This window comes from Felis catus, chromosome B2, assembly GCF_018350175.1.
Source record: "Felis catus isolate Fca126 chromosome B2, F.catus_Fca126_mat1.0, whole genome shotgun sequence".
NCBI classification, from domain to species: Eukaryota; Metazoa; Chordata; class Mammalia; order Carnivora; family Felidae; genus Felis; species Felis catus.
In genome coordinates, this window is record NC_058372.1 from 34,947,407 (window position 1) to 35,071,727 (window position 124,321).

General features: G+C 41.6%; 2 protein-coding genes, 1 long non-coding RNA gene and 1 pseudogene across 5 annotated transcripts; 2 read left to right on the plus strand and 2 right to left on the minus strand.

Moving 5' to 3' along the window:
- The first annotated feature begins 11,739 nt into the window (after window positions 1–11,739).
- On the plus strand, window positions 11,740–49,675 carry KCTD20 (potassium channel tetramerization domain containing 20). Of its 2 annotated transcripts, XM_023253923.2 has the most exons (8): window positions 11,740–11,878; window positions 34,375–34,580; window positions 37,198–37,471; window positions 40,273–40,375; window positions 40,734–40,854; window positions 42,356–42,553; window positions 44,349–44,459; window positions 45,758–49,675. In XM_023253923.2, the coding sequence occupies exons 2-8, from the start codon at window positions 34,421–34,423 to the stop codon at window positions 46,048–46,050; spliced, it is 1,260 nt and encodes a 419-aa protein (XP_023109691.2). In that variant the 5' UTR covers window positions 11,740–11,878; window positions 34,375–34,420; the 3' UTR covers window positions 46,051–49,675. The 2 variants fall into 2 exon arrangements, with proteins under 2 accessions (XP_023109691.2, XP_006931713.2); XM_006931651.3 differs by lacking the exon at window positions 11,740–11,878 and having other exon boundaries at window positions 34,443–34,580; window positions 37,224–37,471.
- A 3,483-nt stretch (window positions 49,676–53,158) lies between these two features.
- Window positions 53,159–94,891, minus strand: STK38 (serine/threonine kinase 38). Of its 2 annotated transcripts, none has more exons than XM_023253924.2 (14): window positions 94,602–94,891; window positions 89,548–89,680; window positions 79,508–79,559; window positions 78,473–78,595; window positions 76,574–76,657; window positions 72,437–72,560; window positions 70,065–70,219; window positions 65,488–65,590; window positions 64,616–64,677; window positions 58,747–58,864; window positions 57,093–57,216; window positions 56,809–56,904; window positions 55,649–55,743; window positions 53,159–55,167 (listed from the first exon to the last, which is right to left on the minus strand). In XM_023253924.2, exons 2-14 carry the CDS (start codon window positions 89,676–89,678, stop codon window positions 55,037–55,039), a joined length of 1,398 nt encoding a protein of 465 aa, XP_023109692.2. In that variant the 5' UTR covers window positions 89,679–89,680; window positions 94,602–94,891; the 3' UTR covers window positions 53,159–55,036. The 2 variants fall into 2 exon arrangements, with proteins under 2 accessions (XP_023109692.2, XP_044913393.1); XM_045057458.1 differs by having other exon boundaries at window positions 89,548–89,683.
- On the plus strand, window positions 85,618–85,827 carry LOC123385348 (annotated as a pseudogene).
- A 2,007-nt stretch (window positions 94,892–96,898) lies between the features above and the next one.
- On the minus strand, window positions 96,899–102,920 carry LOC123385349. The gene is made up of 2 exons (XR_006597711.1): window positions 102,257–102,920; window positions 96,899–97,080 (listed from the first exon to the last, which is right to left on the minus strand). It is a non-coding gene; the product is annotated as an uncharacterized LOC123385349 (long non-coding RNA).
- Window positions 102,921–124,321: the final 21,401 nt, after the last annotated feature.

Consider the following 124,321-nt stretch of genomic DNA (forward strand, 5'->3'; position numbering starts at 1 on the left):
CTAAATGAGCATAGATTACTTTTCATTCTCAGAAAAAGAAAAGTTGCTTAAAGAAATGAAATCATTAACTCTCTTCCAGTAGAGTGATACATAATTGGTTTCTCCCAGGACATGAATTTATCAGAGTGCACACAGTAGGCAATAAACGTTTGTTGATGAAAAAAGGAACACTCCTAACTCTTCTCTCCTGGCCTCCACTGCGAATCTTCTTTGTTCTTAGTCTTTCTCTCCTTTCGAAGACCAGATTCCTCCTTTCCTCCACTTCCAGTTTCTCTTTCCCTCTCTGACTCCTCCTCCTTTGCTAACTCTTTGTCATTCTTCTTTCTTTTCCTTCTCTCCACCTCTAACTTTTTCTTCCCATGTTTCTCTCCCTTTTTTCTCTTTTTCCTTTTTTCTTTTAATGTAGTATTGTCTCCCCCTTCTTTCTTCTCCTTCCATCAGAATTCTACCTCTCAGCCATAATAATAATTACTTATAATGTTTATTGAAAGTTTATTATTTACAGAAATTTATCCTGTTTTCAGTGTTTGGATAATTTTTTTTTTAAATGTTTATTTTACACACACACACACACACACACACACACACACACACACACACACAGTGTGAGTGGGGGAGGGGCAGGGAGAGAGGGAGACACAGAATCCAAAGCAGGCTCCAGGCTCTGAGCTGGCAGCAGAGACCCAGTGAGATCATGACCTGAGCTGAAGTCGGAGGCTTAACCAACTGAGCCTCCCAGGCGCCCCTAGTGTTTGGATAATTTTAAAATGTAAAAATATTTCTATATTTGTGCTTACTTTTTAAGAATTATTTTAATGACACATTAAGATTAATTATTTTAATGACACATTAAATTAAATTGCTTTTTAATTATGTGTGACTCTTTCTTGACTTTTCAGTGGTCGGTGATTCTAGGCAAAAGTTTCACTACATCAATTTATACCTCTCCAGAGAAAAGGACCATCCTCCAGTGACCTTCGAGTCTTGGAAATTCTGCTTATTTGGACAGACAATATTTACACACATACCAAGGTCATTTTTAAGAAGCTTTTGGAGCCCAGGCCAAATTCCACTTTCTGAGATGCCTGGATGGTTCAGTCAGTCGGGCATCTGACTCTTAATTTTGGCTCAGGTCATGATCTCGTGATTCATGAGACAGAGCCCCGTGTTGGGCTCTCCCCTGATAGCACAGAGCCTGCTTGGGATTCTCTTTTTCTCTCTCTGCTTCTCCCGTTCTCTCTCTCTTCCTCTCAAAATAAACGTTTAAAAATTACTGAATTTCATATTAAAAAATAAAAACTCCATTTCCTGACACACCTTCCTATACATATTTCCACCCAGGTAGAATCAGGTTACAATGAGCATTACAGGTCAACTTGAAAGAGGAAATAAATCACAACCATGGGCTGGTCACTCATCCTCTTTGGACCTTAGATTCCTTCTAAACAATCGAAAACCCTGACATTAATGATTTCTAACGCCCTTTCCTTAGAACGAAAGGCATTTTGTGACTGAATCCCAAACAATGAAATTTCTAAAAGGGAAACATGAAACCAAAGGGATAGATTTTCTCAGTAAGCTAGAATTTCTTTTCTTCCTTTCTTTTTTTTTTTTTTTAAGTAGCTCCACGCCCAGTGTGGAGCTCAACAAGGGGCTTGAACTCATGATCCTGAGATTAAGACCAGAGCAGAAATCAAGAGCCGGACGCCCAACCAACTAAGCCACCCAGGTGCCCCAGTAATCCTAGAATTTCAAAGCTAAAATGGCTCCATGGAGTTCACCTAATGCAACCTGAAATAACTTCATCTCTTTGAGCCTTGATTTCTATATCTTTATTATGGGACTATGTCCTGCCAGGCTGCTAGGAGAATTAGAGTTAATATCTGCTTACTGTTAAAAAAACAAGACAGCAGACCCAAAATGGAATTGCTTATGCTATGCTCCACATCACCAAATGGAAACTTAATTACAGGTTTGGCTCTCTCAGAAATGGAATCTTAAACCAGTCAACCAGGAATCACTGATCAGCACCCATTAGGTAATTTGTCTAATAGACCCCTGTAATCCCCTAAAGGAAGGTAACTTTGCAATAACCAACCTGCTTTTTTGCCTAGCAATAACTTCTTTGTTCCCACTCACTTCTGCCTATAAGTCTTTCCTTTTTACAACTCCTCAGAGCTCCTCTCTATCTACTGGATTGGATGATGCCTGGTTCAAATCAGTTTTTGCTCAAATAAGCTCTTAATGTTTTTAGTTTTATTTATATTTATTGAAGAATAATTGACATACAATATTGCTTTTCCAGTGTACAACACAGTGATTCAATATTTATAGATTTATGAAATGGTTACCACAGTAACTCTAGTTACCATCTGTCACCATACAAAGTTGTTATAATATTATTGACTATATTCCCTACCTTGTACATTACATCCCGGTGTCTTCTTTATTTTGTAACTGGAAGATTGTACCTCTTAATCCCTTTCACCTATTTCATGCATCCCCTCCTCCCCTGTGGCAAAAACCTTCAGTCTGTTCTCTGTATCTACGAGTATGTCTCTGTTTTGTTTTGTTTGTCTGTTTCTTAGTTTCCACATATGAGTGAAATCATACAGTATTTCGCTTTCTCTGTCTGACTTGCTTCACTTAGCATAATACTCTCCAGGTCCATCCACGTTGTTGCAAATGGCAAGATTTCACTCTTTTTTATGACTATAAACTCTTAAAATTTTTAATATCTTTTATCAGTTTAATATCTTTTAATATCAGTTTATCTCTTAACACTACCATATGGAAGGTAGTCAATAAATGGCAGCTATCATTTGATCTAAAACTTCTAACTTTTGGATAAAAAGAAAAAAAAATCAGACATAGAGGTGATGATTGACCTACAAGTGACCAGGCTGATACCAGATGCCTGATCTCGTTAATCCCTGTTCAGCCTTTTCTCATTTTACTCCTCCTCAAAGTCAATTTCTTTATTTTTTTCTTATGTTTATTTATTATTGAGAGAGAGTGAGAGACAGAGCATAAGCAGAGGAGGGGCAGACAGAGAGGGAGACACAGAATCCAAAGCAGGCTCCAGGCTCTGAGCTGTCAGTACAGAGCCCAAGGCGGGGCTCAAACTCACAAACTGTAAGATCATGACCTGAGCTGAAGTCTGACGCTTAACCAACTAAGCTACCCAGGCACCTCTCTCAAAGTCAATTTTTAAGCACAGGTATCCCCCACTACCCGAAAGTAGAGCGTTCTTATGAAATAAAGATAAGAAGAAGAAATCTCCAGTAATTATACGGAAAAAATGTTGAGCATTCCCAGACCCAAGAAAATAACCTCTCTTAAGCCTCTCTGACACCTTAAGGATACATCTTGCTAATAAATACATGACATAAATGGAGATAAAGCCAGATGCTCTTAGACACAGTTCAAAGCTATGGCAGCTTGATGCTGAGATGCTGAGTGTGGTTCCGGGGGAAGAAACTTGTGCTGAGTGTATACACTGCCTCTATAACAGTTTGCTGCAAAACAAATGCTGAACGCGATTTCTGTTTTTTGCCTTTTTAAAAGTAAAAACAAAATTCCTCTTTGGAGTTCTTTCAATTGGTGAAAACAGGTACTAATACAGGTTTTTTGTAAAAGCAGAGTAGTATCACTCAACCTTTCAAAAACCAAGGGATACTTGTATCTGATCTCGATCCCCAAGCCTGAACATCTAATTTTCAGCATCTTAGGGCCTACCTGCATTTACAATAAAGAACAAGAGGGAATAACCCAAATTGCTATTTAAAGTGCTTCAGAGACTCAGAGCAAGAAGAGAGACATTCTGAAATTGCTCTTTTCAACCTTGTTTTTATGTTCCTGTCATGTTATTAAAATTCAGAGTGGTTGATGGGAATGCAAGCTGGTGCAGCCACTCTGGAAGTATGGAGGTTCCTCAAAAAACTATTTTAGTATATGTGTTGCCGAAACGATCACAATTCCTCAAAAAACTAAAAACAGAACTACCCTACGACCCAGCAATTGCACTACTAGGCATTTATCCAAGGGATACGGGTGTGCTGTTTCGAAGGGACACATGCACCCCAATGTTTATAGCAGCACTATCAACAATAGCCCAAGTATGGAAAGAGACCAAATGTCCATCAATGGATGAATGGATAAAGAAGATGTGGTGTACGGGCGCCTGGGTGGCGCAGTCGGTTAAGCGTCCGACTTCAGCCAGGTCACGATCTCGCGGTCCGTGAGTTCAAGCCCCGCGTCAGGCTCTGGGCTGATGGCTCAGAGCCTGGAGCCTGTTTCCGATTCTGTGTCTCCCTCTCTCTCTGACCCTCCCCCGCTCATGCTCTGTCTCTCTCTGTCCCCAAAATAAATAAAAAACGTTGAAAAAAAAATTAAAAAAAAAAAGATGTGGTGTATACACACACACACACACACACACACACACACACACACACACACAATGGAGTATTACTCGGCAATCAAAAAGAATGAAATCTTGCCATTTGCAACTACATGGATGGAACTGGAGAGTATTATGCTAAGTGAAATTAGTCAGTCAGAGAAAGACACAAATCATATGACTTCACTCATATGAAGACTTCAAGAGAAAAACAGATTAACATAAGGGAAGGGAAACAAAAATATAAAAACAGGGAGGGGGACAAATAGAAGAGACTCATAAATATGGAGAACAAACTGAGGGTTGCTGGAGGGGTGGTGGGAGGGGGGATGGGCTAAATGGGTCAGGGGCACTAAGGAATCTACTCCTGAAATCATTGTTTCACTATATGCTAACTAATTTGGATGTAAATTTAAAAAAATAAAAAATTAAATTAAAAAAAATTCAGAGTGCTTGTGGCACCTGCCTGGCTCAGTCCGTACATACAGCAAGCAACCCTTGATCTCAGGGTTGTGAGTTCAAGCCCCACTTTGGGCATAGAGCTAACATTAAAACAAAACAACACAACACAAAACAAAAGAACAAAGAGTGGCTAAAGAAGGACTGAGTAGTTTCCCATAATTTCTTCAGCCAGGTGTGTATGTGTATGCGTGTATTTGGCAACCCTTTAAAAATAAGAATTTATGAGGACACTTACTTACTGTACCATTAAAAAACTGCACTAAAGACACATCAGGTAGAGAACCAAATGCCCTCTTAAGAAAAGAAGAAAAGAGGGGCGCCTGGGTGGCTCAGTCGGTTAAGCGTCCGACTTTGGCTCGGGTCACGATCTCGCGGTTCGTGAGTTCAAGCCCCGCGTCGGGCTCTGTGCTGATGGCTCAGAGCCTGGAGCCTGTTTCGGATTCTGTGTCTCCCTCTCTCTCTGACCCTCCCCCGTTCATGCTCTGTCTCTCTCTGTCTCAAAAATAAATAAAGGTTAAAAAAAAAAATTAAAAAGAAGAAAAGAGGCACTTGGGTGGTTCAGTCAGTTAAGCAACCAACTCCTGATTTTGGCTCAGGTCATGATCTCACAGTTCATGGGATCGAACCCTGCATGGGGCTGCATGCTGGCAGCAAGGAGCCTGCTTGGGATTCTCTTTCTTCCTCTCTCTCTGTCTCTCGTCCTCACGCATGCACACGTGTGCATGCCCTCTCTCTCAAATTAAACTTTTTAAAAACTACAAAAATAAAAGTAAAATAAAATAGCAACTCGATTGTTACCAATGGTTATGGATAAAAGGAGAAAATACTGAAACTATTTTGTCACTATAACATAGTTTTATTTTATTTTATTTTTGTTATTTTTATTTTTAATTTAAAAAATTTTTATTTATAGCTAGGTAACATATAGTGCAATATTGGTTTCAGGAGTAGGATTCAGTGATTCATCACTTACATACAACACCCAGTGCTCATCACCAACATGGCTTTATTTTCATTCAAACTGCACAATGTTGAGGAAAGCAGTATATTTTGATATATAAACAACTTACGGTTGACATTAAGGAGGACAACTTTATCTCATTGGGTGTTCCTTTTAAAGGTAATATTTATTTGGGGCGCCTGGGTGGCTCAGCCAGTTAAGCGTCTGACTTCGGCTCAGGTCACGATGCCCCGGGTCTGTGAGCTTGAGCCCCACATCGGACTCTGTGCCGACAGCTCAGAGCCTGGAGCCTGCTATGGATTCTGTGTCTCCCTCTCTCTCTGTCCCTCCCCTGTTCACACTCTGTCTGGCTCGCTCTCTCTCTCTCTCTCTCTCTCTCTCAAAAATAAATAAACATTAAAAAAAAGTATTTTAAAAAAAGATAATATTAGTTTGGATGGAACATGTGCATATGACATTAATAGTCAACTATACTTCAATAAGAAATTGTTTTAAATAAAAAAATAACAAATACTAAGAGTACCTCAAATTTCTCTAGTGCTTTCGATTATATACTCTTGCATATATTTTGATTATGTTTTCTTCCTCATAACAACCTCAAGGAAAACATGTTATCATGTTACAAATTAGGAAACGCAAGCTTGTGTGTGACTTCCTCAGCCAGTAAGTGTTGGAAGAGCCTTAACCTGAGGTCATCTGGCTCTTTTTCCAATGTCTTTTTCACCACATCACACTGCCTTAGGAATCGGATACCACTTCATGTGTTTGTACTTCCTTTTTCATGGAGTTTGTACTGTCACAAGCACGGTGATGTACTTCCAAGTGGGCATTACTACTCCGAATAAGCAAGAACACTCTGTTTGGGCTCCTGGTTAACAAGCAGAAGAAACCTTCCTGAATTTCCCTACTTCCCATCATTCATCTTACTGTTCATCTGTTTTTCATGATAAAGTTTCCTAAAGAGTGAAGGTAAGGGGCCAGGACACATACTTCAGTAAACAGATTCTGCCCTATCTCAGTTACTGAAATTTTGAGGGAAAGAGCAAGTATGGTTTGAGCAAGGTAAAAGAATCTCTTGGTTTTCTGTGGTGGGTCAGTGGGTAACTGGAGTCTCTTTTGCAAGCCTAAAGTTTACTGGTTCAAACCCTAGTTTGAAGAATATATATTTAAGGGCCTATTTGTTTTCTTTTTCAGATGCAGTTCATTTAAAACTCTTACAAAGTTGGGGCGTCTGGGTGGCTCAGTCGGTTGAGCGTCCGACTTCAGCTCAGGTCACGATCTTGCGGTCCGTGAGTTCGAGCCCCGCGTCAGGCTCTGGGCTGATGGCTCAGAGCCTGGAGCCTGCTTCCGATTCTGTCTCCCTCTCTCTCTGCCCCTCCCCCGTTCATGCTCTGTCTCTCTGTCTCAAAAATAAATAAATGTTTAAAAAAAATTTAAAAAAAAAAACCAAACTCTTACAAAGTTAAAAAAAAAAAAATTCCCAGCATTCTCAGTATTGGGTTCAAGTGAGACTTCTGTGTTCATAAACAGAGACAATGTGTGCTATCAGAGCTGGTGCATGGGATTTGGAAGGTCAGAGTCTATAAACTGTAACACAAGTAATGAGAGATAAACATATTATCAGTTTACACCCAGCGTCTGCCGTAGCCCCAGGCTAACGTATTTCTACATTTTCTGACTCTCCTATTCTGGCTCCCCGTAGGACTTCTATTTACAGAGGTTTATTTGATTCTTGAGTCTCAAGCTAAGCATTCTATGCCCTTTTAAAAAGTTCAAGAATTCTGAGATGAATTGTCCTCACATGTGAGAGAGCGAGGGAGGGAGCTCTTGCCCCTATCAAAATCTCCATGGGAAATGTTATAGATTACTCTCCTGACTATTATAGGAATCTAACCATTAAGTTTCAGGGAACTGTTCCTTATCTTTCATCATTCCATTTACCTTTTCTCTAACACTCAAAATATACTCTACTACCTACTTATCCCTTACCTTCTAAAAAAAGACAATAACTCAAAACTGTATTACAACATAGACTGTCTTCCCAAGGATTTGGGCTTTTTTTTTTTTAAGCATTTTTCTTCTTTTAATAATTTACCCTTAATAGTGTTCCAGGAAACCAAATGGATACATTGGAAAATAGCTAGGTATGGAGAAAATACATTTCAGCTCTTGGGTAGGACTGGCCTGGCTCTCCAACCCTTTTTTCCTTTTAATCTTTTTATCATAAAATAAAACACAGAGGGGCGCCTGGGTGGCTCAGTCCATTAAATGTCCAATTCTGGATCTCAGCTCAGGTCATGATCTCATGTTTCGTGAGATCAAGCCCCACACTGGTCTCTGCGATGAGCGTGGAGCCTACCTGGGATTTTCTCACGATCTCTATGCCCCTCCCCCCTCAAAATAAATACATTAAAATAGAATAAAATAGAATAAAATAAAATAAGATAAAATAAAATAAAATAAAGTAAAATAAAATAAAATAAAACACAGAAACAGAAGACACTATAAAGGAAATATTTACCTTAAGAAATTATTCTAAGGCAAACACCATCCCCAGGTGAAGAAACTTTGCTACCTACCCTTAGAAGCTCCTTCCAAGGGTTCCTTCTCAATCATTTGCTACCACCAGCACCTTGTAAGTAACCATTATCCTAAGTTTTATAGCATCACTTTCATTTCCTTTTTTCTTTAATGATTTTTCCACCCAAATGTTCACTCCTAGACAGTATAGTCTCTCCCTTAACACACAAAACACAGTTAAAAATTTTTTTTGATGTATCTTTTAAGGCATTTTTTTTTTAACTTTATAATCTTGAAGAACGGAGGCTCTTTGACTTGTAGTTTCCCATAGTGAGGACTTTGCAGATTGCGTGATCATGATACAGTTCAACATATTCCTGGGTTTCCCACAAACTGGCAGCTGGATCTCAAGTCTATATCAGATTCAGGTTTGATCTCTTTAGCAGCATTTTAAGTGGTGGTGTGGTCTTTCCTCAGGAGGTACCTAATGTCTAATTCTCTTTTTACGATCCTAGCTGTTAAGGCCTAATGCCTGTATTAATTCACAGGGAGTTACGAAACTGGGATATTCTATCATTTCTCTTTTACTTAATAGTGAATTACTCTTACCTAGATTCACTTTCCCTTATCTCTTACTTGGTTACCCAAATAACCAAATTTAACTTTTTAAAGTTGAAAGCCTTTTATCATCGGCTACATAATTCTCCTGAGATCCTACCTTTGAGTTGTGGCTACATGTTTTGTTGAATTTGTAGATGAGACATTGTGAGACTAAAAGGCTTACCGAAGTTGTATGTAAGGCAGATATATACTAATAAAGATCCAGTAGCAAATTCCAGCCACTAAAAACTTAAAATTCATGATTCTTTGGTTGATTATGTTTTCAAGGTCCACTCTTCGTTTCCTTTGTGACTTTCATGAAGAGATTGTTAACAAAGGTGAACTGATAGAAGTGAAGGAAAAAGGATTCTTGTGAATACATTTTGGGTTAACTGCAGGGTTCCGGCCCCTCTCCAGAAAGTCAGAAATTAAATAGCTATTTACATCTACATTTGAGCACAATTTTGGACTTACAAATGAAAGTGATTAGTCTTTTAAAAAGTCTCCTTTTTTTTTGTACATCCGCAGTGATCTAGAAATCATACAACCTAAATCATTTAGTTTTTAAAAATGCAAATATAATTACTTTGAGAGTGCAAAAATCTTGGGATTTTTGCATTGTTTTTACATTTACTACATATGATGTACTATGTAAAAAGGATAATTAGTTTCTTATACAATAACTGATAATAGTTATTGCTTTGAAAATATTTTCATTCTGAGATACAATCAACCTTAAACGGTTCGGTGTTAACAGCTGAAGGCATTTAAGGTGCTTCCTAGAGGCACTGAGGAGTTCAACTGGAGGCAATTATTAGACAGAACTACCATATGCTCAGTGGATGCTGAGCAAGAATTTGGGGGGCAAATGATCTAGATTCTCAGCCCACCAGCACCACTTCATAGTTTAATGACCTTAGATTCTTGTTTATGTCTTGTTTTCCTCATTTGTAATCTGAGTAGTAAAATCCATCTCCCAGAGTTGTTGAGAATTTTAAGCAATGTAAAATAGTGGAAAAGGTGCTTTGTAAAATTTACTGGTAGTAGATATCATATTTAAGGAGACTCATCACAGTTGATCAGATAAACTGTATCGCCTTCTGAATTAGCCATTACGGAAATGGAAAATTCCAGGTCTGCCAATGTGACATTAGAAAGGGTTTTCAGCTTCAGATATGAATGCTTCTGAGAGATTCATGTTTGGAGATACATTAACTTATAAATAAATGATAAAAATCAGCCTAAACCAGTGCTTTCTGTGAATATACGTTTCTCATTTTTCATCTCCTTGGGTGTCTACCCCAAAAAAGTGCTAGATCTGATATTCTATTCATTATATGAAATTATAGGCAAAAAGAGAACAATTTAGTCTTAACTATAAATTAAAAGATACAGTCATTAGCCTGTAATGACTTGTCTGACTTTTGTGCCAGAGTTTTGTATATTACAAGTCTGCAGAAAAAGTTTTCCAGAAAGGAAGCATAACATTGTACTTTATAGAAATGGAAATAAAGACATTAATTTGAACAATCCTCTATGTTACTTTGGTTGTAAAGTTTGGATCCTAAGATTGTCTAAGACCTCTAAGATCCAATTATAATGAAAAATGTATAGCTTCGGTTTTCGAAATTAAAGTTATTGACCCTGACAATGCAATTTTGCTATACAACTATCCAGCAACCATTTGCAACCTATTGGAATGAGAATCAAAACAGTTTCCTCATATTCCTTCCACTTCAATTCTAATCCTAATCTTTAGCCCCAAATTAGTTTCCAGAGACTTTTGTAACAAAAAAAGTTGAGTCAGAATTTAAGAAATCATGCTATTAACGTATATGGTTTTCAACAATTTTAAAATAAATCAGTTTGCATAATCAATATAACTTTATAACTTTTAAAAACACAAAAGCCACTAGAAATGAGGACAATAGGGGCACCTTGGTGACTCGGTTGAGCATCGGACTCTTGGTTTCTGGAGGGGTCGTGATCCCAAGGTGGTGGGGCTCTACACTGAACATGGAGCCTGCTTGGGATTCTCTCTCCTCCTCTGGCCCTCTCCCCTGCTCTCTCTCCCTCTAAAAAAAAATAAAAAATAAAAAATAAAAATAAAAATAAATAAAAATAAATAAATAAAGCCAAGACAATAAGGATTGATGCTATTTCTTTATGTTTTCAGCACCCGTTTTATAGAACACGGACCATACATTGCTTTTCGGGTGTTGAAATATTTTACTAGCACAACCAGTTTTCCAATAATCTGCTTCTGTTGATTTAATGTTTATTTATTTTTGAGAGAGACAAGAGTGTAAACGGGGGAGGGCAGAGAGAGAGAGGGAGCCACAGAATCTGAAGCAGGCTCCAGGCTCCCCCCTCCCCCCACCCTTCCTTTGGCCAGAACGTATATCCAGGATAGTTTTTAAGCAAAACGTGTTTAAGGACCTCCGTTACTCTTGCTACGTACCCCCTTCCCCCAAACGCTTGGAGAGATCGGGGCTCCACAATTCTCTTTAAGTATTGCTGTCCTGGGGCTTTGCGAAGATAATTTAACAACCCAGGTAACTAGTAACTTTCCGTTTTATACCTTTAATAATTGAGAGGGGGCATCCGCAGCTCAGAAATCGAATCCACCCCAGCTGCGCTGGAGTGAGAGCGTCCTCCCACGGACGGGGGGGGCGTGTCGGGAAGAAAGAGGACACCTCTCCGCGGCCGCCCCGGCTGCGGGCCGGGAGCCCGGCCTTCCCGGCGTGCCCCGCGCGCCGTGGGGACTCTTAATGTGAAGCGCCGGGTGACTCAGCCGCGTGGCCGCGCCGGCCAGGGCGGGGGGCGCGCGCCGCTGCGGCACGGCCGGTCCCCGCGGCGGCTCCTCGCGGCGCGGTGTGCGCGCGCCTCCCGGGCGGGTTCGGGCCCCGAGCGCGAGAGCGCGGCGGGAGCGTCAGGTAAGTGGCGGCGCGGGCACCCGGTAGGGCGAGTGTGGCGGCGGGCAGGGCCCGGACTCTGCCTTTGTGGCGGGGGGAGGGGGGCATCTCCTCGGGCGGACGCCCGCCGAGTCGGACCCCAATTGAAAGGCCGCGGGGGACTGAAATCCCCGCGACGAAAAATGTCCGCAAGTGGGTTTCGGGCGCCGGTTTTCGTGCCGAGGATAAAGTCTTACAGTCCGCGGAAGGGGGTGGCACCTTCTCAGGAAATCGCGAGCGCAGCCGTGGGGACAGCTGAAGTGTAACTTGACTGTTTTCTGCAGGCCTGCGGTGCTTTCGTCCCGCCGGCAGAGAAATGACGATAAAGCCCCGAGTGTTTACTGATAACGCGTCTGCAGACGCGTTTTTGTTGGTTGGTGGGTTGGTTTCTGGCAGTGAGTCGAACTCTTTACAAATTAGGTAGTTAGTTGGTCGCGCTTCTTGTCAAACTCTGCCTGAAGCGGAGAGTGCGTTTTGCTCGCACTCCACCCCTGCTTCGGAGTCTTCTCTGCCGCTGGCTTTTCGTTAGTAGCTCTGAGTGCAGAAGCGCCGGGCAGAGCATCTGGGTGATCTTTTCTTTCAAGTGAAACCATGCTCTTTATAGCAGTGACCAGGTTTACAAGCCTCGTTCTGCACTACCAACAGACCTCTTCGATTTTGGACTGTGCGATTCTTAATTGAAAAATTCCTGCGTTGAACCGGTTTGTTTTTAAACACGAAGCCAGTGAACAAACAAAATGGGATAAACAAGGCCGTGGAGGAACTGGTTAACCAGTTCGTGAAAGTGCATTTTCCAGGTCCTTACATTGTGCCCCCGTTAGCTGTTGAGCAACTAGCTGCAGCTGCGTTAGTTAACCTGCGAAACGGAGGGGTTTTTTTTTAATGGTCCCCCAAAACAAAGTGGTGTAGTGGAACGTAAAGAATCCGGAGTCCAAAGAACCTCACCCCAATTCTGGGGCAATAGTTCACTAGTGTAAGTTTGCTCATAAAAATGCCAGTACCACTCCCAGAATTTGGGTTCTAGAGATCTGTGATGGGTCCCTGAAACTGCACTTTAAGCAGGCACCCCCTTCCTTGGTCTGTTATACCAGCTTTAAGAACCACCACCTTGGGGCTGCGCTGAGAATTTTTAGAACTGCCCAACTCCCTTACCCCTTTGTTGATTTACTCTCCCTTCCCCTCCCACCAGTCCTAAGCCAAGAAGCCGGCTTCTCCAGAGGGAAACTTAAGAAAAGGTAGTGCTTTCTTGGACTCTGACACCAGGGTAGGAAATGACTTCCATACATATTCTGATGCTGCCTTGGTGGGTTAGAGATAGCCAGCGCCTATTAATCTGTGCTTTCTCCTTCTGGGGGCGGCTTCGAGTATCATCAGAATTTAAGCAACACCATTAGGCCACATCTTCTCATCCCAGTCTGACCATTAGAACCAGGGCAGCCAGTGCCATGTAATTCCTGTGGCCTTGAGTCCTCAGAGTTCATGGTACCTAGCAGTACTGGTAGCATTTATGAGGGCTTTCAGGTCAGCTGACCTCTAATTCAGTCATCAGATACCCAGGTAATGCCTGTTTTGTGCAAAGCCCTGGAGGAGGCCACTTGAGCAACAACATTGCAAAGATGGCACACCGTTGCATTGCTCCCTGGAGACGAAAATGCGGACTGAGTAACCTGTGCTGCTGAAAGCTTCTTCTGTTTCTTAGATCCTCCTGAGATAGATACGAAGGGGTGAGGTTAGAGTTAGGTGGTTTGACATTTTTCTGGTTTGGTGTCTTTTTTTTGGTCTCCTTTCATTAATCTCTTTCTGTTGGCTTACAGAATGTCAGTGTCTTTCCTTCTGTAGCCCTGGGCTTCCTGATTACCGTGCCTTCCCTCTGCCCCTGAATCTGACCATGCCTGTCCCTACTTGGCTAACTGGAGTAAAAAGTTTAGGGAAGTTGTTGGAATGCTGGATGACCTCTTGCGGGAAGACCCAGAATCATGGAAATCAGAGGCTTTGAGATCTAAGGAAACCTGTTAGAAACTTACATAGTGGAGTCCTCTCATCTTTCAGGTAAAGAATCTGAGCGATGAGGTGGCAGAGGAAAGGACTCCCGGCTCCTAGCTGAGTGTTCTTCCACTAAATCATCTCAAGACAAATGCTTCAAAAATGGAAAAGGTTGAGAGAAATTCAGTTATAAGTAGATGAAGAAAACGGAAAGACTTCCACATGACTACAAAAGTAGTGTTTTCTGGAAAAATGGAGATTGAGAATGTGATCTAAACATACAAATCATGAAGAGTGGGAGTACTAAAATAAGGACTCTGAAGCTGGAAATAAGTAGTAAAAGTTCAAATAAAAGCAAAAAGTTACCTTGTACTCCCCAAAGACATTACAAACTTAGTATTTTTTTTTTTCAACGTTTATTTATTTTTGGGACAGAGAGAGACAGAGCATGAACGGGGGAGGGGCAGAGGGAGAGGGAGACACAGCATCAGAAACAGGCTCCAGGCTCTGAGCCATCAGCCCAGAGCCTGACGCGGGGCTCGAACTCACGGACCGCGAGATCATGACCTGGCTGAAGTCGGATGCTTAACCGACTGCGCCACCCAGGCGCCCCAAAACTTAGTATTTTTTTTAAAAATTCAGTTAAGCTTAAGATATTGCTGAATTTTTATTAAATAGTAGATGTTTGAGCAATGTTCAGAATGTTTTGAAGTTGTCACATAACTATACTGTTGTCCTTATTAAAGTTACTAAGTATTCTGTGGGAGACAGAATATAAAACTGATATAATCTGGTTAAATATATTTTCATGAGGGAAGTGAGGTTATTGGGGTAGTATATGCATTTCTGGAAGGTAGAAGGAAAGAGGTATGTATGCAAAAAGAGAACCTTTTGATATTTTTGCTTGCAGTCCCCAAGTTAAATATTGTTGGATTGTCCTTGTATATTCATGAAAGAATTAGAAGAGTCAGTGCTTAATAATTAGACATTATTATGTGCCAGACACTGTACTAAATGCTTTTACATCCGTTCTTGTATTATCTCCATTTTATAGTCAAGGAATCTAAGATACAAACAGCTTAAGTTTGCCCAGAGCCTGTTCAGACTTAAATCTGCCTGCCTCCAAAGGCATTAAGATTTATGCTCACTTCATTGGGTAGTTGTTAAGAATGTGGTAATTGAAGCCAGGCTTTCCTGGGTTCAAATCCTGGCGCCTTTATTTACTAACTTGTATAAAATACTCCTCAGTTTCTATGTCCCTGAAATAGAGATTGTCATAGGTACCTACCTCAGAGGGTTATTAGGGATGAATTAATTTATGTAAAGAGCTTAGAACTGTGCCTGACACATAGTAAATTCTCAGGAAATGAATGTTGGCTTTGGTTTTGTTTTGTTTTTTTTCAAAGTTTTTTATTTATTTTTGGGACAGAGAGAGACAGAACATGAATGGGGGAGGGGCAGAGAGAGAGGGAGACACAGAATCGGAAACAGGCTCCAGGCTCCGAGCCATCAGCCCAGAGCCTGACGCGGGGCTCGAACTCACGGACTGCGAGATCGTGACCTGGCTGAAGTCGGACGCTTAACCGACTGCGCCACCCAGGCACCCCTGGTTTTGTTTTTTTTTTTAATTTTATTTCAAGGTATTCTTTAGATTCAGATTGTGCTTTCTACTCAGGCTTTATGATAAGTATAGATGTAAACTTTATCTCTGTTCTTACTAAAACCGGGGGAACCTTGCTAAAATTTTAGAAAATACTGGGTACAAATAGTGCAAAGATCTGTGACTGGGACCAGAGGGTTTGGTTTCTATTTGTTTCATAGAGAAGGTTGTAAGGATCAGATGAGGTAACAAATACAAATAAAATTTAAATTGTATATGCTATGCAAATGAGAAATACTGTTATTAAAATTAGAGAGCAAAGTTGGAGTATATTATTGAGATTATTAAAACTTCCTTAAAACAGGTAGTTTAACTTCCTTAAAACAGGTAGTGATCTATAGCTCTATATGAAGATCACAGTCTGTACCATAAAATCACCTAACATTCCTTCCATGTGTTTGTTCTAAATCTCTTTTTTGGTGGTAGAGCATGAAATAGAATTTTTGCAGTTGTTTCTGTATATAAGTTTGCTAGGACTACCTAAAAAGTACCACAGACTAACTTAACCAACAGAAATTTTTTTCCTACAATTCTGGAGGCTGGAAGTCTGAGATCAAGATGTCTGCAGGATTGGTTTCTTCTGAGGCCTCCCTCCCTCCTTGGCTTATAAATGGTTGCTTCTTACTGTGTCTCCTGTGGGCTTCCCTCTGTGTGTGTCTCTTCATGTCCTCTTCTTAAAAGTCATACTGAACTAATGACTTCACCCTAATGACTTCATTACCTCTTTAAAATCTTACTTTCCAAACACTCACATTCTGAGGATTTAGGAGTTGGGACTTCAACAACAGAATTTTGAGGGGAACACATTTTTTAGCTCATAACAGTCTGTTTAGAGAATTATATGCCAGGTAATCACAGTGCTCCATTGCCCTCATTGTTGAGCACCCAGTGCCCCGGGGCTGAAGCAACATCCTTTATCCTGTGCCTGCCTACCTAGCCTACCTCCCACCCGTTACTTAGAACCATGCTTGCAGTTGAGTACCCTAAGAAACACATGCCTCTGCATGAAATCATTGCATTTGGATTTAAAGCAAACTATTGTCATCCTGTCAAATAATCTGCTTAAGAAACTATTCCACATATTTTAACCTAATAAATTCCTTATTTTGTTTCGTAAGCATATTTGTTCTTTCATCTAAATTGAAAAATTTCAAAATCTCTTATGTAGTAATATTTTCTTTCTCTTAAACTGTCTTAAGCTTTAAAAAAAAAAAAGTTCTGGGGCGCCTGGGTGGCTCAGTCGGTTAAGCGTCCGACTTCAACTCAGGTCATGATCTCGTGGTCCGTGAGTTCGAGCCCTGCATTGGGCTCTGGGCTGATGGCTCAGAGCCTGGAGCCTGCTTCCGATTCTGTGTCTCCCTCTCTCTCTGCCCCTCCCCCATTCATGCTCTGTCTCAAAAATAAACAAATGTTAAAAAAAACGTTTTCTTGAAGAGTTCCCTGTTTTTACAGAGAATGTTTTCCTTTTTTCCCATTTTAAAAGTAATAACACTTATCTTAGAGACTCAGGAGTATTCAATAAAATACAATTTAAAAACACATATGATGAGCCTACAATTAAGGGAGAATAATTAATATGTTCAGTCTTTTTTCCATGAATATATTTATTCTAACCTGCCTTTTTTAAACCTAATAAATCATACTGTTTACTGCTGTTTTAGTTATTAATTTAAAACATTTCTTATTAGTCTTTAATGTGGTAAATTATATTTTTATATTAATTTTAGAATGTTAAGCCAACCTTATAATGTATTATCCCTTTTTATGTATCTGGATTTGATTTTTTTTAATAATGTTTAGGATTTTTGTGCTTATGTTTATAAGAGAAAATAACCTCAGAAAATGAATTGGAAAATATTCTTCCTTTTTCTATTCTCAGGAAGAGTTTGTAGAAGATTAATGTAGTTTCTTCCTTAAAGATGTGGAAGAATTTGCTAGTCAGGCCATTTGGTCCTAGAGTTTTCTTTATGGAAAGGTTCTAGTTATGGATTATGGTTCTCTGTGTGTATACGTGACAATAATATATGTCATCTATATATAAATACATATATATGTTAAGATAGTTATCATGGAGTTGGCCTATAGGATTGTGGCCGTCAGGAAGGGCAGGTTGGAATTGTGAACTGTTGAGGCTGCAATCCACAGTTGAATTTCTTCTTTCTCAGAGAACCTTAGTTCTGCTCTTACAGCCTTTCAATTGACTGGATCAGGCCCACTCAGATTATCTAGGATAATCTTCCTTAATTGAAGTGATTATAGACTTTAATCACATCTGCCACATACTTTCACAGTAATACCTAGATTAGTGTCTCATTGACCTAGGACTGTAGGCTAAGCAAGTTTACTGACCATCACAGCTTCTCTCCGGTCTAGTCTTGGCTCCCTTACTAGTTGTTTGATGCCTTCAAGCAGTTGTTTTTTCTGCTTTACCCATTTTTCTGAAGGGTGTATTATTCCAGGGGATAGGACTAAAACTAAGCATGGAAGACATGGTGGGTGTGGGGAGGAAAGCAGACTTTGGCTCAACCCAAGAAGAAGAAAAATGTTTCCCCAAGGATTGCTTTCCAGCTTTTGAGTGAGCAAACCAAGAGACTTTTTATTTTTGGATATTTTTAGTTAGGTTACACTGAACTGGTAGAAGTGTTTTTTAGTCCTAGGTGATTGGGATCCAGATTTTTTGAGATTCATGATTGGTAAAATTATGGGGGAAGAGATTGGAAGCCCATTTAAAAAGAAATCTGGCCATCATTTTCTGTCACCATTCTTTCATAAAAGAAAAAGCATTTAATATCAAAAAAGAATTACAGGTGTAACTTAGGTACAAAGGATAGTCCTTCTCAAGAAAACATAACACTAACATATACTGTAATCCTTCACATTTCGATATTTTTGAAATCCTGATGTATATTAAAATCACATATGTATCTAATATGCTAGTGTTTCTTTTTCCTAAAAAGCTATTAGCAGATTGATGATGTCTCGGTCAGTGTCAAGTGTCTTTGAACTGGAGTAATTTGTGTGTGTGTGTGTGTGTGTGTGTGTGTGCGCGCGTGTGCGCGCCACACTGTTATAATTTCTGCTAAGTATTCAGTGAAAACTTTGACACTAATTGGTACTGGGCCTTGAACCATCTTCTCACACAATGATTTTGGATTGTCTCCAGAGTTTTCAACATGATCTATAGCTACAGTACTGATCCATGGGTCTGTCCCCAAGACCTTCATATACACACTTTCTTGCCATACACGCACTTAGCTTTTTCCTGTAAAATGGCCTACTCTGTTGACTAATACATCTTTAAATTTTGTAATTGCACTGGCTTGTACTGTTCTTTTCAAGACCTTATTGCTAATAGCATATTGCTTTGATATTTCCTGGAAGTTTGTATAAGTAATCTTTAACAGCTTGTGTATCTCTTCCTTTATAGGATTTTAGGTTTTTAGCAAGCAGAAGAGTGTCCTGGACATTAGGGAACTCACCCCAGAGATTCTATAATATGTTGACTGGCTTTTTCTTAGGAGTCATAGACTTTGCCTGATCTGTTATGTGCCATGGATTGCTCTTAGCATAAAGGTGTCACTAGCATGACCATAACTCGTTGAATCCAATCAAAAGATGGAAACACCATGTGTAGAAATGACAGAATTTCATTTATCCAGTTTTTAGGTAATATAGAAGTCCTCTCCTAGCAACTATTTAAACAGAAAAGGTGCTAGATATGCCCATTATTGGCACAGAAAGGTTGTATGCCCAAGCCGTAGATCTTGGGCTTGGAATTATATTTCTAAACCTATACAGTTTACGTAGAAATCATGAAGTAAATCAGCCCTATAAGGAGAGGTAACATAACATGATGGTAACAGTAGACTGTGAAGCCAGAAGCCTGGGTTTGAAGCCTGGCTCCACTGTTTATTAGCTGTGTGACTGTGAGAACTTTCCTTAGCCTCTTTCTTCCTCAGTTTCCTCACCTATAAAATGAGGGTAATAATGGCACCTACTTCATAAAGTTCTGTGACTATTAAATAACATTTATAAAGGACTTAGAACCATATGTGATACGAGATATGTGTGAATAAAGTTTATGGCCATCTGTACTTAAGATGTAGGGCTTGTAGTAATTTGACATATTGAACAACCTCAGCTGATTAATTTGTGATCCTAATGTAAAATGTGTTCTTGAGTCATTAGGTTTTAGATTCAATTATTAATTTAAGGATGTAAGAAAACTTTGCTGTTTGAAAAGAGTGTTGAAATATTTAAGAACTTCTTGAGATACACTAGAATTCATCAGTTTCAGTTTTTAGATTTACCAGTTTTTTCATTACTTGAAGATTTGCTTGGTAAGCAAAGTGCTAGAACAAAAAAAGAAAATACGTTAAGATTGTAGATATAGTTTGAAATCTTTGATGGAAACACAAAACTTAGGATAGTGGTTATAGGGGATTCAACTGTATTGTCATATTTTGTATTCTAAACTGGGTGGTAAGTATAGATTTTTTATTATATCGTTTAAATCTTTTTGTTTCCAGTATAGTAGTTTTTTTAACTTGATAAATTTGTAACAGAAAGTAAGGGCAGTCTTAGTTACAAGTTGAACACAAGGCCTTAAGTCTTAATTTAAATCCAAGTAACTATAATACAGCCTCTTTGTGCATAAAACCTGTTCTTGGACGTAAGGTATATTGACAAAAAGGTACTGAGGACAGTAAATTGGGGGTGTCAAGTAGAAAAGACAGGAAAATCTGTCCGAGCAATTATGATCTTGTGACTACTGTCGTGCTTTTATCTGCCTGCCTGTTAGCCTGGCCTCAGCAGTTCATAGGGGAGAAGGAAAGAAAAGGGAAGGAATCAGCTCCAGCCTTTCCACGGGATTGGCGTGTCCTCTTCTCTCCTGCATCTCTTCTCTCATTGTGGCCTTCTTCCAAGATAGAAGAAGCGAGGAACAGAAGTGGTTCTGCCAATAGACGTCTTTGAATTTTATGTCTTCTCCAACTTGTGCGGTTTTTGCCTTAAATTCTATTTTGTAAGCTATTAATACAGCTTCACCAGCTCTCTTTTGGGTATGTCTCTCTTTCCATCCTTTGCCCATTTTTCTGTTGGGTTAGTTTCATGCATTTTTATAACCCCTCATTGAATATTGTGATAACTCTGTGTAGTATGTTGCAAATACAATTTTTCAAATCAATTTTTTATAGGATCTCTTGCCATACAAAAGTTTTTAGTTTTTTGTTTTGGGGAGGGGGTTTGTAATCACGTGTCTTTCTCTTCGTTTTTAGCTTTTGAGTTTTTGGTCCTGATTATAAAGGCCTCTCTACCCCAAGATTGTAAGTCTCCTAGAATATTCTTCAAAAAGAATATTGTTGTGCTTCAGTCTCTCGTCCATGAAATGAAAGATTATACTAAATCATTTGTTCCCAAACATAGCTAGTCTACAGGATCACCTGAGGAGCTTGTTAAAAATTCATTCTCAGATCCTACCCTAGACTTACTGAATCACAATCTCTGGGGAATGGGGCCCAAGAATATGTTTTTAACAGTTTCTTCTATGTAACTCTGATTATCAGTTAGACCTGAGAACCACTGGACAATATAATCACTTAGGTCTCTTATTCCAAAAATGCCACTTTTCTGTATTGTATAACTCTCGTGTTTTGATTTTTCTCAACTAGATTGTAAGCTCTTTGTATGAAGGGAGGACTATGTCTGAAGTACTACCCTTCTTGACAATAACCTATTGAGATCCTGTTATTTCACACTTAGACAATTCCAATAGCCTCTTCTTTTAACTATTCCAGTCCATCTGTGGCTGTATTTATCTTGAAGCATTTATCTTCAAACATATTGAACATGAGCCTTCCATAAGTAAAAACTTTGGCTACAAGACAAAATTCTATTTTACTTTATAATTCAAGGCCCCCATAAGTTGGCTCCATCTTGTTTTTCAACATCCCCAGGGCCAGTATGTATAGTCATCTAAGTTGTGCATTGTATAGCTTCTTAGATGATGGTATACATGGGGTTCCCTGGAGTTGTATGATATGATGGTGAACCTGATTTCCCCACCCTTTCACATTAACCCTTCACTCTAGCCTGATTAGTCTCCCACCCACCCCATTTTATGTAGTAACAAAGCCTTGTTCACTTTTACTTTCCTGCCTGTTCTGTGCCATCTGCACTATCTGGCCTGCCCTTTCCTCTTTTCTCTACCAAAGTTCTACGTATTACCATGTGCAGAGTGGAGTGTTACATAGTAATAAAAAGAATGAGGATGGTTTCTAATCACTCCTTTGGAGTGAATTCCAGGATATGTTGTTAAGTAAAAATAGCAAAGGACAGGATTGGATATGTTGTTCCATCTTTTGTATAAGAAAAAGACACATTTTATCCTAATTTCTTCAAAGAGAAACATGAAGGATAAACAGAAATTAATAAAACTGGTTATCTGTAGGGAATAGATGGGGAAAGATTGGAGGGAAAAGGGAAGGGAAAAACACTTCTCTCAGCATTCCTTTCTTGTAACACTGTAACTTAAACCATGTAAATGTTTTACATAGTAAGTGTAGAGAGAAATAAACCTAACCTATAGGACATACAGAGAAAAAATAACTTGAACATATCATACTGATAATACATCAGGCAAGAATCATCAGTAGATCGCCAAAAGGACAAAAAGAACTGCCCCCCCCCAGTAGACTTAAAACTTAGTATGTTTATTGTGAGTAATGATATTGATACTATAATTTTGAAACTAGTTTATGAACCAAGATTTTCATTGTAAGGGAAAAGATGCTAATATAAAAAAAAACTATAGTGTTGAATTTGAGTTGAAAGTATCAGTGTAAATTCTTGCTTGTTTAAAAAAAACAAAAAAGTCCCCAGCTTTATCTACTGAAATGGCCTAGAAGCAGTGACAACCCAGTAGCTGTGAGGACAGTTAGTGCTCAGATCCTGATTTATAAATGCCATTGCCCACTAAAAGGAACAAAGGCTCCTGGCAAAGTGGCTGATTCCAGGTCTGGGGCAGAGATGGTGAAAGGTGCGCTTGGAGAAATCTTATGCCAGAAGTAGCCTCAAAAGCAAATAGAATTGTGTTAAAATGACAGACAATGGCTTGAAGAGAACCCCACTAGCCATATTTGGGACAGTTTAAACCAAAAATTGGGGACAATTTTTAAAAAATCATGATAATGGATTATTATAATATACTAGATTAAAACAAATCTTTGAGTTCATAATGATACTTAAAAGGGAGAAATAAAGGAAAAGTGTAGAAATAGTTGTACTTCATGGAAGGCTGCTATACAGTAGATGTAGGAGGAACAACACAGTTAGCCCTCATTTTGTAGTCCCAAATATAATAACTGACTCAGGCAAGAATCATCAGTAGATTGCCAAAACCACTGGGTGAAAGGTTATTGGGAGATAGAGTATTACATCTCTCTTTACAGCGGGGAGAGGTCTATAGTCACCATTTAACCAAGTGGCCAAGCTTTTCCCCTATAGTAGGGTATGGTGGCATTATGTCTCTAATGTGATGGCATTTGGAAGGATACAGCTGCCATCTATGTAGTATTCTTGTTTAGACACATAGGAGAAAATTTTTTACTTGTGTGGGAACAGTGAGATCCAGGATGTTGGAGCTGACCTAGTCTCTTTTAAAATGTAAGTTTCATTTTAAAAAAAGATGGGAGGGAGGGACTATACGAGATTAAAAAATTTGGAACAACTGGGGGCACATGGGTGGCTCAGTTGGTTAAGCTTCTGAGCAGCTCAGGTCATGATCTCACAGTCCATGGGTTTGAGCCCTGTGTTGGGCTCTGTGCTGACAGCTCAGAGCCTGGGGCCTGCTTGGGATTCTCCCTCCCCCTCCCCCTCCCCCCCTCCCCCCTCCCCCCCTCCCCCTCCCCCTCCCCCCTCCCTCCCCCTCTCTCCCTCTCCCCCCCCCACTCGTACTCTGTCTCTCTCTCTCTCTCTCTCAAAAATAAAACATTTTAAAAAAATGCAAGAAACAAGCCTTAATTATGGATCCCCAGAAAAGTCTATAAAAGAAAATCTGAAACCAAATTAGTAAATTTGATTATGGATTATGTGTTGAGATTATGGAATTGTCCATTTTCTTAGATGTGAAAATGGTACTGTTGTGTTTTGTAGGGGAATGTTGTAATTCTTAGACCGTGCATACTGAAGTATTAGGGATGAAGTGTGATATTTGTAATTCTCAGGTGATTTGGAAAATCTGTGGAGGGGGAAGGAATGCAAAGTGCACCCCAATGAGGCAGGATGATCATTGGTAAATCTGAGGGTATACACCTGTGTACTGATTGTAATGATTTTTCTATTTTCCTGAAGATTTGAAGTGTCCAAAAACTGGGGAGAAAATCTCTTCAGAGCCCTGTGTAGATTTTGTCTGATGAAGACTTCCTTTTCCCAAGCACACTAGCTAGAGGTGATTTTTCTCATATGAATTTTTATGACTTTTATGTTTCTTGTATGATTCCCAAACCTAAATGCATATGAGAGCTGCCTGAGTTGACTTTTTAGAAAAAATTACAAACTGCTGGACCCCACAATGAGCCTATGTTAATATACTCTGGGAAGATAGGCCTGACAATCAAACCAAGGGTTAGAACCGCTTATTCTGTATGTATTAGTTAAATTTATTTATCTTTTTCACATATTCCCACCTAACCAGCATGGGAGCTTAGGATCAGCCCTGAAGGTGTCCCACAGTCCTTTGCCCCTTTTTGCTGGCACAGTGTTATGTGTGTTCCACACAGTAGATGTTTGGTAAATACATGCTGACTATGTATGTTCGCTCATTTGTTGACAGTCTGAAGAGGTTACCAGAAACTTCTCTAAATTCTGAGAGATTAAAATAACCTAGCTGATAAAAGGGCTTAGTCAATTCAAAAGATTCATTTGAAAGCTGTCTAGGTTTTAGTTATAAAATTACAGATTTGGTTTACAAAAATAACATGCCTGTTATCGGTAAATATTTGAAATTAAGAGTTACCAGTGGAATCATAAATGAATTTCGTTACCTCTGCAAACAGACATATTCAGAATCCAGTACTTAACAAAAAAATACAGATACACAGATAAATAAAGGGGTTGTTAGTATTGGAATTGAGATGAGGGATAATGTGGTAGCTAGGTAATAATGCAGGAAAGGAGAAACAAGCAGAGATTAAAACTTTTATGAGTATGATTTTTATAAGCTTGAAGCTAGGTTTGAATATATGAATAATAGTAACAGCTAACAATTTTTCAGTGTTTACCATATGCCACAGATCGTACTTGATCTGAAGTATTTGTGATCCCTAAAATAGCTCTTCCAAATAGATGGTATTATTAATTTACAGATGAGAAAATGGAATCTCAGTGAAGTTAGTCATGTGCCCAGATTCACGTAGCTAATAAGTGGTGGAATCACGAACCAAACTATTTAGTCTAGCTTCAAAGCACTTGCTGGCAAATACAGGAGAAGCAGGATAGGGTATGGTTAAATATAGCTTCCCTTAATTTGAGACTTTGTGAAGAAATGGTATGGTAAATGGGAAAACATTTTATAGCATCAGTTCTTTGAAAAGAAATCTAAACAAGGGGCGCCTGGGTGGCTCAGTCAGTTGAGCGTCCGACTTCGGCTCAGGTCATGATCTTGCATTCTGTGAGTTCGAGCCCCATGTCAGGCTCTGTGCTGACAGCTCAGAGCCTGGAGCCTGCTTCAGATTCTGTGTCTCCCTCCCTCTTTGCCCCTCCCCTGCTCATGCTCGCTCTCTCTCTGTCAAAAATAAACATTAAAAAAAAAAAAAAAAAAAGGGGCGCCTGGGTGGCGCAGTCGGTTAAGCGTCCGACTTCGGCCAGGTCACGATCTCGCGGTCCGTGAGTTCGAGCCCCGCGTCGGGCTCTGGGCTGATGGCTCAGAGCCTGGAGCCTGTTTCTGATTCTGTGTCTCCCTCTCTCTCTGCCCCTCCCCCGTTCATGCTCTGTCTCTCTCTGTCCCAAAAATAAATAAACGTTGAAAAAAAAATTTTTTTTTTAATTAAAAAGAAATCTAAACAAGATAAAGCAATTAGGGGAGAAGGGTTGGTGTTTACTAGGGGTTAAATAGTTGCATAGGCTCATAGGGAGAGTATATAAGAAGGGCATGTACTGACCAGTATTCAAGAAGTACAGTATCATAAGTTCTTTTTCTGCACAGAAGCAGTCTTCTGGTGTAGCTGCAATATTAACCTAGACTGCATAATCTATCTTTAATCCATATAATGGATTTGTATGTGTTAAAATAGCTGCAGTAAACTTACGTTTTACTTTTGAATTAAAAACTTGATTAAACATTGTCTCAACAATAAACAGCAAAATTAGTATTAATAGTTTCAGTTATCCATACATTTTTAATATTTCATTGGAATGAGTTATGGCAGTTATCTTTTTAGGTAAAGCAAATTTTTACTTCCTATAAAAAAAGAACAAACAGGGGCACCTGGCTGGCTCAGTTGGTGGAGCATGCAACTCTTGATCTCAGGGCTGTGGGTTCGAGTCCCACGTTGGGTGTAGAGATTGCTTAAAAAATGAAATCTTTAGGGGCACCTGGGTGGTTCAGTTGGCTAAGCATCTGACTCTTGATTTAGGCTCAGGTCATGATTTCATAGTTCATGGGTTCGAGCCCCATTTTGGACTCTGCCCAGACAGTGCAGAACCTGCTTGGGATTCTCTCTCCCTCTCTGTCTGCCCCTCCCCTGCTTGCTCTTTCTCTCTCAAAAATAAATAAATAAACGTTTAAAAAATACTAAAATAAAATCTTTTAAAAAAAGGAACAAAGCTACATTCTGGGTAACAAACTAGTACAGAGAATCTGTGTACAACCTCTATCCATTAAATGTAATGTTCTAGGACTCTTATCACAGTAATTCTAAATTAATAAAATATATTACTCATTGAAGAAAAAACATAAATAGTTAAGACATGATTTTAAAAGTCAGAAGAAAGCATTTCCCTGTTGACAATTTAGAAATACCATTTTAGAACTTCCAGATAAGTGACATAGAAAAATGATGGCAAGATTGTTAAACTGAAATTATACATGACATTGGCACAGAAATAGATGAATCAGTGGAACAGAGTGTAAAAACCAGGTCAAGCATTTATCATATGTCAGTATTTGATGAAGGTGACACCTCAAATCAGTATGGAAAAAATGGACTCTTCAGAATACATTAACGCAGTTAATTGGTTAACCATTTGAATTTCGGTAGATCCCTATCCCATGCTATATACAAAACAGATTCTATATGGGTTAAAGATTATAAAAAAAAGAAACAATAAAACAAAATCAGTTGAGTGAAATTTGGTATAACCATGTAACAGAATAATATGTACCATTGAAAATGATGTAAGAGTGTGATTATTGACCTACAGCCAAAATCATGTTATGCTGAGAAATGCAGCATAGTATTTACAGAATTTCAAATTGTGAAAAATAAAAAAATATTTATGTGTTTATGCTTAGGAAAGTCTGGAAGAAGAATTATGGGTGATTTTTGTCTTTTCGGTATTTTCTGCCAGGAACAATAAACCTGTATTACCTGCGTGCAGGATTATTCTTTGTTTTTTAAAATTCTGCAGGACTAAAAAAGCTAAAGAAAAGACAGTTTGCCGATAGAAGAGGAGGATGTGGTATCTTCCTGAGGAGAAAAATGGAAAGACACAGAAGGTCAAGTGCAAATGAAGTTAGGCAACTGAGGCAAAACATAGGTTGTAGAATTCCAGAAACAGTACACGGTGTGATTTCACTGAATCAAAATGACAAAGGTAACTGAAATCAGTAGAATCATACAATAAAACATATTCAAAAGTGGAGGATGAGCATGATGAGCTTAGAGAGCTAAATAAATGCTAACTAAGCAGTTGTTCAAGGGAGATTTACACCAATCTCCGCGTTTATCACTTGTCTTTTGTATAGTGCTTCATGATTTTTGAGAGCTTTTCCATGCATCCTATTTGAGAAAGGTTTGGCTAGCTTCGTAATGGCAGGTACCATCCTCTGTTTTGATGGATGAAAACAGTGAAGCTTATAGAATGTTTTGGTGACATGGCTAGTTAATAATGAAGCCAAAGTCAGAACCTGCTTCGCTTATCTTGTGGGTGGTCTTGTACGACTATACCTTATTCTCTCACAGGCATCCAGGGAAATGAGAGCAAGTCATGGGAAATATCCAGTGATTCTAGTCGAGCCTGAAAAACTGGATGTGAATAGATCATGGCTATTACCTAATACCTACCCAGCAGGGTTGTCTTTCCCCACCCACTCAAAACTTTGAAGGCTTTCAAAGGTGAAATTTTAGAAGTATCGATGAAAGTTTTAAGTGAGCTATGATAGCTCATTTTAATGTAATTTTATCAGATTAGCAAAGATGAAGAAAACTGAAACGCTGTTAGCAAGGGTTCTAGAGAATGGATGCTCCATGCTGCTGGAAAGAGTTTAAACTGGTGTATTTATAGAGGACAGTCTGGCAGTACCTATCAAAACTTAAAAATTATTTACCCTTTTCCATATCTGTTTTACTTCTAGGAGTTTATTCCAAGAATATAGTGGGGAGATGCCCAGAGTTAACATGTGCAAAGAGTTCACAGCTTTGTTGATTTTTAAAGTATTGTTGTCTTTCTATATTGGCTGAAATTTTTTCAGTGAGTACTTAATGGTTTTTATAAGTAGTGAAGTACTAACAATGCTATTTCATGGAAAAATATAACCATTCTATTACAGGATTCTTACATTACTACCATAACTCCTACACGTTAAGAACAGCAGCTATGACCCTGGATATTACTGACTTTCTCTTTCATTTGTGACAAACAATAGTTCTATAATCAGTAATGGATGAAAGGCAAGATGGTTTGGGGGAAGCAGTGTGATTGGATGGAAAGAATATGGGAATCCAACAACCTAAGTTTAGAATCTACCTTTGCCCCTTAGCTAGAGTTAGGATTTGGGGCAAATTGGCTAACCTCTCTAAAACTTGATTCCCATCCCCACCCCCAGTTTGAGTGAGGATAATTAAAGCATCTGTCCTGGGGTTGTTTCTGTACCAAATAAGATTAGGTTTGTAAAATTTCTTTGTAGACTCCCTGATTTGGGAATAAAACAATAATCAACATTTATTGAATGTTACGTGCCAGGCATTGTACTAAGTGCTGATTTACTCCTTATATCAACCCGGTGTGGTCAACAGTTACTTCCTTTTTGTCAAGTGAGGAAATTGAGACTCAGATTTAGGAACCTGCACAGGGCCACAGTTATAAAAAGTAGAGCATAATGGAAGATCACACTTGGAGAGAAATGTACCAAGAGATCTCTAAGAAGTTATTCATGCCTCACCAGTCTGCCAGAGTTCAAGGAGATGCATACATGTGAAGGGAGGACCCAGTGGAAATAATTTACTAACAGGGGTCTCTTTCTTTGCTCATGTAAACAGCTAAATTCTTATGGGTTGAGAAACAATGTAGGAAACTCTGATATTTAGAATGTTAAGAATAGAGTTTATATGGGCTTGAGACTGGAATGGTCTTATTCAGTATTCTTAGAAATAATCTGGAAAAAGGAAAACCAGAATTCCTTAAATAGAAGACTGAATTTCTTCTGAGATTGGAACATTAGGGTCATACTTGCAAAGGGGGTGAATAGAACATGACAGAAAAGCTTCAATAGAAGTTGTTTAAAGTATATATATACCCAGAGGGGCATCTGGGTGGCTCAGTCGGTTAAGCGTCCGACTCTTGATTTCAGCTCAGGTCATGATCTCGCAGTTTATGAGTTCAGGCCCGCGTCCAGCTCGGCGCTGACAGTGCAGAGCCTTCTTGGGATTCTCTCTCTCTTCCTCTCCTCTGTGCCCTTCTCCGTGCGCGTGCGCGCTCTCTCTCTCTCAAAATAAATACAAACTTTGGGGGAGAAAAACATATACCCAGAGTACATTCCGAAAATGGTAACCTCTTTGCTACCAGTTAATGATATCTTAGAAGGTGATCATGTAGATATTTTAGATTATCCTACCTTTCTTGTCTCCCACTGCCCTCACTGTTACCCTTCTGGCTATCACCCGAGAATATATGTGAAGCAAAATGGAAAATCTGTTCACCTTTAATAGAAAACATTAGCAGGGTTATTACTATGTATAAGTAGAAAAACATAATGTAACTAGGCCAAAGTCAATGATAGGTGATTAAAATAGTTAAAGGAACATAGTGGTTTTTACATAAGAATGGACACAGGGCCTCAGTCGGGTTAAGCCTCCGACTTCCACTTCGGCTCAGGTCATAATCACACGGTTTGTGAGTTCGAGCCCTGTGTCGGGCTCTGTGCTGACAGCTTGGAGCCTGGAGCCTGCTTCGGATTCTGTGTCTCCCCCTCTATCTGCCCCTCCCATGCTCATGCTCTGTCTCTCAATGATAAATAAACATTAAAAAAACTGTTTTTAAAGAACAGATGGAAAAGACTGGGATTTGTTTGAAATGAAGGTTTGGCACAGATGTGATTACTTTCTAAATCTGATTTCTAGAGTACAGATGAAGGGTAGATTGGTTTATGTAGCAAATTCTGTGGCATCCTACCTTATCACCACCCAGATTACTCTGAAGTTATTAAAAAAAAAAAAAAAAGGATACTACCTTTTAAAAGATCATACCCTTGTGGGATGCCTGAGTGGCTCACTCAGTTAAGTGTCTCTTGATTTCAGCTCAGGTCATGATCTCCTGGTTTATGAGATTGAACCCCTGTTGGGCTTTGCACTGAAGGTGCAGAGCCTGCTTGGGATTCTCTCTCTCTCCTTCTCTCTTTGCCCCTGTCCTGCTTTGCACACGTGTGCTTGGATGCTCTCAAATTAAAAAAAAAAAAAAAAAAATCATACCTTTGTACCATTAACAGTCTGAAAACATTATGCTTTTGAGATAGATCCATGTTAGGGTTGTTTGCCCCTGACCACTTTACAACTAGATTTTAAAATCTATTCAAAAAATGTTGAATAGTTCAGTGGCAAGATATTGAACTTAATGGCACAGTGATCCATGTAACTATCTTACATTCTTCAGAAATAATTGGTTAGAGGAAATTGCAAGTAAGAAAAAAATACATAGACATTATCTAGAGGTTATTTTGGATTAATACTCGAGATGATTATGTTCTAAGGAGAAACTGTGGTGTGTCCATTTTAAGGTGTAAGGAATATGTGGAGATAGTTCCACCATCAAAGATTGTATGTAAATTTTTCCAAGATGGGAGATTATGATGCTGTTCCAGGTCACCAAAATGAAGACTTAACAAAGAATGGGCCTTCATGCGAAGTCTATGATATAAATAATAAATATATTTGCGTAGTTCTTTACAGTGTATAAAAATGCTCTCCCATACTGTGTAGAAGTGAAACTTCAGCCAGCTTGTTGGATGTTAAGTTTTCTCTGCTTAATGGCTGTATAGTCTGAATTCTGTTATTAGTATATTTCTGACTCCTAGTTCTTTTCTGAAGCAGTCTCTTCATTTACTGTTAAGTGTGTCAGGGGTTGTCATGATCCTTTAGTTTTCGTAATTGTATGTTGCTGTGACTTTTAGGACTGTGTTTTGACCAAAGATAGTTTTGTAGCAATAGAGACTATATTATTGAAGTGCTTTGCTTATTTATTTTTTCCTTTTTCCTAGATCTGTTTTAAGGACCAAGATTCATTTGGGGGATGGTTACAGAATTGAACCATGATAGGCATTGAAAATATAATTTCAAAGTTGAATGAAACACGAATCCTGGAAGGGGAGTAGTAGTATGTTTAAAGTGGTTGCTCTGGTGTATGTTGAAAACTTGGTGTTAGTTAACTTTTCAGGTTTCAAAGTTTTGTTCTGTCATTCTAGAATTACAGAGGAATTACTTTATAGGAGACTTTGGGTAAATGTTGCATTAAGTAATTTCTTAGTGTATGCCACTAAGCTTTAGTCCTGAGATGATTTCTTGCAAAAAGGAGTTCTGATGCCAAATACATTTGGGAGAAGTCTGTAATCTGGGTCCTTTCTTGGAGTTTCATAGTACACTCTAATCTTGTTTGTTGAAGCATTGTTTGTAATAGTTAAGAAACAGCTTAAATATTCATGGATAGAAGAGTGGAATCAGACTATTTTACAGCAGTTAAGAAGGAATTGGGGCACCTGGGTGGCTTAGTCGGCTAAGCATCCAACTCTTGATTTCAGCTCACGTCATGATCCCAGGGTTGTGGGATCGAGCCCTGCATCAGGCTCCATGGTCGATATTCTCTGTCTCTCTCTCTGTCTCTCTGTCTCTGTCTCTCTCTCTCTCTCTGTGCCTGTGCCTCTGCCCCTCCCCTTCCCCCTCTCCTTCCCCTCTTTCCACTTCTCCATCTCCCCCTTTCTCCCCCTTTCTCCCCCCTCCCCCTTCCTCCCTGCCTGTCCCTCTTTCCCTCTCCCTCACTGGCTCTCTCCCTCTCTCTTTAAAAAAAAAAAAAAGAAGGAATGAACCAGATCTTGATCTTTCAACATGGATGCATCTCAAGAACAGTAATTTAGAAAAACATTACAGAATGAGAATGATGGATGTATAGTATATAGTTTGTGTGTTCTTTTGAAACCATATGCTTTTACCAGCATATCTGTAGAGTATGAATTCATTTTTGTAAAGTCAAAAGGATTCAAACCAGCAAGCTGTGATATGGAGAAGTGATTGGGATTGGGGATGATGATCAAAGCATCCTTTTTTTTTTTTAATTTTTTTTTAACGTTTATTTATTTTTGAGACAGAGAGACAGAGCATGAATGGGGGAGGGGCAGAGAGAGAGACACACACACAGAATCGGAAGCAGGCTCCAGGCTCTGAGCCGTCAGCCCAGAGCCCGACGCGGGGCTCGAACTCACGGACGGCGAGATCGTGACCTGAGCTGAAGTCGGACGCTTAACTGACTGAGCTACCCAGGCGCCCCAAAGCATCCTTTTTAAGAAGGGAAATAGTCATGTATTATTTGCAATAAAAATTAAATGCAAGTAAAATGCCTGTTAAGTGCTCAGAGGGCTACTTTCTTTTACCTCATTGGAGATGCCTAACTTGCTAAGTTTCAATTCCATCCTGCTGTGTATTAATTCAGTTCATTATATACAAGTTAAACTTCATTTTGAGCCCCGATTCCACTAGGAAGAAACTGTTTTCAAACTATTCCATTGTAATGTGACTGTTCTTCACACATTTTAAGGAATAAATGAAGTAATTGATACAGTGTAGTCTGTGCAGATTCTCAAGAGATGGATTTATTCAGGCTTACCATCTTTGGTCCAGGAGGTCTTTAGGAGAGCAACAAAGAGAAGTTTGAACTTGGTTCTTGAGCTGCTAGTGGAAGAGCTGAGAAGCAGTATCTGTACTGCTGAGTGGAAACATTGCCATTCAAAACCTGTTAAGCTTAAAGAAGCAAACCCCCCTTTTGGTCTTTCCATTGTTGGCAATAATGCTCTTCCCGGTTCTGTATCCTTTCCTTATCCTGTTCAGTAGACCTGATTTTGACCTTTCTGAATCAAACTCGAGAGCAGTGGTGGTTTTATTTGAGTTTACCAGTCCCTGGGGATCTGTTTTTTTTGTTTTTTTTTTTTTTAATTTTTTTTTTCCAACGTTTATTTATTTTTGGGACAGAGAGAGACAGAGCATGAACGGGGGAGGGGCAGAGAGAGAGGGAGACACAGAATGGGAAACAGGCTCCAGGCTCCGAGCATCAGCCCAGAGCCTGACGCGGGGCTCGAACTCCCGGACCGTGAGATCGTGACCTGGTTGAAGTCGGACGCTTAACCGACTGCGCCACCCAGGCGCCCCCCTGGGGATCTGTTTTAACCTCTACATGTTACTGCCTTTAGTGACCTAACTTCTTCCTGAACCGGTGTTAGCATGCAGTCCATTTGCATAAAAATTGGTAGTGACGTAAGAGGATTCTTCCACCAGAACACCAAGTGGAAATCAGTACAGTATAAACTAAAAATGCTAATAAGTAGGGTGAACTTCAGAAATGTTTCGAGTAGCTGGGCATCCCCCAAGGATGGAAGGGCTGCAGGGCTTGATTATCTGGAAGAAAGGTGTGAAGCCTCCTGAACTGCCCTCCCCTGCCCCCCCCCCCACTTCTGCCTGATCAGCAAATGCCTTGCACGTGGCCGTAGCTCATTATGTGTTCTTGGTCACGACTGTGCACTGCTTGGGAGAGAGTTAGCCTTATCGCCAGTGACGTCTTCATGTAATTTTGAGGTGGGGGCTAGGGTTGAAGATAAGGTGCAGAAAGAGAGAACTTATAAAGAAGAACTTGAGCATGATAAGTCAAATTTTGCTTGAGTACTCCCATAATACTCCATGAGTATTATGGTTGGTTGTTTTTGTTTCCTAGTGCTTAATTGTTGCAGGAACATCTGTGTCTCAATTGTTTATGAATAGAGGCAGGTTTTCTTTAATTGACCAGTTGGATTCTTCCCCTCTTTTGTGTCTGTGATACAAACATCATCAAATTATTGCACTACCATTTACTTTGTAGTATTGATCAAGATTGTGGCCAAAACTGTGGATTTGATACCTGTTTTTGGATACAGCTTAAAATTACTCCCAAGTAACAAGTTTATCAACATGCTTATATTCTTAGTGATTTGATAAAGACCATTTAAATAAGCTCAATTCCTGTAAGTATAAAATTACAGAAATGTTTAAGATGTCATTTCTTGTCAGAACAAGACTGAGAGCTTTTGGTGAGTTGGCTTTCTTGCCTTAGAAGTCCTTGGAAATCTGTTTTGAGAGCGTTCTAAATCCTGCATATTCCTGTCTTCTAGGATTTTTTTCTGGTCAAGCAGACAGTTCAGGATACAGAATCCAAGGATGAATGTTCACCGTGGCAGTGAGAGCGACAGGTTATTGCGGCAGGAGGCTGGCTGCCTAACGGATGAAAGCCCAGCTGCGGCACAAGAGAAAGAAACAAATAGCCCGGCTTCTTCTGGTCTTCAGAACCTTACTTATCCTCTAGGCCCCAGGAGCGATGGTATGACGCTTAGATCTTGACTTCATTTGGTGGGCTTTCCAACATCTGAGCATCCACTCTACCCAGAAGGCATGCATATTCTTTACCCAAATAAAATATCCAGCCAATTGGCTTAGCTTACATATCACAGCTCTATACAGCTGACCGTCACAAAAAATCTCCACTTAATCAGTCCAGCATATCTAATGTGGCAATGATAGTATAAGAAAAATTGTCTTGGATTCCGAGTCAGAAGACACAAATTCTAGCTCTGCTACTATCATCTGTAACCTTGGATGAGCTGCTTAATCTTTCTGAGCCCTGCTTTCTTAATCTGGAAGACAGGGATATTAATAATCTTCTTACTTCATGAGACCAAAAGACTTTTTAGTTATTGGATGTGCCGGCTCTTGATAAACTGTTAGGTTCTTCTTAATTTTTAATAAAGACAGTGGCAACACTAATAATATCAGTTACGGTTTATTGAGCATTCACTGTGCTAGGAACTTTACATACATTTTTTTTTTAATACAGGGTGGCAAATCTAGACCACTGCCTGTTTTTGCAAATAAAAATTTTAAATAACAGCCATCATATTTATATGATGCCTATTTGTTCACATATGGTCTTTGGCTCCTTTCCTGCTACAGTGACAGAGACCATGACCCACAAAACCCAAAATATTTACCTTCTGGCCTTTACAGAAAGCTTGCTGATATCTGCTGAATCCTTGTACAGATGAGAAGAGTGAGGCTTCAGAAGCTTAGAAAACTTGTTCCGGTTCACACTGCTGGGAGTTAGGGGACTGGGATTTGAACTTGTGTCTTTCTGACCAGGGCCGTGCTCTTCTACATATTTTAGCAGCCAGAGGAGCAGAGTGTGCCTGCCATCCTAGAGTGTACCGTCAGGGAGAATTTGTGCAGTGTGTTTCTTTTCCTACTCACCCGTTTATGCTGGGTGCAACTTGAGGTGTCCTTCAGGAATCAGCCCAAGTTAAATTGCTTCATTGCTGGGAGGGGGTGCAGGGGAGAGGGCAGCGGGCGGGGAGGGAATCAAGCATTCTAAAATCTGAATTTGTGGTGTAGGTACCTACTTTCAGTTTTTAGAACAGCGCTGCGAATGTGAAAGCCTGTCTTGGTGATTAAAGTGTTCTCTTGCTGTAAGCTTGCCTATGGATTTTGTGGAAGCTTGGCTCTTGGTATGCAAACACAGGGCCACATTGAAAATTTGTCAAAAGCTGTAGGACGTGAATCCTCAATAGGTTTTTGGTCTAGATTTTGGTTTCCTTTTCTCTAGAAGCAAATGGAGTGGGGGTGGGGGGAGTGAGTGTTCTCTAGGTCACAATTTATTTGGTTATCTAAGTGCCCAAAGTCAGACTCATTTCCCAGAGGTCATGGGCAGTAATCATGTTCATGAATTATTGTGTACAAACTTAAAGTACATGAGGAATGGGAGATTTGGGGGGAAAAAAAGATTTGAAGAAAATGTAGAAAAGTGTTAATTAAGTTTGTCAAATCTAGGTGTCAGGATATGCATATTGTTAACTCTGTGCTTTGGTATGTTTTAATTTTTCCTTAAAAAACTTTTTTTTAACTTAAAATATATGAGGAGAACTGCCAATTTAAAAGAATCCTATGGTAATCCTTTATAAATACTTTCCCCTGATTGTCTTCTGTGTACATCCAGATTTCAGCTACAGCATTTAGTTTTAAGCCTTTTTTGCATGATACAGTATTAACACACTTTGAAGTGTTCTCACATACTTTATTTCAGTTGATAAAATAATCCTGTGAGGGAGGTGGCGTGAACATTATTTTCGTTCTACAGAAATGAACAAGGTTTGGAAAATTAATTACTTAAAATGACTCTTTGGTGATACTAGGATAGAAAACTGAGGTTCTGGGAATGAATCCTAACCCAAGGCCACTTGCAGTGGAACCTTTCTGCTGAGGGCAAGACTTGCCTTTACAAAAAATGGTGTTGACAATGTTAGGATTCTTCTGTGCATAGTGAAAATGCATTTTTATGTGAATTGCTAGCAAAAGTAATGCATTAGACAATTAGAGACTATCATCCCTTCTGGGAAGTAAAATTTAGAAACATTTAGAAATTTTTGAATGTGGAAAATGAAATAGTTCCTGTACACAGAGGCAGCAGTTGCCTTAAAAAAAAAAAAAGAAAGAAAAGAAAAGAAAAAACAGGAAATATAAGAGTATTATTTAGAACTAGAAGTGGAAACAGAAGTAAAAAGTGATTGCCTCTGTGAAACAAGACAGGGGAGGGCACGGAGTGTGGTAGGGCCTTGCTGGTTGTCCACAGAAATTCTTGAGTGTTTAAATTTTTTAAAGCCGTGCACATAGTTTACTTTAAAATTTTTTAACCATTTTATTATAAAATGGGCATTATTGCCTTCATTCTCTCCTCCCCAACATACAAACCTCGAGAAAAGCTCAGGGTGATCCAATATGAGTTTCTAGTTTATTTTTCTTTGATTTGTTCGAGGCAAGAATTTTTTGCTTGTGAACACCTAAAAATGGGGGGTGGGGGGTAAATTGGTTTTTTAAAGAAGAGCAGTTTTATTTCCCCCCCAAGCCTTTTTGCTGTCATGTTATTTTGGTTTGTTTGTATGATCTTTTAGACCTTTCACTTGACTATGCCTCTCAGCCAGCAAATCTCCAGTTCCCTCACATAATGGCACTTCCCGAAGACATCAAAGGCTCCTGCTTCCAAAATGGGAATAAACGGAACCATGAACCCTTTATGGCTCCAGAACGATTTGGAAACAGCACTGTGGGCTTTGGCAGTAACGTTCATTCCCAGGCGCCAGAGAAGGTGACACTTCTTGTAGATGGCACACGTTTTGTTGTGAATCCACAAATTTTCACTGCTCATCCGGATACCATGTTGGGAAGGTAATTGATGATAATTTCCTTCCAAATCCACTCTGTTCTCTATGAATAGAAATACCTGCTGTTTATCTTGCACTAGAATGAGGAAAAGAAGCACTGATTGCTTATTTTTCTACCTTCATACTTGTATGAGACAGGGAGGGCAAGCTTGTAAAACACCTTATATCTGTTGATGATTTGGGGGATGTACTTAATTTCTTTACAAAGCCAGTATAGTAAAATGAGCCCCCACAACTACCTGAGCAGTCAGAACTGTGGAAAATAATCTGCTGAGTAGCATTCCTTAGTCCTCAATAAACTCACTCTAGAGTAGAAGTCAGAGACCTGACTTCTATTACTCCATAGTTTGTATACCTCACAAAAGTAATAATCTTCTCTGAGTTCCACGTCAAAGATCTAGAGTTAAGGTGAGATCTGAGTTGTTTCTTTTTTCTTTTGCCTTTTAATAAAAGATAGAATTAGACATGGGGTCCACATGACATAAGAACAAAGGCATTTTACTAAAGAGCATTTCACCTGCCATCCATTGCCCATTATGCTGGGCGGGAGGATTATGCTGTCATTTTCTAATGTCTCCATCACTATTCAAGTTTTCCAAAGCCAGATCTTTATATCTGGCTCTTCCGTTGTTTCGTGATTGAGCTCTCTTTTCTTCATGTTCCACCCTCTGTGCTGCTTTTAGACTGTAGTCTTACCATCTCCTGCCTCCAGCATTTTAGGGTTAGAGTTTAGGAAATGGAAAGAGCCTGCCAAGGAGGAGCACTGTCCAGAAAGTATTCTTGGAGCCTGGGCTGGGAGTGAGGAGATTCTCTTTCTGCCAACCACAGACCTTAACATGAGGAAGAGCAGATTGGGATAGGAATAAAAACAATAACTTGTATGTGTACACACAAACACTTGGCTTTTGAGGGTTTTTATCTACTTCAAAGTAGATCTTATTTAAAGATCTAACCTCACTTGGGACTTTGATTTAGAAATCAAAATGGACCATACTCATTTGTTGAGTTTTAGGCTAAATGGAATCCAGCTATTCAAATATATTTATATTTGAACATATACGTAGAGATTCATGATGAACCATTTTTAACCAGAATCAAACTTGTATATTTCTCAGACATCTGAATTAAGACTAAACTAGGACATTGAAACATTTTCCAGATTGGCCCTATAGTTTATCAGACTTGACTTCCTGTCCTCGGTCTTGGTATCACTACACTATGGCACCCCCCCCGCTTCAAAGTCAGCATTAGCCTCAACACAGGCTGCTCTTTGAGGTAGATTGCCTCTAAAAACAGTGATCAAGAGAAGCAAGCAAGCAAGCAAGCATTTTCTGGGTAATAGATTAATAGACTCTTGGGTGATGCCCTTTGAATCTAGGAATGAGTTGTCCCATGACAAGAGAGTCTGATTCTTTATCTGGGTGGTTCATCAGCTGAGTCAGCTGAAGTTATCTGTTCTGAGAGTTACTTGGGTCTGCTCTGTCCTGAGGTTATATACAGTGTGCATAAGCCTGGGCAGTGAGCTTACAGGTGTGGGCCAGTAGTCACAAGGGGGACAAGCTGAGAGATTGCGAATGGATTAACATTAATCCATGTCACTACCAGATAGAGAACTCTGAGCTTAGGTTCTGCTGATGATACTTGGGGGGCGGGGAGGGGGGGTGGATTACATGGCATGTTGACTATTTTGATTCATAGCTGTCTTGGCTAAACTTCAGCCAGAATGTTCCAGAAAAATGTCAGCATTCTTTGAAGACACTTACCAAGATGGATTTCTTCTGTATGGTATAGTGGTTTGAAAAGCATGTTATTTGGAGTCTTTTTCAGACCTTTGAAAAGCAGCCAATTTAGGGTGGCGGATAACAGTTTTGAACGTTGAACATAGGGGTTCCCAGCAGATTCAGGAAGGAAGTGGCAGTGAGGCCCAGTTGGAAACTTAAATCGGGCTGGCTGAAGATCCCGACTGCCTGCCTTGTCCCTCAGTCTGGTTTCCCATTCCATAACTCAGATGTACAGTGGGAGTGGTGGAAGTCATGAGTCCAGTTTTACTGGAGGGAGGAAGGATGGGAAGAGAGTAAGAAAAAGGAAGATCCCCCTGTGCCCTCATGACTTCTGAGTTCATGCGCAGAGCAGACCCCTCTGAACTATGTCAAACCACTGATGAGCCTAGTATCTACCATCCCTGCCTAGTTGACCTGAAGTTCCCATCTTTAGAGCTACTCCTCGGATTGAAGAGGGGCATTTCCCCCAGAATTCCAGCATTAAAAAAATGTATCAGGAAAGGGAGAACGTTAACATCTACACCTAGCGCTCTGGATTCATCTGTCACATTAGATGTCTGAACAGCAAAACTCAGAAATACTGAGGACTGGCATACTAGATAATGCTAATTGAGGGAGGAAAAGAACAGGAAGGGTCAGGAGCGTGAGACCCCCTGTCTTCTTGAGCTGCCAGTTTATAGGTGGGTTCCTCGGTGGTGGGGAGGGCTTGAGAGGCAACCCTCACACACTCCAGAGATTTTCCAACTTGATTTGCTGTCCCAGAAGCACCACAGGTGAACCTGGAGGACTTGCTGCTTCATTTCTCCTTTGCTCAAATGCTGAAAGCAATTGCTGCCACCTTTTCTGTCTGGAGGGAGCTTCTTAATAGGGGTTGGATCCCACCACTGTGTTTTTAATTTATGAGTTCTTAAACTATGGGAACATGGAATGGAGTCTTACTGAATGAGGTGTCAAGGGGTCAGCCCCATCTGTGAAGAATCCAGCTGGACTGCAGAAGGTAACATTGTTGCCTGGTATCTTTCAGAATGTTTGGACCAGGAAGAGAGTACAACTTCACTCGGCCCAATGAGAAGGGAGAGTATGAGATTGCTGAAGGAATCAGTGCAACTGTATTTCGAACCGTGCTGGTGTGTAGGAGCCTTTCTGTTACCTCCTCTTCCCCAGGGGCAGGCGCAGACTCAAGTCAGAAGACTTGAGGTCTCCATCAGATTGTTAACTGACTTTCGGTCTGTAGTTCCGTTACTGCCCTTCCCTCTTTATTTTCTATTGTGGTAACTTTTAAGTACTTCTTGCCTCTCAGGTATCAAGTTGGGATTAAACATGCCAGGAGAGCCAGGAGCCACTTGGCCATCTGATAAGTCATCCAGCTTGGTAGTAGTTCTAGTATCCTATCAGTTTAACAGAACCAGGAATGAATAGGGGGTTGAGGAAGTAAGTTTTCATCTTGTTCTTCACCTTCATTTCTTATTTTTAATCTGTTTACAGGATTATTACAAAACTGGTATCATTAATTGTCCGGATGGCATCTCTATTCCAGACCTTAGAGATACATGTGATTATCTCTGCATAAACTTTGACTTCAACACTATCAGATGTCAAGATCTGAGTGAGTACAGGAGCACTCGCAGCTGCATTTGAGCCACTGAACTTTGAGTTTGCTTGAAATTGACTGGTAACTTTTTGTTACTAGAGTTTCAAGCCTAAATTGAAAATCATCTGGGGAGGTAGGTACTGTGATACTAACCCATTCCCTCTCTCATGCTTCAAAGCACTGTGAGGAAGTAAACAAAAGAGAACATGTGTTCGGTTCTAAATCTAGCTTGTCAAGTGAGTCACCAAGCTAATTGCTTCCCCTCCAAGGACCTGGTGTCTCAGTTCTTTAATAAATAAGGATACTGACTCTTGGACATGAGTGAGCCTTCCCTCATAAAGTCAAACAGCATAAATTGGCTGGGTTCTTCTTAGAATTATTTTTATCATTTTTTTTTAATTTTTAAAATTTCTTTTAATGTTTTTTACTTACTTTTGAGAGAGAGAACATAAGCAGGGGGAGGAAGAGAAAGGGGGGAGACACAGAATCCAAAGCGGGTTCCAGGCTCTGACCTGTCAGCACAGAGCCTGATGAGGGGTTCGAACTCACAGACCGTGAGATCATGACCTGAGCCGAAGTCATATGCTTTAACCCGCTGAGCCATCCAGGTGCCCCTTAATGTTTGTTTATTTTGAGACAGAGAGCAAGTGAGGGAGCGGCAGAGAGAGGGGGAGAGAGAAAGAATCCCAAGCAGGGCTGGACTCAGGGCTTGATCTCATGGACCATGAGATCATGACCTGAGCTGAAATCAAGAGTCAGATGCTTAACCAACTGAGCCACCCAGGTGCCCTTATTTTTATTATTGTTATTGTTTACTAATAGCTTTATAGCTGTGAACTTGCTTAATTCTTACAAGTTAGCCCTGAAAGCCAGGTGATAACCCCATGTAACAAATGAGAAGACTGAGAAATTAGCATGTTCAAAGCTCTAAGCATTAAAGGTGGGATTAGAACTGATTGACTGCAAATGCCATTTTCTTATCATCTCCTAGCCTTCCTGAAGTTATTTTAAAAACTATTCTTTGAGGTTCATGATACATTTCCCTGCATACTCCATGAAGTTCTCTAGACTTGTGGTTTCCCTACTGAGTTTAGCACACACAGCAAGTCCCTTGGTGTCATTAAACTTAGATTATTCCTCTTCTGTGGTACTGTAACTCCATGAAATTGGGGTCTAGAGCATCTTGAGAAGAGGTACTACAGTCATCCCCAGACAGCAGTTGTATCTCTTGTAGAATTAATGTTTATGGTTTGACCTTGTGCAGCTAATAAAACCGCACTTGTTCAGAATGTTCAGGGATTATTAAGCATGAGAAAGTTAAAGAGTAATGGAATGTGAAACATTTAACAAAATCAGCTTAATTAGCACTTCAGAGCAAGAAACAATTTCTGCCTTTAAAATGGGCCACCTCTCCGGAACTTATCAGTGACAACAGCCATTACCTCATAGTCTTTTTCACTCCGGTAATCTCTGCGCTTGGGCAGATAGGACGTTCACCTGCATTTTCTCTCCCCAGGCGCTTTACTGCATGAACTGTCTAATGATGGTGCTCACAAGCAGTTTGACCACTACCTCGAAGAGTTGATCTTGCCCATCATGGTGGGCTGTGCCAAGAAAGGGGAGCGAGAGTGCCACATCGTCGTGCTGACGGATGAGGATTCTGTGGACTGGGATGAAGACCACCCCCCTCCCATGGGGGAGGAATATTCCCAAAGTAGGAGCCCCCTGCACGGTGTAGATGGTTTCAGCGGGAAACATGCTGCCCAGAGTAACAGCTGCATCCTGTAACCAGCATGACTGTCACTTTTAAGCTGGCAGTGAGCACACTCACCTGGTGCAGTCTAGTGATGCACATCTAACTTTTATGCGGCTTATATGACACTGTTATTCCTCCCACTCCTGCCCCCGATGTCTGATACTGTGGCAGTGTGGTGGCGATACCGAGGCCATTAATTGGTGGTGTCATTCTCTCCATTTGTGTCATTTTTAAACCCTTTAAAAAAAATTTTTTTTAACGTTTGTTTTTGAGAGAGAGCATGAGCAGGGGAGGGACAGAGAGAGATAAGGAGACACAGAATCTGAAGCAGGCTCCAGGCTCTGAGCTGTCAGCACAGAGCCCGACACAGGGGCTGAAACTCACCACGAGATCATGACTTGAGCCAAAGTCGGATGCTTAACTGACTGAGCCACCCAGGCACCCAAATCCTTTTGAACTGGTAACAGTTCAGAAAGTACAAAAGGTTATACATTGAAAAGTCTTGATCCCATCCCTGCCTCATCTACCCAGTTTTCCTTCTCAGTTTCTTTTATATCTTCCCAGGTGTATTCAGTGCACGACCAATTACATACATGATTTTTCCTTTTTTTTTTTTTTTTTTTTTTTTTCAAATAATACCCTATTCTACAGACTGTCCAGTACCATGTCTTAACATAAAAACCTTCCGTGATCTTTTTTTTATGGCTGTATGGTTTTCTACTGCATGGCTGTGCCATAATTGATTTAACTAGCTGTGTTGTTGATTTAAGCTAGAAATTATAAAGGATGCTGCAATAAATATCCTTTTAAACATAGTCTTTTCACACACAGATATCTCTATGGAATGATATTCCTAAAGGGGCACCCGGCTGGCTCAGTTAGTAGAGCCTGCAACCCCCTCATCTCAGAGTTGTGAGTTCAAGCCCCATGTTGGGGTATAGGGATTACTTAAAAAAATAAAATCTTTATTAAAAAAAGTTTCCTAGAAATGGAATTTCTGTGCCAAAGCTTTGTTCCTTTAGAATTTTGGTAGATGCTGCCAAAGTTTCCTCCACAAAGGTTAAACCATCTCAAAACAACATATGACAGGTTTGTTTCCCACACCCTCAGCAAAACAGCGTTTTATTAAACTTTCATCTTTGCCACTCTGATAGGTAAAAAATAGCCTCTCATTTGAATGTTTCAATCTGCATTTCTCATTTCATGATCAAGACTCACCATCTTTTTGTTTTTAAGAGCCATTTTAATTTCCTCTTCTATAACTTTATTTGTGCCTTTTGCCCATTACAGAATGGATTGTTAGTCTTTTACTTAGTGATTTGTGAAAGCTCTGTGACCGCTCTTTATATATTAAGGAAATCAGCCCTTTGTAATAAGAGTTGCAGATAGTTTTCCCAGTTGGTTGTCTTTTTAGTTGTGTTAATGGTGATTTGGCTACACAGCAATGTTTTGGGTTTTTTTATGTAGTTGAATATATCAGTTTTTATTTTGTGGCTTCTGGCTTTTATGCCGTACCCAGAAAGGTCTTCCACACCCTGAGACTATAAAAATTTCTCACGTGGTTTCTTTCTTATGTTTGATCTATTACGTAGCATTTAATCTGTGATCCAACTGATTTTTTTTCTTTTTTCTTTTTTTTTTTTTTTGGCATCAGTGTCAGATATATCTTTCATTAGTCTGATTCTCTTAGCTCATCTCCCTCCTCTTTTGGAAGTCTTCACTCCGTGACTAACCCAGTTTTTCTTTTTTCCAGTTCTGTATAGCTCCAAGCTCTATAGATTCTTCAAATATATTGAGAATCGTGATGTCGCTAAAACAGTGTTAAAGGAGCGGGGCCTGAAAAACATTCGCATTGGAATTGAAGGTAATAAACATCCCAGTTAGTATACAGCTTGCTTGGCTTATGGAGCAGGTTGTATCTGTGGGCACAGCTTAGGTCCTTAAAACTCAGCTTCCAGAGGACCTAGAGAATAGGCACATATGAAAACCACATTCCTACCCCTTTGAAGGATTCCTGTTTTTTTTGTTTGCCCTTACATTTCCTTTTCATGTTGTATCTAGTTGTAAATGCTTTAAAACAGCTGCAGGAAGAAGTTCCAACTTAACTGTTTGGGACAAAGAGCAGTGAGGACTAAGGACACTGGTGGGCTCACCAAGTGCGAGGGCCATTCCTCCAGGTCTTGGTGAGGATCTTTTTGGGATCTGGAAGGGTCCTTCTGAAAACTATAGCTTGGAGACTCAAAATTTTAATTTTTTCCACCACATACCTTGGAGGAATGTCTGTATGTGTTGATAGAACTGCTTTAAATGATCTTCAGCAGTGACTCCCAACCGGTGGTCTCATGGAGGGGCTTAGACACTGATTCTTAGAGAATGCTGAAGCTTTTCTGGTCACACCTCCACGAGTGTTTTTTTAATCTCGCTGTCTCAGTCTTGCCCACAGAGCCCATCAGATCTTCACTGTGTCTGACTTAGGTTGGAATTTCAAGTTGGAAGAGATTTTTGAGATCTGTTAAATCTCTTTCCACTGCGTCATTCTTTGGTAACTGGAAACTCCCGGAACAAGGTGATAAGGATTACTCCATTTCCCAGAGAAGCCCATCCACTGTTCTACCATTAGAATATTTTTCTAGTAGATCTAGTAGATCACTTCCTCTGTCTTCTTCTTTCTAGTTCTAGCCTCTGAAGCTACTTTGAGTAAGATTTCTCCCATTTCCGTGTGATAGCCTTTCAGATTTTTTAGGCAACATTCCTGCTTTTTTCTTGAGGCTACACATTACACACCTTCTTAACTGCTTCTCTTACAGCGTGTTCTCTACGCAGTAGAATTAGAGGACTGGAGTTAGCCATGGCCTAGAAAGACTTCTCTGGTATTGCTGCCAGGAACTAACAGCTTCTGAAATTATGCACCCTGCCATTAGAAGGGATAGAATTTTTGTTACTTCCTTTCTAAGGGATAAGACCTATTCACCCAGACAGATGGGAGGTGCGCGTGTAGGTGACTGGGAGTGGCAGAGCATGGTCAGGGGTCATTTCCCCAGTAGTTTTCATGCACAGTCTTTGAATTTGGGAGACAATTGATGTGGTGAGGGAAGGGAAAGTATGGAAGCTGGAGTGAGCAATTTGCTGGAGTCACGGGAATGGCCTTTGGCTTTATTTCAGGTTATCCTACCTGTAAAGAAAAAATTAAGAGAAGACCTGGTGGCCGATCTGAAGTAATCTATAATTATGTGCAGCGCCCCTTTATCCAGATGTCATGGGAAAAGGAAGAAGGGAAGAGTCGCCACGTGGATTTCCAGTGTGTCCGAAGCAAATCCCTCACTAATCTGGTGGCTGCTGGAGAAGATGTCTTAGAGGACCAGGAGATATTAATGCACCACCCACCCCAAGTGGATGAACTTGACCGGCTGAACGCCCCACTTTCTCAGATGGCTTCTAATGACTTTCAAGATTAGGGCCAGCTGTGGACCTACCCCTCTTCGGAGCACTTCTCTGTCCAGAATGTCCACAGCCAGTCCTCCCATGGTTTGTCTCACCCTGAAGAGGAGACGTGCTTCTCCATCCTCTCCCTTTCTCCCACAAATAACCTGTGTCCTTTTCATTACTGAGAAATCTGTGCCTCCGGCAGGGGATGAAAGGCACTCACTGGTAAATAAGCTACCAGCTTGGCAGTGGCCCTGGTAACTTGAAAATTTGGGGTCTGGTGCTGTTTACTCAGTCTTTGCATAACTGCAAAAAGCAGGAAAGGAAGTCAAGACTCCTGTTGCCTCCTATTCATCAAAGCAGTCCTCATCCTTTACACTTTGTTCTTGGCTTTTGTTTTGTTTGTTTTGTACCAGGCGAAATGAATTACTGAGCAGCAAAGGGACCAGACTTTAAAAAGAGACAATCTCTGGCTTCCACAACCAGGTACTAATGGGAGTCTTATTCAGGATTTAATGAAGATGCCATTCCTGGTGGCCTCTGTGCCCAGATTGCATCCGGAAGACCTAGGCTGTCATCAAAATGTCCAAAAGGAAATTTCTTAAAGAGTTTAAATTCAGCTTTGTTTTTCATTAATGCGACGAATAATTCAAAACCATACAGATTCTTTGACAGGAACTCTAGTAATAGCGGAACAGTGTTTATGAAACCTTTTTAGGCTCAAGGTTTTTGAGCCTACACAAATCAGTTATTTGGAATGAAATTCACAACTCAAGTACAAGAACCTCTCCAAGTCAGGCTACTTTGATCATCCTGTCTCGGAATCTGGTGTGAAGCCTTTAGGTCTTCACCCTAGGGCAGCACATTGCTATGGGTGTGGCTGGGAAACCTCAGTCCATACGGTTTAAAGATTTTCAAGAGATGAGCAGAAATTTCTCACAAGTGCTTGGTTTCTCAACAGAAAGACTTCTAAAAGCTCCAGGGAAGGGGACATTTGGGGTGAAGCTGAGTGCGGAAACATCACCTCACAGGCTTTGTCCCAACGCAGGATTTTTCTTTGTATGTTCTTTTCATACTGTGGAATTCTTTTGGATATCAGGATATTTGTTTTTGAAGTAGCCAGTCACACAGCTCACACTGCGTAAAAAAACCGTACTACTATCATCCCCAAAGGAAGGATGAGTTGAAGGGATATTACACCTGGTAATTTTGTTTGATCTGTCGACTCTTGTGTTAATAATGCATTGGTGTAGGACACCCGAGATCACTCCCCCCAAGTACTAAACCATTTTCCCTTATGTCCCCATGGCTATTAGCAGAGCTAAATTTCAAGTCTAGAGCCAGATGTTAAGTGTCTGGGGATAATTTGTCATTTTGTGGTAAAGGTGGTCTTCTTATCACCTACCCAGAACCTTTACTCATCACAAATTTCAAAGAGGTACATAGTTTCCTTAACATCTTTAAGATAATGTGACTAGTTTTCTTAAATTCCATTCCCATAAGATACCATAGGACAAGTTAGTGGATTCCTTTTTTTTTTTTTTTTTTTTTTTACTGTTTATTTTTTTGAGAGAGACAGAGACAGAGACAGAATGCAAGGCGTTGGGGCAGAGAGAGAGGGAGACACAGAATCCGAAGCAGGCTCCAGGCTCTGAGCTGTCAGCACAGAGCCTGACATGGGGCTCGAACTCACAAGCTGTGAGATCATGACCTGAGCCGAAGTCGGATGCTCAACCTACTGAGCCACCTAGGTGCCCCAGTGGATTCCATTTTATGACTGCCCTAGTCCTAGTCCTCCAAAAGTAAAGTCAGATGGATGTCAAAAGCTGCTCTTTCCAGGCTTGAAGAACAAGAATGTTCTTAAGAAGTGTGTTGTCTTGTGCATGTGACCAGCAGCACAGTGGAAATCAATGCTCTGTTCATTACTCGTAAAGAAGTAGAAGTAAGGGGTTAAACTGAGCCATCTCCCACCTACAGAGCTCTTCTGACTCCCACTGGCATCCAGTTTGTAAGGCTGATGGCAAGGGTTAAAGTTTAGGATTAGTGTTTTTTGTAGCCAGAGGTTACTTTTAGGTCTGTGAAACTCATGGACTCATTTGTCAGGTTTGGCTTTAACCTTACCAGCCCTACACTCATACCCACTAACTGACCAGCCCAGATAATTGTTTAATGGTGCTTTATGCTTATCAGTTGACTTCCGTGCCATCACAGAGGAAGTTAGAATTAACTGTGTGGTCTGGTAAGTATAACTTCTGTTGTACATCTTACGTATTAACATTTAAGTATAAACATGCCGCAGCTAATACTCTAAAACTCATTAGTTCTTGCTTAGGTAAAAAGCCAGGTATGAAAGTATGGCATGTACTTAATAACACTTTGTTCTGTGTAAATGATTAGTTTCCTCAGGCTTTCAAGGAGTAGTTCTTTTTTCCTCCCCAGAGTGGGTTCATGTGCATTTGGCCCCAACCCATAGGGTGAGTGAGCTAGAAACCTGTACAGGCAAATCTGCCAGTGTCCCTAGATGATGGTGACAAAGGGAAAAGTGGGGCTCACAGGTCCCTTCTTGTGGAGAGGGAGGTTTCTTCTGCACCCCCACCCTCCCAGTCTGGAGCTCAGCATCACTGTAGTTTGGTGGCGCCCCTTAGCCATAGCTGCTTGTTCCTGGGGCCAGGACATTCCATAATGGCAGGACCATGCAGTCCCCAGGGGGACAGCGGCTGGGTTGCCGTCATTCCCTTCAGAGTCCGTTAATGGCCAGCTGGGTAAGAGGTATTTCTAATAAAGGTGGAACTCAGGTTTGGTGTTTTGTTTTGTTTTTTTCTTTTTCTAAGTGCCTAAATAAGTAAGCCAGGCTGTTTATACAGAACCATCTTCAAAATAAGATGGTTTTGCTCAGACTGTCTTACTCAGAGGTATCTCAGCAAGCCAAGATAAACCTGAATTTGAGGTTTAGAATCTGAGTTTGTTAATGCATCATTATCATGTATCGTTAACTAGGAAACATTTGGCATTGAGCTGGAGAGTGGGCAAAGAGTGTTAACATGTGTCTGGTGAGATTACTTAACGGTTTCTCCAAAGTGGAGGGAAAGTATCAGAAAAAATGACAGCAAAAATGGTAAGGAAGCTAGAAAGTAGCTAGACTGCACAATTTGTAACAGCCAATATTATTTTAAGCTAAATTCCGAGAAACCAACGTGATATCTAATGTATACAAGTCTATGAAAATACTGTGGAATAAGCCCAGGAAGGATGGATGTATTTGCAGAAAACAATCAGAGCACAGGCTTTTTAACTCAAATTGTCAAAGTGTGATATAGTCTTTTTTTTTTCTATCAAGTCAATAGAAAGTTAAGAGTCAAGGGATTTTAGTAATTTATTCAATGCCACTTCTTGCCATTATTTTGAGATTGTTAAAATGGGTATAAGAGTTCAGAAAGGGAACCTGATGCCTTCGCTGGTAGAGACGGAGCCACGTTCGTGCTGTGGGTGGGATCACCTCTGCGGAAGAACAGTACATTTTCTCTTAAAGGCAAGATGCTTATAGGTTTTACCTCTTTACTTTGTATTTACTTTGAAAGTTGCACTTGTTCACCTACCAGTGTTTACGAAATCCTGTATTTGGGATGCTTTTTCTATAATAAAATATTATCATTTGTGTTCATGTTGTTTTTTAGCAGAAAATAAAGTCGGAAGTCAAGATATTAAAGGGACTGAAAGAAGTAGCACCTTGACTGCCCAGAACAGAGCCTCTTCCTTTCCTGTGGGGCTGTAGGGTCACTTTGAGCCTGTGTGTGCCTTTCCCACCCTATTTCTTTGTAACTCCGAGGTTTCCAGAACCCTAATAGTCTGCCTTCTTGAGTCCCTGGTTAACTGGAATTCAAGACCTCCTGAATCCTCAAATCCAACCAAGTAGGACCCCCCACAAAGCCAAATGTAAGTTTGAAAGGCGAGAGAACTCACGGACTTTCCTGTTCTGGTTCTGGTTTAAAGCAAGTGAATGCTTTAAATGGCAGGAATGAAAGGTCCCCTGGAAGCACTGCTGTAGAGCTTCTGGTTTCTCCTTTGGTCTCTGGTTTGGCCTTACTCTAGTCTGGTGTCTACTTAGAATTTCCTCAGCTCACTTAGCCTGGGAGCTTACTGGTGGTAAAACTCAAAGTGGGGCTAAAGCCAGCACCTCCCTAGCAGGTCTGCCTTCATTGGCACAGAGGTTAAGAACATGCTCTGAAGACATGGCCTGTTGGGTATATTCTGTGCCAAGCACTGCAGGACAACAGGGACACGATGATCTGGAGACACTCTTCAAGGGGGTTTTATAATTGTGTGGGGGAAAACCTCTACGAGCAGTCCAGGTCGCTCAGGAAACCCAGAAGGATGGAGTAGCCAGTATTTACCATGAGGAGACTTCACAAGAGGATTCTAGAAGTGACACGTGAACCAAAGCGTGAAGAATGAAAACTGTCGTTTTGGATCCATGAATGTGCAGAGGGGAGGCAGTCCAGGCCAACTCAACCATATGAGCAAAGGTGAATTGATAATAGGGAAGATGGGGTGATGCAGAGATGAAGCCAGAGTAAGGCAGGACTCTCTGCCTCAAAGATGTCTGGTCTCATTTATAAGAACTATTAGGAGCCCTAAAGGGTTTTATGTAGGAGAATGACATAATCAGACTTGAAATTTGAAAGAATTTCTTTGGCAGCAGAGAGGGCAGTGGGCTTGAAAGGGGAAGGACCAGGGACAAAAGTCAGCTAAGAGGCCACTGCAGCACATTCAGTAAGAAATCATGAAGACACTGCTAGGATGGATGGCTGCATCCAGAGTTGTGCATGTTTCCTGATGGGCGCGGTGTAAGAAGTTTCCTGCGGAGGGGCGCCTGGGTGCCTCAGGTGAATGGTTAAGGGTCTGGCTCCTGATTTTGGCCCAGATCCTGATTTCACAGTTTATGAGCTCAAAGCCCCCACGTCAGGCTCTGAGCTGACAGTGCAGAGCCTGCTTGGGATTCCCTCTCCCTCCTCTGGGCGTGTGCGCACACTCTCAAAAATAAACAACACAACGGAGGTAAGAAGAGCTCCTCTGAATGGCTTTCGTTTGAGCCTGCGTGAGGCCTTCCAGACGGTGGTGTCTAGTGTCACCTGACTCCATGGTCTAGAGCTCCGGGGAGGAGTCCAGGAAGTCTTGCCCACTTTGAAGACCTCACCGCAGAAACGGCAGCTGAAGTCACAGGGTCGGGGAGATGACCAAGATCACATGAATAAGAAGGCGAAGGCAAAGGCATTGCTCGGAGGAGCACCAGCATTTAAGTGGTAGCAGAAGAAATACCAAGAAGGAAGTCAGGTCGGAGCAGAGGTTTGTTTTTGTTTTAAGAGTATGTGTGCGGCAGGTTGGTCAAGACGAGGACTGAAGGGAAGTCAATGGATATGGCTGTCAGGACACCAGTGACAGGAGAAATGATTATAAAAATGGAGACTAGCAGGTTTCACGCACAGGATAATTAATACATGTTTCACACGAGGGGCAGAAGTGAGGGGAGGGAGTTGAAGCGGGAGAGGGAAATGGGGAAGCGACAAAGGCCACTGCAGTGTTCGCGAAGGAACACCGGCTCCACACCTCTGCCACACTACAAGCCCACACCTGCCGGCCTCCAAAATCCCAGACCGCTCACTCGCATCCGCCAAGTCACTGCGGCTTAACCTCATCGGGGAGCTTCGCTCAGCTCCCCAGCACCGCCAGGTCGGCCTAACAGGACTGTTACACCACCACTAACGTAGCGGCTTCACGGCTGACGCCGCTTGCTCTCAAGCCACTTGGTGGGAATTCTCAAACTGCTCTGCGGTTCAGAAACCATGGCAGGCTCCCTGGCGCATTCCCAGAGGGCCCAGTACTGTGCTCCGTATATTATGGATGCTTAACTGTTACCTGGGGCAAGATGTTTTTCTTTGCAAATATGCCCGAAAAAGCATCATGGAGGTGGTTAAGTCAGTGGTGGCTCTTATAGCTCATTCCAGGGAAGTGTGTGCTACCTAGGAAGCGAAAATACCATTCACTGAATCCTTTCAGAGTTCCAGAAGAAACACCATTTGGGTTAGACACAGAGGGCCAGGAGTGACACAAGCAGGAGAAAGTGAAACCTAAATATGCTTTCCGAGCAAACAATTCAGAGAAGAGGCATTGGCAGTTGATGGCAGAGGATTCCTACTATGCCAGATAGGGGAGTCTTGAAACCGCAATCTGCTATTCGGAGCCTGAATATTAACCCCGGAGGAACTCCTCCATAGCTAACTTTTCAAAGTAATTCTAAAAGAAACAGCTCCTGGCTGGTCAGTCGTTAAGAGCATCCGACTCCCGATCTCAGGTTTGTGAGTCCAAGCCCCACACTGGGTGTGGAGCCTACTTTTAAAAAATGAAAGAAGAAAAACCGGTACTGAAGAGAATCCTGATGCACTCCTGAATCAAGAGGAGACTGAATGCTGACAGTATTCAGTTTCACTTCAGTATGCCATACAGTTCAAGTCCTGTCTTCTAACTCCCCCTAACGGGAGCAGGAAACGGAACTATCTGTGAACAGGACCAACACTGAGCCAATGGTTCCCAACATGTCTCTTGAAACCCGTAAGCTTTGCAAAGACAATACACATTGTGGCCGCAGTTCTGACGCCGGATGGCCTTTGCTTTCCCACCTCTTTCTGGGGCTCCTTTCCCTAAGCCAGAGGGGGACCCAACAGGACTCCTGCCCCGGTGGACCTGGAGGGCCGAGAAGCCCCATCCCAGGAGGCTGTGAGGTTCCCGGTCGACCCCAGGCGGGGTAAACAGCTGTACAAAGGGCCCACCAACTGACGGCACTTTTGTCAGCCGCTCTGCCCTCGGCCTAGCTGCAGGGGGAGAGCCCACCGTGCAGCCCTGCAGCCGGTGGGAAGAACAGACGCTCAGGGTCAACAGAAGAGCGGCTCTCACACAAACGCCGATTCAGAAGACGCGTTCTCAGCGAACGCGAAAGCAGGTCCCAGACTTCCTGAGACAGAAAAACACTCTGCCTGCATACGGGCAGGCAGTGTTCCAGTGGTCCGCAGACAAAGGGGCTGGAAGAAGCCACCAGCACTCTGCCCCTTAGAGTCACAAGCCACACTTGCTTTAAAACACATCAGGTTCACGGTGTTTTCTCACACAGTTTTATTCAGAAGTTTAAAATGTGGGCATTTTCCCCTAAAACAAACCGTCCCCTGCCACTCCCCACACACCATCACCACTCCTGTTAACTTCTCTTGAGCGTGCTTACCCCACATACTTGCAAAACACCTGGGGATCAAAACGTCAACTATTGGGTAATACAAAGGAACTACCAAGTTACACAAAAGCATCTCATTTACTTCCTTGTCACTAACAGACCATGAATGAAAGATTAAGGGGCAAACATTACCTTCATCCAAAGTTAATACTTCCCTATATTCCTTTTTTTTCTTCCTCTAAGACATTAAAACCCAAAGCAGTTTCATTTACTACTGTAACTCTGATATTACCCCATTTTTCTTTGCTGAATGGCTGAGCTAGGACACACTGTCAAGTTGATCCCAACCTCAAGCCTAGCAGAAAGCAGACTCCCAGTTGTAGCTTGGCCATGATGCTTTGCAACAGGCAAAATTACCACACAGGTGCAAATGATGCTTGAAGAGTTATCAAAAATTTTAAAATAATGCATTAAAATGGAGCCTCCACATTTTTCTGACGCAGCAAAATTCCTCTAAAGGTGGTGGCAGCTGTGAAAGAAAAGGCACTTTGTGCTAAAATTCAGAGGGTCTCTCGTGAGAATGCCACAGCGGAGAGGCCTGGTCAGCCAGAGCTGCAGGCTACCCTTTGGGTGGAGAGGCGCATCCCCCAGGAAGGCATCTGCAAAGGAAAAATTCGTAATCATGATTCCAAGGCAAAATGGTTACTTAAATCGGAGAGGAGAAATACCGAGAGAGAAGACAAAACACGGCTGCATCAAGGACTGAGGAGTGAACTTTACACGGATTCGTAGGCTGGCTCTGCACTTTCTAGGGGGCTGGTTCCTTCACTTCCAAGGAGGTTCCAGAGACCAAGCAGGAGCAGCACCTTAGCCAACAGGGGTTCCAGGCTTCCTGCCTCTGCCCGGACTCTCCCTGCTGTGTTCCCAGGAAGGAACCGAGTTCCTGCTGGCAGCACCTGCGGCTATCGCTGGTCCACGACAACGTCCGTCTTAGGGATTTTCTGATACGGCCATGAAGAGACACTGAAGGTTTTCCACGTGATCTGGGACTCCTTGGCAAGGCCCCGTGGCTTCTGGGCCTTCTGAAAGCAGTGAGAGATGGAGCTAGTATCCCCCATCAACACTCAGAAAAGCAGCTTGATGGGCAGGAGGAGAGAAATCACTGGATTGCAGGTCTTTATGCTAGTACCATAAATAAAGTGCACCGTGAATGGTGGCTATCCAAGCCACTCGCCCGAGGCCGAGGTATGGGGAGAAGCCCCCCACCACCCCCTCAGAGGACGGTGGGGCGTCTCCTTGAGCCAGAGTGCTGGCTGCTGAGGCTTTCGTTATTGCTTTATTTCCTTAGTACTATGGAGCTTTTAGCTGTAAAGGAAAAGAAATACTTGGTGGGCTTGGCAGAAAGCGTGTCTGTCACAAAAATCACAGAAATTGGCTGATATTCAGTAAGTACGTGTTACAATCTCAATAATGTTTGATGATGGCTGTTTTTTCTCCTTCATTCTGATGAACTTAGGAAAACGAGTTTTTTAAAACCTCTATCAAATTGGCTCACGATGCTTCTGAAGAAGCAGCACAGCTGTTTATGGCCGATGCAGTAGAAATGGTCGTCTTTGTTCTACAGGTTTTCGGATGCATTATGGAAGAGACTCCACTTACTATCGAGTTTCAGGAGTTTACCATGACACACCGGTGGGTTCCGGAAACTTCTTGGAAACTCTTTCAAAAGAGCATGTGAGAGGAAAACCGCAATGTTGTACAAAGAACTCCGCTCCATTTAGGGTTCTAGTTCAAGGATACTATTTTGCTGCTTTCATGTAGGAAGGTATAGCCCCCCGAGCCGTCAGGCCCTCAAAGCGCTTGTATGTGTAATTGATGAAGACCCAGTCTTTGTTCTTGTAGTCAGTCTCAGGGTGATTACTTGTAGCCACTGGGAAAGAAATAGATGTGAGAATTGATTCACTGCCTTACCCGAATGGACTACTCAGTACTGAAGACATGACATTCTGAAGAAGATACCACAGTTTCTAGTTGGGAAACATTGTTTTTTTTTTCACTCTGCGAACTGCCTGCGTTTGCTTGCCTATGTTCTTTGAACCTCCTATTTTTCACGGATACTTTAAAAGTTGTATTTTCCCACTTCCGTCATTTCAGGTCATCTAACCTTTAATTTAACAAATAAAAACCAAAGAACAAACCTGTGTGATGTACCCATCCAGTTCAAACATGGGAGTTTGTATTCAGTCTCCATTCGACAAGGTGTCACTGCTGCCCAGCATTAGCACTGGAAAACTACTCGCAAAGAACCGAAAGAACTGATGTTCCTCTACCTGACTTGTAAACACAACCCCAAAATGGGAGCGGAAATGATGTACCTATGAGGCAGCAGGAGGCAGTGTTGGGGATATTACCTGTTGGCTTAAGGATATCAGATTCCGGAAACTCATCGAAGTTTGAGGTATCATCGATGCTTTTGATTTCAATAGATATTGCAGCAGGTCTCTCTCTGCCAAGAACAGACATGTCAAAAATGACTGTGGTCAGTAATCACGCGGATCACTGCTGATTAAGTCTTTCTCCAAAAAAGCCCTCTGGTCGGGGCGCTGATAGCACAGAGCCTGCTTGGGATTCTCTCTCTTGCTCTCTCTCTGCCCCTCCCTGGCCTGTGCTCGCTCACTCGCTCGCTCTCAAAATAAATAAACTTAAAAAGCCCCCGGGTCTGACGTGGGAGGACTATCCGCTGGCAGGCAGCGTTTACTTTCTCTGAAAAGCTCGTGACACCGAGCGACCACGCCACCTGACCGCATCCAAACCAAATGAAAAAATACAAATAACAATTTTTCACAGCTGGGAAGAAAGACAAAAATAGTGAGAAAAATGAAAATCTAAACAATGCACTCCCCTCAAGGCCTGCCCCGTCTGTAAAAAGGGCAAGTAAACCTCTGGGTGCTCCCTCACGAAAGGCTCTGCGCTTCCTTCTACCAGAGGTTGTCAACAGAGAGAGTGGCTGAGGCGGAGGTAAAACTTACAGGAATGTAAGTCAGAACACAATCACGAGAGATGACGTCTTCGCCTTCTGTCTGGCAACCAACCAACCTGAGTAAGAAGGTCGGACGGCAGCAGGCGGTGCAGGCTGTTGCTGCCACTGGCTGCGCTCCGCAACCGCCACCGTGGCCACGTCCACCTCCCTCCCCACCCCCATCCTTCTTCCTCTTTCTTCCCTACCTCCCTATGCGTGGGGACAGCCCTGCTGGTGGCCCCCTGGTATAGAGAAGCTGGTGTGTTCTAGGTAAAAGCAAGGGCAACGTGCTTCTTAGGTGCTCCCTTCACCACGGAACCCGAAGTTCACTTCACTCTGGAAATAACTGCTGGCTTCCCCATACCCCACGCCACACGGCTGACCGGAAGCCCCAACTCCCAATCCTCACCGCGAACAAAGACAAGAAAAGACCCTGAATCTCTGAGCAGCTCTCTTCCCTTACGTGACTTACCGATAACAGTGTTTCTAAATTACTATTAAACAAATTACAGACTTTCTAAAATAATCCCGAAAACTTTTATATGGATATACCTGATATGTTCCCAGTCAACGCCTTCAAAAAAAGAGTTACTTTTGATTTCCTCAACTCCAGGGGCTCCAATTCTATGTTCCCACTCACAGCAGAATCTGGAAAACACAGAGGCCTTTCAGCATACCTCAAGTAATCACTTTGGAAAAAGAAAAAGAACTCCCCCCTCCCCCCTTTTTTAAACAGAGGGATGGGAGAGAGAGGGGGCAGACCAGGTAATAATTTAAGTTTAAAAATATGAATTCATTCATGTCAGAAAGCCTGGGTGGGAAGTGTTCTCTAATACCTCAAAATTAGATCCTTGGCTTTCTCAGAAATAGGAACTTCTGGAGGAAAAGTCAAAGTTTCTTTCCAGTTCATCACCTTCTTATATGTCTCTTGAGGGGTCTCAGAACAGAAAGGTGGGTAGCCTGTCATAAAAAAAGCACTTCAGAGCTTTTACATCCCAGAACTTTGAATCTGCCTGACAGTATTCTCCTTAAGATGATTCTATATATCTTCAACCCTCCATGACACGCACAAGATTTCCACTCATTCCAGAAAACATCTGAACTAATTTTTCATTCTCCCCCAAACTCCTAAACCCAAAGTGAGTTTGTGCTTCTGGTACCACAAAAGGAGCCGGCTCAGAGCTGAAGTTGGGAAAAGAAGGGAGGACACACAGAGGCTGCACACATGGAAACCACTGCACCCAAAGAAGAGAGGAAAGGGTGGAACATCATTAAGAAATGACTCCGTTCTAGGAATATCCTTACGCGGGTAAAGTGCCAAACAAGTTGGTAAGAAAAAAAACAGGGAGGCGCCTGGATGGCTCAATCCGTTAAGCGTCCAGCTTCGGCTCAGGTCATGATCTCGCAGTTGGTGGGTTCAAGCCCCACGTCGGGCTCTGAGCTGACGGCTCAGAGCCTCGAGCCTGCTTTGGATTCTGTATTTCCCTCTCTCTCTCCCCTCCCCCACTCGTGCTCTGTCTCTGTCTCTCTCTGTCTCAGAAATAAACAAACATAAAAAGAAAAAAAAAAAAAACCACAGGCTTTAAAAGTGACCACCATGCCTCTTACTGAGAACTACAGGCAAGAGGATAAATACTCTCATACCATATTACTCCGCATGCCCTCCACACAGATCACATCTGCCTCCACCGGCATCCATCCAGCGTCTCCAGAGACAACACCGCCAGAGGCCACACCAGTCACCCACAGAATCGCTCAGTACAGCCACGATACACTTACTCTTCTAGTGCTCTCGGGCATATGACCACCCCACCCCCGCCGACCAGAATGTCCCCCAAATACCCAGACACACCATCCAAATAAGAGGGAGAGAGATCAGAGGATTCCATGCTTTGAAGGCTTAGAGAAAGGAAGGGGACAGCAAATAAGTAAAGAGCATGTGAGGCAATGCCCAGTTAAAGTTCCCTGCATACAACGAATGTTTAACAAATGTCAGTGACTGAAAGAGCTGCCAGATGGAGAGGATGAAAATGCAGAATGGATAAATGATCAGCAAAGCAACCGCAGGATGCCAGCAGGCCAGAGAATATACTTGGCTATTTGACGGCCGAGCTTTCTGCCTAGGAAACTTCACGTTGAAAGACAAGAGGGGAGGGGCGCCTGGGTGGCGCAGTCGGTTAAGCGTCCGACTTCAGCCAGGTCACGATCTCGCGGTCTGTGGGTTCGAGCCCCGCGTCAGGCTCTGGGCTGATGGCTCGGAGCCTGGAGCCTGTTTCCGATTCTGTGTCTCCCTCTCTCTCTGCCCCTCCCCCGTTCATGCTCTGTCTCTCTCTGTCCCAAAAATAAATGAACGTTGAAAAAAAAAAAAAAAAAGAAAGAAAGACAAGAGGGGAGAAGTGCTTAGACCACCCCTAATCAAAACAGTCTATTATCAGTAAGCGACTCAACCCTGGCTGCACAGAGAAAGCCCCCTGAAAGCATGCAACTTACCGATAAGCATCTCGTACATGATCACGCCGAGCGACCACCAATCACAGAGCTTGTTGTACCCGGTCTGCATGAACACCTCAGGAGCGATGTAGTCAGGAGTGCCTACTGTGGAGAAAGCCTGAAACAGGTAGCACGCATCAGGGGGCTCAGCAGGCAGGAGGGTGCCCAGAGTTCTGCTCCAGAGACCAAAGGTTTCAAGCACCATCTATGGCTACCCCCAAACTAACTGCACAGGATGGCCCAGGAGCTTAATGGCAAGTCTGATTTGCCAGAGCACTTCCAAAATGAACAGTGAGGCGAGAGACCATTCCCAAATACAGCCAGAGCCCACAGTCCACGAGGACACAGGATCCACGTCCACTAGTACCGTAAGTGACCGAGTACCCAGAGAATGCCAGGCTCTGTACTTAAATGCTTATGAGCCTATTTAGTCCTGACACAACTCGGTAAAGAGGACTTTAGTAGTCCAACTTTGCAGATACAAAAAATCTAACTCCCAAAGCAGCTTTGTTCACAGGCTCAGAACTAGTTAAGTGGCAGAGCTCAGTGTGCAAATTTAATACCTTGTCTAAATCCTCCCTCTTTCTACCACCAACATTCCTCGATTTGACAAAATCGTAAAGGGAAGCTTTATTATCTATCACAAGCTAGTCATATCCTATAGGTTAGAGATTTACATCAATTTACCAAACTTACTTATTTATGTAAATAGTTCTTAGGGGAAATTTTTCTAAATTCAAGTAATCTACTGTCATGTACAAGGACTACAACACTAGGGGGAAGTACACTCAGAGCCTTCCACTGTGCTCAGAATTTGAGAGTTTACAACACGGAAGACTCAGATTTATCTAAGTGCTTCTGATATTATAGTACTTTTTTTTTTTTTAACATTTATTTATTTTTGAGAGAGAGAGCACACGAGTGGAGGAGGGGCAGAGAGAGGAGGACACACAGAATCCGAAGAAGACTCCAGGCTCTGAGCTGTCAGCACAGGGCCCGACACGGGGCCTGAACTCACAAACTGCGAGATCATGACCTGAGCTGAAGTCGGATGCCCGACCAACTGAGCCACCTAGGCGCCCTTGTAGAACTTCTAAAATAAAAAAAAAATTATACCTGTGTTGTCTTTGGAAAATATTTACTATGGAATACTGCAAACATACAGAAAAAAAAAACAGGACAATACAACACATGTGTACCAACTGCCCATACTAACAAGATGAATATTTGTCTCAGATCAATTTTTTTAAACACAAAACTACACAATTAAAACCAGATCCTCCCTCCTCTCCTACTGAAGTCCAAACCACCCTAAAGTTGCAGTGCTATGCTTGTATGAATATTTGCATAACTGGCATGATATTACTTCCCGAACATTTCAACTTTTTTTTTTTTAATTTTTTTTTTCAACGTTTATTTATTTTTGGGACAGAGAGAGAGCATGAACGGGGGAGGGGCAGAGAGAGAGGGAGACACAGAATTGGAAACAGGCTCCAGGCTCTGAGCCATCAGCCCAGAGCCCGACGTGGGGCTCGAACTCCCGGACCGCGAGATCGTGACCTGGCTGAAGTCGGACGCTCAACCGACTGCGCCACCCAGGCGCCCCGAACATTTCAACTTTTAATAAAAGGTTTCATCTGGTGCTTAATTATTCTACATAATGCTACAACTTGCTTATTTAACTTAACATTATGATTTTGAGATTTATTCACGGAGCTCTGGCTCACCCATTTCACTGCTGTACACCTGTCCATTATACAAATGTCATAATTTTTTTTTATCCATTCTTCTGCTGCTTCTAATGTTTCACTATGACAACACCTGAGTAAACATTCCCGTGACACCTCCTGGGCACTACAGTGAGAATTTCTCTCGAGGATATAGCAGAAACAGTGTCACTGGGTCTTGCATTATGAGCATCTCCAACTTAACCAGATGTCTTCCAACTAGCCTCCAAAGTGGTTATACCCATTTAAACACCTCCAGTGGGGATGAGCTCCTGGTTTTCCATATCTCACCAACACTTGGTTTTGTCAGACTTTCTAATTTTGCCAATCTGATGAACATGAAATGGGATCTTATGTTTTAATTTGCATTTCCTTTATTTCTAGTAAGCTTGAACATGTATTTATATATTAATTAGCCACTCAGGTCTTTTTTCTGTGAATTCCCATTCAGATCCTTTGCCCATTTGTTTTTTTAGTTGCATTATCTTTTTTTTTTTAATTGATTCATTGGAATTCTCTATGAATCACGGCATTAATCCTGGGATTCAGGAAATTAATCCTTTTTAGTTTTAGAAATTGAAGATATCTTCTCCCAGTGTGAGGATTATCATTTTTATTATCATTTTTAAGTGATGTGATAATTTATTATATACCCAAAAATGTGTAATTATCAAATTATGAAGCATGACAATAAAAATGAATAACTATAAGTTCAACTAAAGAACTGAATTATTCCCAATGTCATTAGACCTAAATTTGCACTCCTCTCCCTTCTGTCAGCCCACCTCTCCTAACCTCCTAATCTGACCTTACAGGTCAATTTTGTTTATCATTCCTAAAGAAATTTAATTTTGCCCACGTCTCTCTCTAAATGAGATCTCAGTTTTATTTTGGGGCTTTGTAAAAATGATGTCATTCTACATGCAGTCTTCTGCTATTTTTCTTCTCGATGTCTTGTTCCTAAAATTGTCCCATGATGTCACATGCAGCTGTAGTTCAACTATTTTCATGGTTGTAAAATATTCTATCCCACAGTGTAACCATTTTCCTGTCTATGGACACTGGGTTAGTTCCAGTTTTTTGCTATTACAAAAATGCAGTGAACATTCTTATCCATGGCTCCTGGTTCCCAAGCACAAGATGCCCCAGACCATATGACTAGGGGCAGAAGTGCTGCTTGTAGGGCATGCACATGAATTATAAGATAATCCCAAAGCAGTGGGAGCATGTGGCTTATTTTTCATTTGTTTATGTCTTTCAATATACAGAAGGGTTTTTTTTTTCCTTTAAAGTAGTAAAATCAAGTTTTACGATCTGTACTTCTTTTATCTTCATATTAAAAAAAAAAAAAAAAAAATCCTTCCTTACTCCAAGATCATGAATACACTGCCCTGTTCTTTCTTCTAAAATTTTTCAAGTTTTATTTTCCATCTACAATTTATTTTTGTGTATACTGTAAGGCAGGAATCCATTTTTTCCACATAGAATTGTACATTGTTTTTTCTTTTTTACGTGGTTTTCTCTTAAATACAAATATTAAATAACATAAATGCCAGTTGTTTCAAAGTCTGAGACATGGGGGCGCCTGGGTGACTCAGTTGTTTAGGCATCTGACTCTTGATTTCAGCTCAGGTCACGATCTCACAGTTCATGGGATAGAGCCCCAGTCAGGCTCTGCACTGCCTGCGTGGAGCCTGCTTGGGATTCTCTCTCTCCTTCTCCCTTCTCTCTGCCCCACCCCCTGCTCAAATGTGCACGCATGCTTGCTCTCTCTCAAAAAAAATAAGTAACTTTAAATAAAGAAGTAAAAATAAAGTCTGAGACATGGACTGGACCCTCCCCAAGAAGTATTTTCATTCTAATTATAAAGGCTAAGAAACTACAGCAACCCTTCAATTCAGAAAGTAGATTTATTACAGCAAAGCCAAGTGCTAAGTAAATCTTATTTGTTAAAAGATTTGTATTATAAAACCAGGGATTGGGTGCCTGGTGGCTCAGTTGGTAGAGCATGTAACTTCACCTCAAGGTTGCAAATTCGAGTCTCACGTTGGGCACAGATTACTTAAAAAAACAAATATAAATATTTTAGCCCAGTGGCCAAAAGTTAAACCCTGGCTTGCTTTAAAAAAAATAATAAAAAATCACAGAAGAGCCTTATCTTACGTTAGCTTCCAAAACACAGGTAAATATCAGTTTCCCAATAATGCAGGAGCTACTATTTAAGAAACGGTCTCTTGGGGTGCCTGGGTGGCGCAGTCGGTTAAGCGTCCGACTTCAGCCAGGTCACGATCTCGCGGTCCGTGAGTTCGAGCCCCGCGTCGGGCTCTGGGCTGATGGCTCAGAGCCTGGAGCCTGTTTCCGATTCTGTGTCTCCCTCTCTCTCTCTGCCCCTCCCCCGTTCATGCTCTGTCTCTCTGCCCCTCCCCCGTTCATGCTCTGTCTCTCTCTGTCTCAAAAATAAATAAACGTTAAAAAAAAAAAAAAAAAAAGAAACGGTCTCTTTAGTGGAGGCCCTCAACCTTCACTATACAGTAAAATCACCCAGAGTCCTTTCAAAAAATCAAATACACAGATTATATGCCCCAAACCAACCGAATCAATCTGTGGGAGTAGGACCCAGACATCAATAGGTTCTGAAGTCCACAGGTGATTCTGATGTGCAGCCAAGGTTAAGATCTACTACTCTATGGAGAGACACAATAGAAGCATCTGATCAAATTTGTTCCTGGCATTTCCTAACCCTCAACAAGCTATGCAAACAGTTTTTCAACCACATACAGAATTCAAACACTTCCAGAGTATCAGAGTTCCTACGGAAAGGAGACTATGATGTGACTGACTATACCAACCTTAAGTATCCCCAAGTTAACGTTAGAAAAAAGATATCAAAGATGAATTTCAGTTACCACATCTCCAGAAGTGTTTGGTTTAAGACCATGCCTCCTCCACGGCCCAGGTTTAACAAAAATATTCATTATGCTCATAGCATGGTCTGAGGCCTACCAGTGGGCCTCAAATCAAAAAATGCAAGCCTTTCTTTTGATGCTTTCTTAACCTTACAGGCATCCTTTTTCACCATGACAGTCAGCTACTACCAGTGACCTACTAAATGAGTTACTAAAGATACTACAGAGAACTCTGATTCAGCGTTTCACTAAGAATAAGAAGTCTGACCGAACACACTATTTGACAAACCTGCGAAGTCACTACCGTATACACCGACTAGCAGAGGTGCGCCATTTCTAGATGATAGGTGTGTGTGGCCATCATTCCGAGTTAGTCATTATTTTCCCCAGCCGCTACTCTTGCCTCCTATGACCAGTTGTTAGTTTAACTTTACCATCATTTACTTCATTTGCTATGGGTTTCTAACGAAGCCTAAGAATGTGGTGATACACATTTCTATGATGTCCGGTCAATAATTTTCCAAGAACTAGACACTGGACTGCACTTCAAATATAAATGAATGATTCGGAATAAAAGTTTGCCTAGACTGCAATATTTCACTGGTTAATCTGTACTTATTTAAATAACTTCCAACATACTATCAATAGGTAAATGCAATAATGTTACTTATTTTTAAGCTTGTAGGACATAATTTTATATGTATATACTTAAATACTTATAAAGTAAATTATAAGCACTTCCCTTAAACTGCTCTCCAATTTTTATCACTAAGTCCTCTTTTCCACCACAAGGTAGGAAAGGGTGGGGCAGGTGAATTGAAGAGTCTTGACTTGCCTAAGTGAATCAAAATTGTAAAAGTTTGAGACCCACTGCCTTAAAGCTCTGGGTAGGTATTTGTAACTTAGTTTCATCTTGAGAGACCTCCAGCTTAAAGATAACCCCTTTACCACCATAAAAACAGGCAACAAGGGGAGTGGGAAGGAAAGGGCTTGTCACGAACGTAAGAACTCAAAATGAAGTCCTCCACTGAAAATGTCACAACCTGAACAATACTATCTTCCCTCCTTCAAAAGATTACCTTTCGCTCCACGGACACAATGACAGCGTTCTATTAAGATAATCTTAAAAGGTACAGATGTGCTGTAAACATTTACTGAATGCAAATTTATGTACCTATTTTTAAAATTTGTTCATACTTGGTTTGTAGCATTTAAGAAGCCACAGATATTACTTACTAGCTGACGTCTGTTTCTTTTCCAGGTTTCTGCTTTCCTTTTGGAATTCATGTTCTGGAAAGCTAAAAGTAGAGACAACAAGTTCTAATCAACGTTCAAACAGGTATGTTTACTACTTTTTTGGGCTGGTTCAAGCCACATGAAGCCTTAAAGTTTTGCTTTTCTGCCCATACATTAGTAACTCTGAATAACACTTCCCAGCAAGTCTGTAAATCCAAATCAAAGGCACTGAAGCATTAGCTCAAAGAATCATACAGTCACGTGGATCATGTGGCCAGGCCTTCATCAGAATTACGGGGGATACAGTTTCATCAGAAGCAAAGGTCCCAAAGTGGACCTAGACATTGATAATTTCTCAAAGCTACCATCAAGTTTCCAAGAACAGTACTTGGTACATAATCAGAGACTTCTGAATTTATAGTACATTTTTGGCTTCAGTTCTCCAGGATAAACTGTAACTGTACCACACAGTTTCAATGGTTTGACAGGACTGGAGTGAAAGTAACACTCATAAAGATCAATGTCTTTCTGCCACAACAGAAAGAAGCACCTGGGATAAATCTAATCTGGAGCTGGTCCCAGGACATTTTCCTCTACTACTTTTGCTTGCCTGCCCCACATTCATCCCCAGTAACCTTCTCAGTAGAGCTCCAAAGAAGGCTCTTTGCAACATCAGCCTTAGTACATCTGGTAGCACTCATCTTGCCTCACATACAATAAAAACCACAGGCACACCTGAGAAGATATTTTTATTCTCTAGATTCATGCCAGGAGAATCTCCTAATCTGTCCTGCATATTTTGGTTACCAGGGTAACAGCTCTTCTACGCCCAGGTAAGGGATAAGAAGGCTAACATCATTGTTTACACTTACTGAAATCACTGGGGAGGCTGTGGTTCAGATTCCTATAAAATTCAGTCCTATGTGCTTTTTTCAGTCCTGTGCAAAGGCCAAAGTCAGAAAGCTTCACGTGGCCCTATGGGGAAGAAGAAACAAGGTAATGGATGAACATTCATGGATGTGGAACAGACATTCTATTTTCTAGCTCCTTATAGTATCCAATACACCTCCACAAAGTATACTGTCTTTTTTTCTTTGATTATAGGGAAAAATAAATTAAAAATAAATTTTTAAAAGATCACCCCAAATCCTATTATTCGAATAAAAGTATTTCAATTCTTACATATTACCTTTTTGTCCAAACATAAACTTCCCAACACAGTTGAACTCTCCATGGCATCTAAAAATACTTTTACTACTTCTTGGGGCTCCTGGGTGGCTCAGTCGGTTAAGCGTCTGACTCCTGGTTTCAGCTCAGGTTGTGATCTCACAGTCTGTAAGTTTGAGCCCCAAGTCAGGCTCCGCGCTGATATGTAGAGCCTGCTTGGGATTCTCGCTCTCTCCCTCTCTCTCCGCCCCTTGCTCTCTCAAAATAAACTTAAAAAAATAAAGATACTCTTACTACTTCTTAAACTAATGCACTCAAATATTCCTGTGTTTCTATATGGTCTTCAAAATCACCATTTTTAATGTGTACATAATATTCAAATGACTTAGTACATCATTGTTTACCTAACCATCCTCCTCATACTGGGTGTTTATTCCATTTCTAATTCCTCACTCCATGTAATGTGGATTATAAGCACCCTGTGATAGAGAGGGTCTGTGCCCCCAAATCTAACCATGCACGGTACAGAGGATGGTCTTAATAAACGATTGTTAATGAGTAAATAAATCTTTGTTCATATAACTTCTTCTCTGCTTGAACTATTTCATTAGGATACATTCCAAGGAATAAATTATTCCAAAGACAGAGAATAAACTTTATTACATAGTTCTTGACAAATGTTGCTATACTGTATTTCAGTCATAAGTGTCTGACTTTATCATACTCTTCAAGGAACACTCACACCTCCTCTGAGCCAGGCCCCACGCTTTAAATGTGTAATCTCATTTATAACTCTTAAGTCACATCTCACTGACTCAGACTCATTAAATGACTTGCTGGTGAAATGGCAGAACCAAAGCCAAAAATCAATCCATGTTCCTTCTCCCAGACCAAGATTCCCTTACCCTCCCCAATCCCTGATCCCACCTGGAAAATGGAGATAATGGTATCTTCTTGGTAGGAATGATGACAATTAATGCATATAAAGATCTTAACCTAGTGCCTGGCACATAACTAGCTCTAAGTAAGACAGGTGTTCTTGGGGTAGTGAAATTTCAAGTAGATAAGAAGGTAAACCCAAAAATAGGGGAGGGAATCCTGATGCTCGGGGATCTACATTGCTCAAGGTCACACACTTAGAAGTGGTGTGGCCAGGGGCACCGGGGTGGTTCAGTCAGTTGAGTCCAGCTCCTGGCTTCAGCTCGGGTCATGATCTCACGGTCTGTGAGTTCAAGCCCCGCACCAGGCTCCGTGCTGATAGTGTGGAGCCTGCCTGGGATTCTCTCTCTCCCTCTCTGTTCCACACCCCCACCCCCTGCCGCTGCTTTCTCTCTCAAAACAAATAAATAAACTTAAAAAAAAAAAGTGGTGTGGCCAAAGACTTCAACATCTGTGATCTACCCATACCACCTTCCTCCAGGACATCCTTGGGCCTTAATATACAAACTTCTCAGGATACATGAGGCTACAGAAGCCCTGCTCAGATGGGTCAGTTTTATTTTGTTTTGTTTTGAAGAAATCCCATTAGGTTTGGCCGTGTGTGTGTGTGTGTGTGTACCCATGCGTGTATGTATGCCCAACAAAGTAAACTGCCAAACAAAGACAGATTTGAACCTGCTAACCTGGTATCATTTTTTTCAGATTTTTAAACAACTTGTTGTATAAGTCAAGGAACAGAGTTTAATTTAGAGTTCTCAAAATTACATTTCACCTGGACACCTCTAAGAAAAGAGAGTGTCTTAAAAAGCAGTTACCTGGAACAAATGCTATTCAAGCCTAAATTTTCAGGGAATTCTGTAGGTATCCAAAGTATGTGGCAGGAACTCAAAACATCTACACTTTCACTTCTAGAATCTGTATGGTTGAACACCGAAATGAGCTCGCTTGTGAAAACATCTTTCTACAAGTCTGGGCTAGCATCTTGTAGAGAGCAAACCTGCACCTAAAAGGGTTCCCCACTCCTCCTCATTATATTGAGGGCCCAAGTTCTTGGCTTTCAATATGTCTGCTAGACCTGAACAGAGACTACAGGGTGCAACTAAACCTGCACTAAGGCACCTGGGGCACAGGATCAGGGCATCTGAACCCGACTACACAAAGTAGGGCCAGTGCTTTATTAAAATATATCTGAGGGGCGCCTGAGTGGCTCAGTCGGTTAAGGGTCCAACTTTTGGCTCAGGTCATGATCTCACGGTTCATGGGTTTGAGCCCCACGTTGGGCTCTGTGCTGGCAGCTCAGAGCCTGGAGCCTGCTTTGGATTCTGTGTCTCCCTCTCTCTCTGCCCCTCCCCTGCTTGTGCTCTGTCTCTGTCTCTCAAAAATAAACATTAAAAAAATTTATATACATAGAATGACAGAAAAATACGTTTATATACATTAACATTTTTTTTAGGTTCAGAGAACCTTCAGAGAAGATTCTAAATCTTTCTTTTTTTTTTTTTAAGTTTATTTATTTACTCTTGAGGGAGAAAGCAAGCAAGGGAGAGGCAGAGAGAGGGACAGAATCCTAAGCAGGCTCCATGCCCAGCGCAAAGCCTGATGCAGGGCTCCAACTCACAAACTGTGAGATCATGACCTGAGCCAAGATCAAGTTAAACACTTAATCGACTGAGCCACCCAGGTGCCCCAATATATACATTAACATTTTAAAAGCAGAATACCAAGCTACAAGCTACTTTTAGGATGTTAACTGTATATAAATTATAGACACAAATAGAGAAGGTATTGAAGCTATTGTACCAAAATAGTGGTTATCTTTGAATGATGAGATTATAGGTTATGTTTCTTCTTTATAACTCTTTGTACTGTTCAAATTTTCTACTGTGCATACACATTATTCTTATGATCAAGAAAAAGAAATTATTTGATACATCTCCAGCCTTCTTGAAATAGAAAGATAGTTTTTTTAAAGAACGTACACCAAAAGTTCAGGTTTTTCAAAGACAGCAAGAAAACTATTAAAAAACAACAAGAGGGACGCCTGGCTGGCTCAGTCAGTGGAGCATGTGACTCTTGATGTTGGAGTTGTGAGTTTGAGCCACATGTTGGTGTAGATTACTTAAATACATAAAACAAGACAAAGAAAGAAAAGAAGGAAAAGAAAGAAAAGAAAGAAAAGAAAGAAAGAAAGATACTCAAAGAATTAAATTCACTTTTCTCCTTAAAAGTCCAGACAATTCTGTGTAACAGAACAGAACATTCTAAAAATTTTTTTAATGTTTATTTTTATTTTTTCAGAGAGAGAGAGAGCACAAGCAGGGAAGGGTCAGAGAGAGAAGGAGACAGAGGATCCAAGGCAGGCTCCACACTGACAGCAGAGAGCCTGATGCGGGGCTCAAACCCAAGAACTACGAGACTGCAACCTGAGCCATAAGCCAGACGTTTGACCAACTGAGCCACCCAGGCACCCCTAAAATGTTAAAGCTGGAAGGGACTGTGGAGCTTCTCTGAATCGATATCCTCACTTTATAGATAAATGAGGACTGGACAGTGGGGAGGCCTGCCAAGGAGCAGCCAGAAACCTAGCAACACAGGGGTTCTCTTCTGATCTGCTGTGAGTTTACAAACCAAGCAACTGAACTCGTTTGCACGGCTAAAGAATACATAAGCCAGTCCAGAGGTTGAGCAGGACTCTTCTTTAAGCAAAGGACAAAGGATCTGGAACCTGAACTCTGACACAGACTGCCGTTTTTGTTTGCCTTACTTCCCAGTTCTTGACTGGGTTCAAGAATAAGGTTGCCCAACAAAGGGATTCCCAATAGGCGATGCATCAGTAGAGTTAATTATATGCTAATTATAGTTAATTATGGGCTAGGAAAAGACAGTACCTTTGGCTTTATTATAAAATAAGCTTCTAAATCAGTTTTCAGGGCGTCCAACTCTTGATTTCAGCTCAGGTCATGATACTACAGTTCGTGAGATCGAGCCCCACATCAGGCTCTGCACTGACAGTGCAGTGTCTGCTTGGGATTCTCTCTCTCCCCCTCTCTCTGCCCCTCCCTCGCTCTGTCTCTCAAAATAAATAAACTTTAAATCAATTTTCCTCTTAATCATTTTCAAAGATGTCCTTTATTTTTAAGGAGAGTGTTCAAATTATAGAATCATACACCTTTCAGAGAGGGGAAGTAGCAGCAAACTTACCTAATAAAAAAAAAGAGAAAACTATACAAAGACTATACAAAGCAATTCGTGGCTCCCTGTGATTACCACAAGCATTGCAGGTATTAAAGCAGACACTGCTCAGATGAGGAAATACACACTGGCTATTCCCCCACCACAGTACCTTGCTGTCCAGGAGAAGGTTGTCTGGCTTGATGTCTCTGTGGATGAATCCAAGTTGGTGAATGGAGTCTATTGCTAATACTGTTTCTGCTATATAAAACTGAGTCTCCTCTTCTGTCAGGGTATCTTTTTTCATTAACAGGGTCATCATGTCCCCTGGAAACAAGATACAAAGCCAACACACACACATACATACACACACACACACACACACACACACACACACACAAACACACACACAACAATGCATGAGTAAGTGCCAGTTTTCAGATAGGTCTTCCCTATCTGCCTACATAAGGCAGTGCTAAACAGGACTCTTTTGTGTTCCAGAAACTGACCCACACTGCCGACATGGGTGGAAATGGTAAGTAGTTTCTAACACTTAAAGGTAAAACATTCACAGCCACAGAGAACAAAATGCTTTTAACCTAACCTGATGCTGACCACTAAGCAGTGATTCCCATTTTATTCTGGAGAGAAAAAGGAAAATTCTCTCACACTTTAAAAAAAAAAATTCCTTAGGGTAAGTTTTTGGACTGGGGGAAAAAGTTACTTTACTTTTTAATTTGTCTGCAAGCTACCATTTCCACATAGGTTATACCACCATTGTTATAAGTATAGGCTGAAATGCCAAACAAAAACTAAATATATGAGGAGACTGAAAACAAGCTCTCCAATTTGTTTACAAAACACCTGAACATAAATAAAAAGGTGAGATTTAGGTAGCACAGTGTAAGTCAACAAAAGCTAAAAAGGAACTGAAAATGCTACGTACTGGGGTATGCAATGGCTGCCTCTCAGAAGTGCAAAGTGAACACGCCCCAAGATCAGCAGAGTGTTTTCTCCACTGTTATTATAGGTAAATACACACCAATACGCTTTATGCGACTTTTACAACACAGGATCAGTATTCTAGGTAAACTCCCTAGTTTTCTGCAAAGTCAAAATTTAATTATTTCGGCTTACTATCAGCAACATAAAATGGTGGGGGAAAAAAGATTCTGATCCTAACTCAATGGTTAGACAAAAGCAAAGCAAAGAAAATATTTAGAAGTAGTTTAAAGCTAAGAGAAACAGGAAAGATTCAGTTTAGATTCCATATAAAGCCAGTTATGGTCGGAAAACAGGGAAAAGAGAAAGAAACCTCTGATTTTAATAGAGCATCATGCTGCTTTTTGAATTTCACTTGTAACTTTGGGGGAATTTTTTGTATTCTTAGAGAAAACTGGATATTTTACACTCAGGCAAAAATTAAACCATTTATGCTCTCTTTTTTGACCCAAGACTTGAAAAACAGGATTCCCTAACCATTCCTGGCAGCTACATATTCCATCTGGAGGCACACCAGAGATGTGGGGGTGGGGCACTCAGGCCAGCTCTAAGGTAGCTGTGTGGCCTCAGTGCTGTGGCTCAGGAGAGCAGAGTTTGCCCAGATCAGAGAGCTCAAGCCAGATGGTCTATGGCTCTGAGGCCAGCTCCACGGAGGGCAAAGGGCGGGGTCCAGGAGACATGAGAAGTTATGGAAGACGGGGTGTGTAAGGCTTGGGGAGACCCGTGTCAAGGGGCTGGTGACTGAGCTGCTTCTTATTCCTATTTAAGGACTAGCATCTAAATGTTAAAAAGTTTCTCCTCATTCTATCAGACTCTTCCCTAACTTTCATCAATTGTTCATAAAAAACTGGTGACCCTAGATCTAAATAAAAGTTGTCACAAGATCAAAATATTATGGCACAGTTACATTTGCTTTGCTATAGAACCAAAAAGAGAAAAAGTTTTCTTTTTTTCCCCCACCAGAGTGTGCTCACAGCTCATCTGTTCACTGGCAAACAGACTGTTCCCCAGGACAGATGGTATATTCTGTTACGGGTTTACTTTGGAGCTGTCTCAGGAGACACACATGCTGAGTTATGTAAAACTTGAAATCTCAGAAATGAGAGACTGAGTCTGGCTACTAATATAGGTAATGAGAAATTCACTCCTTATTAATGTAAGTTATACCAAAAGATAAAAAGTTGAAGCAAATCACATAATAGCTTCAATCTGGTCATTTGGGTAACTGATTATACGTGATTCCCATTGACAGGAGAGCAGGCAGAGTCCCTAGTTTATTCCTATACATTTAAAAAGAAAAATAAAAGAAAGAAATGTCCATCTGAAATCATGAGAATGAGTGAGAAGGTTACTTTTATGGCACTAAGAATTGTAGAAAGGCACCCCAGCACAAGACAGGTTACTGACCTCCTTTACAGACCTAAAAAAGATTTAGAAAGCAACTTTGTGAACACGATTAAAAGCAGAAAGGAGGGTTAATTGATGTGAGAGAGAAACCACAGAACAAAAAGGAAAAATGACCTTTCATCGTCAAGTAATTACCTCCAGGCAGGAACTCCATGATTAGGTAGAGGTTTAGCTTATCCTGAAAACTATAGAACATTTTCACAACCCACAAACTGTCTGCCTCCACTAGAATGTCACGCTCCGCACGAATGTGGCCAACCTGGAGGTATACGCATTTGATTAATGACAAGCCTTGCTCTGCTTCATTAGACTGTATATTTGTTTAAACAAGTTAAGTACCGTTTGAGTATTCAATTGTGATGATGCAAAAGATCTAATTTATGCTTAGGCAAACCTATGAACTCAAAATTGACAACACTGGACTTGACGGTATTCAGTCATGAACACTTGAGTGATGAAAGGCTTACAAAAGGACAAAATGAATGGCTGTCATGCAAACGGCAACTTTAACAGTGCTGTCAATTGAACCTGTGATTAATTAAAAGTACCATTCTTTTGCACATCTTTTTGCTCTAATAACCTTTTATGACAAAAATTAGTCCCCAAGATGAAACTCTCTAAACAAGTCCTGCCTCAGGTCTGCAATGGTGTCCGCAATGACGGTGCCCTGGCTGACAATTCTAGAATACCATACCACAGTATCCAGTTCGCTGCTGTGCACAGAGTATGTGCTCAATTCTTACGGAATGGAAATACAAGAATACCTAAGAAGAGTTACTGATTCGAATTTATGGTATTTCCAGCTTTCTGCTCTTACTAAAATATCTAGCCAAGGGAGACCAAATTGCCAAAAGGTTTAGGAGAACTGGCAGAACTACTGACAGAACTACATTATTTCATAATAATGTTTTATCATCAAATTTACCTTATCTACTTGAAATATGTAAGAGTAATCAAACCACAGCTGCGTATTATCAAATCCTGTCCCCTCTCCTCTTACGCTAAATGTCACAAGATGCAAAGGTGGGTTCAACCAGGTCTACATTTATTAAGACCCAGTGCGATCCTTGAATAGAAGTTTTGTTCTTAACAGATGCAGCAGGGCTTCAGTCCTACCCTATGTTCACAGGTAAAGATGTACCGAAGTTCATAAACTGGCACTTCCGGTTGGCAAACTCAGCGCATGATTGTTGTTTCGTTCAATACGATGTTCGATACAATGCTTTGTTTTACTGCAATGTCTTTAGCAAAGCCAGGCACTCTCTCTTCCAATTGGACACAGATCCCACCCTTCTCTCCTGTCTTACTCCTAACCTGCCTCATTCTTCCCTTCAGGCCCAAGGGAAGTATTGAGTTTACATATCTCAGTTTCCAGTCTCTACTAAAATTCTTTGGGAAATTTTTAAATAGCTTCAATGTTGCAGAAAACTTACATTTTTACATTTCTCCTTAGGGCATGAGGGTGGGAAAATGGTAGATAAGGGTGGTAAGGAACAGTGTTATGAAATCACAAAGAAGCTGAGTAAAGGATAATGCTTTTACTCAGCTTTAATACAGAAGCAAAGCTTTTGGGAAACACTAATGCACTTGCTCAACCGCAGCTGTGGCTGTGCCCCAGTCATCACCGGACATAAAGACTGCGCAAGCCAGCCTCCAGCTGCCTCTGCTCTCCTGGCTCCCAACAAGGCCTCTACCTGCTGCAGGGAGCCAAAAAAAAAAAGGGGGGGGAGGCAGAACTATTACCACTCGTCACTCACCTCGGAGGACAGAATGGTGATGGCAACACTCTCTGTTTGTTAAGGGGAAAGCTATAGGCCACCTATGCACACCTTGCCCTCCTCTCCTGGGGCTGAAACAGCAACTAGGAACCTCAATATCTAAGAGTGGAGTGAGGTTAACATAGGGTAAGGGAAGGAAGAACCAAAGGTGCAACTCACATCAGAGGTTCCCCTTCTCTGTTCCATAAATATTTAATGGGGTGGAGTCACATGCTAGTTGCTATCCTGAGCACTAGGAAAGCAGAGATAAAAGTCCATCTTTTGTCCCCTCCTAATACTGTACTAGCATCACAATTGGAGGTTTTCCTTTAGCAATGTAAGAGAAACATGAAAAAGCTAGCTAAATGCTGGTCTCTTGTCCTTTAAAATTTATTTTCCAGACGGCAAAATTCCCACCCTATGGATCAGAATAACGACCTAAACTCTCAGTGGGTAGCTCTAACTCCTGTTCAGTTTAGTAAAAGCAAAGAAAAAACTTTCCCTAGGGGAAAGGAACCTGTACTAGAGAAAGTTAGGCTCTGAGTCTAAACTTGGTCAGCCCTACCCAAGTGATGGGTCTGCACTGGTCTACTTCCCCTCACGCCCTAGCACCAACCACGCTTCTTCAAGGTGGCCGACTCAGGTAGAGTCTGTGACCAGAAACTTTAACTGGATCACACTGAGATCAAATCCAGGGAGCACAGTCCAACAGCAAGGTGAGCTAACAAGTAAGCTAATACATTGTTTAAAATCCTAATTCTCATGGAAAGCTCCTCTACTTTCATGTAGGAACACTTTAGAAAATGATTTTGAAGAAGGCACAGTATTTGAAAAAATGTTTTTACACTGTATATTTGAATTGTCCTCTGTTACCATGCTGGGCAACTGGCACATGTTATGAAGGACTAATAAGTGAAAATCATGATGCATACTTTTTACATTTTATTCTGAACACTAATTATTTGATAAAGAAAGGTTTTGAGACTTGGTGAAAACTACAGGAAGGGCACCTGGGTAGCTCAGTCGGTTAAGTGTCCAACTTCAGCTCAGGTCATGACCTCGGGGTTCGCGAGTTCGAGCCCCACATTGGGCTCTGTGCTGACAGCTCAGAGCCTGGAGCCTGCTCTAGATTCTGTGTCTCTGTCTCTCTCTACCCCTCCCCCATTTGCACTCTGTCTCGCTCTCTTTCTCTCAAAAATAAACATTTAAAAGATTATTTTAAGTAATTTAAAAAAATAATAAAGTTACATGAAATAGGTCTTATAAAAATAAAACCTACTTGTGAAATACAAAATATACTGACTCATCACTACAGTTTTCCATTTTCCTTTTCAAGACTAGCTAAAACTCTTTCAGGGCCTATACCCATACCACACACTAATTTTTAAACACATAAATAGGGCTGTTGAGCATTCTAAGGTTGGTATCAGCATAAACTAAAGTGTCTGAATGTTTACTGCCAGGGTATTTGATACTCTCAACCGAAATTCCTGGGAGTCTAAGCTTACAGGTAACACATGAAAATTAAAGAGAAAATAAAAACTTCAAATTTTCACTGGCACTTAAAAGGACTGAGAAGCTTCAGTGATTACACCTCCCTTCAAGAGGCAAAAAGGACTGGGTGTGGGGCCAGTCTCCAACCCTGCTCTTTCACTCTGTGTCCAGGGCTCTCCTTGCCACAGGCTCTCTCTTTGTCTTCCTGGAGCATCTGATCCTTTACAGGACATATGCAGGCATCACCCACTAAAATCTGTTCTTAAGCAAACAGCTAAATTAAATTAGATTTACAGAAAAGCTGCATTCTTGTTTTTAATATATTATCCAAAATTTAAAATTTTATTTTGCATAAAGTTACTTTTGCATCTTATAAATCTACTTGCAAAGTAGGTTTAGGTTTTAGAAAGTGTTCTCGCTCCTTAAAGGAGAAATTGTACTGCTTTGCCGTTTGCATTAGATTTTTTCAAATTCATTCAGAAAGAAGACTGGTCTGTCTTGGGTAGTAATGAGCTACTGAGAAGACCCAACTTTGGTTTGGGTATACAGAATGAAGCATATTAAGACACATTTTAGACTGCAAATTCCAAATTCTAATTCCTAAGGCTCAGTCCCAAAGTGTGTGTGTGTGTGTGTGTGTGTGTGTGTGTGTGTGTGTGTGTGTGTGTGTGTGTGTATCAGCATTCAATAGGAACGTGTCATCACAGCAAGTGTGACCCCAAAAATAGGCTCCTCATGACAAGCACAGCATGTGATCAATTGGGAGACACAAACAGCAGATGCTTCTAATAGGTTTTCAACTTTTAAAAGACTGCACATAACATAAGGCATTATTTGTACTTTTAAAATACATGTAACTGCTTCTTTGTTGGGGAAAGAAAAGTAATACATGTATATTTGTACATGACAGTGCTAAAGAAAACTGTAATAAGAAAATACATTTCAAATAAACAAAAGGAACAGTTTTACGTAACAAAAAGCTGATAAGCAGCCTAAGATCACCGTTACAATTGTGGTTTACCTGCTCTTTTTCAAGCATATCTGCTTTACGGAGTATTTTCATCGCATACACATGCCCTGTATCTTTCTTCTGAACAAGCCGCACCTAAGAGTTATAAAAGAAATGCCAAGTCAAAAGTTCACAATGCCAAGGTAATTAATGCTTTCATGTGTTATAGGAAGTAATTTAAACTGGAAAAGTGTTACAATTTTAATATAAACAACCAGCAAAAAAAAAAAAAAAAAAAAAAAAAAAAACAGAAAAAAGTGCTTTTTCACATTCCAAAATGAGTAGATTTATTATACACGGTGAAGTCAGTCCTGAAAACTTTCTCAGGTATCTCTAGATCTGAACAGTTTGGCTCCCTCGTTGAACAAGTCAATCCTATTTGAAAACCGTCCCTTTTGAACTTAAGGATTCATTATAACCATGGCACCTGTCATCCACAAGCTCAGACAACCTAAGGAAGTGACTGCAACAGTGTTTAAAACAAAAGCAAAAGCTCATGTGCAAGAAAAATGTCTAGAAGGAAAAAACCTAAAATGTGTCATTAGGGAAACAGGGTTTTATGCAGTTTTCCTCTTTCTTATCCTCCAATGTTTTTAGAGCACATAATTTTATGATGAAAAGAAAATCAATAGTCCACAAACCCAAAGAAAAACTTCTTGGCAAGTCCCTGCACATCCTCCCCCACAACCCCCCACCCCCACCAAGATACTTAGGCTATCTCCTCCCTGCACCTTTCTTCATGTTTTTCCTGACTGAGTCCCACGTCCCTTCCTCACTAAACAGAAAGTTCTTTTAGAGGTAGTACCATACCTTCCCCTGTCTCCAGGAGCCAACAGGGATTTTGAACACTGAGGGATCAATTTAATCTTTCACCTGTGCCTTTGAGTATGTACTCACATTTCCCCTAGGTACGGGTTTTTAATAATATGCTGCTCAATTTATACAAAGTTAATGAAACTATTGCATCATCCACTTTGGGTGAGTCGTCCACTTTGGGTGTTTTCCACTAATGAGGATGACCTTGCAGGGGCTCATTTAAACCCTCCCCATAGACTGCTCTTATGACCGAGCAAGATGCATCTACAAGACCTGGTGGGACAAATGCTTTCAACTCTCTACCACTACCTGTATAACCCATTTCTATAATCTCTGTCTCCTGGGGCCACCTTTTTAGAGCGATACAAATCTAGCGGGAAGAAATAAAGGGTGGATATATGCTGTTAGTTTGCTCCTGAAGAGGCAGTGTGAGACTGGGAAAAGCAAGAGCTTTAAGGTCAGGAACTCCTTTAAGAAACAAAACAAACAAGCAAAGGGAAAGAAAGAGAGACAGACAGAGAAACCAAGAAATAGACTCTTAACTATAGAGAACAAACTCATGGCTACCAGAGGGGACATGGGGGAATGGGGGAAACGGGGTGAGGAATGAGGAGTACACTTGTCATCATGAGCACTAGGTGATTAAAATGAAAACTTTAAAAAAAAAAAAAAGATTAGGAACTTCTGGGCCCAACTTCTGGTACTGCTGCTCAATGGCTATGTGACTATGGAGCATTACATATCCTCTCTCAGAGTCTTAATTTCATCATCTATAAAATGAGTCATTGTCATGATTATAGGAGAGAAACACTCAGTAAATAGTAAATATTGATTTCCTTCTACCTTTCAACTCTCCCTCTAAATCAATACTTAAAGCGTCAACATCATCTCTGGCAAAACAGAAGAACAATCAGAGATCTGGGTCAGTGGAGGGGGAGGAAAGGACAGACAGCAGTTACAATGTGGGCCTGGCACGTCTGACCCACCTACCCCATATTTCAGTTCTATCAACAATCATGAGCTTATGATACGTTGGCAGCTTCAAAGTTCTGTGGTATTTTTGTATCTTATCTGGTAAGTAGCTGTGGTTTTTACCTCACCGAATGCTCCTCTGCCTATTACTTTTAAGGATTCAAAATCTTCCAATCCAAGTCTTGTTCTCTTCAAACGAAGAAACTCTGTTTCCTTCCGAGCATGTGCTGATCTCCTCAGTCGTTTCTAACGTTTAAATAAAGGGGGAGAGAGGAGGGAAGGGGAGGAGCTGAATTTCTGCAACTCCATAGCAGTCTTACTCGTGACTGGAAAGCAGGGCCATGCCAATTAATCATGACCTTCTCACAGGCGAGAGCCTCACAGAAGAACCCTGAAGAGGCCACTCCTCCCCTCCCCAGCTTCCGGATACAAAACCAAACCAAACCAAACCATACTGATCACCAGGGTGCCTCTGGTGGACTCTGACTAACCTACTTCAGCAGTCAATTATTCGAACTTTTCTAATGAAGGCAGAATAAACAGTCAATATTTTCCTTTAAACTTTTTTATATAAAATCAAAGTGTGGGTTTTTTGGTTTTTTTTAACACATTCGAGTTCATTTTATGCTCTATAATTCCGACAAGACTTTGGTATTTTTCACCATTTTCCTGGATTCTATGATTCATTCCTATTTTTGAAAGCATTTCACGGTCATTTCAGTTCCTTGCACAGTTTCTTAACTGTATTTTCTCCTACCAAGTCTGTAGGCACTGGCGGGGGAAGGGCTGATTTGAGAAATATTTTGCCTTGATAATGATTTCAGGCATTTGCACCACTTCTGTGGAGATATTTCCATGATTTCTGTAAATATGCTATGGTTTCCTTTTAAAATTTTAATTTGATCTCATCTCTTTCTTTTCTTGGAATTCTAAATCTAATTAATTTATTACAACTGGGCCTAAATAAGACTTCCTCTCCTGGGTACTCAGTAATTAATTTCTCCATCTTCATGAATACCTAAATCCAGAAGTGCACCAGCCCTCCTAAGTCCCTCTGCTACTAAGCCAAAACCCTTTCTCTATGCACCAAGGCTAACAACTTGCTGCACAAGACTCGCCACGTTGGGTTTCAAGGAAAAACTTCCCAATATTAATTACCTCTTCGTCCTTTAGGCCTTCCTCTTCCATCACTTTTTCTAACTTCTTTTGTCTAAAAATAAATAAAAATATTTGAAATAACATTTGAATAACTTTCTGAAAAAGCCTATCCAAACACAGGGTTTTTTGTAATGATAAAAACAGGTAAATCTCAAAGTGCCTCATTAAAACAAATTACAGTTACTAAAGACAAGTGAAAAGATTCCCACCCTTTGTTAGTTCTACCTTTTGAAAAAGATTGTATAAGATGTTAATGCAACAAAGAATCTTATTTCAAAATGAAAAGTTCTCTTTCCTTTATTTTTAAGTTATTTCCTCCTTAACAAACCACAAAACAGCTGGTGTTTGATAACCTCTTCTATCAGGGTGTTTCTCTCTCTCTCCCAGACTGGTATCTACTTCCTTTATTTTTACATCTTCCTCCTCCTCCCTGCCACAAACAAAGAGCAATAAACACTAGTAAAGGCAGAATTTGGAGATTTGGGGTGGAGGGGAGAAAAGGGAATGGTCAAAATACGTGATTGGCACCACTATTAAAAACTTAAGACTCTAAATCCTTGGAGTATTAAACTTTAAAAACTGCATCCAAGAATATTTTTGAGCTACAATCTCACAGTGAAACAAGTAAAACTTCCTTATAACCAATTCCACACAACCTTTATTTATTCAGCATAATAAATGAAAGCACATGGGCTGGGATCTCTATCACTTATCAGCATTCCTGATAGCAGGCAATGTGAGCAGGACAGGGAAGAATGAAAGTACAGAGTACACGAGTACACGCAGCAACAGCATGTAGTCAATGCGGGGGAGGCACACAGCACTTCAAATGCCACACTTCAAATGTCAGTCTGTAGACAACTAAAAGCTACAGAGGCCTGTGTATAAAGGAGTGAGGTGATGAGGTTCTATTTTAAAATGACAGCCACAGTAATAAGCTGACGGGCTGGCAGGGAAAGCAACTGACAACGACTGAGGCAGACTGAAAGCTTTAGTAACGATTCAGACGAGCAGTAAAGATCTGGAACTAAGGCTAGAAACCTAGAATGAAGTGAACAGAGCTATTGCAGAGATGACCAACTGGCAGCAGGAGTCAAAGGAAAAAATCTTACAATTTCTTGTGTGGGAGGATAATGACACCAGTAAACAAGAGAGGAAACACAGAGAAAGGACCAAGGGAAAGATAATGGGTTTTATTTTGGTCAATAAATAATTATTGCAATAATAGTAATTAGTTTAAATCAGTATCATGTTAGAAATCATACTACACATCCACAGGATCAGATGACATCAAGAATTCATATCCAAACTCTCAGGAAGTAAAAAGATCTACTCTGACCCTGATTCGGGGGGGGGGGGGGGGGGGGAGTCGGGGAAGCACTGGCATGGCTCCCAGTCTGCCCACTTCTCTTCTCTGAGTTCCCAGAATATTTTGGGGTATGTATCTATGTGTGCACATTACTGGAAGGAGAAGGCTGTATTACTGGTACTTTCAGGAGTATAAATTAATTCCATTTCAGTGGTTAAATAGTTGAAGTAGAGAAGAATAAAAAGAATCAAAGATAACATCACGGCAAGAACTATAATATCTCAACCATGGTTAGCTCTTTTTGTGCCTTAAGTATCAAACACCATAATTTCCGACTATGTTTTTTTGAATGACCACACCAGACTAGGCTAGAAGTCCAATGTGCTATCATGTAATGTGTGTCCCAGAGATGGTTGCTTCTACTGTGTATTTTTTTTTTTTCCGAAAGAGAGAGAGAGGGAGAGAAAGGCAGAAGGAGAGAGAGAATCTTAAGCAGGCTCCATGCTGGGCATGAAATCATGACCCAAGCCAAAATCAAGAGTCGGACCGTAACAGTCTGAGCCACCCAGGCACACCTGCTTCTGACTATATTTTAAATCTCAGTTCCAACTAAGAAGCTTTCCATAGCTTGACTGCAAGCATAATTAAATTGGTTTCTGTAGAGTATCTACCTGAGAGTAAAGTGATCAGAATCAACTCCTTGAACACAATCAGATTCGTTCATCAGAAAAGTGTCCAGAAAAAAGCCTATCCATGGTAATGATACTGGGGCCAAGCCAATGAAGATCTTAAAGACACCAAAAATGGCAAGCATAGCCTGAAATGAGGCTTACAAATGATATCTTCTGTGAGATGATCCCAAGAAATTACCATTAACTTTGTTAGATTCATGATGACATTGTAATTAAATGGCCATATTTTACAAGATGTACCCTACAGTACGTAGGACATGACAGATGTTTAAATTTTGTTTTGAAACACAACTGCAAGAAAAAATAAAATGGAATAGATGAAACAAATTTAACAAAATCTTGATGATTACTGAATCTGAGGAATGAGTATATGGGGGTTCATTGTAAGATACACAGATACATACATATAGAAAGACATATAGTCTTTCTATATGTATGTTTAAAAGTGTTCATAATGAAAAAGAAAAGCAGGCCCCTCCACTGTGTGTCCCTGGTGGAAGAGCCAGTTTAGCTAACACTCCAGCCACTGGTGAAGCTACTCTTGCACTCAACTCCAAAGGTCCAGAGCAGAACCCCAGGAGAAAGACCGCCCACTTACACTTGGAGGCCACCCCCAACCTCACCCCATCAAGGGCTTTCTGTGAGCTCTACTTATCTGCATGAGAGCCCACTTCTCATAGGAGATGGTAAGGGCAAGTAGCTGAATCCTCCTTCTCCACTAAGAATAGCGTCTTGTACACAGCCAACTTCATAAAATGTGTGTTGCCAAATGGGGAGGAAAAGATCCAAGTGTGTATCAATGTGCAAACATACTTATGACTGCATGTAATTAGCCCTTTTTGCCAACCTTAAGTTCACCTCCCAGTACAGCTTGATTCAGAGGTTGCAGAAATGGGAGAAAAGAGCTAATCCACTCTACAAGACAGCTGACTAGACAATATTTCTAATTTCTGTTGATGAGACATTTTAAAACCAGGAAAAATAGTAAAGAAATAAACACTACTTGTTATTTCCATGATCAAAATTGAGAAAACTCTCAAGAAATATCCTAAAAATGAATATTACAGATTTTTTAAAAATCTCGACAAATTACTTTGGTTTGACTGATATATCTAATCAGTGAATTAACAATCAAAGGTCAAGATTTACCCATTCCTGGGACTTAAATAAAACTGACACTTGCTGACTAATAGTAATCACAATATTACAACTCAGTATCAGATCAGACCAAATGCAGACAGGGGGAAATCTGGGTAAGACTATCTAACAGGAGTAGTAGAACTTGCTAATTCTCAAAGGGTAAAATGTAGGAAAATTCTTATTTGATTTGGGGTAAGAGGGGAGGAAACACACCATTACTTCCTATTAAATTAGGTTTTTGTGGCTTTAATTAATCCACCAAAATAGTATTTATGAAGAACAGAAACAACACAATATTTAATAAGAAAACAATGCTGGGTGCTTGGGTGACTCAATCAGTTGAGCATCCAACTTCAGCTCAGGTCATGATCTCATAGCTCGTGGGTTTGAGCCCTGCATCAGGCTCTGTACTGATGTACAGCTTAGAGCCTGCTTCAGATCCTCTGTCTCCCTCTCTCTCTGTCCCTCCCCCACTCACACTCTGTCTCTCTCTCTCTCAAAAATAAACAAACATTAAAAAAAAATTTTTTTTAAGAAAAAAATGCCAGTTTCCTTGGTTTTGGTTTCAGGCTGCTATAAATTATTTTGTACGAATATCTAGGCAATAATCAATATCTACCACATAATTAGGATCACATAAGAGAAAGAATAGAAGTGGTGTTCCTAGAGAACCTTACCATCAGAGGCAAAACAAGGATTAAATAAAGAAGATGAGGGATGCCTGGGTGGCTCAGTCAGTTAAGCATCTGACTTCAGCCCAGGTCATGATCCTGTGCTTCATGGGTTCAAGCCCCGCATCGGGCTCTGTGCTGACAGCTCAGAGCCTGGAGCCTGCTTCGGATTCTGTGTCTCTGTCTCTCTCTGCCCCTCCACTGCGCGCGCTCTCTCTCTCTCTCTCTCTCTCTCTCTCAAAAATAAGTTAACATTAAAAAAAATCATTAAAAAATTTTACCAAAAACACACATCCTAATCCTCTTAAGTGTCTACCATTCCCTTTGCACAATCTCTTTTGGTTAATTTGATCTTTAAGAAAAGCAAAACCACCACCGCTTTTGGAAGGTATTTCCATCTTAAGAATCCAAAACAGGGGCACCTGGGTGGCTCAGTCGGTTAAGCGTCCGACTTCGGCTCAGGTCATGATCTCACGGTTCGTGAGTTCGAGCCCCGCGTCGGGCTCTGTGCTGACAGCTCAGAGCCTGGAGCCTGCTTCCGATTCTGTGTCTCCTTCTCTCTCTGCCCCTCCCCTGTTCATGCTCTGTCTCTCTCTGTCTCAAAAATAAATAAAACATTAAAAAAAAAAAAAAGAATCCAAAACAAAAAAAGCACTGATTTCAACCTATTTTGGGGTGTAATTTAGTGTAAATCACAACGTAACAGTCATTAATAACATAACACCATTTATCGTATAATTACTAGAGAACATGATACATATCAATAATGAACTTTAAGGCAGAGCCAGTAGGATTAAAAACCAAGTATTACAGGGTTGCCTGGGTGGCTTAACTGCTGAATGTCAGACTCTTGATTTCAGCTCAGGTCATGGGATCGAGCCCAGTGTTGGGCTCTGCGCTAAGTGTGGAGTCCGCTTCAAATTCATTCTCTCTCTCTCTCTCTCTCTCTCTCTTGCTCTCGCTCTCCCTCCCTCCCTCTCTCTGACTCCCCCACTCTTCCACTCTCTCTCTGAAGCAAAAAAAAACAAAAACAAAAAACACCTATTATCAAATAAAACAAGTATCTTAATCAGAACTCGTAAGTATTTGTTTTCTTTCTATAATACCAGAAACTACAATTTCAAGAGAGTGGTTGTAGTTGAAAATAACTATCTCCAACAGCATGCCTAGAGATATACTGTGCAAATTTATCCTTGAATTCCCCATGATCCCAACATAGGGCACTCTGCAGGCACTTCTCTGTTTCAGTGAACAGCAGCTAGCCACCACCAGCTATAAAATATTTTGCTATTTCACTTTCAGATCTGCATATTTAAAGTTCAATCATGATTTATACCTTCATGAAGAGTGTGGCTGCAAAAGCTCTTATGAAAATATTAGTATATCAAATCCAGCAACATACAAAAAGAATACATTATATTATAATCAAGAGGGCTTTACCCCAGGAAGGCAAGGTTAATTTAACGTGCAAAAAATCAGCCCATGTAATTCATCATGTTAAAAGAATAAACAGCGATGCAAAGATGCAGAAAAAGGATATGACAAAATTCAACACACACTCATGTTAAAAACTCAGCCAAACAGGAACATAAGAAAACTTCCCCAATCTACAAAGGACATCTCTGAAAAACCTACAGGTGACATCACAACTAATAGTGAAATAGTGAGTGCTTTTACCTTCAAATCAGGAACAAAACAAAAATGTCTACTCTCACCACATATAGCCAACGTTGTACCTGATATCTCAGTCAATCCAATAAGGCAAGAAAAAGAAGGTGATAGATTGGAAAAGAAGCAAAACTCTCTATTTGAATATGCATAATTGTTTACACAGAAAATCCTAAGAAATCTACCAAAAAAGCTACTAGAATAAGTAAATTAGCAAGTTGCAGGGTATAAGGTCAATATACAAAATTCAGGTATATTTCTATATGCCAGCAGCAACAACTGGAAAAAAAATTAAATATCCACTTACAACAACATCAAAACAACCCCAAAGTACTGGCAATAGATGAACAAAATAACATATAACAACCCCATATTAAACACTACAAAACACTTCTGAGAAAAATTAAAGACCTAAGAGAATGGGAAGATATACCACGTTCATGTATCAGAAGATTCAATACTGTTAAGATGTCAATGCTCCCCCAAAGTGATCTTCAGATTCAGTACAATTATATTCATAATTCCATTAAGCTTTCCTCTAGAAATTGACAACCTGATTCTGAAATTTATATGAAAATAAAATTGCCACTTGCCATGCTGGCTGCATGCTTGCCTGCACCCTTCGTAGCCATGTCTTACAAAATTGAAGAAATCAAGGATTTTCTGCTCACAGCCAGGTAAAGGATGCCAAGTCCATCAAGATCAAGAACAACAAGGATAATGTGAAATTTAAAGTCTGATGCAGCAGATACCTTTACACTTTGGTCATCACAGACAGAGAAGGCAGGGAAACTGAAGCAGTCCCTGCCCTCAGATTTGGCAGTAAAGGAGCTGAAATGAACCCAGCAAACTAATTTGAACTGTATTAAAATTTTTTAAATTCTTGAAAGAAAGAGAGAAGGAAGGAAGGAAGGAAGGAAGGAAGGAAGGAAGGAAGGAAGGAAGGAAGGAAGGAAAGAGAGAGAGAGAGAGAGAGAGAGAGAGAAAGAAAGAGAGAGAGAAAGAAAGGAAAGGAAAATGCAAAGAAACTAGACAATCCAAAACAATCTTAGGGGAAAAAAAACCAACAATGAAGTTGAAGACTTAACTTACATGACTTCAAAACTTAGCACAAAGCTAACAGTAACCACGTCAGAGTGATACTGACATAGGGACAAACAGATCAATGAAAGAGAATAAAAAATCCACAAATGGGGGCACCTGGCTGGCTCAATCAGTAAAGCATGCAACTCAATCTCAGGGTTGTAAGTGTGAACCCCATGTTGGGTGTGGAGATTACTTAAAAATAAAATCTTTACAAAAATAAAATCTTGGCTGTCTGGGTAGCTCAGTTGGTTACAGCACCCAACTTCAGCACAGGTCATGATCTCACGGTTTGTGGGTTCAAGTGCCACATCGGACTCTCTGCTGTCAGTGTAGAGTGTACTTCAGATCCTGTCTCCCTCTCTTTCTGGCTCTCCCTCACTGATGAATGAATGAATGAATGAATGAAAGAATAAAAGACAGAAAAGAAAAAACCTTCTAAAAAGAAAAAAAAAAAAACAGATACACGCTACATGGTATTTGGTTTTTGATAAAAATGCCGAAGAATCTAATGGGGAAAAGGAAATCTTTGCAACAAATGGTGCTAAAACAACTGAATATCCATAACAAAAAAAAATCTCAATCCCCACCTCATACACTTATTAATTCAAGATGGATCATAGAACTAAATGTAAATACTAAATTATAAAACTTCCAGAAGAAAATGTAAAAGAATATCTTTATGCCTTGGGAGGAGTGAAGATTTCTTAGAGATCACAGAATGCAATAGCTATAAAAGAGAAAAATGCCAAATTAGATTTCATCAAAACTATTTTTTTTATTAGCATTACTTTTATTTTAGAAAGAGAGAGCATGAGCAGTAGAGAGGGGCAGAAGGAGAGGGAGGAAGGGAGGGAGAGAGGGAGAGAGAGACAGAGAGACAGAGACAGAGAATCCCAAACAGGCTCCACACTCAGCACAGAGCCCAATGTGGGGCTCGATCCCACAACCCTGGAATCATGACCTGAGCCAAAATCAAGAGTTGGATGCTCAACCGACTGAGCCACCCAGGCACTCCAGATTTCATCAAAATTTAAAACTTCTGGGGCACTTGAGTGGCTCAGTCGGTTGAGCATCCAACTTCAGCTCAGGTCATGATCTCATGGTTTGTGGCTTCAAGCCCAGCGTCGGGCTCTCTGCTGTCAGCACAGACCCTGCTTCAGATCTTCTGTATCCCTTTCTCTCTGCCTCTTTCCTACTCATGCTCTTTCTCAAAAATAAACATTAAAAAAAAATTTAGGGTGCCTAGGTGGCTCAGTCAGTTAAGCTTCCAACTCTTGGCTTCGGCTCAGGTCATGATCTCACGGTTCATGAGTTCAAGCCCTGCACCAGGCTCTGCGTTGACAGTGTGGAGCCTGCTTGGGATTCTCACTCTCTTTTTCTGCCCCTCTGCCACTGGTGCTGACTCTGTCTTGCTCAAAAAAAAAAAAAAAAAAAAAAAGGTTAAAAATTTTTTTAACTTTTGCTTATCTAAAGACACTGTTAAGAAAATGAACAGGAAAGCCAGAGACTGAAAGAAACTATTTGCAGAACATTTATGTGACAAAAGACTGGTAACTAGGACTTATAAAGAACTCCTACAACTCAATGGTCAAAAAATTTGAAGAAACACTTTATACACACACACACAAAATACAAATGACCAAAAGGCACATAAAAAAATGTTCACCATCATTAATCATCATGGCAATGCAAATTAAACAGTAAGATACCACTAACCATCTATAAGAATAACTGAAGTTAAAAGACTGACAGACGTTTTGTCCACAAAAATGTAAAGCAACTCAAACTCTCATACGTTATTGATAATATTTTAGAAAAAGGTCTAGCAGTTTCTTATAAAATGAAACATACTTATGTATATTTATGAACCAGCAATCCCACTCCTAAATATTTACCCAAGAATTGAAAGCAAATGTTCACAAAAAGATCTGTACACAAATGTTCATAGAAACATATCCAAAACAGTCAAAAAGTAGAAAAAAGCCCAGATGTTTATCAACAGAAGAATGTAAAAACAGAGGTATAGGTATAGTCAGAAAATAGAATGGTACTCGGCAATATAAAGGAACAAACTATTGATACAACAGCAACATGGATGAACCTTGAAACATTAGGCTAAGTGAAAAAAGCCTTACTGAAACGAGTGCTTACTATATATAAATCCATTTACAACCTCCATTTGTATAGAATAAGCAAGAGTAATCTAAAATTACAATAGTGGTTGCCTGGGGTTGAAGGAACATCTCCAAGAATCAAAGAACTTTCTAGGATGATGATAATGTTCTATGTCTTGGTAGGAGTTTCAGTTCTTACAGGTACATACACTTGTGGGGCGCCTGGGTAGCTCAGTCAGTTAGGCATCCGACTCTTGATTTCAGCTCAGGTCATGACCTCACAGTTCGTGGGATCAAGCCCCACATCAGGTTCTGCTCTGACAGTAAGGAGCCTGCTTGGGATTCTCTCCCTCTCTCTCTCTGCCCCTCCCCTGTTCACACGTACTCTCTCGCTCTCAAAATGAATAAATATTTAAACTGTTTAAACTAAAATATTTTAAAAAATATATATGTATATATATACACACATTGAACTCATTTGCTATACAAGAAGTAAAATATACTGACATCTGCAACATACTTTGAAGTACAGCAAAAAATTAAGATGGTTTAATGAATAGACAGAGATGGATAGATGGATATGTGATAAAACAATGAATGGTAATTGAAGAATCTAGATGTATATACAGGTATTCACTGTATAATTCCTTCAACTTTTCTGTACTTCTGAACATTTTCATAATAAAATGTTGGGAACAAAATTTTAATTACGAGTTACTATATAAATAATATATACAAGGTGCTAAGTGACTGAGTGATTGCTATGTGAGAAGCACTATGGTGGATACTCACATATGTTATATCTAATCCCCACAACAATCCTGCGAGGCAAGTATTATCCCCATTTTCCAGATTGGGAACTGATACACAAAAAGTCTAAGAAACTGGTCCTGGCCTCAGACAGCTACTAAATGGTAAAGGCAGGATTCTAAACCCAGGTCTGATTCCATAAGGGCTGCTCTTTCTACTACATCGCACTACTTTAACAATAAATCTAAGAATTTGGCCAATGTTTTCATACTACTATGGAATTCTGTGTTATTTTTTTTCTAAGCATTTATTTTTAAGTTATCTCTATACCCAACATGGGGCCCAAACTCACAACCCTAGGATCAAGAGTGGCATGTTCCACTGACTGAGCCAGCCAGGCACCCCTGTGTTATTGGCTAGTAGTAGAAATAAGTGGGTTAATAGCAAGGACTCTGGAAATCAATGGCACTGTCCTTCCATTCTAATGGGATAGGATATAATATGGACGCTGCTATTCTTATCTCCTTTCAACAGTATTATGAATGTGTTTTGTGACACTAGACATGAATGCCAAAACCATGACACAATTTTCTCAAACAAAATTCTTTACCTCATTTCTCGTTCTTCATGTTGAGCGATAAGGTTGCTATAAAAATTCTCCAGTGTCACTTTGGTCATTGTCACCCTTTCCTTTGTGTGATTACTCATGGATGAGCAAGGTGTTGAGCCTGTCATTGCCATGGCTGCTAGAAACAAAAAAAGAAGAGGTATTAGTTTTGGAGTTAGAATCCATCAACTATCAATCACTCTCCTACCTCCCTGGTAGGAAAGTAAACTGGTACAAGTTTTCTAGAAGACAAACATGTAAATATATAACAAAAGCCACATAAACAGAATACTTGGTGAAAATAAGTATGTATTAATGTCCTATGACCCAGAAATATCATCTCTAGGTATAAGGCCTAAAGAAATTGTCACACATGCTCTTAAGGAGATATGCACAATGATGTGCATTAGAGGGGATGTTTATTATGCCATCATTTGTGACATAGGAAGTTGAAGCCAATTCATTAAGGAAATAAATAAAATGCTGTGGGTGCACATAAAGAAATAACATGCAGCAGTCAGAAGCAAATCTATCTGTACCTAAAAGTGACATGAATATCTTTAAAACATCTTGTTAATTTTAAAAAAAGGAAGAGAACAAGATCGTAACACCATAAGCATAAATTAAGAAGATATAATATAGACACGATATAATTCTTTGCCATCCAAGAATCTACCTAAAAGAAATCAAAGACCCATAGGGATTCATACACAAGGAGACTCAATGTAGCAGTGTAATGGCAAAGGAAAACTTGAAATAACTTGAATATCCAACAACAGAACTGATTAAATTATTGATTTATGTGTTTACCAGATGTGCACAGAATTATTTGAAAAACATATCAAAATGTTACCACCGGCTTAACTCTAGGCAGTAAGAACGCAATACATCATTTTATTCGTTTGTGCTTTTCCATAATTTCCATATTTTCTTCAATGAACATGTACTATTACTATTAAACTACAAATAACTTTTTTTTAATTTACATTTATTTATTTTTGATAGAGAGAGACAGAGCACAAGTGGAGGAGGGGCAGAGAGAGAAGGAGACACAGAATCCGAAGCAGGCTCCAGGCTACAAGCCGTCAGCACAGAGCCCGACACGGGGCTGGAATTCACAAACTGCGAGATCATGACCTGAGCCAAAGTCGGACGCTCAACCAACTGAGCCCCCAGGCGCCCCCTCACTACAAATAACTTTTAAATCTGCCATTCCTATAGTTAAAAAAAACCTATGACTAAAATGCCCATTTATAGGTATTCATGTACTCTGACATGTCTTATGATATTTGATAAATGCTTGCTGTCTGTTTGGATTTACAAATCAAAACAAATAACTGATAAAAAAACATCGTTACAAAGAAATAACCTGAATCATAATTTTAGTGATGGAAGAGATCTGAAAGACAAGGGACCCTAACCTCCTAGTTTTACGTATGAGAAAACTGATACCAACAAGGTTTAAATAGTTTATAGAGCATTTTTTCCTAAATTTAAATTTCATCCTCCACCCCCACCCCAGATATTTTTGCCAGCCCATATTGTCACACTTGGCCACACCATTCACCAATCTGGACCTGCTCCACCATTGGCAATAATGTTCAGTATTTTATCCTTATCATGCCTTCCTCCAACATGACTGCCTGCCTTTAAGTCTGTCCTTTCATCCCAATATAAAGCGGAGTAAAAGTAGGAGGGGCCAAGGGCCATTTTCAAAGAGAGTACATTCTATGAAAAGTTTCCTTCAGGTTCCCCTTAATACTTAGCAGCTTTTTATTTTTTATTTTATTTTTTTTTAATGTTTATTTTATTTTTGAAGGTGAGACAGAGTGTGAATGGGGGAGGGGCAGAGAAAGAGACAGAGAGAGAGAGACAGAATCTGAAGCAGGCTCCAGGTTCTGAGCTGTCAGCACAGAGCCCGACGTGGGGCTGGAACTCAGAAACCACAAGATCATGACCTGAACTGAAGTTGGATGCTCAACGGACTGAGCCACCCAGGCACCCCATACTTAGCAGCTTTTTAAACTGTCTCATAGATTAAAGCTATTAAGGAATGTGCAAATACTTACTATTACTAAGACAAAAGGCTTAACATTAAGCAACTTTATTAAAAAAATATTCAGGGAAAATCATATAAAAGAATAATTCTTTGAGAGCAAAGAAATTCAAAATCAAGGCTCTACTTCAAATGTTTTTATTGATGATGTGCCAAAATGATCAGTAATCACAAATTCAAGTGAGCTCAGCTCTACCTTATGTTATTTGTTATTATGTTATATTTTTTGGGGGGAAGTTTCTGCTAATACCAAACAAAGAAAACGCAAATGTTTTTAGGACATCAGTAGATTTTTCAAAAACCTCTGGTTTATGAAGCTTGGGTGTGGTTCCTTATTTGTCAGCCTATACCCCCTCCACCCACAATGAAAACCACATGCACTCTAAGTCTGGTGAAGAAATTTTGAAACCAGATTTAAAAACAAGTCTGAAGTAAGGGAGTGCTTTGTACTCCTCCCTGGTCTGAACATTTCTGGAGACATTTTTATAAATACACAGATGTGGTTACATTTTAACAACTGAAATTATTTTAACATAGAAACGCAACTAGAAGAGTGTTTAAACCTAAGACAAAGAGCACCTTCCATATAATAAGTGGTTAATAAACATAAGTTGAGCGAGTTAATGATTTTTCAGTTGTCAACAAAATTAAAGAACAAAATTACATTTACATTGATAGGTATATAAATACTGGGGTGGAGAAAGTTTTGACTCATTTAAGTCACTGGCATGGCTTCCTAAGCTTTTTAAAAGATCAACAGGATATGAAGCGTACTCAAAGATGATCATATAATAGGCTAACAAATTTTCTAGCAGAATGATTTTCAACCTTCACATACAGTCTCTAATGTGATAGCAAAGATTGCACTATCCTTCCCTTTGACCTTTCTTCAAAACCTCCTCCTCCCCCCCTTCCTTCACTCATAAAAGGATGAGCCTATTCTAATAACCTTTCATCAGAAGATACAATTACTATTGCCCTATAGCAATTTATAGGTTTACTGGGTCAACCAAGTACCTTTTATAAGACAGAGCTTTCCCTTATGCTTTTGACAATTCAAGCCTTCATGCCCTGACCTACAGACTACGGGAGGTCCCTTCCCTGTTTGTTTCATTCTTCAGCTCTGCAGAATTAGGGAATAGGTAGGTGAGAAATTCTTAAAAGTTTTATTTATTTATTTATTTATTTATTTATTTATTTATTTATTTATTTATTTATATTTTTATTTGTCTTGAGAGACAGAGAGAGACAGAGTGTGAGTGGGAGAGGGTCAGAGAGAGAGGGAGACATGGAATCCAAAGCAGGCTCCAGGCTCTGAGCTGTCAGCACAGAGCCTGATGCAGGGCTTGAACCCACGAACCTTGAGATCAGGACCTGAGCCGAAGTCCGACGCTTAATCAACTGAGCCACCCAGGAGGCCCTTAAAAGTTTTAAAAATTTAATAAGAGAACTGGATCTTTGTAAGGCAGGGGTAGGTACTGCAAACATAAAAGCAGATCACATGAAAACCACTGTTTTATTCAACCCAGATGGCTATGCCTGGCTGACTGACTTTACAATGGTACTGTTACCTCTATGAACACCCCTTCTCTCACTAATTCTTTCTTTGTGACTGACAATCCAGAACCTTCCATCTGGGCAAATGAACACGGAGGCTAAGACTACTCCTTAACAGTCATCCATCTTTGGGGCATCTGGGTGGCTCAGTCAGTCAAGCCTCCGACTCTCCATCTCAGCTCCAGTCTTGATCTCACAGTTTGCAGGGGATCGAGCCCCACGTCGGGCTCTGTACTGACAAGCCTGCTTGGGATTCTCTCTCTCCCTCTCAAAAGTAAACAAAAAATAACTTTAAAAAGAAGAAGAAGAAGAAGAAGAAGAATCACGCATGCTAATTTCTCCTCCTGAACTGTAAGCCAATGGGAAGCAAGTACTTTTAATATCCTTCTCCAGTCTCATGCACAATGCTATGCACTTAGTAAGCACCTTATAAAGATTTACGAAGAAGGCACTCATCTTTTATGACCATTACTAGGAGCTGGGGCTACGTAGGTTTGGTAGGGATGGAGTTGGCACGTGAAGTGGTTTTCTCTACAAAGTTGGAGGATAGTGCTCTGGTCCCCTTGTGAGCAAGCGGCTCTCGAATGTCTGGGGTAGACAGTGGAGCCCATTATCGTGGTCATGTTTTACGTTTAGGGAAACCACATCTACTGCCTGGCTAATCCGAATTCAGAGCCAAGGTGAGCTGAAAGGGGGAGGAAGCACAAGGTCTACCTCGCGCCAACCTTCCTCTGTACGTTTCAAAAACAGCAAGTGTCTCTGTGTCTTTCGGTCAATTCGAAGTGCAGCCGGGAGATCTGGTCTCTCTACTAGCTGTTCCATACACTTTCTGACACAGACTTTCCTCCCAGTCCTTACCGACTTTTCTTTTCTACTCTTAAAAAAAAAAAAAAAAAAAAAAAAAAAAAAAAAAAATCTCCACTCAATCTTCCTGTGATTTTAAGATGATCTGAAGCCCAGTACCCTAAGACTAGCCACCGGGAAGGGAGCAGACTCAAAGGAACCACACCCCAAGGTGGGCTTTCCACACCTCTGCCTCACACAACAGCTCTTAGGTTCTCAGACCCCAGAAAAAAAGCAAAAGAAGTGAAAACTGGCAATGACTGAGGTCCCAGAGGAGACTGAGCTGTTGCAACGAGAAGACAAAGCTGGCAACATGGAAAAGAGAGACAGCCTGGCTCCCCGCCCCAGCTGCACAAAAAGAAAGAAAGAAAGAATGGGGTGGGGAGCCTGGGACTGGGAAAACGTGGAGAGGACTGACAGGGGACCCTGGGGAAACCCAGAGGAGGGGGACTGTCAGGGGGCTGAGGAGGGCGGCCGAGGGGCCGACGGGACAGGGCTGGAAAGAGGGCGTCGGCGGGAAGGGAGAAGCCCAAAAAGAGTCGGGAGGAGACGAGGGGAAAAGCCTGGCATGGCCTGAAGACAGTGGCAGCGAGACACTCACCAGAGCCCCGGGGGAAGAAGGGCTGGGGGCGGCGACCAGCCGCGGACGCCGGCGCGGCCAGCGATGTCTCTCGACGGGCGGACAGGCGAAGCCCCAGCGGCAGCACCCGGCCGACCAGAAGAGACGAGGGGACGCCTGAGGGACTCTGGAGTCCGGGCCGAGGGGCGGTTGCGGGTGAGGACAACAGGAAGCGCTCCAACTGCCGGAAAAGACGGCAGCGCGAAGGGGCCAAGGCGGCCGAGTACCCCGCCGCGTAGTGGGGCAGGCGCGGCGGGCAAGGGCCAAGACTGCGCAAGCGTGACTTTCTAGCGACGCGGCGGGGGATTTCAGGACTGCGCGTGCGCGGCCCTGCAGCTCCCGCTCTCCCCGCCTTACCTGAGCAGGAGAGGGGGTACGGAGGGCGAAGCGTGAGGTGTGGGGCGCTGTCGGGGTGGGCGAGGCTGGGCTCGAGAGGGAGGCTCTATTTGTTTCTGGTTTCTTTGCTTTATTTTGAAATAATTTTAGACTTACAAGAAGCTGTAAAATTAATACAAGGAAGTCTCGGTATACCCATCACCCACCCAGCTTCCCTCACCGGCTTACGTAACTATGCTACATTGTCAAAACCAGGAAATTGACATTGGCACAATGCAACTGACCACGCCAATACAATTGACTAGGTTGCAGACCTTACTCAGATTTAACCAGTTTCCCGTGCACTCATTTGTGCGTCTGTGTGTGCTTGCGTGTTCACACTCATCTGTAGTTCTGTTAAATGTTAACACGTGTAGTCGTCATCCCCCCACCTTCCCTTGATTTTCAGTCATCGCAGCAATAAGACTGTTAGAGCCCTTGCCCCATCTTACTCTTCCTTAAGAGTGCCGTCCTTACCTAGGATCTGGTGAGCTCTCTTAACACCAGGCTATCAGGAGAGCATCCCAGCGTGCACAGAAGAACCTGCTTTTCAAAGCTTCCCAACCACTTAATCTGTACCACCCCTTGGGGTAGAGGTCCCAAGCCTATGGACGGACACTCATTCATTCCTTGAGAACGGAACACAGTGCACTTGGCCAGAAAGTGTCAGGCTTCTGGAAACAAAGATAAGTAAGACATAGTGCCTGCCTGCCTTCAAAAAGACCATCTAGGAAGCAAAATGTGAGAGTAAGGTGTCTCACTCTTGAGTACTTGTGAGACCACAGAGCTTGGTTTTACCCTTCAAGCTTGGGGTCCTGGGCTTTGTTTCCTTAATGGTCTTTAAACACAGGCATTCCTTGACTGCTTTCATCTTCCTAGTCTTCAAAGCCCAGTTTCCTTTTGTCTAGACTCGTACAAAAACCACTTCACCTTTCATTCTCTCTGCCCAAAGGCCTTTCTCCCTCAATGCCTTTTGTCAAAATCCTGTCCCTCCTTATGGACTTAATAACAGTCCAAGATGTTTGCATAGTGCTTTTCAGTTTAGAAACCCCATTCACTCATTTAATCTCAGTTCATCCTCACAAGTCTTTGGCACGTCACATAGGATGAGTTTTTACACATAAAGTGTAAACACATAGTTACACTCAGAGAAGCAAAGTGACTTGCCTGAATTGTCACAGCTAGTAAAGCAAGCAGCAAAGAAAGGAACCCCATTTTCTGATTGCAAATCCAATATTCTTTCTGCTTTCCCTTTTCCCCAGCTCAAACCTTATCTTTTCCTTGGAGCCTCCCCAGTTTCACAAGAGGTATTTTGTCCTCTATTCTCTATAGTTCTATAGTGATTTACCTCTACCCTAACTCTAATAAATACTAAGGTTTTCCTCAGAATAGCTTAGCCAGAATATGCTGCTCTTCCAGACTCACTTGTGACCAGGAAGTAGGCACAAAACCTAAGTGCCACCAGTCGCTTAATACCCACCCTAGACTGAGTGTGGTCTGACCCTACAACCCATAGAATTTGGCCTTGCTTGCCTTGCTCTAATACTGGTGTTGTTGGATCCTGTCTTTATTTTAAATGCTGATATTTTATTCATCATGCATTTTTTACATTAATTGTTATTTTTTAAATATTGCATTAAAGTATTATCTTGGGGCACTTGGGTGGCTTAGTCAATTACACATCTGACTTCAGCTCAGGTCATGATCTCACAGTTTGTGGGTTCGAGCCCCACGTTGGGCTTCACGCTTGCAGCTCAGAGCCTGGAGCCTGCTTTAGATTCTGTGTTTGTGTGTGTCTCTCTCTGCCCCTCCCCAGCTTGTGTACTCTCTCTTTCCCTGCCTCTCCCAAAAATAAATAAACCTTAAAAAAAAAAAGAAATGCAAAATCTCAATTTTGCCCAGACTTTCTAAATCAGAATATGTATTTTAATTGAATCCTACAGGATTTGTATACATGTTAAGTTGGAGCAGCTCTGGGCTAGCAGGAGCTGAGGACGGTTCCTATCTTCTCATGGAAGGAATATTCAGAGGCAACTGATGTCATTGCTTCCAGTGGGTAAGACACGCACTGTCAGGGGTAAGATGCCTGTTGAGAGGTAGAGAGAGACAAAGTGTGAGCAGGAGAGGGAGACACAGAACTCGAAGCAGGTTCCAGGCTCTGAGCTGTCAGCACAGAGCCTGATGCGGGGCTCGAACCCACAAACAGTGAGATCATGACCTGAGCCGAAGTCAGACGCTTAACCAGCTGAGCCACCCAGGTGCCCCATGTGGTCTTTGACAAAAGGATGAGCTTCAGCCAGTGAAACTATGGCAGGTCAGCCTGATGGATTAGAAACAGGTGATTTCCCTGGGACAAAGAACAATTTGGGGCAGTGTTTAGAGAAGGAAAAGGCTAGTGGGTCTGGAACTGGGGAAAAAAGTAAGACATAAAGTGTTAATATTTGAGGCATCTGGCTACCTCAGTTGGCAGAGTGTGCAACTCTTGATCTCAGGGTTGTAATCTCCAGCCCCCGCTTTGGGCTTTGGGCGTAGAGCTTACTTACAAAAAAGTGCTAATCATATCATGTAACTCAAGTCCCATGGGGTTGAAGAATAATTTAGTATACTAACAGGTTATTGGCTTTCCAAGAGTTTTTAAATAAACCTGTTATAAAACTGGGAATCTTGGGGCCTCTTGGCTGGCTCAGTTCATGGAGCATGCAACTCTTGACCTTGGGGTTGCAAGTTCAAACCTCCCCTTTGGGTGTAGGGATTTCTTAAAAATGAAATCTTAAAAAGAAAACTAAGGTGGTTTGCTTAGGCAGAAATCCTGAAAACCTCAAAGTAAAAAAGGAACTAAGTGCAAAAGTAGCTTTTCGTATTGTTTCTTGGTTTCAGACTTACAGGTACGCCAATGCATAGTACGTTTTTGCCTGCTTCGAGATTTGTATTTTCTTTAAACTGCTTAATGATGGAGCCAAAATAATTGAGAAGTCTTCAGAAATACAGATTTTATGCTCAACATCACTCAGCATCAGGGAAATACAAATCAAAACCACAATAAGGTACCACCTCACACCTGTCAGAGTAGCTAACATTAACAACTCAGGCAACAACAGATGTTGGTGAGGATGCGGAGAAAGAGGATCCCTTTTGCGTTGTTGGTGGGAATGCAAATTCGTGCAGTCACTCTGGAAAACAGTATGGATGTTCCTCAAAAAATTAGAAATAGAACTACCCTACGACCCAGCAATTGCACTACTAGGTATTTATCCAAGGGATACAGGTGGGGACACATGTACCCCCATGTTTGTAGCAGCACTATCAACAATAGGCAAACATAGTATGGAGAGAGCCCAAATGCCCATCGATAGATGAATGGATAAAGAAGATGTAGTATATATATGTATGCATGTATGTGTGTATGTGTGTGTGTGTATATATATATATAGTATATATTATATGTATGGTATGTATATGTATGTATGTGTATGTATACACACACACACACACACTGGAGCCATCAAAAAGAATGAAATCTTACCATTTGCAACTACGTGGATAGAATCAGAAGGTATTATGCTAAGTGAAATTAGAGAAAGACAAATGTCATATGACTTCACTCATATGAGGACTTTAAGATACAAAACAGGGGGCGCCTGGGTGGCTCAGTCGGTTAAGTGTCTGACTTCGGCTCAGGTCGTGATCTTGCGGTTCGTGAGTTCAAGGCCCACATCAGGCTCTGTGCTGACAGCTTGGAGCCTGGAGCCTGCTTCAGATTCTGTGTCTCCCTTTCTCTCTGCTCCTCCCCTGCTCACGATCTGTCTCTCTCTCAAAAATAAATAATAAAAACATTAAAAAAAAAGACACAAAACAGATGAACATAAGGGAAGGAAAGCAAAAATAATATAAAAACAGGGAGGGGGACAAAAACATAAGAGACTCTTAAATATGGAGAACAAACAGAGGGTTACTGGAGGGATTGTGGGAGGGGGGATGGGCTAAATGGGTAAGGGGCACTAAGGAATCTACTCCAGAAATCATTGTTGTACTATATGCTAACTAACTTGGATATAAATTAAAAAATAAATAAACTATTTTAAAAAAAGAAATACAGATTAAGTTAATTTTTTCCAAATGACTATGCACATGCATGTGTGTGTGTGTGTGTGTGTGTGTGTGTGTGTGTCCTGATGAGTCAGGAATTGAGGGAATTGAGACTGAAAACTCTCAAAAACAAATGAAGGATGTGAAGCACCGGCAGGTTCAGTACCCAAATGATGCATGAACCTTTCCCACCTACCCGTTTGGTAGTGAAAATATTAGGAGGGAGGAAATTATACAAACCTTATGGAGCTAGGAAAGAAAGAGAACAGTAATTGTTGAACAAAAAGAGTGATGAAAACAAGTTCCCCAAAGCAAAACTAAATCAAAACCAGCAGTGAAAGGGATGTCACCGACCTCCTTGCTTAGATGGGAACTTTCCTGCAAAACAAAGGAGGTCCTGAGGCTCCCACTGTTGAAAGATTTTCTTTTAACTGGTGGGGTGGAGAGCTGTGAGAATCACAAGACTCCCAAGCTCCCTGAGGAATGTACTAGATCTTCCCATATTTGCAGAGGTCCCAGAACTGTCCTAACTGCCAACTGATAGCTGGTCTCATAAATTCCCTAAAAATGTAGGCGTGTGAATCCCATTTGTTCCAAACAGAGGATAGGGTATGCCAAAGTGTTCTATTTCCGTATGTTTGAAACATGCTGGGTTAAGTAAAATTATGTGAGTTTCCTTATGGCAGGCCTTCTCAGGACGTTTAATAGCATTGTGACTCTCCATCAGGAACGTTTATTATACAAGATGCCATAAATGTATTTGATGTCTCATAGAACATTAGTTAGCATTTCCCTAAACAGACGCTCTGAGGAACACAGATCTAGATACTTGCCATCAGGGTGTGGGTGTGTGGTTATAGGAGAGAGAGGCCAAGATCACTCACTAGTTCTTCTGTAGCTTCTGATCAAAGGAGCAAAAGAGCCAACAGACTGTTACTACTTCCTGGCTTTGAAATATGATCTCATAAATTCCCCTTTAGTTCTAAATTGTGAATAAAGCTTTCAAAACCCAATATCCAAGCTAAAAAGAAACCTAGAGATCACTTCAACTAATCTTTCCATTTTACAAATGTGATATAGGCCTATGGATTGGAATTAAGTTGCCCACAGTCACAGGTACATTAAATTGCAAAGTTCCGGGGCGCCTGGGTGGCGCAGTCGGTTAAGCGTCCGACTTCAGCCAGGTCATGATCTCATGGTCCGTGAGTTCAAGCCCCACATCGGGCTCTGGGCTGATGGCTCGGAGCCTGGAGCCTGCTTCCGATTCTGTGTCTCCCTCTCTCTCTGCCCCTCCCCCATTCATGCTCTGTCTCTCTCTGTCCCAAAAATAAATAAAAAAAATAAAAAATAAAAAAAATAATAATAAATTGCCAAGTTCCATTAGAGGCAGGTTTCTTGACTTCCTGTCCACTGATCTTTCTCCTCCCCTCTGGTGCCTTTCCATACGACTGAATCCACAAACTAGCAATGGGCTATTATTACATGATTTTGACAAATCTGCCTAATATCAAAAATGAGATCTAAGCCAGCTGATGGCCCATACTATCTCAAACAAATCTCAACATGATAAAATAATTCAGACAGTCACAGTCATTGGCATTTGAAGCGGCAGGATTTGACCTGTGGTTTCAACATCACATTCTTTATCTCTGAGACCATAGCTTCATGATACCTTCCTTGAAAACTGAAAACATTTTAATTTATTTATTTTTAATTTTTATTCATTTATTTATTTTTTTGAGAAAGAGAAATAGAGAAAGCATGCGTGAGTGGGGGAAGAGCAGAGAGAGAGGGAGAGAGAGAATCCCAAGCAGGCTCTGCATTGCCAGCACAGAACCCAACACGGGGCTCAAACCCACCAACAGTGAGATCACGACCCGAGCCAAAATCAACAGGCGCTTAATTGATCGTGCCACCCAGGTGCTCCTGAAAACTGAATTTTTAAGTCATGTAGATGTCATGGCCCATCTCTCCTTATAAAGTGTTTTTTTTTTTTTTTTAACATTTATTTATTTGAGAGAGAGAGGGGCAGAGAGGCAGAAAGAGAGGGAGAGAGAGAATCCCAAACAGATCATGCTGTCAGCAAAGGACCTTACACAGTTCATCAAACTGATGAACCTGATCATGACCTGAGCTGAAATCAAGAGTCGGCCACTTAATTAAGCTGACTAAGCCACCCAGATGCCTCTCTCCTTATAAAGTTTTAAAACAGGCTTCTATTCAAAAAAATAGATCAAGGATTCTTTCAAGTTCAAAATGAAAATCTCATTCCTACCTCTGTCTCCCTCCCTCCCACTTCTCACCTTCCATTTCCACATAATTAGCCATTGATATTATTAGTGTTTTGTGTTTCCTTCCAGAGTACTTTTTAAAAATTTTATTTATTTGTTTGTTTGTTTGTTTGTTTATTTTTGGTAATCTCTATACCCAACATGAGGCTCAAGCTCACCCTCCTGAGATTAAGAGCAGATGCCCCTCCAGCTGAGCCATCCAGGTGCCCCTTCTTCCAGAGTTCTTTACGCACATACGCATATGGAGTCATTTTTCTCCCTTATTGACACAAATGGCATGATCTCTTTATTAGGCACGTCTCTTCCCCTTCAGGCTTTAGTTTCCCCATTTAAATGTTTATGTATTTGGGGCGCCTGGGTGGCTCAGTCGGTTAAGCGTCCAACTTCAGCTCACGTCGCGATCTCGCGGTCCATGAGTTCAAGCCCCGCGTCGGGCTCTGGGCTGATGGCTCAGAGCCTGGAGCCTGCTTCGGATTCTGTGTCTGCCTCTCTCTCTGCCCCTCCCCCGTTCATGCTCTGTCTTTCTCTGTCTCAAAAATAAATAAAAACGTTAAAAAAATTTAAAAAATGTTTATGTATCTATTTTTAAGAGAGAGAGAGAGAGAGTAAGTACACAGGCAGAGGAAGGGCAGAGACGGGGAGGTGGGGGGAGACACAGAATCAGAAGCAGGCTCCAGGCTCTGAGCTGTCGGCACAGAGCCTGATGTGGGGCTCGAACTTTCAAACCGCAAGATCACCACCTGAGCTGAAGTCAGACGTTTAACAGACTGAGCCACCCAGGTGCCTCTAGGTTCCCCATTTATAAAGAAAGGATATTGTCCTACTTCCACCCACTCCTCTGAACTTGTCAGATGCTGGGCATGCATTAAGCCCCCTGCTACTCACTCTGCTTCTCTTGACAATGTTTGGCCTTTTGGAAAGTCACACTTGCATGGCTGGTTTTGTCAGTGACCTCAAATTTAGAACACTCAGGGTGTGGTTTGTAGACTCTGGTATTTCATGCTTTAAGAAAATCCAGGACAGAAATGTCAACATTTCCAAAGCAAATGAGGGAGTGGTTGTTTGCACTACAAATGAACCTTGCAAAATGATTCACCAAAGGCAACCTTCATGTATTTACATATATTTTGTTTATTAAATAAATAATACTTATACTTGGTACAAAATGCAAAAGAGTATACAATGCAAATGTCCCACTTTCATCCCTGGTGACCAAGCTCTCCTCCCTGTGGGCCGGTTTTCTCCTTAGTTTCTTGTTTCCATAGTTTTTGCATACGCAAACATATCCATATATATCCTTTTTTGAAAACAGCATTCTATTTTGTGTGTGTGTGTGTGTGTGAGCTCTACATTCAAAGTAGGGTTTGAACTCACGACCCCAAGATCGAGAGTCACATGCTCTACCGACTGAGGCAGCCAGGTGCCCTGAAAATAGCATTCTAAACACAGTTTGGCACCTTGTACTTTTCACTAAAGAAAACCATCTTGGTGCGGCATCTGGGTGGCTCAGTCAGTTTAGTGTCCGGCTTCAGCTCAGGTCATGATCTCACAGTTTGTGGGTGGGTTTGAGCCCCATGTCCAGCTCTGTGCTGACAGCTCAGAGTCTGGAGTTTCCTTCAGATTGTGTCTCGCTCCTTCTGCCCCTGCCCCCCCCGCCCCCCACACGCTCTGTCTTTCTCTCAAAAATAAATACACAGGGCACCTGGGTGGGTCAGTCGGTTAAGCATCTGACTTCGGCTCAGGTCATAATCTCACAGTTCATGGGTTTGAGCCCTGCATCAGGCTCTGTGCCGACAGCTCAGAGCCTGGAGACCGCTTTAGACTCTGTGTCTCCTTCTCTCTCAGCCCCTCCCCTGCTCACACTCTGTCTCTCTCTCAAAAATAAACATAAAAAATTCTAAAAAAATAAATAAATGTTAAAAATTAAATAAAAGAAAATCATCTCGGGAATCCTTTTTTTTCCTTTTTTAAAATGTTTTTCTTTCTTTTTTTTTTCTAAAGGCCTAGACCAGCTGTGCTAAGGAGTTTATTTATTTTTGAGACAGAGAGAGACAGAGCATGAATGGGGGAGGGGCAGAAAGAGATGGAGACACAGAATCGGAAGCAGGCTCCAGGCTCAGAGCCATCAGCCCAGAGCCCAATGCGGGGCTCGAACTCATGGACCGCAAGATCGTGACCTGAGCTGAAGTCGGACATTTAACCGACTGAGCCACCCAGGCACCCCTAAAATGTTTTTCTTTAAGAGATAGAACACGCACACGTGCACATTAGCGGGGGAAGGGCAGAGGGAGAGGGAGAGAGAGAATCCCAAGCAAGTTCTGCACTGACAGTGCAGAGCCTGACACAGGGCTCAAACCCATGACCCTGGGATAACGAGCTGAGCTGAAATCAACAGTCGGATGCTTAACCTACTGGGCACCCAGGTGCCCCAGAAATCCTTTCATGTCAAGGCAAATAAAACTGCCTCATTTGTTTAGGGTTATATAATGGTTCAGTGACAGATATACCAAAACGAATTCATCTAAAAGGGGTTCTTTTCAATAGTGAACTCTATTATTCCACTGACAGTCTGATTTCATCCCTAAAGTCCTATTTTCAGCTGCACTCTATTGTAGGAGCAAGATTCTCTCTCAAGGTGCTTCCCATTGTGCACAACGCACAATCAGAGAAGGTATCAGCACCTACAGGCCAACTTGTGCCAGACAGAAACTCACAAGTATTTTCACCTCCTAACTCTTAAGGTTGAAGCTCAGATTGCTTCAAGACCCTCAAAGCCTAGTCTTCCTAATTTTTGTTTTTATTTTTTTAGAAGGGGGAGGAGGGAGGGCAGAAGAAGAAAGAGAGAATCTTAAGCAGGAGCAACCCCGAGATCATCACCTGAACCGAATTCAAGAGTCAGACACTCAACCTACTGAGCCACCCAGGTGCCCTCTTCCGAATTTTTAGAATAAGTTTTTGCCTCTGTCTAATTTTTAGAATAAGTTTTTCTCCCTGTCTCTCCCACTCTCTCTCTCTCCCTACTCCTTTCTCATTACCGAAAGCTGAACAATCTAATGTAGCTTTTTTTTTTTTTTTTAAGCACCTAACTTTTGAAACCTCCCTCATTCTCCGAAGCTCTGACTACCCCCCTAATGACCACGGGCAGCTCTTCCTCTGGGTGGTTCCCAGCTCTGCCCTCACAACAATAAAGCTCCTCTACCATCATACTTATTAAAAGAATAGGAAAAACCTTGACCAGAGGCAGGGGATACCTCATCTCCCGGCCCTCAGTGTAGCCAAAGGGGCCCAGGCAGCCTCGGGAGCCTCATCCACCATTCACCACAGGGGATGTAGAAATATTGTCGTGTTTTATTGTGTGATCATTGGAATGATTGAGGGGCCCTGATGAGCCCCTTGGGAGGAAACACTGTCCATAGCAGAGTTTGGCACATGGTGTGTTCTCGTGAACGTGATTGATGGATTAGCTGGTTGAATAATATAATCAGGCACTGGGAACTTGATCAAAAGTAGTCATTATGAGTACTATTATGTCTTCTCACTGTTTTGTTGTCGTTGTTCCCCCAACCCAAAGAAAGAAGATCTGACTCCCACAGATATTTTACAATCCTAATCTTAGTCGACCTCTTATTTCACTTGCTTAAAATATTCACTTGCCTTAGTTCTGTGATATGACATTCTCGGGCTTTTCTTCCTGTCTCTGCATCTCCTCGGCTGCTTCTTCCTCTTCCGGACCTTTAGATGTTGGAGCGTTTCCAAGCTTAGCTCTGTGTCCTCCTCTCTCCCCCTGAGCCACGTCAGTGACTCCTGGGCAAACTGTGTTCTGACGGCCCCCAGATTGGTGTTTTCAGCCCACAGCCCTCCTCTGAGCCCCACACCCATGAATCAGACTGCCTCTCCATCGGCTCTTCTGGAACCGACCCAGATGAAGCGTCTGCCACCTAGAGGAGTGAGGACTCGAAATCGGAATAAAAACACTGAAATAGAAGGGGGTTTTGTGTGCGTCTGGAATTTGTACCTGCGCTACTAGCTATTTCAAATCTTTTTCACCTTCTTCAATTCTTTGATTTTACCAACCTCCCCACCCACCAACACACCCCAATTAGCAGATTCTATCACTTCCCGCTTCCCAGAGACCATCAGTTCCCTCGCCTTCTGCCACCAAATCTGCAGACATCTGCACTCTCAGGCTTTTCTCCTCCTGGTTAGGCCGAGTTCCTACATGGGCTTCGGTTTGTGTCACTTCTAGTCCCTCAGGGGTCCTTTGCAACTGGGTGTCCACCCTCCCTATCCGCTCTCCTTTACCCACTCTTGCTGCTTCCTAGCAATGTTAATGCATGTTCAAAGAACCTCCGACTTAAAAGCCTCTTTGGGGGGCGCCTGGGTGGCGCAGTCGGTTAAGCGACCGACTTCAGCCAGGTCACAATCTCGCGGTCCGTGAGTTCGAGCCCCGTGTCAGGCTCTGGGCTGATGGCTCAGAGCCTGGAGCCTGTTTCCGATTCTGTGTCTCCCTCTCTCTCTGCCCCTCCCCCGTTCATGCTCTGTCTCTCTCTGTCCCAAAAATAAATAAACGTTGAAAAAAAAATTAAAAAAAAAAAAGCCTCTTTGGGGCGCCTGGGTGACTCAGTAGGCTCAGTTAAGCCGCTGACTTGGTTTAGGCTCAGGTCATAGGGTTCCTGAGTCCGAGCCGCACATCAGGCCTTGCGCTGGTATTCTCTCTCCTTCTCTTTCTGCCCCTCCCCCTCTCGTGTTCTTTCTCAAAATAAACTAAAAAAATTTAAAAATTAAAAAAAAAAAAAAAAAAAGCTTTAAAAGCCTCTTCCTTTGACCCCATATCGGACTCCTACCTACTACGCTTTACCATTCCCTTCCCAGCCACATTTCATGAGGTGTCTCTGTTTACCATCTTGATTTCTATACCTCTCACATGTCTCCCAATGCAATTCTGCTTTCATCCCGCAGTCTGCTGAGACCAGCCTTGACAAAGCCAACACCAGTGTCTTCTGTATTCTTTAAATCCAATGGTCTTCACGTTGCTGGACCTCCCTGCAGCATTCACCAGTATCGGCCTGTCCCTTCTCCTAGTTCCATTGTTCTTTTCCTTATGACAACATTTCATAAACGGTTTGAGGTGGCTCACGTGGTAAATGCCAGCCCCGGGACCATGTTTGCTTTCTACCTTCACCAACACCTAGTTTTCTCTAACTCACCCTTCAGGTCTCCGCACAAGGCAACCTTCCCCGTTCCCCCAGACCTGTCTGCACAGTTCCCGGTTTTGCCTGAGGAGCAATTATCACAGATTGCAATTAGATGTGTTAGGCTCATTCTGCACCCCCCAGATTTTCCCTCTGAGTTGTATCTAATTTCCAGGGACTGCTGTGGTGGCAAGGCACAGGGGAGGGTGGCTCTTTGCTCCTGTATATCACCTAATGTGCTGCCCGGGTGAAAAGTACCAACAGCTCACAGTCCTCATGAATGCTAGTTTGAAAGGATCTGAATACTTTCCTTCATTGTCCTCACACATTTAATTTTTTCCCCTATGTTTTTCCAGACCTTGTCCAAAGCAACCATTGGAAATGATTGAAGCATCAGTCCCCAAGTGGCCTGATGGTGGCCACACGACCTCCTTGTATGAAATTTCGCCTAACGACAACCACTGAAGCCACCAAAACAATTATAGAAGCTCCCTCCCCTCATCCTTGTTCCTAACCCCTACCCCAGAAGGCCTGGCCCAGTTGTACGGAACACAAAACAGGGCCTGGAGTACACAAGCTTCTGAATTCTCCACTCACCATCTCCTCAGTCAGGGGACCCTGATCTCATGTAGAGGTCAAGTAGATTCTTCCAAACCTTGGGTGTTGTCTCTTCACCTGAGTCTTTTCTGTTTCCCTCAGGGTCCTGGCTGCAAAGTCACGAAAAGACTCCTCTTTTAGCTGGGCCCACCCTTGCCTGAATTGAGACCACAAAGATTTAGTTCACCCAATGGGGGAAAAGGTCATGCAGGGGACAAAATCCTGGGGACAAAAGCCATCAGTTGATATTCCAAAGTAGCCTCCTGACACAATAGTAGGGATATTGAGAATCTGGGAAATATGGATTTGGAGATAATAGATGAATCCAGAACTTCCTGATATCTTTAGTAGATAAACAGATATGGCAGAAGGGGGAAAAAAATCATTTTTCCAGAGAGTTAGAAAAAGAAGGGTTGTTTGATCTTCAGCGTTACACAGAGAAATTTCTGGAGCAAAATGTGAAGATTTTGTGATTGTTGAATTGCAGAGGGTATGAGTCATTTATAAATATTAGGGAAAATGAAACATGTGCTTGTGCCCAAATGTAGCTAGCAAGAAAGTTAATGATCACCCACATATCTCCCCTTAATTACCTAATTAATCTAAATACCTCCTACCATTCTGACCTTGGTCTTCCCACATGTCCCCATTTATTGTGTATGACCTAAATGAAACAGCATGATCACCCCAAACAAAAAAACCCACAGATAACCAGGAGAAGCCACACGTTTGAGAAAGACTCCCATTATATTTTCAAGTAACTCTGTATTAACACACACTCTTTTTTTTTTTTTTTTTTTTTTTAGAATCTCAAACCCTGGGAGGAGGATTTAAGATGCAAGTCAAAGGCAAAGTGACCTCATGCTTTTCTTCAAATACTGCTGGTTCTCAAGGGGCAGGAAGCCAACTCCAGAGGCCTCTTGCTTTGTGATAATCCTTCAGGACACAACAGAACAACAAAGCACCAAATGTTTGCCTGTAGGTGGCTAAAACTTGACACAGACCAGGATGGGGTCTGTCCAGCTGCCTCTCTCTCAACACCAAAATGCACCTTGAGATCTGGCTCTCTTTGGCTGATTGATATCTTTTCTTCTTGTTGACATCCGCGCAATGGAAATCTGGCCTTTGGGGGCCCCTGCAGATGACTTTCTCCCATGATACTCTCTCTATCTGCCTTTGTTTTTGGAAACTGTTTTTATGCTCACTTAGGCTTCTCTTTGGAGAGAGAGCATTGGAGAAAACTGAAATAATTGGACTCTGGGGAGAGCTGAGTTGCAGAGCTGAGGCTTAAATGAACTGACAACATAATTTTCTCCATATCATGTTTTTAATTTCAAAAGCCTGCTCAAAAACTGGCTTCTAATTGAAGAATTCTGTTTTTTTCATCATCATCATTATTATTGTATTATTACTATTAGCAATCAGTTATTGCATACCTACTCAATAAACATCGTGCTGGGCCCTCGAGCTCACTTTCTGGCATCCATAAGAATTGTGGGGTGTTTTTTTTTTTAGCGTTTATTTATTTATTTTGAGAGAGAGAGAGAGAGAGAGAGAGAGAGAGAGCATGAGTGGGGCAGGGGCAGAGAGAGAGGGAGAGAGAGAATCCCAAGCAGGCTCAGTATGGAGCCTGACTTGAGGTTCGATCCCACACACTTTGAGATCATGACCTGAGCCAAAATCAAGAGTCAGACACCCAACCAACTGAGCCACCCAGGTGCCCCAGAAACAAGTATTGTTAATCCTATCTCAGAGATTTGAAAACTGAGTGTCAGAAATAAAAGGCTAATAAAGGGCAGACAGAGGCAAATTAAATGGGAAGCTAATGAAACTAAGGAAATTCAAGGTACCCTGTCTTACATGGAACTCTTTCAAGGACCTGCACCTAATATTGCATGCATAAGCTTTAGTCTTCTCCTTAAGAGGAGCTTTCAATATTGTATAGAATTCAGTCCTTACCAAATCTGGATCTGTTCCTGATGTGGAGCCCAGAATTATCTGACTTTGAAGCCTATGCTCTTCACACAGAACTATTGTTCATCATGAAATGCAAAAGTCAGAAATTATGCTCCCTAAATCTGCATAATGTCAAATATGCCAATACCCTGTTCAAATACTATGTGAGTCACTTGTTTGTGGAATCAGAAACACATATCAGCCAAGACTCATCTGTCACCATGTGGCTGGTGGGATGAGAGGCATATGAGAGAGTGGTTCAAAGGACAGGCTTTGGCGCTGACTCCCTGGGTTAGAATTCTGGTTCTCCCACTTCATCTTTAGCTGTGTGGTTAGGCAAGTTACTTAACCTCTCTGTGCCAGAGTTTCCTCTTCTGAAAAATAGGTACAATAATGGTTCCTACTGCATAGGAATTTATGCATGTCTGTGTGTATTAAACGAGTTAAAACGGTTTTTCAAACTGTAGGTCAAGAACCATTAGTGAATCATGAAATCAATTTAATGAGTTAACCAGCATTTAAAAAAATTTTTTTTGTTTATTTTTGAGAGAGAGAGGCAAAGCTTGGGCAGGGGAGGAGCAGAGAGAGGGAGACACAGAATCGAAGCAGCCTCCAGACTCCGAGCTGTCAGCACAGAGCCCGATGAGGGTCTTGAACTCACGATAGTGAGATCATGACCTGAGCTGAAGTCGGACGCTCAACCGACTGAGCCACCCAGTAGCCCCCAGCATTTTTGTTTTTTTAAATAGAAGATATCACATTGCATTGCACATAGGGTAAGTGATTGGTCTTTTTTTTTTTTTTTTCATGTTTATTTATTTTTGAAAGAGAGCGCAAGCACGAGCAGGGGAGGGGCAGAGAGAGAAAGGGAGGTGGAGGCTCTGAAGCGGACTGCAGGCTATCAGTGCAAAGCCCAACGTGGGGTTTGAACCCATGAATCGTGAGATCATGACCTGAGCCAAAGTCGTATGCTCAATTGACTGAGCCACCCAGCACCACCCCCATAATTGTTTTCTGAAAGTTTCGTTTCCGTTGTATATAGTATGAAACTATGTATATATGTATGAGTGTGCTGTATTACTCTGTAAAATGTTGCTGTGAGTCACCTTCCAAAAGTTTTGAAAACCTGTGAATGAATACAACCAAAGCCATTAGAAGCATACCGGGCACCTTGTGAGCACACGGTAAATGTTAGTTATTACCATGGTGGTAGACCTACGAAAGTAATCATAGGTGTGCTTAATGTAGTCCAGATGTTTTATTTGTATTACTTGTGTCCTTTAAAACAAGTTGCTCTGGAGACCACAAAATCAATTTTGTGGGTTGGGACAGAACCAATGTTTACTGTTAGGTAGACAAAACAGTATTAATGGAATGTTTTACACCTGCCCACTGGTTGTTTTGATATTGTTTGCTTCAAATGTATATTTTGGATGGAATCATTTGAAAAGCTCATCTTTCTAAGCTCCTGCCCCCTACAAAGGGAAATGTCACAAGAATGGATAAAAAATAAAAATCTGTGGGGCCCCTGGGTGGCTCAGTCGGTTAAGGGTCTGACTTCGGCTCAGGCCATAATCTCACAGTTCATGAGTTCGAGCCCCACGTTTGGTTCTGTGCTGACAGCTCAGAGCCTAAAGCCTGCTTCAGATCCTGTGCCTCCTTCTCTCTCTATTCCTCTCTTACTCCCACTCTGTCTTTCCCTCTCAAAAACAAATATTTTTTAAAAATTTAAATAAAAATCTTAGAAAAAATTATATGTCTCATGTAATCCTAATGTTCCTTTAAAAATAATGTTTTATTATTATAAAATCATGCATGTCCAGGGTAAGGGTAGAAAGCTAGAAAATCCAACTAAGCAAAAACATAATAGCATCATCCCATTACCAGAGATTACCGCTGTTAAGATCTTAGTTAACATCAATTTGTATCTTTTTTTATATACATAGTTTTTAATTCAGTAAAATTCTATCCTACATATTATTTTGTGAACCTTTTTTTCAGTCAACAATCTCTTTCTCTTCACTCCTGTAGACTTTCGTTTTATTTGATATCCAAACTATATTCAAATTTCCGGGGCACCTGGGTGGCTCAGTCGGTTGAGCGGCTGACTTCGGCTCAGGTCACGATCTCGCGGTCCGTGAGTTCGAGCCCCGCGTCGGGCTCTGTGCTGACAGCTCGGAGCCTGGAGCCTCCTTCAGATTCTGTGTCTCACTCTCTCTTTGCCCCTTCCCTGCTCATGCTCTGTCTCTGTCTGTCTCAAAAATAAATAAACATTAAAAAAAAATTCAAATTTCCCCCCAAATATCCTTCTTAGCAAGTTTGCTGAAAGCAGTGTTGGTATATTCCTTGATCTGGTTATGACACCTAGTGTCTTCTGATCCTTTTGTCATGACATTGACTTTCAGAGAGCCCAGGCCAAGTGTCCTGCAGAATGTTTCAGTTTCTGATTTCTCTGTTTACTTCTTTGCCCCAGTGTTTATCTTGCACTTTGCATTTACTGTAAATTAAAAGTTGTATCTAGGGGCGCCTGGGTGACTCAGTTGGTTGAGCATCCGACTTCGGCTCAGGTCATGATCTCACAGTCTGTGAGTTCGAGCCCCGCGTCGGGCTCTGTGCTGACAGCTCAGAGCCTGGAGCCTGTTTCGGATTCTGTGTCTCCCTCTCTCTGCCCCTCTCCTGTTCATGCTCTGTCTCTCTCTGTCTCAAAAATAAATAAACGTTAAAAAAATTTTTTTAATAAATAAATAAAAAATAAAAGTTGTATCTAAAGGTGTGACATAAATAAATAAATAAATAAATAAATAAATAAATAAATGTGTGACAGACTTAATTTAGACATTTTGGCTAGACTATAGTTTTAGTAGTGTTATGTATTCATATTACATCATCAGAAGACACCTAATGTCTAGACCCATTACTGATGCTGAAATTCACCAGTCTTAAGGGGAATGATAGCCTGATTCTCCCACAATATAATTACATCTACTCCTCCAATTTGACACTAAAAATGAACCAATATGGTATTAACTGAGACTATTTGTGCATCCAGTTCTCTGTCAACCATTCACTGAATTACTTAGGTATAGCAAGCAATAAATGGCACATTTTTAAAGAGTACTGTGTTGATTTTTTTTTAATGTTTATTTATTTTTGACAGAGAGAGAGAGAGACACACACAGAGCATGAGCGGGGGAGGGGCAGAGAGAGAGGGAAACACAGAGTCCGAAGCAGGCTCCAGGCTCTGAGCTGTCAGCACAGAGCCCGACGTGGGGCTCAAACTCACAGACCACGAGATCACGACCCGAGCCAAAGTCGGACGCTCAACCGACTGAGCCACCCAGGTGCCCCCTGTGTTGATTTTCTATTGCTGCTGTGACAAATTAGCACGAAGTAGGGTAAAACAACAGAAAATTTATTATCTTTTTTTTTCAACATTTTTTATTTATTTTTGGGACAGAGAGAGACAGAGCATGAACGGGGGAGGGGCAGAGAGAGAGGGAGACACAGAATCGGAAACAGGCTCCAGGCTCCGAGCCATCAGCCCAGAGCCTGACGCGGGGCTCGAACTCACGGACCGCGAGATCGTGACCTGGCTGAAGTCGGTCGCTTAACCGACTGCGCCACCCAGGCGCCCCCAGAAAATTTATTATCTTACAGTTCTGTAGGTTAGAAGTTCAACATGGGTCTCACTGGGTTTAAGTCAAGATCTCAGCAGGACTACATTCCTTTGTACGCGCTTGAGGGGAGAATCCATTTCCCTGCCTTTTCCAGCTCCTAAAAGTTGCCCACTGCTTTGGCAGGTGGTCCCCTTGGTCCACCTGAAAAGCCAGCAACATTTCATCTCTTTGACCATTGTTCATACTCCTCTCTTTCTCTCCACTTCTATTTTTTTGTAAAGATTTTATTTTTTTTATTTTTATTTTTTTAATGTTTTTATTTATTTTTGAGACAGAGAGAGACAGAGCATGAATGGGGAAGGGGCAGAGAGAGAGAGGGAGACACAGAATCGGAAACAGGCTCCAGGCTCCGAGCCATCAGCCCAGAGCCCGACGCGGGGCTCGAACTCCCGGACCGTGAGATCGTGACCTGAGCTGAAGTTGGACGCTTAACCGACTGAGCCACCCAGGCGCCCCATGTAAAGATTTTATTTTTAAGTAATCTCTACACCCAACGCAGGGCTCAAACTCACAACTCTGAGATCAAGAGTTGTACACCCCATCAACTGAGCCAGCCAGGCACCCTCTCTTCCATTTTTTTTTAAAAAAAGTTTTTATTTATTTTATTTTGATAGAGAGAGACAGAGAGAACGAACGAGGGAGGGTCAGAGAGAGAGAGAAAGAGAGAGAATCCCAAGCAGGCTCCATGCTGTCATCGCGGAGCCTGATGCAGGCTCAAACCCACAAACCCCCAAGATCACAATCTGAGCCAAAACCAAGAGTCGGATGCTTAACCAACTGAGCCACTCACGTGTCCCCCCTTCCGCTTTTTTTTTTTTTAATTTTTTTTTCAACGTTTATTTATTTTTGGGACAGAGAGAGACAGAGCATGAACGGGGGAGGGGCAGAGAGAGAGGGAGACACAGAATCGGAAACAGGCTCCAGGCTCCGAGCCATCAGCCCAGAGCCGGACGCGGGGCTCGAACTCCCGGACCGCGAGATCGTGACCTGGCTGAAGTCGGACGCTTAACCGACTGCACCACCCAGGCGCCCCCCCCTTCCGCTTTTAAGAACCTTCTTGATTATATAGGGCCTACCCAGATAATCCAGGATAATATATTTTAAGGTCATCTGATTAAATTTAATTCCATATCCTACCTGAACTCCATTTTGCCATATAACATACACATTCATAGGTTTTAGGGATTAGGATGCAGACATGTTTGGGGAACCATTATTCTGCCTACCACAATCTGCTCTGTGATCCCCAAAGATTTAAGTCTATCTCTTATGCTAAATATATTCACCCATTCCAAGATCCCCCAAATCTGAACATAATAGAGCATGAACTCAAAGCCTAAAATCTCATCATTGAAATCACCTAAATTAGATATGAGTGAGACTCTGGATATAGACCATCCTGGGGCAAAGTTCCTCTCCATCTGTGGGACCTGTGAAACTAGAAAGTTTTCTGCTCCCAAAAGACAATGGTGGGACTGGCGTAGAATAACAGTTATAGACATTCCTATTCTAGAATGAAAAAAGGAAATGTCTGGTCCCAAGTATTCCAAAATTCAGTCAGGTAAACTCCATCAGGTTTCAAGGCTTGGGAATAATCCTTTGGCTCTCAGCTCTGTTCTCTGGGTTTGAGGCTTCATCCTGTCATCCTTCCTTTTTCAGGAAAGGTATATGTGTTCACAGCTGAGGAGTTTTATCAGCCTGCTTCCTGTCCGTAGACTTTGTGGGGTCTGACAGCCTTTTTTCATTTTATCTACTTGGCGCCCTTCAGTCCAAGCAGTTCTAGTGAGTATAACCTTCTCAATAGCCTTGTGGGTCTCCTGTGCCTGTCATGGGGATTCACTGCGGGGTAGATAAGAGATTCTTCCGCTTATCTTTCCTAGATAATCCCATCTCCAGTTTTTCCTTTTATTGAGATGGCTGAGGGGATCTATGAGTCATACCCTTAGTCTCTTCCAAGAGTTTTTTTGGTGGTTCCAAAGAAATCTGATGCAAACATCCATGTATAAGTCTTTGTGTGGACATATGCTCCCATTTCTCTTGGGTAAATACCTAGAAGTGGAATGGCTGAGTTGTATGATGCATATTTAACTTTTGAAAAAACTGCCAAACGGTTTTCCAAAGTGGTTGTACATTTTACATCCCCACCAGCACTGCATGAGAGCTCCAATTCCGCCATATCCTCACCAGCATTTAGTATGGTCAGGGTTCTTAATTTTAGCCACTGTAATGGGTAGACTACCTAATGCTTTTGACACCAGTTGCCAATCCTTGCTTGAGTCAATTTTATTAGAGCTTGCAAGATGCTGATTTTTATGGGGCGCCTGGGTGGCTCAGTGGGTTAAGTGTCAGATTTCGGCTCTGGTCACGGTCTCACAATTCATGAGTTTGAGCCTGGTGCCGGGCTCTGTGCTGATGGTTCAGAGCCTAAAGCCTGCTTCAGATTCTGTGTCTCTCTCTCTGCCCCTCCCCTGCCCATGCTCTGTCTCTCACTCTCTCAAAAATAAGTAAACATTAAAAAAATGTTTTTAGGGGCGCCTGGGTGGCTCAGTCGGTTAAGCGTCCGACTTCGGCTCAGGTCATGATCTCGCGGTTTGTGAGTTCGAGCCCCGCGTCGGGCTCTGTGCTGACAGCTTGGAGCCTGGAGCCTGCTTCGGATTCTGTGTCTCCCTCTCTCTCTGACCTTCCCCCGTTCATGCTCTGTCTCTCTCTCTCTGTCTCAAAAATAAATAAACATTTAAAACAAAACAAAAATAAAATAAAATAAATTAAAAAATGTTTTTAAACATGCTGATTTTACATTTATTTATTTTTTAATTTTTTAATGTTTATTTATTTTTGAGAGAAAGAGAGAAAGAGAGAGATGGAGTGTGAGCGGGAGAGGGGCAGAGAGAGGGTGACAGAATCTAAAGCGAGCTACAGGCTCAGAGATGTCAACACAGAGTCCGATGTGGGGTTCGAACCCACAAACCATGAGATCATGACCTGAGCCGAAGTCAGACACTCAAGTGACTGAGCCACCCAGACGCCCCTTATATTTCTTTTATTTTAAATAATTTGTTAATGCTTTTTTATTTATTTTGAGAGACAGCGAGAGAGGGAGGGAGATCTTGAGTGAGTGAGGGGCAGAGAGAGAGAGGGAGAGAGAGAATCCCAAGCAGGCTCCTCGCTGCCAGCACAGAGCCTGATGCGGGGCTTGAGCCCAGGGACCATTAGATCATGACCTGAGCCGAAATCAAGAGTCGGACGTTCAACCAACCGAGTCCCCCAGGCGCCCCTGATTTTATACTTCTAACATCACCTCTACATTGATTAGCTGGCGTTCTTAGTAAAATAGAGCTTTCGCTCATCAACTGAGGTTACGTAGTTACCCTAAATATAGTTCCCACTAGAACAGAACTTAAATGTTTAATTCTCTCCCTTCAGTTGCCCATTTTCAAAACAAAGAGTTGTTTTAATCCTTACACCCCATTTTGATTCAGGCAGGCCATTCTCCCTTTCCCATTTTGCAATATGAAACATGATAGTGAGACTCAAAAGAGCTTGATACTGAAAAGTTGCTCAAGGTCCCAGTCTCAGTCAACAGCCAAGAATCCTGATAGGAGTTTGCTTCTAGATTTAATTAAACGTCTCGGTTGCCAAGGAACTCTGAAGGCTTGTCACGGTATGCCCGGGCTGGGCGCCTGCTTCCTAGCAACGTGGTCATACTCTATGGAGAACCGTTTCACCTCCCAGCTGTTAACTCCCTCATTTGCAGCAGGACCATTACCAAGTGTCTCAGTCTGTTGTGCTGCCCCTTCCAGCACCTGCGGTGTGGCGCAGAAGCCAAACTCTGTGGCCCGACAGGCCTGGAATGCATTCTTTTGCCATTAAAGCCCCCTTCATTGACTTCTCTCTGAGCTGACTGTTTTCTCTCAGAAATTAGAATTAATTAGGGGTGACCTACTGGGCTAATTTCCAAGCCAGGATGGGGCAGAAAGTACCAAGAAGCGGAAAAGCCAGGAATCTGAAAGCAGGTTTAGATGGCAGAGTCAGTAAGGGACACGGAAGCTAAGGAGTAGGTAGACAGGGCTGGTTTTTCAGCTGGAAGGCTCTGGAACAGAGGTAACAGCTGTTAAAATATTCAAATACTTCTGTGTTTGTTGCTAAATAGCTGCTACTCTGAGAACGCCCATCCGTACCCCAGTGCCTGCCTCCTGCCCAGCTTGAACCCCAATCTCTCCTCTCACCACCCTCTCATGACTGTTTTCATTAGTAGCTAGGGTCCAGGCTGAACCAGGGTTAAATATTTTGAATAACTCCCCTGGGTGTGGACACAGACTGGACCGGAATTCTAACTGGTATGACCTGGCACCTATATTCTAAGTTGAACATGAACACGGTGTTGTCAAACACTGTCGAGACGCTGCCCACCCTTGGCTCATGTACTTGTGGGTAGTCGGTGGCTTGTGTGGTCACATGTACTTGTTACTGTTGGGATCAAAAGTTTGAAAACCCCAGGGATTCTTGGCAAAGGGGACCAAATACAGAGGTATGCAGCTTGTTTCTGGAAAGGAAAGACAAGATGACTAGGAAGTAGGCAGGGCCAGGTATGAAGGCCATGAGGCTCATGGTCAGTCAAGAGTAGCCTGGAAGCAGTGAGACCCAAATGTGGGGCATAGGACAGAGTGAACTGGGGGTCTGAAGAACGTTGGGAACCGAAGGGCATGTGTCATATTTGGATGTTTGCGTTCTTTAAATTTTATTTTATTTTTAAGTAAACTCTACGCCCAACGTGGGGCTCCAACCCAAGACCGCGAGATCAAGAGTCACGTGCTCCACCAACTAAGCTGGCCAGGTGCCCCTGGATATATGTTTTAAGCATGAAGGACGAAGCACCCCACCAAAGAGAAAGCAAGGAACTTAGGTCCTGAAAGTAGCCAAGCTCCTTATGGAGAGAGACATACAGGGAGCCAGGAGGAGACTGTAGAGGCCACTTTTAGTCAACAAATTTGCTCAATGGAAACCTGAGTAAGGTCAAAAGACCCACAGTGACCAGTGGGCTGAATGCACACAGGCTCTTTAGGTGACCCACCGTGAAACAGCCATAGGCCCTAACTGACCAACTACAACCAGGCGCAGTCCCTTAGATTACCAAAAAGGGGAAAATTCCATACATCCCCACACTCCCTCACTCTGCCCTAGAAGTGTAGCCCCTCATCACAGTTTCTGTCCTGCCCATGGCTCCCTTGCAGTGCAGTCAATAAACTTCTATCTCTCTCGTTCTGCCTTGGGTGAATTCTTTCACTGCATATGCCGCCAGCCCATACCCAACTGGGACACTCCACGTTTGGTGGCCCCCCCATTCAATCAGAATGCCCCACGGAGACCAGGAGGAAACCATGAAGGCTCCCTGCATTAGCAGGCAGTAGAGGAAGAAGCACCCTGAAGGGCACTGAGAATGAAGAGCCACAGAGTTGGGAACTTCCAAAATGGGGAGGGAGAGGGACACCTGGCTGGCTCAGTCGGTAGAGCATGCGGCTCTTGAACTTGGGGTTGTGACTTCAAGCCCCAAGCTGGGTGAAGAGATTACTTACATAAGTAAAAAAATAAATAAATAGGGGCGCCTGGGTGGCTCAGTCAGTTGAGCGTCCCACTTTGGCTCAGGTCATGATCTCGCTGTTTGTGAGTTCGAGCCCCGCGTCAGGCTCTGTGCTGACAGCTCAGAGCCTGGAGCCTGCTTCGGATTCTGTGTCTCGCTCTCTCTCTGCCCCTCCCCTGCTCACACTCTGTCTCTCTCTGTCTCAAAAATAAATAAAACATTAAAAAATTTTAAAAATAAATGAAATGAAATAAAATATAATGATATGAAGTGAAATGAAATGAAATAAAAAACTGGGAGGGAGAGGACCGAGATGCAAGAGAAAAGGAACCAATATGTGAAGGGTTAAGTAGACTAGGATTCCAGATACTTGTGGTGTGGGGGGCAGCGCTCAGGAGAGTGTGGGCCTGTGGTTAGTATCCTGACTACAGGGATCAAACCTGGCTCTGGTAATTCTGAGCTCTGGGACGCTGGGTAAGTGACTTAACTTTTTGTGCCTCAGTTTTTTCATCCATAAAAGGGAGATAATGAGAACATCTCCCTCAGAGAATTTCATGGAATAAATAAGAGCATTGGGAGGGAGAGGGGCACCTGGCCCCCCCATGGGGCTCTACACTGACAGTGTGGAACCTTGGGATTCTCACTCTCTCCTTCCTCTCTGCCCTTCCCCCACTCATGCTTTCTCTCTCTCGCTCTCAAAATAAATAAATAAACTTAAAACAAAAAGCCATATTAATAAAAATAAATTTTATTAAAAAAATTTTTTTTAATGTTTATTCATTTTTGAGACAGAGAGAGACAGAGCATGAACGGGGGAGGGGCAGAGAGAGAGGGAGATACAGAATCGGAAGCAGGCTCCAGGCTCTGAGCCATCAGCCCAGAGCCCGACGCGGGGCTCGAACTCACGGACCGCGAGATCGTGACCTGAGCCGAAGTCGGACGCCCAACCGACTGAGCCACCCAGGCGCCCCAAAATAAATTTTTAAAAAGGCTGTTAAGTGCTACCTGTAAGCCATATGCTAACTTATGACAGCTATGGGATGCGCTACCTAATTTTTTTTACACTTTCTAGGACTGAGTTTCCCTGGCTATAAATTACAGATGGATGTGTAGACCCTAGAAATTCAGAAAAGAAGGGGAAAAAAGAAAGATAGCCATGGGGGAAGCTGAAGAAAGACAAATCTCTTTCCAAACACAGGATTAAGCTCACACTAGAAATCGTGACATCTTGATGCCTCTACCAGCCCCTCTTCAGCTGCTTCTCGTACTTTCTTCTCAGCAAACTCCTTTCCCTGTATGTGCGATTTCCAGAGCACCAACCGCGGTCAGTGAAATAAAGATTTCTCATCCCCGAGTTGCACAAGCAATCCTTTTACTCAGGCCTGGATCCTTTTCCAGGCCTCTTTGTGGGTCTGAGAACCAAATAAGGTAATACACTGAGGCAGGCATTGCCGTTCAGGCCCCACCCGGAGGGGGCTGGCCCAGCAAGGAAGGACATGTGTTCCTGTAACATGTTGTTCCTTGGAGCTGAGAAAACAAACACACACACACCCAGAGATGTCAAAGGCAGCCTTTCCAAACGGCCACAATTTCTGAGCATGGCTACACTGCACTCTTCAAATAATCATCAGGCTCCAGAGTCACCTCCATCGAATCCCCACCTCCGTTCCTTACAAGTTGTGTGACCTTGGGCAAGTTACTTAACCTTTCCGTATCCCAGTTTCCACTTGTTTCAAGCATAAAGTTACATTTTATAAGTCGGATAAATTCTAGAGAAACCCCCAGGGTGAAAGATTAGTGGGTGTGCTGGGTTGGGGGGAGAAGGGGCTACATGTGGAGAAAGGTATCTGGGGGGGGTAGGCAGTGTCAGGAACAGGCAACTACTCAAATTAACCCTCAGCTCACTCCCAAACTTCAGTGGTCATGTGACATTCCAGTCTAGGAGAAATTGGATCACCAACTGAAAATGGAAGTTTGAGGGGCGCCTGGGTGGCTCAGGGGGTTGAACATCCCTGACTCCTGATTTCGGCTCAGGTCGTGATCCCAGGGTCGTGGGATGGAGACCTCGGACAGACTCCATGCTGGGTGTGGAGCCTGCTTAAGATTCTCTCTCCCTCTGCCCCTCTCCCCACCATTAAAAAAAAAAAAAAAAAAAAGTTTGAAAACCTGAAACTCAGCGTTTCCCAAATTTTTTGATTCTGTGCCACACTTTGAGAGGACTGAGGAAGCGTAACTTGAACAGAACTATCAACTATAACCTGGGATGACAAGGCCTCATTTGCTGGCCCTGCCCCTTAAACTTTAAAACAAATACAGGGTTGCGCCTGGGTAGCTCAGTCGATTAAGCCTCCTACTCTTGGTTTCAGGTCGTAATCTCACAGTTCGTGGGTTCAAGCCCCGCATTGGGCTCTGTGCTGACAGTGTGGAAACTGCTTGGGATTTTTTTCTCTCCCCCTCTCTCTGCCCCTTCCATGCTCACTCTCTCTCTCTCTCTCAAAAATAAGGGAAAAAAATACAAACAAAAACTCATGAAACAAGCTACAGGTTTTTATCTGGAGAATAAAACTTTATCTAGGCATACTTGTAATTTAAATTCTAAAATATGTGGCAAGCAGCTGGAAGCAATCCAGGTCTGCTCGGGTAGGCTGGAAGACGCCAGAAGCAAGGGGTACTATTGCTAGGGGTCCCTACCTCACAGTTTGTTTGTGCTCTAAGGCCAAGCCTGAGAGAACTGACTGCTGCAGAGCCTGTAGGCAAGTGTGGACAGGGCTGGGAATGAGATCTTTCATAGTCATTTCTGATGAACATTTAGTGTTGTCTTTGTGTCAGGCTGGCCTTTAAACGAAGAAGCTGGGAGCTCACCTGTCCCTTCTAAATAACTGCCTGAAAATGTGCCGTAATCTATAAAATGCTACATTTTTATGACATTAGCTACAGGATAACTCTTCCCTTTCTTCTTTTCTTCCTGCTCTCCTCTTATGGATTCTCTCCCTTTCCTTTTACTTTATTGTGGAAAATTTCAAACATATAACGAAAAGTGGACGGGAGTGGGGCGACTGGGTGGCTCAGTCAGTTGTGCCTCAGACTCTTGATTTCGGCTCAAATTCTGACAGCACAGAGCATACTTTGGATGCTCTCTCCCTCTCTCTTGCTCTCTGCCCCTCCCCCACTGGTGCTCTCTTTCAAAATAAACATTTTTTAAAAGGAATTAAAACAAAAGATAGGGACTTTAAAATCATTAGCATAGTTCTTTAAAGATTAATCATAATTCCTTAATGTCATCAAATATTTAGTCAGTGTTCAGATCCCACATTCTCGTCGAGGGTCAAAACTCTGATGTATCGTATCTATAGATTTGATAAATGTCTTAGCTTGAGTTGCTCTAACAAAGTACGGTAGACTGCGTGGCTTATAAGCAACATAAAATTGGTGTGCCTGGGTGGCTCAGTCGGTTAAGCATCCGACTTTGGCTCAGTGCATGGTCTCGTGGTCAGTGAGTTCGAGCCCCACATCGGGCTCTGTGCTGACAGCTCAGAGCCTGGAGCCTGCTTTGGATTCTGTCTCCCTCTCTCTCTGCCCCTCCCCAGCTCACTCTGTCTCTCAAAAATGAATAAACATTTAAAAAAAATTTAAAAGGAAAAACAAACAACATAAACTTATTTCTTACATTTCTGGAGGCTGGAAGTCTAAGATCAGGGTACCAGCACGGCCAGGTTCTGGTGAGAGCCCTCTATTGGGTTGCAACCGGCCTGCTTCTCCAAGTGTCTTCACGTGGTTAAAAGAGGGCTAGATAGTCCTCTGGCCTCTTCTTACGAGGTCACTGATCCCATTCATAAGGACTCCACCCTCATGAGCTAATTACTTCTTGGAGGCCCACCTCTACATGTAACCACACTGGGACCACCTCTAAATGCAATCATGTTGGGATTAGCGTTTTAATATGTGAATTGTGGGGGGACACAGATATTTAGTCTGTTATATTGGATTTATAAGATTTGCTTAGAGGCTTAGGATACTTTTGCTTGTTACAATTTTCTTTCTTCTTTTCCCTTAAAAAAATTTTTTTTAAAGATTTATTTATTTGAGAGAGGGAGAGTGAGTAGGGGAGGGGGAGAGAGAGAGAGAGAGACAGAGGATCTGAAGCAGGCTCCGTGCTGATGGTAGAGAGCCCGATGCAGGCTCCGAACTCATGAACCGCAAAATCATGAGGTGCAATTCACATAATGCAAAATTAACCATGTTAAGGTAAACAATTCAGTTGCACAATATAGTACCACCACCATCTCTACCTAGATCCAAAATATCTTTGTCATCCCAAAAGAAACCTCGGCATCCACTATGAATCTGCTCACCACTCATCCCTGACAACGCCAACCTGCATTCTATCTCTGAATTTACTCCTTCTGAATATTTCCTATCAATGGGATCACACAATACGTAACCTTTTGTGACGGCTTCTTTCACTCAGCGGCATGTCTTCAAAGTTTATCATTTTGTAGCGTATATCAGTACTTTTTTTTTGTAGCTGAATCATATTTCACTTTTATACCTACATATACGTAACGCTACAATTTGTTTATCCATTGATGGACACTTGGAACATTCCTACCTCTTGGCAATTGTGAATATCGGTGCTAATATGCACGTGCATGTTCTTGTTTGAGTACCAATTTTCAATTCTTTGGGGTATATACCTGAAAGTGGAATTATTAGGTCGTAAGGTAATTCTATGTTCAATTTTGTGAGGAATGGCAAAACTTTTCCGTAGTAGCTGTACTATTTTCCATTCCCACTGGCTCTATATGAGGGTTCTAATTTCCCCACATCCTCACCAATATTTATTTTCCTTTAAAAAAATTATTATTATAGGGTACCTGGGTGGATCAGTCAGTTAAGCATCTGACTCTTGGTGTTGGCTTGGGTCATGATCTCAGTTTTGTGAGTTCCATCCTGGCCTCTGGCTCTGTGCTGATAGCGCAGAGCCTGCTTGGGATTCTCTCTCTCCCTCTCTCTCTGCCCCTCCCTCGATCATGCTATCTCTGTCTCTCTCAAAAATAAATAAATAAACTTAAAAAAAGAAGAAATTTGTTAAAAAAATTATTATCATGGCCATCCGAATGGGTGTGAAGTTGTAACTCATTGTGGTTTTATTTTGCATTTTCCTAATGACTAATGATATTGAGCATCTCTTCTTGTGCCATTTTTTATTTTTGTTTTTTCAATGTTTATTTCTGAGAGAGAGAAAACAGAGCATGAGCAGGGGAGGGGCCATTTTAAATCGAGTTGCTTCTTTTGTTGTTGTTGAGTTGTAAGAGTGCCCTATACTAGTTCTGGATATTAGACACTTAACAGATATATGATTTTTTTAAAATCAGATATATGATTTGCAAATAGTTTCTCCCACTCTGTAGGTTGTTATTCCATTTTAACCCCAACCTGTTGCACCACCAACTGGTGTACTACAATTCAGTCTGATATTAGACACTCAAAGTCAGCATAGACTGGCACTCAGTCAACAAGACTGACTCCACTTCAGACACCAGCCTCAGTATCTGGATGTCTCCAGGCTACCTGCACCCTTGAACACGTGTCTACAAATGTAGGTGTTTCCACGACACCCTGGGTTTGGTAATTCACAAGACTGATCCACAGAACTCAAGAAACCACTATATTTGCTGTTCCGTTTTTATTATAAAGAATATAGGCCACGTGACTCTTGATCTTGGGGCCCTGAGTTTGAGCCCCATGTTGGGTGTAGAGATTATTTAAAATAAATAAGCAAATAAAACAATGGATATATATATGTATGTCAGGAGGAACAAACTAGGGAGATGCATAAGGGAAGGTCTGGGAGGGTCCCCAACACAGAGCTTCTGTATTCTCTTCTCATAGAATCAGAGTGCATCACTCTTCAAGCACATCAATGTATTTACCAATTAGGAAGCTCCAC

What these genes read in the sequence shown, in the direction of transcription:
- KCTD20 (XM_023253923.2), top strand. Translation starts at nt 34,421, where the DNA reads ATGAATGTTCACCGTGGCAGTGAGAGCGACAGGTTATTGCGGCAGGAG. An exon ending in GGGGGAGGAATATTCCCAAA is followed by an intron (nt 42,554 to 44,348) that starts GTAGGAGCCCCC and finishes TCTTTTTTCCAG; the next exon opens with TTCTGTATAGCTCCAAGCTC. An exon ending in CATTCGCATTGGAATTGAAG is followed by an intron (nt 44,460 to 45,757) that starts GTAATAAACATC and finishes GCTTTATTTCAG; the next exon opens with GTTATCCTACCTGTAAAGAA.
- STK38 (XM_023253924.2), bottom strand. Translation starts at nt 89,678, where the DNA reads ATGGCAATGACAGGCTCAACACCTTGCTCATCCATGAGTAATCACACA. An exon ending in ATATGCTTGAAAAAGAGCAG is followed by an intron (nt 72,561 to 76,573) that starts GTAAACCACAAT and finishes GTATACCTCCAG; the next exon opens with GTTGGCCACATTCGTGCGGA. An exon ending in TGATATCCTTAAGCCAACAG is followed by an intron (nt 55,168 to 55,648) that starts GTAATATCCCCA and finishes TTTCTTTCCCAG; the next exon opens with TGGCTACAAGTAATCACCCT.